The sequence below is a fragment of the Lagopus muta genome, chromosome 1, assembly GCF_023343835.1.
Source record: "Lagopus muta isolate bLagMut1 chromosome 1, bLagMut1 primary, whole genome shotgun sequence".
Taxonomy (NCBI): domain Eukaryota; kingdom Metazoa; phylum Chordata; class Aves; order Galliformes; family Phasianidae; genus Lagopus; species Lagopus muta.
This window is the reverse complement of record NC_064433.1, coordinates 117,661,307-117,785,970: the sequence shown is the minus strand read 5'-3', so window position 1 is coordinate 117,785,970 and position 124,664 is coordinate 117,661,307. Positions and strand designations below refer to the sequence as shown.

At 39.0% G+C, this 124,664-nt stretch overlaps 1 protein-coding gene across 1 annotated transcript; it reads left to right on the top strand.

The window, feature by feature from the left end:
* The first annotated feature begins 13,894 nt into the window (after positions 1-13,894).
* PHEX (phosphate regulating endopeptidase homolog X-linked) lies at positions 13,895-110,232 on the top strand. The gene is made up of 22 exons (XM_048955236.1): positions 13,895-14,557; positions 18,524-18,592; positions 20,306-20,467; positions 37,294-37,380; positions 37,642-37,868; positions 41,043-41,111; positions 42,852-42,968; positions 44,684-44,767; positions 45,064-45,209; positions 49,860-49,953; positions 53,814-53,942; positions 57,283-57,384; positions 74,852-74,929; positions 76,615-76,718; positions 84,380-84,438; positions 93,076-93,130; positions 96,433-96,500; positions 97,532-97,662; positions 101,004-101,069; positions 101,170-101,274; positions 102,755-102,831; positions 106,382-110,232. The coding sequence occupies exons 1-22, from the start codon at positions 14,446-14,448 to the stop codon at positions 106,482-106,484; spliced, it is 2,244 nt and encodes a 747-aa protein (XP_048811193.1). The 5' UTR covers positions 13,895-14,445; the 3' UTR covers positions 106,485-110,232.
* The last annotated feature ends 14,432 nt before the right edge of the window (positions 110,233-124,664 follow it).

The following is a 124,664-nucleotide window of genomic DNA, read 5'->3' as shown; positions in this document are numbered from 1 at the left end:
GCTTCTCTGGGCAGCTGTGCCAGTGCCTCACCACCTCTGGGGAAAGAATTTATTCCTAGCATCTTAAAACTGTCTGTCCCTCAGAGGTGATTCAGTTCAATTATTTTCCACGTAATACATGCTTGGGTAAAGTGCGGTGTGGTGTGGAACAGCGCAGTGATGTTTGCAGTGCGGGGGATCACTTCAAGGTTCAGTGATTTTTCTGTAGGAAAAAAAATGAATTTGCTGGGGAGCTCTGTAGATGTTAATTTTTTGGAGATCTGTAATCTGTTTCTTAGCTTTTCTGCTGAAGTGGCAAGTTGGCTTTGGGTGGTATTGTGACTCATTGCATAGCAGAGAAAGTACAGAAATGAGACATTAGGAAAGATGCAAGATTTGGAGCAAGTTTAGGAAGGGAAAGAAGAGCTTGAACAGGATGGGCAAATTGAAGTTGTTAGTTTGGGCTGTGATTCAGAAAGATTATTAATGTCATACAATGAAAGAAGAATGTGATTTCAGAGGAAGAGATTTACATAAATTCCAGCTAACTGGGAGAGGCATGTGCATTTGTCTCAAGTACGAAAGAAGCAAATGACTTGATAGTTAGGGAAAAGAAAGAGGAAGGTTGTAACTTAAGAAAAAGTGTTGTGTACAGACATTGAGGGAAGGAAATGCAGTCATTTTAGGTGCCCACATGCACAACAGGGAAGATGGTTAGATGTCTCTTGCATTTTTATTTTTACCATTTGGGGTTTGAGGTGTTGACAACTTGCTGGAAGGAGTAAGGCTCTGGGACAAGTGAGGGGGGGGGAGGAGAGTGCTCTGTTTCTTAGTCTAAATTAGAAATAGATCTCTGATAATGTTGCCTGAGGGCAATAGGAGGAAGTAGATAAAGCCCACAGAGAGAAAAGGAGTGTTTGAAATGCTGAAGGAGCAAGGGAGAGAAGTAGCAGTAAAGGAGCAGAGTGCAGGGGTGATTAATAGCACAGAACAGCATAGGGCTGCCTTTTGGGAATGTGAGCAGTTAATCCTTGCTTTAGGAACCAAGTGAAGAAATTCATATGGTGTTGATACATTTGAGTCGATGTGAGCTGCAATGGTAGAAATTGGAAGTAGGAAGGAAGGAAAAGAGTGAAATGTGCTTTGTGATTGGAAGCATGATGAGAAGTACATCTGTGCTGTGTTGCAAAAAGGGTTATGGCAAGTGAAGAAAGGACGCAGGAGCAACAATAATTAAGATGGGAAATGTCTGGGGGGTAATGAGCCAAGAGAATGAACTAGCAGCAGGACAGCACAACAAATATCATGGAAAGGGAGAGCACGTGTGTGCTGGTTGCACTGCCTCGTCTATGCTCTGTAGGTACTGGAGGAAGGGAGAGAGATGTGAGATGCAGAGTGTGGGGCTTGTACTCTATTCTTTTTTAAGGAAAAATGACAAAATGACTTCTAAGTACTCTGCGAGAAAGAGAACGATAGTACTGGAAATGAAATAGTGATTAAAAAGAAACTGCTCAGAATAAGGTAGTATTCAATGCAGACAAATTACCCAAGCAAATAAATAGAAAATTAATAGGATGTGTAGCATGTGTGAGCATGGAATGATCGAAGGCAGGAGCTCTGCAGTGGCATCTCTGCTGTCTTCAGCTCAAGGAATTGGGAAAATGAATCTGAAATAGTAGGGGTATGAAAACAAAACAATAACCAAAACCAGAAGTGCTGCTAAGATTTCTACAGGGTTTTTCTTTTGACTTCAAAGTAGAGTGACAAATTCATTGCATGTAATTTGAAAGATTTTGAAGTTTCATGACGTCAGTGAGCACTGCACAACACGTAGTGCCATATTGCCTGTGGAGCACTGCTAGTATGATTCACTTTAGCCAAAAGATACAAACAGTATATTGATGTATAATGGAAGCATTTTAATATCTGAATAACATTTGTATATACAAAGATGAGCATCAGTGGCATCATAAAGCAAGAGTCTTAGAGCTGAGACTAGCAAAGCAAAGCCATGTGAAGCCTTTGCTGGTTTTGGTAGCTGCTAATGTTATCTAACACTTCCCTATTTGACTTTATTCTTTAGTTAATTATCAAAACTGATGCTTCCATTTGTTTAAATGAAAGTATTTTATTCCATGCCTTGTCCAAATTCTGCTTACGCTTCATACTGGGATATCCTGGGAAGTTACTTCTTAATGATCCTGGAATGGACTGCCCAGGGAGGTGGTGGAATCACCGACCCTGGGGGTGTTCAAGGAAAGACTGGATGTTGTGTTGAGGGACATGGTTTAGTGGGAGCTATTGGGGGTAGGTGGACAGTTGGACTGGGTGATCTTTTAGGTCTTTTCCAACCTTGGTGATTCTATGATTCTATGATTCTATGATTCTATGATTAGTTTCTCTTGAAGCACTTTTATGTATTTTTTATGACTTTTTGTAACCACTGGTTAGTTATTTGGAATGAAAGGATGACTGCAAATGAATTTTTCAGGCAACAAGTTCTTGGCGGTTCATCATTTAAAAACACCAGTGAAGACTAACAGAATAATAAGTGGAATGAACATTAACTGCTATTTTTTAATAAGATAACATCCTTTTTGAAGATTTTACCTGTCATGTTAAAAAAAAAAAAAAGGTAGTTTCTTCTGACTTTATGACATTCTTACTGTATGTATAACAGTTAAATACTGGGAAGTACAGGGAAGGTATCTGTAGTTGGATTTGAGGCAGTCATGTGTCTTAAGTTAAATTTAAAATGTACCTCAAGTCTACTTTGCATTCTTTTGCTAGTTAGTGAAGTCGTATGTGCCTTTACCTATGGGTGGCTGGTAACACCTCTGCCTGTGTGAAAGGAAGAACTGAGTATGCTTCAGACTGCAGCAGATATTAGGCAGTGCTAAGGAAAGCAGAGACAATCTCTCCAGCTCCCACATGCTGACCTGTAAGCAGATTGAGTTATATGAAAAACAATGGGTAGCCTGTGGTCATACAGGTGGTGTGCACCTGCAGCTGGCTGATGTTGCATCCAGCACCAACAGTTGCTTGTAGCCCTGGGTTTTGGGCATGCTTATTATACTTGCCACTTGTCTCATCTGGTTCTTTGTAGGTACAAAGTGAGCTTGGGGAAGGCTTCCACATTACTGGGAGAGCTAATGGTCTTGATGGGCAGCAAGGCCCTGCACGTCCATTGTGTGTGTTTTTGTGTTGTTTGAGACGCTTTATGGAGTGTAAGCTAGGAACTGGTGAAGATACCCCAAGAGCTGAAGGCTGACCCAAGCTAGTCCAGACCTCCAGTGCACAGGAGGTGGGGATGGTGCATGGAGGAATGCAACGTGCTTACAAGGTACCAAGCAACTTGCTCCTCCTCTCACATACTCTGAGTGTCAAAACTCCAGGCTGTCACTTGCATGTCCAGTAATGCACAATGTCAGGTGGCAGGATCACAATCCAGCACTCTCTTTGATGATCTTTACCGTGTCTTAACAAAAATGAGTCCTAGCATAGAGGTGTCTTGCTGCTGGCTTAGGGCCCCGATGATCTGTTAGATGTGGAAATTGAGTATGATCCCAAACCACCAGTGTGTAGAAGGGGAAGTTGCTGTGCTTGTGTGCTTCTTTTGCACACGAGCACTGACTGCACACTCTGCCTCTCGCTCCATCATGGGGCAATGCTGTTGTGCCCTTTGCATGAGCCACTTGTTTCTCTGCTGGTGGTGTGGTGCAGTGGGCACCGTTTACTTGGGTTGGTTTGGAGCCACTTTGGTGCAAGTTGTGGGTGGTGTACCTTGAGTGTAAGGATAGGGTGATACTTCAAGCGACTGGGAAGACAGCAAGGGTGAGAGACGGTGCTCATCAAGGTAAGTAGTGGAAGAGACAGTGTCACTAATTCTGAAGAGTCCCAACCATTTTCAAGCTGCTGTCCACTCAGCCTGGACATGTGAAAATACAGATTTTGGAAGTTTCATCTGTAAATCATTAAATCAGATCTTGTTAAAGACAATCATCAAAGACTTGAACTGCTGCTAATTCCTTCTATATATAGTGTATTTTTATTCTATTGGTCAGGCTGTAACACTGGTAAGAACTTGCTTGTGAAATGGAGGTCACTGGGTTTGTTGAGTCTTTGTTCTTTGAGTTTCTACTTCTAGATGTGCCACAAATGCACATGAATATGCAGAGACATTTGAAAATTTAATTAACCCGAACTTCTCAAAGATGAAGAGTATTTCAGACTTCTTGACTGATTTGGGTGTTATATAAAATTTACTCAACGCGAGGCTGCAGCTCATGTGAAGGGGTTGCTGTGTCAGCATTTCTCCTGCTCGTTGTGTCACGGAGCCATATGGTCCCAGCCGTCTTCTCTACGATCCGGCTTCTTCCTTCTCATCAGCTCCTCTGCTGTGTGACTCACAGCTCTTTAAATTAGAAAATAAGCCAGAAGAACCATGAAAGGGGATGGGGAACTGATCTCACTGCAGCTGCACTGCTGAAATGAATGGATGAGAAAGCAATCTGTGTTGAAAGTGAGCCCGTGGTTCACTGTGTTGCCAGACAAACAGTTGCACGACAGATTTCTGTGCTGTGCAGGCGTGGGAAATGGTGAGGGCAAGGGGAAAATGCTCAGATGAAGGCTGTCGCATGGCAGTGTGTCCCTGCTTTAGAAATCCAAGGGAGGATCTGCTAAGGGAGTTGCTCCTTGATTTTCTTATTCTTCTTTTCCTCTGTAATCAGATCTACTGAATCACTTCAGTCATCCAGAAATCTTTGAATAGTGCAGATTTTTGGGAGTAGCTAAAAGTGATCCTGCAGAAACCACGTGCTACTCTGAGATATAGAGAGCTTTATCTGCAGTTCGTGTGGATGCTCTGCACGTAGCTTTTGGGGTTTTGGTGTGCACTGTTTTTGATTGCTTGTTAACCTTCTCACCTTCAAAACTTTCAAATAGCGTTCCATTTATGGCAGCCATTTAGCTCTCCCAGTTCATTTCAGGTAAATGGACTGATCTTGGAGGTTAGGTTAAACATGGTAAGAGCAGCCCCCCTCTAGATCTACAAGCATTTCCTTGCTGGGTGCTGGTTTCAAGAACACATAGCCAACACCTGTTTCTTGCAATGTGAGCTCCCTTGCTATTGCTCTACTTTACTACATTCTTTAAAAGAAATGAATACAAAGGCTGTTATTTCCTCTTTCCTTTTTTCTTTTCCTGTAGTGAAAATAAAATAGCCATGTGGTTTTCAGATCCATATCCAAAAGCAGTACTGCTGTGTGCTGAATGGCTGTTGCACAGGGAGCACCTTTGTGCTGCTCAGAGGACTGCAGCTGGAAGGAAGGTGGTGCGGCATGCCAAGCTGACACTTTTTGTCCAGCAGGAGTGCAGCCCTGTACCCAGCATGTGTTATTTGTGAGAATGAAGGAATGTGGGCTATGGGTGATGCTTGCAGTCTGGATGCTCAGCCCCTGCTTGGCTGTCTAGTGACAGCAAGTGAATTACTTCTTCCAACCAGTGGCAGAAACCTGGCCTTGCTTGAGCATCCAATTGTGAACAAGTGGCACTCAAATACATCTGAGTTTCAGACACGGTAAAGTACATTTAATGTTGTGCCAGTCAAAATACATTTTAATAGCTTCGTGTCTTTTGCAGTACCTGCAGACTCACACAGCAGAGTGTTTTTTTCATTTGGTATTATATGTAACTTAAAATATGTTTATATAGTTGCTTTCATCCTCAGATAGTGTGAAGAAAAAGAGATGGCAAGCCACAAAAGACTTTAAGACGTGAAGCCGAAAACACATGTGATTCCTCTTAAGAGCATGTTTTCTGAAGGCAAAGGCTGTAACAAAAAGAAATCTCTTTATGAGACTAGTAGGCTTAAAAAAGAGCTGGAAGAAACAGATCTTTCCCTCAATTAGTTGATAGCTCTGTGACCATATCCATACACTTGAGCTGAGGTGCAGCCCATGCCTGATCTCTCTTGTCCCAAACACGTTACAGTTCCCATCGAGGTGTTGTGTCAGTGTTCTTCTGGCCCTGACTACCCTGAGTGGTGCAAGTTGAGCCTACGTACAGAATCAAGTGATGCTCATGAGGTTGGTATGAAATTCCAATCGTGTGTCCTAGTTCAGACAGTCTCAGTATGAAGACTTCCTCTCTAGGCAGAGGATATGGAATCACAGATCCATAGAATACCCTGAGTTGGAAGGGACCTACAAGGCTCATGGAGTCCAGCACTTGGCTCCATGCAGCACAACCCAAAATCAAACCCTATACCTGAAACTGCTGATCTTCAGTGCTTGGGGCTGTGCTCACAGCCCTGTGATGCAGACCCTTTCCATGACCCACAGCTGCCCCTCCCCTCATGCAGCTCCATGCCATTCTGCAGGCTCATATTTCCTCTCATTAACTGGTGCTTCAAACCCCTTTGTTTGTGAAGGCTTTTATGTTTCTAGATAATTTTTGGAATTTATTGCCTGGCTGTAGATGTTTTCCTAGTGAAAGCAGGTGCTATTAGTATTCCCTGGTCAATCTTACTGCTGTGCATATTGCAAGATGCTTATTCTATCACTTTATATTGAAAGCATTATCTTGGTAAGAGGTTGGCTCACATATTGCTGTAAAATTAGGTAATGAATGTCCCATTTCAGTTAGCCAGCTGCACCCAGAAAAGACTGATCATGTTTGCACTAATTTCAGAGAACTGAGCAGAAGTCCTCATTCTAATAGCAGTTTTGCAGTTAATTTTTTCTTCTGCTGGGGAAAGGCAGTGACAACGAATCACCATTGACATTTTCATCCTGCTACCTCCCATTATAGAGAAGGTTCTCAGCAGGTGTGTTTACACATTTCTTGGTCAGAGTTTCCCTCAGATTTTCATTATTACATTTGTACTTTTGGTCAGTGAAGGCTGAGATGGAAAAAATCCGGTGTTGTTTTAACTGTACCACTATGTTTCTACTCTGTTTTTGCCCTTTACAAGCAGAAGTGTGAGCGTTAAGTTATTCTGTTCAGGAACAATGTTTGACATTTTTGCTTATGCTGCTTCTAAATTTGTGCTCTCCTCATGCAGATGTGTTCTGATACCAAAATTTGAAAAGTAATCCAGAATACCTGCTTTCCTACTGCAGTATATGCAGAAATGTCACAAAAGCAGAAACAACACACTTTCCTTTGTTCCTGGAGAAATCCTGTATCCAGGCCTGGCAGTAAGACTGAAGCAAATACTCTTCCAGTGAAATGGAAATATCAAGGACTGGCTTTGAGAAGTGTACATGAATACAGCAAATTTTTCATCTGAGTGTCCATAAGTTTTATTGAAAGTTATGTTGGTTTTTTTTTTTAATCAGGTCCAGTTATAAATCCATAAAAATGTAAGGCAACAACAAATCTGTGTTTCATAACCTTGTGTCAGTAGTGGGAAAAAAAGAAAGAAAAAAACCAGCAGAAACAACAGCAAAAAAAAAAAAAAAGAAAAAGCACAAAGCTTTATTTTCAATAGAGATGTTGGAAACTTCAGGAAAGGCTTGTCAAGAACATAGCAATTTGGTTTGTGAAGATAATTATATTTGGCTCCAGTTTGGTTCTTGAGGATTTCTGTGACTTGAGGAAAACAGATGTTTAGTCTTGATGATTCTGTGGGGTCTGGGTTTCTGATTTCAGTGTGAGGTGATTGTGCTTCCCCTTCCAGATGACCTTCATCACATGTCCTCCTGAGGTCCTGCTGAGTGTCATTACTGAATGTGGACACACTCACCAAAGTAGCACCAAGACTGCTAAGAGGCAAGTTGCTAGAAATGTCTCTAAAAATACCATATTGCCACGGGACTTTGGATTTAAAGCATCATATTTGACATGGGATTCTTCTGGCTTTAATCTATGTGCAAACTTAATTTCATTTTGATGTGATAGAGAGGAAAAAGTAAAATGCATTAAAACTAATTTCAGGTTGTAGCTGTAGATTTTTTGCCATCTGCTTTTCCTCTGAGAGCAGAGCCTATGCAAGTGTGCTTTCTCTGCCTCTGCCTCTGATCCCACAGCTGTGCTCAGGAACTTTTGATCTTCGTAGCCCACCTCAACCAGATTTGACAAAGGGGATGTGGGCTCAAAGATACTCAGTTCTGCAAACTTTTTGCCAGGATGGAAAAGTCTATTGTTTCTGTTACCAAGGCTCCAGCATAGGAGAATCTGTCCTGCAAAGGGACATGTGGACATCTCCATTTGAGAATTTGGGGTCCAGAGGAAAGATGATCAAAGGGCTGGAGCACCTCTTCTATGAAGAAGGGTTGAGGCAGTTGAGTAGACCTCATTGCAGCCTTCCAGTACCTAAAGGGAGCCTATAAACAGGAAGGGGACTGATTTTTTTACACGGTTTAGTAGTGATAGGACAAAAGGGAATGTCTTTAAACTAATAGAGGTTTAACTTAGATATTTGGAAGAAAATTTTTATTCAGAGGATGGTGAGGCACTGGCACAGGCTGTGGGTGCCCATTCCTGCTTCTTCTGGAGTGAAATGTGTGCTGCTTGGTTCTCTACCTTAGTGTGAACCAAGTGTGAGAGTAGGCAGGAGGCAGGAGGCACTGCATTTTCAGTGGAGGTCTTCTCTGAAAGACAGAAGAGCACACTTGGGGCATTTCTTGTGTGGATGCAGGAAGCAGTCACATGCAGCTTTGGTGGCTCTCCTCTTTTGATTGCATCTGTTAGTGAATATATAACCCACTACACACCAGACGATTTGTCCATGAGGTTCAAGCCTATTGGAAACCAAGTATCCTTAATTCTACTGCTCTTATTAATCATCTTTGCATTGAAGCACAGGAAGTTATTAAAGCTCTTGTGATTCTTGTGATTCTGATGCAATATTGTAAAGAAACAACAGTTTCTTTAAACAACTGTTTTGTCTATGCTACTGTAACTATAACTGTGGCCATTGAAAGTACTGCATTTCCCAGCAATGTCTTTTTCAGTGCAGTTCATCTTATGTTTACTGTTAGTCCAGATAAACAAAGCCAAATTTTTCATAGAATCACCAAATGGTTTGGGTTGGAAGGCACCTTAAAGATCATTGAGCCCCAACCCCTGCCATGGGCAAGGCTGCCCCCCCCCAACTCAGGCTGCCAAGGGCTCCAACCAACCTCACCTTGAGTCCCCCCAGGGATGGAGCACCACATCTTCTCTGAGTAAGAAGATATGCTGAGATACTCTCAAATATTATATACGTATTTTTTAATTGCCAGCTACCATGCCTTTCTGCATTCTCTGTTAGCAGTGTTAACAGTGGGAATGGATCCCATATTTAATCTGTAACTTGGGGTGACAGATGAGGAGTGTATGCAGAAGTGATGGATATCCATAAAAACACTTATGAATAGTGTGAACATGACCTTTAAGAGAAGTATTTTTTGTTTAGCTATAATTTAATCCGCTTCTTGAAGAAAAATTGCAGGAAGGCCTAAAGCGGTTCCCCTTTCTGCTTGAGAGCATATGTATTGTTTCATTAAAGTGCCTTTTCAAAAGCAGCTCTCAGAAAGCTTGCAAACTTGAGTGGTTTAACTTTAATCATCCCAGATGTTGGTTTTCAAAGCAAGTTGCTGTTTGGGCTTGTTACAAGCACCTTTCGGTCTGAGAAAGCAATGTTTCCTGCAACAAGGACAAGTTCTTCTTAGAGTAAGAAGAACAGCTTAATCTACTTAGAATAATAATAGCAGTAATAATAAGAAGAAAATGATTTGGGGAATTAGAACTGTAGGAGAACAATTTTTTCTGCTTTGCAGGGTGTTTCCTCCACGTTTGCGGTTGTATGGAAGATTTTTTTTCTAGAAAAGTTTGCCACCAGCAGTGTTCAGAGTCTGTTGACTCTGTACTGGGTATTAATTAATGAACCCACATTCTCACAGCTGCACTGAGGCCCTCTGTGATGTGACTGCACCAGTGGAAAACAATGGAGTTATAAATTTCCAGTTGTCTCTCTGAGATGAATCAAGCAACAGTTTGTCCTGAAGTATGGCTGCTCATGGCTGCAGCATGGAAATTTTGGGATTTTTGTAGCCAGGAGTGTCATTTGTAAGGTTCAGAGATCTAAGGACAAGTGGTCAAGCTGTCTTCAGATGCAATGCACTTTTTTTTTCACAAGCACAGTGTATGTACTTACAGCCCAGTCAGCCAGTTCTGGTTGCAAGAACTGTGTAGTTAAGAAAACAATTCAAGTCTTCACGACGAAACACCTGAAATGAAATGAAATGAAATACAGCATGTCCTTTGACCCCCATGCTACAAAGCCAGCATAGACCTCACACTACTGTAACTGTACTGTACTGTAACTTCACAGGCTCTGCTGTGTGCTGTTCTGCTGATTGCACTCAATCTGCATCTGCCTGAGTGGTTCTGTCTCCAAAAGTGAGGTATGACTGTTTGCTAAAAATGCTTGATAGGCACCATCAAAGCTGTGATGTTCTGCCTGTGAGATGCCTCTGTCAATTTTAACTTATTCCTCTGAGGCAACCTTTGCCTCTGAGGGGCAAGCCCTGAATGTGTACCATGAGGACAGCATGTGAGGAAATGCCCTCTGTGACCAACATCGGCAACAACAGAATGAGGAGCAATGGGCACAAAGTGCAACACAAAGTTCCCTACTAACACAAGGAAGAACTCCTCTGTCAGAGTGACAGAGCCATGGAACAGGCTGCCAAGAGAGGCAATGGAGCCTCCTGCTCTGGAGGTACTCAAGACCTATCTGGACGCTTTCTTGTGTGACTTGCTGTAGGGAACCTGCTTTAGCAAGTGCTTGGGCTAGGTGATCTCTAGAGGTCTGTTCCAATCCCTATGGGTCTTACGTTTCCCATGTGTTTTGTTCTTTTTTTTTAAAAACTTTAAATCTGAACTGATTTTTCCATTTTCATAAAAAGTACAGAAATTGTTTCAATACATTTAAAGAAGGACAAAATATTTTCCAGTGAGCCCGAACAAGTCTTTCTGCAAGCTTGGGCTGAACATGTACCAACTTCAGGCTCTTTTGTGGTTCCAGCATCATTCAGTGACAGCCCACATAACTCCGGTTTCTATTGTTTTCAGTGAAACATAGGCAAAATGTGGTATTTTACATGTTTATTGAAGGTGTCTGATAATCAAGCCTCAAGAAATGGGAATTTAACCTTAAACATGGAAAGTAGTTCAATCTCAATCATTCAATGTCAGCTCTGATCGGCACCCTCCCTGACTAGCATGATCCATGGACGTGAGAATTGCATTTACTCATACAACAGTGAAGTGATGTGCAAATACTTGTGTTTGGGAGTGAGCAGCCATACGCATATGTGTGCACACGTTTATTATGCATGTAGACAAACTTCTGGGCATTGGAATGCTTCTGCTGTGGTTCAGCCTGGAGCATGTTCCAAATGGTATGCCAGCTCTTTCATGTAAGGTTTTGAGTGGAAATGTTTGTACATTGTTCTAGCACTGTTCTAAGTGCCAAAGTGATCCCATTGTTTGAGTGGGATCTTGGTCAGAGGCAATTCTGAGTGAAAGAATAGTGATTCAGAGTGTGCCGTATTTAAATACTGGATATTTTCCTATGTCCATTCAATGTTTTATGAATGTTTATCAGAGTCTATGCACAGCCTCATTAAATACCTCATTGCACTATAATCACCAGGAGTCCTGTTAGCTGTTCTAGCAGCTTTAAGCATGGTGCATACTGGGTACCTGCCAAATTGCTTCTGTGCTTATGATGAGCAGGGCAACCAAATCCTGGCACATATCAGGAAAGTGTCTCAAATGCAACGTTAAACTTCTGTTACTGATCAGCAGTATCAGAAGCTGATTCATATGTGCTCCACACACCTTTTTCAACTGCTGCCAGAAATGGATCTCTGCAGCTGTTCTATGCAGCTGTTTGTGCTTTATCTCTAATTTTGTAGTTCTTTACATGCTGGAGAAACCAAAATAAGATACTGACAGCATCCAGGCTCTTTTAACCAGAAGGAAGAACACTGACATGATGCCACATTGTAAATAAGCCCACAAACCCCAGCTTAGAGAAGTCATTTGGCTGCTGGCAGCTGATTTGTGACTCCTTGCCAGAAGGATCATGCACTGCCTGGGTCTGACTATCCCAGGGCATTCTGTAGTTGGAGCTGGATAGTTCTTGTCAGGATTACTCCATGCTCTCATTGCCTTCAACATTGCTTTGGCTAAGGCTCCTATTTGGAAAAGGAGACTGAATTGTCCAGCCTCTCCCCTTTATCTGCTTCCCAGTCTCCCAGGGAGAGCTGGAAAATAACTTGTTTCTGCTTTGCAACACTGAAAGCTATTCTTGATTTATGGTCTGGTGTTGTCCTAGGAAGAGATTTTACCTTGAAACAAAATGCTGTCAGTGAAACACTAATACAGCATGATATTCATTCAGCGCATGCTAGTCTGTAGGTATTTACTTCTCTAGAATACCAGATTTTAAGTCTTTAAGTAAGAGGGAATCTGAGTGAGAAGGATATGATAATTTAGTGTTGATCAGTTAGGATATAAAGATGTTGGAAGGTATTCTCTGTCTAATAACTGTTTAGTATTTTCAATATCAGTGGTTTAATTCTGACATTGAAGGAAACTCACAAGAACAAACATAAATTCTTGCCAAGTGTATCCTATTGAAGTCTACTTGGTGTTTGGATAATGGGTGAAGTTGATCACATGGTGAGATCACAACATGTCCATGCATTTTCTGTGTCATCACCATGACCTTTTAACAGTCCCTCTGAGACTTGTAGTGATTTGTACATGAAGTCTCAACAGCACCGATGTCACTTAAAATTATATTCTCAACTGTGCTGGTGACAGAGTTGTATCAGTGATTGTTTATAAACCAAAGATCTGCTCATGCATTTGGAGTCATTCACACACTAAACGGAAGACTTTACAGGTGGGAATATGATTTTCTTCGTTCCCTGACACCATCATTTCCGTCTTCTTTCTTAGCTGTTGGATATCATGTGATAAATACAGGACAAGCAGGCAGGTGAAAAGAAACAAATGCATTCTTCCTTGTCTGGGCTGAGCACAGATAAGAATGGCCTTCTGCATCCTGTTGAATGGGAACAAGGGTCATCAATGAGTGTTTTCCCTTCATGACCTCAGGCAGGATGTAGAAGACTTGGAGAACTTTCCAAATCCAAATCTTCTTGTAGATGGAGTAAGTTTTCCGTTTATGCCCATCTGGGATTCTGGTAAACCTGTGTGCAATCACTCACAATACTTAATCTGCTTTTTTGTTTGTTTGTTTGTTTCCCAGGCTGGTAACTGCCATCACATATACCTTGCCTGTCTTCTTTCCTTATATCTTTTGTTTTTGTTTTGTTTTGTTTTGTTTTTAAATCAGAGTTATTTTTGGCTGAAATAAGAATTCAGCATAGAAGTAACTCAGACACAAATTGTTGAGAGTGTGGATGTGTCACTGTCTCTCCCTGCATCTTTCTTTTACATGAGTGTCCAGCTCTGGAGAAATTGAGAGTTCATATTAGAGAATTCACTCCAAAATTTTGTTATGAATTGAATGGGGGAAACCTTGCCACCTGGAGAGAAGATTGTCAAGTTTAAGCCTGAAACTTGGAAATCCATACAAATAAGTCTTCTCCTCCCACTTCCTAAATTTAAATGCCAAATAGATGCTTTCCACTAAGTTCACAGTGATACTTGACTTGGAGGTATAGGTTCCTCTCCTATGGTTCATTGCATATCAGCAAGGACTGAAATACCTTGCCTGGAAATAAAAAAAAAAAAATCCAGCTCTTAAAGAAGCACTATTCTGTAGGTTGTGCTGATTACTGCTTTTGCTGCATGATTGTGATTTTTGGCACAGACTATCACATACCAAATTCCCAAAATAAAATGCTACACGATATTCTAAGAGCACTTAGGAAACTTTAAAAAGGGATTTGTCCGCTGGTTGAATATCGCTGGTGAAGCCACACAAAACAGCTTTAGTCAGCAAATTGCCTTTTAAATAAGCACAAAGGAAAATGAAAACCTTCAATCAGTCCTGTGTTTGTAGAAGTTGTCAGAAATCCTGCTTTGATTGTAAAGGCTCTACGGCTATATGTTAGAGTAGCTAAAACATCTGTTCGGCAACGTTGTGAAATCCTCGTGCTCTGAACTCTTGATAAAGGGGACTGCTGAGTGATTGGTTCGTAGAAACTTTACAGGCAGAGGAACTGTAAATAGAGTGGTCACTGCTTGCCTTCCCTAGTCCTGGTCAGAGGGAAGCACGGAAGGCAGCCACTATTTTACGAGTGCATGATTTTGCTTTGAGGGGGAGAGAGCAGGAAGTGCCTAGGAAATGGTTCACGACAGAAACCTGAAGTTGTAAATAGAAGAGAGAAGGAGGAGAGCTGAGGGATGCGGCTTGCGAGTAGTTGAGCTCCTGATACAACGGCAGCAGAGCAAAACCAGACTTCTTCAAGAACGAGCCCATCCCAGCCCATTCCGATGGAAGGAGAGACAGCACCAGCGAGCAGGAGAGCAGCCAGCAAACCCACGCGGATCGCCCTCGGCGTGTTCGTGGCTGGCACCATTGCACTTGGCACCACACTTTTTTTGGGTAAGTGAGAAGGTCCAGGCTTGGTGTGAGGGTAACCCTCCCGAGCACAGCTGCTCCACGCGAGTGTTTGTGCCGTGCACTGTGTTACGGTGACAATCCTGGTCATTTCTTTTTCCCCATTTTATTTTTAAGTGTGTCAGCAAAGAGATTTTTTTTTTTTTTTGTGGGAAATGTTAGAGCTAGAAGCTGCAACGTGAGCTCGTGTAACTATTGAAAGCTAAGTTTAAATTTGAATACTGGGTTGAATGAGCTCTGGCTAGAATGGGATTCTTACACAGAACGGGAAGAAAGGGGTAAGATTATGAATATTGGTAATGCCGATTGCAAACTGGCAGTTTGTGACAAACGTGGACTAAAATTCTCTGTTTCCTGAAAATCAATCTGTAGTGCATACATTTTATGGAATCTGTTGGGTAATCCTTCATTTGGTTTTCATTATGGATTGGCTAAAATTCCTGTAGAAAACTTGGGTAATGCATATGTTTGCACATTTTTTAGATATTTCTGTTTTTCTACGACGAATCGCAAAGGCATCTTTGCAAAAATCACAAGGTACATCTGGGAAGAAACTAAAATGTTTTGATCAGATTTATTAGCTGTTACTTGGCAAAATAGAGAAGGCATTATTATTTTATCTCTGGGATTTGAAATCATTTGTAGGTTGGCTTTGTTGGAACATAGGATGTTGGAAGGGTATACCTATGGGTATAAATGCACCCAGAAACAACTAGACAGTGAATAGAAAGCAATACTCTGTAAAAGCTTGAAGAGACCGATCCTCTTTTAGAATAATTCTGACAAACTTCTCATTTCTTCAGAGTCCAATTTTCCTGGACTTGGGGAAACTTAATTTCTAAGAAAAGTTTTTTGCTTCCCTCCCATCTTTTATGATGTTATTTGAAAGATACACTTACAAGATAAGTTGTCACTTATAGTGACAACAGAGAAAATGGTGTTGTGTTTTCTAGCGAATACTGGTAGCAGCAGGCTCTCATTCAGATAGTATTCTGTTGTAGAATCAATTCCACAAATACTTGCACAAAAGTAACTATTATGTATGTGAAGAATCCCAACCCATTCCATGACATTCAATAAAAGGCTTTATAATGATAAGAATTGGATCTTCACCTTGGTAATGTAAAATATTGGCTTTACATGAAAAATAACATTTTTTCCCTTAAATAATATGATATTAAACACCAGGAAGCAATGGTGAAACCTTGTTCTTTTTTTAGTACTAAGTTGCTTGATTACGTATTGCTCGTACAAAGCAACAGAAGTTTACTACAGTAGATTATCAGAGTTATCCACAGACCAGACGTGAACACTTAAGCAAATATAATAATTCTCATGGACTGTTTTGTAAGTGTGTTAAGACCTTTCTGTATCAAATTCAGTATAAAAATTTTCATTGACCTAATGGCTAAGAAATATAAATGCTGGCCTTGGGTCAACAAAAATGTTTTCAGAATTTGTTTGGAAATTTTCAGAAGATTTCAATCAAAAGGGCAATGGAAAATGATTAAACTATTCTAACGTTTTGTCAATGAAATGCTCTAGTGTTTCATTTTGACTTTTTTTTTTTTTGTAAGTTTGTGTTTAACTCCTTCTTAGCTTTGTCAAACAGAAAGGAATCCACTGTTTCTCATCATCTGAAACATTTCAGGCATCAGATGATGACTTTTTTTCTTCAGTTTTCATTTAATTCATGTAACTAGTTGTTTCTGATGAACCTGAAACAATTCCCCATCACTATTATTTTTTTTCCCAGTCTGAGAAGCAGAACATTGCCTTCTCCTACTTCTTTTGCTTGCTCTCCTTATAAATCCTACAACCCCCAGAAGGATCTGGGAGAACCGTAGAGTTTTGTTTGGCATTATTTGCTTGTACCATTGACACTAAAGGAAATGCCAAATCCCCTGACAACCCCTTCCTCTTTTCTGTACTATCAGAACCATGAGGGCTGCTTTGAATTATCTTTGCTGACACATTTTCATTCTCCTTTATTTCACACCAAGCGCAAAAAGTATCTGGGAATTTCTCTCTTTTTTCTACTTTGTTAAGAAAAAAATCTAGCAAACCTTCAAGACCTGGATGAGTTCTAAAAGATTAGCTTTCAAGAGGGAAAAAGCAAATCCCCATGCATTGGGTGGAGTGTGATGCCTTTGGAGAACTATTCAGTAATAGACACGTTATCCATTATTCGTAGTTTACATAGCTCAAAACTGCCTTCTGGAAATCTACTCTTCTCTGTTTACTCCTGTTCCTCAGTATTCTGATTCTGATTACAATCTTTCTTTGTTTCAAAACCTAGTGTTTTTCTTGGCTAATTGCTGGATTACCTAGAAGTAGTTTCTGAGATGTTGTTTTTCACTAGTCTATTGCAATCTTCAGTAGTCACTAAGAAATGAATAAGGTATGAAGTTCTAGCCTTCAGGGTTTTTTTTTTAACATTAAAATTTTCATGTGCTGGACTACCATCTCACATCTTCCTATTCTTTTTGAACTACAAGAGAACTTTATAACCATCATCATAACACCCTGAAGTAGTTGCATACTGTTTTGCTTCTGTTTCCGTCTTTGTTTGCTACGGATTGAGTTATTAAAAAAAAAAAAAAAAGGAGATAGTGAGATATTTATTTCTTCTGAGCACATCTACTGAATCTTATTTCATCTGCCCCTGGGGACTCTTCATCCCAAGAATGAATTATCTGCAAATTTGCTGCCTGACAGGAGTGTCTCAAATAAGCAATCATATTTAAATTTCAATGTCTGTGAAAATGCACATTTTTGCAAGGGGACCAAAATTAACTGAGTATTCCATAGCTCTTGTCAGTGAAGCTTTTGGATGTGAATAAATGTCCAGTGCCTTCAGAGGCCAGTTCGTGCAGACACTGCACTCCGGCTTATAAACCAGGGTTTTTTCTGCAGTCATTGCCAATTTAGCTTATTCCAAACAATAGTGAAAGGACACCAAAGATGCCAGTGGAGCCAGGCAGTGCAGCGCTGCTGCAGAGAGCTGCAGCAGGGAAAGTCCTGCAGAAGATGGCTAGGTAGCTCCATGTTCAGAGGCCATCAATGGGGATGGATTGCTTCTACTGTGGTGGTGCTCACTGCCCAGGCACTGGGCAAATGCACTATGTGCCGTGGAGTATTCTTATTCCATGTTGCCTGAGAGCAAAGATAGATGAAGTTGAGGAATCAGGCACAAGAGGGGAAAATACGAGGGCAGCTCCAAAATTAATGTCTCTCATTTCATTATTTTGGCCTACATGTCAGAGGCGGATGTTGGTGGTATGGCAGTAGAGATTGAACCTTCCCACTGATATTCCATCAAATTTTGTTGCTGTGTGATAGATGGCAGCAGAGGGGCTGTCTGGTACAATGTCATCTGACGTGGATGTGTGGATGAAGCAGAAGTGTGTCACTGAATTCCTTAATGCAGAAAAACTGGCACACATTGACATTCATCAACACTTGCTGAGTATTTCTGGAAACCAAACAGTGGATGTGGGCACAGTGAGGGGTGGGTTGTATATTTCAGCAGTGGTGGCAGCAATGTGAAAGACAAACCACATTCTGGAGGGCCATGCGGACTTTTATGAGCATGTCATGAAGGCTCTTTTTCATCACTAGCAAAAAGTGCATATCTAATGGTGGTAACTGTGATGAAAAATAGTGTTTGGTATCTGATGATTTGCTTTATCAGATAGTGCTATTGTGCTCTTTGTATCTGTTGTCATTTCCATGGAAACAAATAAGAGGAATTACTTTGGGAGCAACCTATATAATTTTTAGGAGATGCAGTAGTTACCTAATGTACGTTATAAGTGTTGTAAATCACTGTGGCTAGAGATGCAATAGGCCAGTGCTTGCACTGACATTTGAACAATCAAGCATACAGCATTTGTCTCAAATGGTCAAAATCAATGGCAAACGATCTCATTATGGTTTTCTATTTTGCAGTTAGCCAAGGTCTTATAAAATTTCATCCAAAGCAACAGTACTGTTTGACTGCAGAATGCATTGAAGCTGGTAAGCAAAAACTGTCTCCTATCCATTACATCATGATCACAGTAGGTTAATGGGATATTTATATTGTTTTTCCATATTTCTTTTTCACTTATGATGTTTAATTAATAATTAGGGTAAAAAATAAGTACATTTTAAAAAAAGATATTTGTCTAAATCACTGCTGATCTGAGTATATTTTCTGCAAGTCAACTCCTGGTTTTTAATTGCTTTAGTTCTATTCTATCCAGGTTAACCAAAGTTTCCTGTTGGGTTTGTTTCAATTTTTTATCAGAGGAACCAAACACTGATTGTCTCAAACCTTTTTTTTGTTCCATCTCAGTAATCAGAAAATATTCAAATGAATTCTGCACAGAAATGTTTTAGGGTCAGATCTTACATACGTGTGAATGACTGCAATATAGGAACTATGGCTCAAAATCTGAAACTACTTCTATATCAGTAGGCTCTTCCTCACGCAGGTACGCATGTTGTAAACCTCATGGAACTGGGGCATCTGGTAGTATGAAATGTGAGCTAAAGAGATCAGGTCTGTTAAGACCTAATTCTCATTTTGTTCTCGTCATTTTGACAGCTTTACTCCCTCTAAATCAGTGAGAGTCTTTCATTGAATGCAATGAGAGCAAAGATCAAACAATTGTTACCACATCTGGAAACCTGGCCCTAGATTCATTTCATTTGAAACAAAGTGGATATTGTGTGAACTTCTAAGAATATTTATTTCCATTCTGAACCACATTAAAACAACACTTGCATTTGAAATCCTGACAAAATTCTGTGGGGCTACATACATAGACTCTATACATAGCAGACCAAAAATTATTCAGTGCAGTCAGCCTCAGAGTTTCTAGCATGAGAAGTGAAACTACAGTTGAGACATAGAAATATCATAGAAAGTATTCTACACAAAAATACTGAATGATAGAAACAGTACTATAAAGTCTGTAAAAGTATCAGATGTTCTGATAGGAAATACATTTTTCTATTTAACTATTGCTATAAGCCTCAAAACACATGGTTATTTAGGAAGAAAACGTCAAGTATCTTCATATTCTCTCTTACTTTACTCACATAGATCTATGTCATAATCTCTATAATGTGTGATCATTTGTTTACACACAGAGAAGTTATTTTTATCAAGCATGTTAGACTCATCTCTTTCTAATGAGTCTCACCTGCAGTAGCAACTGTTGGGGAGGTAGTCACAGAAACGAGCAGAAAATACTACACTTATATCTCGCAGTGAACAGCAAATCATAACTAGATGTGTTTTGCAACTACTGAGCTAAACAGTGCCTAATTTTTTGTAAGCTAATTTGTTTGATGCATATCATTACTATTCCTCAGGTACGTAATTCCATCACAGCAACAGTGGAGAGTCTGTATTCAGGTGTCTGGCCCCAGCAGGTCACTTTCCTGTAGGTTTGGTGGTCATTGCTCTTAAAGCAGTTGAGCAAGCAATGAATAGATATTTTGTCTTTTCCCACAATGTAAGCATTGTTAGATGCTAGAGAAGCTGGGTGTTATTCTTGCTGCTGTTTTAGAAAGAGCAGAGATCAGGACATTCATCAGTCCTAGAATAGCCACAGTTAGCTGCAAGTAAGCAGCATCACATTGCAGAAACTGATTAATCATCATTTCTTGATTTTGGTCTCATAGAATTATCAGTTTAGGTAAAAAAGTACCATAACATTTAGGCGGTATCCTTTTTTACAGCCGCTGCCGTCTTAAGCAAGATAAATCAATCTGTAGATCCTTGTGACAACTTTTATCGATTTGCATGTGATGGCTGGATACATAACAACCCTATTCCTGAAGACATGTCAAACTATGGTGTATATCCTTGGCTGCGGCACAACGTGGACCTCAAACTGAAGGGTAAGTATGTCATTTCTGAAAGTGTTTAGCTGACTTTTCAGTGTTGTTTGTTAAGTGGATAGTGTTGAAATGAATGAAGATTCCACACTCCCTTCAGCTTATTGCATGATGTCATGTTCTCTTTTAAGTATATTATTATTTTCTTTATTGAAAATAACATTGGCAGAAAATTTACTATAACAGAGGTAGAAGTGGGGAAGGAAGAAAAAACGTGGGATATTGAACTCAGGGGTGTTGGTCGATGTTCAGCTGAACATGAGCCAGCAGTGCGCCTAGGTCCAGAAGGAGCAGGGAGGTGATCATCTCCCTGTACTCAGTTCTGGTGAGGTCTAGTGCTGTATTTGGTTTTGGGCCCCTTACTATGAGAAGGACATTGAGGCCCATGAGCATGTTCAGAGAATGGCAACAAAGGTGTGAGGGGTCATGAGCACAAGTCTTATGGGGAGCAGCTGAGGCAACTGGGATTGTTGTCTGGAGAAGAGAAGGCTCAGGGGAGACCTTACTGCTTTCTACAACTGCCTGAAAAGGTGGTTGTGGTAAGGTGGGGGTCAGCCTCTTTTCTCACATGACTAGTTATAGGACAAGGGAGAACGTTCTCAAGTTGCACCAGGGGAGTTTCAGGTTGGATATTAGGAAAAATTCTCCAAAAGAGTGGTTAGGCTCTGGAACAGACTGCCCAGGGAGGTGGTGGAAGCTCTGTCCCTGCAAGTGTTCAAGAAATGTTTAGATGTTGTGCTAAGGGACATGGTTTAGTGGGGAAATACTGGCAGTAGGTAGAAGTTTGGACTAGATGATCTTGGAGGTCTTTTCCAACCTTAGTGATTCTATGATTCCAATTGCTGGCAACTCTACAGTTTAAGAATGATGATACAAAAGGATATTTCTTATACCATGGGAAAAGCAGCAGGAATTGAACTCCTTCCTCCTTGCAGTAGACTAGGTAGACTAGGAGTCTACTGGTGTACAAGTACAGAATGCATACTGAAGATCCAGAAACAAGCTTTGGTCTGTGGCAGCACTCTTTATGACAGTGGATAATTGCAGGAAAAGAATATAAGAAGTCAAAAATAGTAACATTTTGCAGTACAGTTAGCTAGATTTCAGCAGGAAGCAATTTGAAACCTTTCAGATGTAGAGATTGTTTATTTCAAGTTGCAGTTCAGCTTGTTGTTGAAGTACCTGGACTATCATCAGTGAAAGAGAAGGCTTTTTAAGGATATGTCTGGATAAAAAAATAGCATCAATTGGAAGAGTGTAGGAAGAGAAGTATTTTAATCTGTATATGACTTGGCTTTGTGCTATACTCTGCAGCAACGTTTCTCATCAGGAAGTTCTGCAAACTGGAAAGAAAGATGATGATTGCTGTTAGTAGGATAAAACTGACAAAATTTCATAATCTCCACTAAAACCATATCACATAAGAGAAGGGAGACGTGCAAGATTCATTGTCATTGTCGTGTACCTGAGCATCACATACCTTGAGCATATTATTGATCTATTAGTTGAGCTACTGGTCTGTTTTTTGTTCACCACAGAACAGACCTCACTTTTAGAATGTTGTGTTTGAATATAGCATTTATTTTTCTGTTAGTTTTTGTACATGTATTTGTATAGGATCAAAGTCCTTTTCTACTTGTTCTCTTCAGTCACACAATATTCAATTCTCACATCATTAAGCATTTTAAAAGCTGCATTGAGTTTCAGAATATGAATTTGGAATTTCAACGTGGGATACAATCTGATGAGTGCTGTTTTAAATCTGCTGAAGATGTCACAACCAAAAGACAAAATATTGCCAGAGGCTGTTTTAAGTTATGTTTTGCATTCTAATTCTTCTGCTGCCAGGATAAGGCTGTATTAGATAACTGCACATCCTGCATGAACCTTAGCCACATATGAGACAGATCTAATTGAATATAGAGTAGCAAGCTGTGACTCTCATCCTTAATTTCCTCTTTTTACTGTGCCTAATCAAGGACATCATGCTATACCACATTTTATATGGCTTTCTTATTGCAGTCCCTTTAGAAGTTGCTAATCCCTAGCTATGATAGTACAAGACAAAGAAAGAAACATCTAAGAGAGAAGTATTTACTTAGTGGAAGTGCCTTATCAAAAAAGGGGTGTAATGAAATGCCTGATAATTACATTAACAAATGGCCTGAACTGCTCCTTAGCATAGTACAGGGGAAGAAAAGTGAAATGTTTGGTGGAGTAGAGTTGATTTAATATAACATTTTTATCTTCTCATTAACTTTTTATTGAATAAAATCTCCAAAATGTACTCTTGGTAATTAAAAATAAAGTGTGCTGGATATCATATTGTTAGCCAAAGTAACAAGGCGTAACTTCAGCCTCTATGTATCTTTGCACTTTAGCTTGAGTTAATTCACTAAATTAGCTTGACACTTATAGTTATTAATTTGTGGATGACCACATCATTGCTTTCAAAATTTTGTCAAGACTATGTTTGTTTGCACTGGATAACATATATGGCTAACCAGATCTTGGAAGCCAATGTAATCTCTCTTTCCTAAAGACATCTCACACTATTGGAAATGGCCTTGTTTGATTTAGTAGATTAAAAAAGCCCCACTCTTTAAGGAGACGATTATTAAGCTAGTTCCACGTTCTGAAATATTTATTATATTAAAGAAATCTGTTAATCTCAGAGCGTTAACATGACTTGGCCAGAGATCTACATTTTTCATATTTGATACTCTTTGATGGTGTGATATAGATTGAAGTATTTATTCAGACAATATATTAAAAATGACACTGTTTAAAATAAATTATTTAAACATCTAATCTGTTTCCTGGTTCCTGAATGTTCCCAAGCTTTCAACAGAAAGGGAGTTTGAGTATTTGTGCAATTGTGTGCAAGGTCTTGATTACCCAGGTGTATCTTCAATCTGCTGGAAGTTTCATTTTTCGTCCAGGGCCAATAAATGTAGAAGATCTTGCAGCCACTAACAGGCCACAAGAGTAAGAATTAATTTTGCCTTACCAGAAAGTGGTAGGTGTAGCTGTACAGTGTATGGCAGCTGTCGTTAAACATTGCCAGTTTTGAGAGTAAAGCTGTTTTGCTGTTATTGTTGCTCCTTATTATTATTATTAGTAGTAGTGGTAGTATTAGTATTGAGATTGCAGACACACAGGAGCATAGGACTTTGCAGAACTCAATTTCAAGAAAAGGGAGAACATTTTATGTATAGGTGAAGGTTTTTGATGCTTTAATGATGAGCAGCAAAGAGCAATGGCAGAGCGTTTCAGTGGAAAATAGCTGAGAACTTCTGGGTGATGGTCTTTTTGCACTCATGTTTGGTTAATTGAAGGAACAGGGCAAGCAGTGTGCATTTCAGGGTTCTTCTACATTCATAAATTTTAATGTGACAGTTAAAATTCTAATTTTTGTAAGATTTGGATTTATAATGGATAGGAATACAGTAGCGGGTACTTTTTGTTGGTGGTGGCGGTTGTTTTTTCTTGTTTTTTTTTTTTTTTTTTTTTTTAATGATTCCACGGCTTTCTTTAGCTGTCTTTGGATGGATTCCAAATAAATAATTTCACCTTTGGTTTCTTTCCCATCCTTTGCTTGAGGGTTGCTTGGTTTTCTTTGTCTGCTCTCAGCGGACTCCCCAAAACACATATGTAACCTTTTACAAAGTGGGTAAAATCCTAGCACGCTGAAAACACTAGCATCCTTTCCCTTGGATATCAGAAACATCAGGGTTTCAAGCATTGTAGGGGAAAACACAGGAGAGAATTGTAGGTGGCCAAAGATGTGTTTAAAGCGCAGTTGTGAGGTTTAGGTTAAAATTTCTTGATACAGAACAGTTCTCAGAGAGGATGCTGCCACTCTTGCTCTACTCCACATTGGTGCAGCCTCACCTCAAGCATTGCATGCAGTTTTGGGCATCACAAGACAAGGACATAAAACTATTAGAGTGTACAAAGGTGGGCTACAAAGATGGTGAAAGGTCCAGAAGGCAAGACACATGAGCGCCTGAGGCCCCTGGGTTTCATGAGCCCAGAGCAGGGGAGCTGAGGGGAGGACTGATGGCAGAGTGACTCTCATGGGTCACAATATCTCATGAATATTCTATGGTTCTGTGATTAGGAGCTTGGAACTTGATGATCCTTGATGTCCCTTCGAACCCAAGATATTCTATGATCCTATGATAGCATCAGTTAGCCAGTCCTTTCTGCACTAGACCATCCCTGACTTGAATGAAACCTTTCATTTTTAACTGCAGGCACATTAAAAAGTTAGATAGAACCATTTTGAGTACTGATTGTTTCTTGGAGTCTTCCAGAATGGAGAAAATGGTTTGACTGTGGCCGGTTTTATATGAAGTTATTTCAAGCTGTAACTGCTTCAGCTTTCCCTTAGGTCAAGCTTGAATGTCTCTGAATTACTAAATGTGTTTCACTTACCATAAGATTTTCTGCACAGCTACTTGAGATCCTGCAGAATTTTTCCCTCTTTATTGGTGACCTTAATTAAGAGTTTGGAAGCTCAACTCTCTTACCACTGCAACGTAGTGAATAATTCAAAACTGGAAGTCTGTGGCAAGTAAATCAGTACCCGTTACCCATGGTGAATGTTGATTGTGAACCACATAGTTTCTTTCACTTTCTCTGAAGTCTGCAGAGTGATGATATACAGCTGGATTTTTTTTTTAAAGTGACCATGCAGGAAGCAATAAATTAAAAACCAAAAAACTCTGCAAATGTTCCTAAATCTCAGCACTGCAAGGGAGGCGAGTTAAATTACATAAATTACTTGTGAACGTGGCTTTTAGGCCTTTTCAGTTTAATTTCAGTGTATGGAAACTAGTTGCAGAATAAGTCTCTGTACTGAATCTGGCCCAGTGAGACACCTACTTGAGACTAATTTACAGTTCTAAGGTTTTCCAGCACGGCTATTTTCTGAATGGCTGCCAGTTTAAACATAGCAGGGAATTCCTAATGTGGCAAACAAGGAATTGAGGATATGGGGTGTGTGTGTGTGTGTGTGTGTGTTTAAAGTATGTGAGGCAGCAAGCAAAATATCTGGTAGCATAGGAAACTTCTCCTAATGTGATCTGCAATTATTTTCTTTAGAAAATAACTACTCAAGTAAATACAGAAAGGCAAAAATGTTGAATGGAAATTTATACTATTTGACCACAGGTGTGTCCTTTTAGACAATTCCAGAAGCTGGTGTTGAGTTGTTGCTGCCCTGTGCCATAGGGCTCTTGCAGGGCTGGCCTCTCTTATTCTCCTCACAGACAGACACTTGGTTGGGAGCACTAGGGTGGGTGGCACTGATGTGGTCCATGAGATCCATAATGTTGTCACTGATACTCCTCATGTTCTGTCTCAGTGTATGTGTCTTTTGTGATTTCTTTTTTACGAGATAGCTTATTGAGCACTGTTGAGGAAGAACAGCAGTAATTTAAAATAAAAAGAGAAAGAGAGAGAGAGAAGGTATTTATGTTATCCTCTCCAAAAGCCTCTTGTTGGATAGCTGCTGTTAAACAACATGATAGCAGCAAACAGCAATAGTGCTCGTTCTTTTTCGATTGGTGATTTCACCTGTAGATGGATCTCTTTTCAGTGGTCCAGAACTTTTTTTCAGTGGTTCAGATCTTTCCTATAAGGGCTTTTTTCTTCTAAGTGTAAGAAAAAAACCACAAGTGTCCCAAGTCAGATAAATCTTTCTGGGCAATGAGTTAACAGATTTTGGTAAAATGAACTACCTGAATCAGAGATGGAGTAGCCAAGAATTTTATAGGCTTTGCGGCTGCTCAAAATGAAAGCTGTATCTGCAGTGAGTGATTTTGGGAAACCATGAGCAGAGAAAGGAGATCATTTTGGTTCCTAAGTGAGGTTTTAAGACAGCATGGCAGCAGAGCCACAGAATTCCCACAGCATCTCCGTGGTAAAGAGACAGAACAGAATCTCCCTATGAGCCCTGCGCTGGAGCAGGAGCAGGATTTACACCTTGCTGCTACTCCTTTTGGTGGTATAATATTCCTCCAGCCTTGGAGAGGGAACCTCTCTTTTCACTGTTGTCTACAGAGGGACAATATGTTCCTATCTGCAGACACTGAATTCCAAAGTTACTGTAGGACTCTGTTTGGGTCTGGTAATCTTGCAGAAAGAGGCACTTGTACCTTAGAAAACATGGAAATCTGTGGCATCATATGATTTTCATAGAATTCTTAGAGTTGGAAGGGACATTTAAGGCCATCTAGTCCAACTTCTCTGCAATAAACAGGGACAATCACAGATAGATCAGGGTGCCTAGAGCCTGATCCAGCCTTGCCTTGAAAGTCTCCAGGAACGGGGCATCCACCACATCTCTGGGCAACCTTTTCCAGTGCATCACTACCCTCAGTGTAAAAGCTTTTTCAGTCTTATTATTTAAAAAAAATTGCTTAATATATGTTGAAAGTATTAATACAGTTACATAAAGCTTAATGCTAGTGTCTGCTACAGAGCTCCCTGTGTATCGTAACAACTCGAGCTCCTACAGTCTTCCAGCTTAAAGGTAGTTTAAAGGTAATTGTGGAATTGCTGTCCTCTACGCTATAATCCTGGTGTGTAGGCGTGTGTGTTTGGAGCGGGTAGCTGCAGGAAGTACTGCTCAAAAGATTGTTTGAGATTTGCTATTGAAATTAGGCTTATGAGCGGAGGCTCCCACATCAGCATAAGATGACTTTTGTTTTTGTTAGAGTTTGTGTACATTTAGATTAGTTGACTTCTGGAAAAATGCCGTGATGTACTTACTTTTTTAGTATACAAACACGAAGTATTTGAGCAAGGTGTGGGGGGGGAGGGAGACACTGTTTTATCAAAACAAGGCAGGCTTGATTAAGTTGTCAGCTCCAGAGAGTTCTGAGGAATGGGCTCCTGGAGCTGCAAAAAGAACCAGAAGGTTTTATTAAAAATTAATAACTTAGAGGCTTAAAAACATATCAAGTATTGTGTGTAAGGTTTATCTGAGACTGTGTGAGCCAGCACAAGTTCTTCCAAAGGCAATCAATAGCTCATTGGTGTGCTGGATGCTTCTGCCTTCCAAAAACGTAGCGGTATACAATATAACAGGTGGTTGGACAACGTGGTTCTGTCTGCATTATTTTTGAGCCTTATATGAACAAGTTTATCTCGATGAAATATGTTTGGAGTGATAACTGGGAGTCCTTACCGTGAGACGATTCTGCTGACCTGATTATTTACAATGGGGAGAATGACAGAAAGAAAGTAGGAAGGCTGATTGAGGAGAGAACATTGGCAAAAATATGTGCTTTTGTGAAATGTAAAAGGTTTATTATAGACATCAGAATGGAAAAAAAAGTACTGATTTGCTATTTAATTTGTGTCAGTACAGAGAGTATTTTTCTTGGTTGGGGAAACAGTGTGAAAGAAAGGTTGATTGCTCTTCTCTCAAAAATGATACAAGCAAGTTCAAAAGAATTCACAGATTTGAGATTTATCTGAGAAATAACTTCACTGTGTTTCCCTATCATCCCCATGTGGAATAAGAAACTGAGGGGATTATCTTAGCAGTGGGTCTGGAGAAATATGGATCCAGATCTTTCAACTTTCAGGATAACATCTTAATTGGGAAACTGTAGACTGTATGGTGGCTCTTTTTTCATCTCTTTTGTTGAAACTGCTTTATTTGACATAAAATATTTTAACTTCAAAGGCATGGAGTGTTTTTTCTAAATGATTTTAATAGCCAGATAGTTAGAGGATTAAATTCCTAAATGACACGTAAGACTCCGGTTCCTGCCCAATAAGTATGCAATGTCATAAAAAGAAAAACAATTCTCAAGTAAAGCCACCCCAGAAATCTTTACACCCCACTATTTAGGAAATCTCAAGATATGGAAACAGTAACTAAATGCATTTCAATTTGTGTCTCCAGTTGATTCAGGTTGAACAATGGATTTTAATTACTTCATGATTAAATATAATTTTGCATCTGTTTTGACAATAATCTCCAGATTACATTGAGTGTATATGTAGAAAAATATTTCCAAGAAAAGTGAATTATTTTCACGTATCTGGATGGTAACATTAATGCACAGTCCTTGATCATTCACAGATGAAAATGCAGATGTTCTCATAGGGCCACGTCGATTCGTTGACAAGAAAAAGTAAATATCAGACTTTTTGTGGAGGAAAGTGTTCGGTGCCTGCTGCTGTTATTTGTGTTCATTTTTTCCCACTTAGCTAAGCGTCTCTCCTTACTTTTGTTTGGACTCAGAGAAAAAATCTTTATTAATACAAGCATAGATTTAAGCATTTTAAGATTTTGGAAAGCCTTTCGTGCTCGTTTGTTGTTTTTTGGTTTTTTCCCCTCACGTATATTTAACAACAATAGAGGAATCCAAACCATAATGCAGTAGCAATTGAAAATAGATGTCTATAAAATGTATTAAAGTAACTTTTTGTACAGCACTGGGCTCTGATAGTTTCCTTTCCAGCCCTCTGAAAGCCACCTACAAGAAAAGGAAGAAGAACCTTAGTGTCAATAGAGTGCTGGTATATATATTTTCAAGCATTTAACTAGAGTGTTGAGAAATATTTTTGTAAGTTTTTTTTAGTTGTGATGGAGTGAAAATTACATATTTCAGTCTATTTTCTTATTTTAGAATCCTGAGAGCAAACTTTTATATAAAAACCAGTCATTGACATTGCAGTTTTAAAAAGAGTGTCTTGGGGATGGGGACTCCAAACTGCATATCAGACTGTCCACTAGACACCTGAAATAGCAAGAAGCACCACAGAACAACTAGGAGAACTAGTAGTTAAAAAAAAACCATAGTTTAGGGAGCTCCAAAAAAACCAAAAATTGTTGTCGATCAGTTGTTAAAAGAGGAAATGTGCAGGGATGTATATTAAAGTTGTATGCTAGAAGAAATTCTCAGAACTCGTATTTTAAAGGAATAAGGAAACTCAACCAGGCCCTTGAAATTATGTATTCAAAGCTGAGTTATGGTCGTCGAAATGGGGCCACAAATGGGCTTCCATGCCCTTCCATGAGGTGTGCATCTGTAATGTTTTATGGGTGGACTAGAAGTGGCTCAGCTCTTTTCGCAAGGCTTCAGATGCGAAGCAGCTCTGAAATGGCAGCTAAGCAGTGTGACCTGTGCTAGTAAACCAGCTAAGAGGATCAAGGGTACTTTATCAAGGGTGAAGTTTCAGTGAAACATTAAACACTGCTTTCTGAAGCAAGGAGATATCTATCTCTTTGCAGGAGAATTGTCTGAAAGAATGGATTCACCTCTAAGAACAATATAATCTTGGTTTGACTGTACTTGCTCCTAACAAGTATATACAGCTTTGAAATATGTCATTCAATACTGTTGTTTGTACAACCTCTATGTTAAGTCTGGATGAGCTGACACAAAGGGTCTTCACCTCTGTAGGAGTCAGGCTTCCACATTGAAGAGAATAACATATATATATCAGATTTTCCCTTTTGAAGAGCTCATAACCTGGATTGTTTGTGTTGCAGTCTATTGATCTCACATTTTCATGCAGGAAGCCAGGGAAGTTACCACTGAACAAAGGATCACAACAGTGTTGTCCATAATTTTAGATGCTGTGACCACTGCTTGTATTTTGAAGGCTCATTGTAGGCCTCATCCGTTACACTTGACCTCCTTCACTAACCCTGGGCTCTGAAAAAAAAAGAAATTGCAAACTAGATATTCTGAATGAATGTCAGCTGACCCCAAACCATTCTGAGATAATCCCTCTTGGAACACACAAGCTCACATTACTGTAATTAGAACTGTACAGTGTTCTAGCTATGATTTCCGTAACAGCAGCATGGCTTTTTGTTGCTTCCTCTCACATGGTGAGTGAATTATTTCTGTGCAAGATTGCTCTGTGAACTGCAATAAACCTGATTTCTTAAATTCAGTGCACTGGGAGTTTGAAGAAAGGGCAGTGCCTTGATGACACAGGTGGAGTCCTCAGTAAATGCCGGTGATGGTGTTGGTACAGGTGACTGCTTGGGCTCTAGAGGTTATGGCTGCTTTTCAGGGACTTCTTTGACATAATTCTTTAGTGTGAAGTAAGTGTGCATTCAGAGCTAGATGATCTTAATGAGGACTAGATGAACCACAATTATGTCATGGCTTAGGGAACAACATTTTGCATGCAAGTGCTGTGTAATTTCTTGGATTGCCCAGTGTTTGACTTACCAAACATTTCCTTGCATGTATCTTTATTTTTAGTGTACTTTTTCATCTCAAATGAAATGATCACTATCCTTCCTCACTGGAGAAGATTCTGGGGACATGTTTTGCTTTCAAAATGTAACTTTTTTTCCCCCTATTTTTAAGCTGAAATTCCTCAATGATATAATTAAAACATCCTGCTGCTGGCAAAACGTCAGAGGATATCTTCCCCATTTCTAAAAGATAACATGAAATTTGCTTCTTCAAAGAAGTAGAAAAAGACTGAGAAAAGAGATGTAAGTTAGATGTTAGAAGGAAATCCTTTACTCAGAGGTGGTGAGGTGCTGGCACAGCTGCCCAGAGAAGCTGTGGTGCCCCATCTGTGGAGGTGCTCAAGGCCAGGTTGGATGGGGTCCTGGGTAGCCTGAGCTGGTGGGGGGCAGCCCTGCCCACGGCAGCAGGTTAGAACTGGATGATCATTGAAGTCCCTTCCAACCCAAACCATTCTATGATTCTATGAAACAAAACTTATGATTGATAGCTGGAGAGAGTGAACAGCCCCTTTAATTATTCAACAATTTAAAAACCTGAACATTTTGGCTGTGGAGGGATATTAAGGAGAACAACAGAGACTTCATTGTTCAAGAATCAAATGAGAAGTCCACCCTCTTTGGCATGTCGTATTTGCAAGGAAACTCCTTTTCCACAAGCAGAGTTCCTTCATTTTGGCCTAAGAAACTGAAGATCATTGGGAATAGTAAACATTCAAGATGCAGAAAATATATTTTCCAGCTGCTGCTACTGAAACCAAAGGAAGAGAATGTTGTTGCATGAGATTTTGACAGCCTTTGCTGAAGGATGAGCCTCTTCTGCCTTTGGTTGAGTGAATGGGTGGGTTGTACTCTTGGACTGCTTTCTGGAACTGTGCTGAGAACAATGCTTCATAAATTGTTTTCAGCTGCAGTACTGAGCATCATCTGGACAATGCTGAGTAACTCTGTGACTGACATTAAAGGCACGGCTGGGCTTTCAGTATCTCCAGAGCATTACGTTCTTTGAATCTTTGAATCAAATACAGCATGATTTATGCTCTTAAAGCAACAGAGTTTAATTCAGCAAATCTCTGACTTGAGTTAGATATGGAGGAATTAATCCTCTGTGGCTCACTTTCTTCATCTGCAACAGTGGATGATGGCTGCATCTTCTTGTTGTCATGTGTCTAAGAGTGCTTGGAGATCCTTATCCTTAGTAAAAAGTATAGGGTGCAGTGCCAGGAGCAACCATTAGATTATCTCCTGTGACCTTGTATCACAGGCAATTGCATTACCCACGTATGCAGCTCACTAGCTTGTGCTAGAATAAAACAGAATTCACACTGGGCTAAACCTTATCTTCGAAAAAAATAATAAATCAAGTCTTGAAGATGCTAAGGGGTTGAGAAGCCACTATCTCCTCTGGCTGCTTGACCAGTGGTTAATCACTGCCACTGCTGAATTCATCTTCATAATCTGGTGACTGGCTTTCCTTGCTCCTCTTTTTAGTAGACTGAAGATCTCTTTGGCACCAAGCATTTTCTTGTGGCAAGATATTTTTTATTCTAATCTCACTACCCTTCCACCATCTTTTGTGAAACAAAACAAATCAGTAAATCAAGTCCTTAAAGTCTCTTACTGCATGGCTTTTTTTCCCCAGTTCTCAAGGCACTCCACTCAAAGAAAAACTCATTGTTTTTAAAGCATGGGCAACAGAGCGCATGCAGCATTCCAGTCTCTCTTCAACCTGTGTACAGCAATAAATCACCTTCCCAGTTTTGTACTTCTCTGCTTTTGCAGTCCAAGACCTTGCTTTCTCCAACATTACCCTGGGATTTTATGCTGAGTTACTTGCCTCCTTCTAGCTTTTCACTCTCCCAGGGTTAAAACTTTCCAGGAAATGGGCTGTCCCACTGGGGCTTTTGTATAGAATTTTTTAATTAAGAAAAGCCTGAATGTATCCCACTGGAATATTCTTTTTCTTCAAGGTAAAAAGCATGAGAATATACTTCAAATCATTATTAGGTATCACTGTACAAACACTTCAGTTTGCATTTTCCATGTACAGCAGATGTTTGTAGGATAAAGACAAAAGTGAATGGGAAAATAGTGCTACTGTTTTCACTAGCAGCATGTAGTCTCCATACCTATGGTCGGAAAGTGCAGCAAAACCTAATGTTACCTCTTTAGATCAAGAAATAAGCTTAGCTAATAACACAGTCTAATTGCATTTCTGTGAGAGACTGTGTATGCAGAGAACAGTCTAATAAAACACAGAATACATATGCAGTCTGCAGATCAGGATCCTTATGACCCAAATCTCTGTTTCTAATCTGAATATGTGATACACGTGCTTCTTTTCCCCACAAATCTGTGCAACTCCTGTTTCTTGTACTCCAAGTCAGAAGGTAAAAAAAGGTACAGGATTTCTCAATGCTGTAAATAAAGTACGGTGGTTGAAAACTAAAGCTGCATAGGACAGTAGGCTGGAAAATCAACAACAGCTAGAAATGGAAAGTAAGATTAAAGGTAACATTTAGCCACAATGTTATTCTTAGCCACTTTAGAATAGTATGTATTTAAATACACACATGCACACACACGAAATAGCAAAGCTTACTTTGTAAAGTTCTTTGCTCTCACTTTCAGAAGCAGATGATTGCTATTTACTGTAGGGTTGTGAACCACAGGAAGCTGGCTTTTTTTAGCTCTCTTGTCCTGGAAAAGCACGGTCTGAATGACACTCAATAAAGACCTTCCTTCCTTCCTTCCCTTCCAAACCCAACACCCCATCCCCAGCTGTGGCTATTTTCCTTGACTGCCTGTCTGAGCGTTCATAGCTCAGACCACTGAGGATTGTTCCAATCATGGGATGATTTCTGTTGGTGATGCTGAGCCTCTGTGTTTTGTAAAAGGGCCGTGGAGTGTGATGATGTAAGCCTGTCTGACCCAGACTGTCACAAGTAAAAGAACTTTGGTTTGCAGTGCAAACATCCCTGCACTCAGAACCTTGGTAGGAAAAAAAAAAAAAAAAAAAAAAAAAAGAATGATGAAGCAATGTGTGACCTTAGGAACCTTGGGATAGCAGGAACAGTTTTAACCAGTTTTTGACTGTGCATGAGATAGTTTTTTAATGAGATGAGTTATGTTGGCTTAGCAGTGTGAAGCAGAATTACCAGTAAGTTTTGACATTTGCCATAACTAAGTTTTATGTGAAGGCAGATATAAATCTTGCCTCTGAGCATCCTGTGCATACAGAAACATAGACAATGAGGTGCTTAGATCAATAGCACAGTTCAGGATTCTTTTTATTCCTAAGAGAATAACTCTGGAATTAATTTGGAAGGAAGCAAAACAACATGGCTGAAGAACAAGAGCTGCTTTGCTCTTTGCCCAGCATACCATTTGCTTTCCAAGCTGCAAGAGCACACTGCTGGCTCATGTTAAGCTTTTCATCCATCATGACCCCCAGGTCATTTTCTGCAGGGCTGCTCTCAAGACTGCTCCTTCCAGTCTGTGCAGATGCATGGGATTCGTTTGGACCAAGTGCAAAACCTTGCACTTTGCTGTGTTGAACTTCATTAGATTCACCCAGGCCCACCTTTCAAGGCCGCTGAGGTCCCTCTGAATGGCATCCCTTCCTTCCACTGTGTCAACTGCACCACTCAGCTTGGCGTCCTCAGCAAATTTGCTGAGGATGCACTCAATTCCATCATTGATTCACCAATAAAGATGTTAAAGAGCGCTGGTCCCAAGATATCATCTATATGGTATATATCATCTAAATGTCATCATCTACCTCACCTCATTCTTTGCAAAAGTGAAGGAAGAGTTCCAGGCTTATTCTACCACATAACAAGGTGATTTGATGGGAAAACTCCAGGTCTCATTTTGACATGATTTTATGGAGATGTATTCCTAGAGTTGATTTTATTTTATTGAATCTCCTCCTCTGTGTTGTTCCTGAGCTTTAGCTGGGACTTACTGAATTTTATTAGTTTCTAAATTTCATGTCTGTGCAGCTCACTGACAAGGAACTGAAGTTATTACAATAGTTTTAATAGCAGTGTGTTTTTTCATCTTTGGTTTTATATAGGTTTCATTTATAGTTCCTCTTTAAATGTCATTCTTAAAACATGAACTGGTCTGATTGTTCTACTAAGGATTGTGGACACTGGAGATATGTGTCAATGATTGGTATTATATTCTATTTAACAAGCTGAGAAGTACTAAGAACTTAAAGATTTGAAACCAAAACTATTAACAAACTTGCTGGACAGGATTCAGTATTGAAAATCTTACCCATAAATAAAAGTAAAATGATATCATTAGATTTCTCAAACAAGATCTTTTTTTTCTCCTCATGGAGAGAAAAGTTTGGATGAAGAGAATAGTTGGCATTTGTTCATCACTGTAATAATCTTTGACAAATAAGTATTTCAATGTCAGCTGTATGGTCCCCTGAGTGTAGGTGCTCTGATGGGTATAGGTGAGAAGTATCTGAGAGATCAGTCATGGCAGGTTCTTGAATAGGCTCTATGTGGAAGAGGTTTGATTTTACCATAGCTGTTGTCTTTAAGCCTCAATGGTGTTCTGATGATTTTGGCAGACCACTGGAAGTCCACTGCACTTTGTTCTACCTTATATCTGTGGTATGTTTTTTAACTCCAGCACAGCATCACATAGGACCAACGTGAACTATGTCTTTGCTCATAAACCCTATTGAAACCCAGAGGGATACCCACTGAGGAGTATAGTGTAGGAAAAGTAATCTTGAAGTTTTCAAGGCTTCTTAGCTCTGGCTGAGCACTCAACAGGAGGCAATTGAGAAGTTTCCAGCAAAGCCATTCTTTCTAGTGGTTCCAGTAAGAGTAAGGTAAAGTTGGGAGTGACCTGTTTGGGTTTCACAAAACCACATTAGGTCCAGCAGAGTCTGCTAACTCATTTTCCATCCCATGCTCAAGTGCTACCTTGCTTCTCTTGTTAATGGAAGTGCTCTTGCTGTGCTGTACCTGATCTGACAGATGTTGCTGAAGATGTGTGTAGGCATAGTATGTGTGTGTGTGCAACAACATGTTGGCTGATTTATAGCTTGGATAAATGGCTTGAAGCAGCTGACAACAGACTACTGAGATTCAGATGCACTTTGCATGATATTTCACTTCCATGCATAATGAGGACAGCAAGAGAGATGACAGCTTTGAAAAACTACTTTGGCCTTCCAGCACAAAAGGACTTGACATTTAAGTTCTTTACTATGAGAGTGGTGAGGTGTCAAAACAGGCTACCCAGAGATTGTGGATGCCCCGTCCCTAGAGGTGTTCAAGGCCAGACTGGGGCCCTGGGCAGCCTGGTCTAGTATTAAATGCGGAGGTTGGCGGCCCTGCCTGTGGCAGGGAGGCTGGAGATTCATGATTCTTGAGGTCCCTTTCAACCATGGCCATTCTGTGATTCTGTGACATCTATGGTAAGGGAGCCATATAATGCAGCTTCTCATGTAACGGTTTCAAACTTGGCCTTCTTTATCATTCACAAAGCTGAAGCTGTGGATGTCTAATGGACAAAAGGGCATTTTTGGTGAAAATAAAGCCAGCAGTCTGGCTTCTGGAATCCTTTCATCTTCTCCTATGACACAGAATGTCAGCACCAGGGGCTGAGCCACCTGAAATATTTCTGGGTTCCTGCCCTTTGTGCTAGCTCCCAGTCCCTCCTCTGATCAGAGGTGGCTCTTTCTGAGAGAAAGTAGTGAACAGTGCTGGCTGTCTTTATAATAATCTTTTTAAAAGTATGTATATCCTTGTCGCAGATGGAGGCTGAAGCACTGCATACTTCACTTGTAAGAGGAAGGCAGAAAGATATTTACTGATATAAAATAGATGTAAGATGGCAATTTGAACAATGGTGACAGTGACTCAACAAGATTTGAAATGGCTAAGTATCCTTGACTATTTGCTATGCAGAGGCTAGGGAGTGCGTAATGAATCTAAGCTCAAATCTTAGAGAAGCTACCATAGTTTAAAAAACAATATCTCACTTGCTGAGGATCTGTTGTCAAGGTGTCATCACATCCCAGATGAATATTGGTTCAGGCGTTAAGTAACCTCAAGAAGTGTTTATTCTCAAGGGGAGATTCTGGTGTGCAGCCAGCTGCTTTGCTGGAGCTCTTAGGCTGCTTCCTATTTAGGGGGTAGTATGATTGACTCATAGTCAAGCAGCTTAGAATTGGATCTATTGAATAAGGTGTCTGTGATCTGTTCTCTGAGCATTCAGTTTGAGACAATGTGGTGGTCGTTGACTGTCTCTGGTGAAACCTTGGTTGTTATCAGTCTCAAGGACAAGGTCTTTTGCACCTCACTGCATTCACTAAGCCTTGGGAATAATGACCAGTCTGGGTAAGGGGGCAAGGAGTGCACTGTCATAGTAATTCTGTGTGGAGGTAGAAAAAAACTAAAAATATCTCTTGTATCTGTGTTGTAGCCTAAGAAAATGAATGTGAAGCCTCATCCCCAGTTAGCTAAGTGCTGTGACTGAAGTAAACACTGAGACAGGAAAGCAGACAGTATGCACATTTTAAAATGTATTGAAAAAGCATCAATTCTTTTTTCAGCATTGCTTGAGAAACCGATCAGCAAAAGACAGGACAGTGAAGCTGTACAGAAGGCCAAGATCCTTTATGCATCCTGTATGAATGAGAGTAAGTGATCTGATTTGGGGACACCTGTGTATTACCCATGTTTATACAGGCAGGCCCTTATGCTCTCCACTGGGTTCTGTGAGGCTTTGTCCAGGACTGCCATGCCAATGTGTTCACAGACGGAGCAGAGGCACTGGATTCAGCTGTTTGTTTTTCCCTACCTGGAAATCCATCAGTGCCAATAAATCTTTGCTTCTCCTGTGGCTGTTGCTGGATTTGAATCATGTGGAATGTAACTGTTGTCACACTTTGACATTTCAGATAAAATTGAAAAAGCTGATGTGAAACCACTATTAAGCATTCTGAGGCATTCCCCTTTTCGCTGGCCTGTCCTGGAATCTAACATTGGACCAGAGGGGCTGTGGTCAGAGAGGAGGTTTAGCTTAGTGCAGACCCTGGCAACACTTCGTGGTCAATACAGCAACTCTGTCTTCATCCGTTTATATGTGGCTGCTGATGACAAAGTCTCCAACCGGTATATCCTGAAGGTACAGCACAGCATATCTATTAGTTTACTTTGCATGGCATTTTGTGATCTCATTTTTTGAAACCAGTGTACAAGCCAAATGCTTACATTTGACTATTGTTGCTATTATCTACCAATTTGCAGACGTACGTAAGTGCCAATTCATGGGAATGCAGTAACCATTAGATTACACGTGCATTGAAAAATATTTGTGTAAAGGATATTTTCTCCTTTCAAATGACAAAAAAAAAGGTAAAGGATGTTCCCAGAGTCCATGTGTGTGAAAATTAGAGATGTGGATATCTTGTCCTGGCTATTCTGGATGCTGAGTATGGCTACTTATCTATGAAAATGAGGAATGGTGCATCAGTCACAAATATTTTGAAGTTGATATATATTTTTCTTGAACAGGAAACATGTTATATTGTACTTATACAGCACCTTACAACAACAACAAAAAAGTAACTCAAAGTCTTCCAAACTGGAAATACAGAATATGTCTTTTACTGAAATTCTTTTGTTTTGGAGCAAAGCATAAAGTTTATAGCACATGAAATTACACAATTGCTTAGATTAGTGAGAAAAAGACCAAAATCAAAATTGCCTAGCTGTAGTCTGACAGAACTCTAGAGAGAATTGCAACACTTACTATGAGATGTCATCATGGCAAGATCCAGTGCCTGGGTCAAATGCATTGTTGTTTTTTAGGAAATAGAGTTGAATAACCAGGGTAGATCAGCTCTGTGCTGCTATGAGAATGTAATTTATAAAGGCCAGAGAGAAGGGACAAAGAAGAAAGGTATGCCACTGTTAATCACAGAAAAGTAGTATCTGTGGTCCATACGTTGGTAGTATCCTGGCGAGCTGCAGAGGCATATCCAAGAATACATTTTATTTGGGACTCAAACAAGAGTTCAGGGTGGTGGTATGGATGTTGTTTCTGAATCAGTACTTTGAAAGGACCTTTGACTGCAGTGTTGGACTGGTATGAAATTCAAGGGTAAATTTTCTTCGTTTCTAAGGAGTTTTCCTGAATGGTCAAGGCAACTACAGATCAACAGTTTGCTGCATTAAGGATGTCATTCTACTAAGATGCCATTCAGTTCCTGTCAGGATTGCTTTGGCTGAAGATTTAAGGAAACTGAAATGGTAGAATCAAAAGAGGAAATATTTAGCTATCTCCTGTCATACTTCTGCTTTTAGTCCATGAGATCTGCCAGGAGAGGGTTTGGATAGGTCTGTATGGCTTGTTCTTTGAAAATGAATTATATCTTGCAATATGTTCATTTGGTATGCTTAGCGGCCCCTGTGAATCGGGTATCTAAATAACTGGAATTCTACATCCTCTGAATAACATACTATTCCTTGGGGAATTCTGTTTTTGTTGTTAATCTGATTAAGATCTTGATCAGCGGAATGCATCAGCCAGTATTCTACTTTGTCAGTGTTTTAACAAATTCCCAGGAGTGCAGCTGTACCAGGGAGTATTTCAATCTGCTTGTGAAAATGGATCGATTGCAAAATTCTGTCTTTGTTCAGCATTGCAAAAGCATGAATGGATCAGAAAAACAGGAGGTTCTCCAAATAATGTTTTGTTCAACATTCAATATAATATTCTTTTTTCTTGAAGAAGTTGATTAGCTTTTTTGTTAGTATCTCATGTTTGTGCTGTATTTCAATGGATTATCAAACCTGACTCTTAAGCCAGAAAAATTTGGATGAGCACTTAAAGCAACAGTGACGTAGCTGAAATAGACCAAATAATCTGAAGTTAGCAACTGCCAGGACATGCATCTGCAAAGCATGAGAGTATAGAGGGTTTTTTTTTCTTTTCTTTTTGCTTCAGTATATGGAAGAAAGGTATTACTGTTTTTCAAAGGATCAGAATTGCGCTGAACATCACTGCTTCAGTGAACATCTGCTTTCAGTAGATGATTTGTTTTATGTTGTTTGTCGTGTATCTTAAAGCAAAGAAGATATTTATTTACTCATTTGAGATTCTATTTGCATTTAATTGGGTAATTTTTTTATAAATGTAGAAAGTGTGAAATATAAATGCTGTAGGATATAGATTACATAGGCTTTTGTGAAATAGTATGAATAAATACCGTATTTCTTCACTACTTTTAATAAACAAATAAAAGGTCAGAATAGTAGTCTTAGAATATCAATTTTTTTTTTCCTTTCACATCAATACCTTTTTTGGAATTTGGAAGTTGGCTGAATTATGCTATCAGATTTGGCTTCTGTACTCTAACTTAATTGATCATGTTGAAGTGTCTTGTGAAATTTCTGTTTCTAGTATGAATTTTAAGAAATCTGCTTCACTGTGATTTTTGGCTGGTTAAGAACTCGAAACATTATGCACGTGTTCCCATGTTGTCATCATTTCATTCAAAAGACTAAGCAAACCCATTAAACTTTCAAGTGTGATTTTAGAAATTAAGTTGAAGACCTTATCCAACAGTAGGGTAACTGTAGGCCAGCAAGTCTGATCATAGTTTGAATCAGAAATATTTAAAGCCTGTGTCTGCCATACATCTTTATCTAATGTATTGGAAACATAACAATTTCCCATGCATGCAATGATTTCTGAGGCTGGAACCCAGCTGTACTTCTGTTCAAAAAGCCAAATACTCATTACGACACTCAATGCTGGCCTAGTGTGAAGCTCAAATGCATGAACTTAATTTCTGTCAAAGTAGGCTAACGATGCTTTCCAGGCACACAACAGCTGACAAGCTCCAGCAGCTAATGGACATTTGGTCCATACACTAAGTTTTCTGTCCAAAATTGATTCTTGTGCCCCTGAAATACAGGTAACATGAATAGTTGTCTGCACTCATTGTTTGATCCCATAGACTCACTCCTTTTACATTACCCTACTTGCTAATGGAGCCATGAACACATAAATCAGGCTGGTGATATTTTGCTGTAGTATGTGGCTCAAGGTACTGAGGGTGGCATCTGAGGCTTCCCAGATGGCATTAATATGATTAAGGTAACATCTATCAGCACAGCATAGCTTTTTTTTTTTTTTTTTTTAATTAAGTGAAAATCAGGCAATTTTTCAGGAATGTATTATGTATTAGATATTTACATTTATTGCTATTGAGAGAAATATGCAAACTCTTTCAAGGTTGCTAATATAGCTACCTTTAATTATTAAATGTTTTTTTCTTGTTATTTTTAACAGCTAGATCAAGCAAGCCTATCTCTCTCATCTCGAGAGGATTACCTAGAAAACACCACAGAAGCTAAATCCGTAAGTAATACTAACAAAAACTCAAAATATCTATTTTTGCTATTGTAGATTTGACTTTGTTGAGCTCCAGTCTGGGAAACAGTTATGGTTTGGTTGGATTTAGATTTTTCAAGATATTTCCTATTAGGAAAAAAAACCTCAACCACAAGCACTACTGCTACAAACACTTGCAAAGTTTCTCAACTGAAAATTTTAATAAGAAATGGCGTCCCTTGATTCTTTACTTCCCCTGGAAGTAAACACACCTCTGGAAATCATCAGCCACCTGCCTGGTTTTGTATTTTCAGCATATAAACAAGAAGCCAGAAGACCATGTGCTTCAGGTGCTCTCTGTAGTCTGAGACTTGCAGAGCTGTGTCCTTATGAAGGACCATCTAGGATTCCAACAGTGACAGTTGCCTGGGGCACCCTGCATTCAAGGGCAGCTGTCAGAGTTCATTAGCAGCTGCTGCTATAGCTACCCTCACCTTAGCCTTCACCTGACCTGATGTCAGTGAGAGCCTCCACAATTACTGAGAGGTCCCAGAGTTTCCTAGACCACAGACAAAGAACCCAGAAGCTCAAGTCTGTCTCATGAAAATGGAGCCCAGATGCTGCTCTGTCAGTTAGCTGCTCTCCTGGCCAGATATCTATCATCAAATTAGCCTGAATTTATTTAATGAAGGGAACTTGAATTCCTCAACAGATCTCAGTGCTTCATTTCCTCTTCTTCCTTTCTCTTTATTATTTCTCAGTACTCTGCCATAGCTTATTAAGAAGTTTTCTTGCTGCTTTTCTGTGGAAAACAAAGCAACTGTTGATGTACATGTATTGATATTTGATAATGCCAACACCTTTTTCATCTTCCTTTGATGAAGGCCTGTGGGCAGTGTCCAGCACATACAGCCCAAAGTTCATGGAAAACAAGCACTTGGATTGTCATGGGGGCAAGTTACTGCTGTTGTTAAGGTCTTACAGTATTGCTTCCATTTTAATTTCTCTGAGAAGCTAGTGAGATTTTAGCCACATCCACTTGAGCAGATGCCAGTATCCAAAGAACAGTATCTATTTAAAAATTACAGATGGTAGTATGCCAGGAAATGCTTTTGCTTTTGGGACACTACAGACCAGCAGGAGCTGATAGGATCCCTTTCAAACTTCTGAAAGGTGGTGCTGGAGAAGAGATAGCACAGAAATCACTGCAATATAATGATTGATACATACAGTGTTTTCATTGACATTTGTGTAGACACACTAGGCTAAACAGGTTTTTTTAGGATAGCTGGATGGCACAGAGCACTTTTGTAGGTACTTGTGTGCTGTAGCAGAAGCAGAAGGAAGATTCCCTATCTTCTCATCCACCAAGCTTACATCTGTCTGTAAGTACTTCAGTCCTGTGCTCATTACTGTGTGAGGTTGCAAAAACATACACATTGTCTAATTCCATTGTAAGAGCTCTGTGTTCTCAGCCAAGTCCAGAAATATCATTTGCACTTCCCAAGATGTATATACTCTGTGAATCACAGCAGATCGCTCTGTCTGTCATCCACAGTATGTTTATGGCATTATTTCCCCTTGTCTCTTCAATGGAAATGGACGCTTGAGGTAAGGAAACTATAACTCTGGTTGCAAGAGTATGAAAGTACAGTGTATTCATCTCCTTGCTGTCAGCTGGATATTTATGTCCTAGTGCTACAGCTGTGTTGAAGTGCAAATCCTGTGATAATTTCCTTTTTTTTTCTTTTTCTTCTTTTTCCCCAGTACCGAGATACATTTTTGCAGTTCATGGTTGACACAGCAGTGCTTCTGGGTGCAAATGCTTCACGAGCTGAATCTGATATGAAGTCAGTCCTAAAGCTGGAAGTTAAAATAGCTGAGGTTGGTAATTTTATGTGGAACTGAAAATTGCTTTAAAAACCAAGGGCTATCCTGTTTCAGAATGGAAAGTTGTTACATTAACAACCTTAGCAATAATGTTTCTTGGAGGAGGAAAGGAGCAAATCTGATGGAAGAAAACAAAGTGTCTTCTTGCTTTAGTTAATTGCTAAATTGAATATATATTCTCAAGGGCATTGGGTGAAGAATTAAAAAAATAAAACAAATTAACAAAGCCCTTAGCCAAAAATAATCATAGAATCATTAAGGTTGGAGAACTGGAGGCCATCCACAACAGCAGTAATGCGAAGTTTCCATCTCTCCGCTGAATGTAGAGACAAAATTTTGTCAAAGCTCCGCATGAAAGCAGGTATGTTCAGTAACAAGAATTGTTGTATAATCCCTAGTAAGCACAATTAATTATATAATCATCATACTGTGTTTTGAAAACAGATAGTCTTGTTTGTTACTTGGGCTTTTACTGTATCCTTTGTTCCTGTGTACTCTTTCTAAGTGAACGTGTATCACGGAGAACTTCTGTGCTTGGGAAGAGAGACAGAGGAAATAAAAGAATGATTTTTGATTTAGGGATGAGTGGCATGCTTCAAGAGATCTTACTATGTCCAAGGAAGATTTCAAGTAGATTTGAGTTACTGGAGGAAAAGGAAAAATTTAGAGAGGAAGAAAGCAAGCAAGTTCAAGAAGAGTTTATAGATCTGCCATATAAAAGGAGAAGAAAATATTTTTTGTCTGTATTGCTTGAGCAACATTTAAACTGCAGACATTTACTGCAGAATTTTGTTTGGAGATCTTCCAGCTGTTTGGTTAGTCTTGTGTCAATTTCTGCCCTGTCTAAATTCGGCACCATAAAGCCTGTTGCACAGTATTTGCCTTAGAGCTGGGCTGGCACTGGCATCAAGAATTCTTGTTTTACTTGAACAGTGAGAACATTTGTATTTTTATCTTGTAGTTGTTTAGTTTCTTCATTATGACCCAGACAGACACCTTGGAATTTGAATATCCCTTGTCAATTATAAAAGGGCTTCCTTTGTATTTAACAATTCTTTTGCTACATCCTTGGATTTTAACTCTGTAGAGGATCCTGAGGCCTGACTGTTCTGGTCACCCAGATGAGAGATTCAGTTGGTGAATGCTTTTGTTCATTTCTGGCCTATGTACTCAGATTTCCTGCCATGGAAATCAAGATAGTTGGTTTAAAGGAAGAAGAAACTGATGTATATCTGACTCTTCCTCCAGGTGTAGCCAGGACAGAGAAGGGCACATGTTCAAATCCGGGAGACAAGATATGTTTCCAGCATATCTGTTCTCAGATTTGACATTTAAAACTGAATAGTTTGTAGCTGATAGGATGAATGATATTAATGATCTAGGTGTGCTTTTAGCTTTTATGGACCCACATTTGTTTCCTTGGTATAATCAGAGCTAAAATTGGTCTAAAGTGTTCAGAGAAGACATGCAGCACATCAGATTCCCCAGTAATGAGTTAAACTGGCAATGAATCTTATTTAATTTTTCTGAGTTAAATGCCATCTTCAGAAAGGGAAGCTAACGTCATGAATGCTTGGAAAATGGGTAGTTATGTACTTATTCACTGGGTTTGTGGTGGATAGTAACGATGTAAGATAAGATTCTTGGAAGATGAGCCTTGATTTCATCATGTTTTTTTTTTTCTTATTATTACTTCTTTTTTTCTCCAGATCATGATTCCATATGAAAATCGAACAAGTGAAGTGATGTACAATAAGATGAACATATCAGAGCTTAGTGCAATGATTCCACAGGTTGGTTGGGGAAATTATTCTTTTTATTTCTGACCTACATAATTAAATATGCCTTTACTGTAGGGAGATAGCATGTTAAAGGAGTGTTATTAGGAATGTATGCACTCTGTTACAATATATGTTCTTTTAAATTCAATTATGACTTCATGAGGTTTGAAACTGTGGAAAGATGAGCTGCAATAATTTCTAAATTTTTAATAAGTAAAGCTTTAAAGCCACTATCTCAAACGCGATTTAATCAATAAATTATCTCTCTTCATAGAGTGCTTTAACCAGTCTTTTCTTTGTCATTTCAGTTTGACTGGCTGGGATACATCAAGAAGGTGATTGACACCAAAGTCTACCCTGAGCTCAAAGATATAGGTCCTTCAGAAAGTGTGATTGTCCGTGTTCCCCAGTACTTCAAAGATTTATTCAGGATACTTGAAAATGAAAGGAAAAAGTAAGGCTCCAAATTCATGACTGGACATTAAATGCTGGGCTTGTTCTGGGATCTTTAGGTACTTCCCAGATGCTAGGAATCAAATCTCTGGGAAAAGGTCTCCTCATTTTTGTCTGAAAGAAGATAGGTGCATTCCCTTCTGGGCAGCAGGAGAATTTAGTCTCAGGCACCTTTATTGGCTCAAAACAGTTTTACTGCCTTTTGCAGATCCATTCAGCCTCTCTTGCTTGAATGGGGTTTTATGTCTTGCGAAATCATTTACATCTCTAGAAAAATGCAGGCAGCTCACATTAAATGCAATAGATGTGCTCTGCACAGGGAAGCAAGACAGCCTCTGGCAGTGTGATGAAAAAAGGGTGTATAAAGATGATATTCTATTTAAAAGCATCTTTGTTGATGACGTATGAGCCGTTTCTGTAATAATTTACTCTCTGCTCAGGTGTGTTGCTGAACTCTTAAAAAACATTTTCAAGCTGTTTTCTCTAAAAATCATTCCTTGTTGATGGTACAGTATGGCCACAACTAAGGTTATATTTCAGAACAGAATAATTCAGAATGTTCTTATGTTGTTGATCTTTGCCTTCAATGACAAAGCTTATGTTGATTCATAGTATTTGTAAAAAAAAGAAGCAGATCAAACAGTAAGAAACATAAACATGATCATTTGTTCTGCCTAGAGATTGTCAAACATCCTTGCTTTCCAAAATTCGGACAAATATTGTTAGCATATCACAAATTGTAGTTTGCTGAAGAAAGTCTTCTACATTGTTTTGATTTTCCAGGCTTTCTATCTCATAAATTTTGTTATGTCAGTGGGGATAAGTGGTGATTTAGAGGATGCATGTGCACCAATAAACAGAAAGATAGTTACTCTTTGTGTGCAAATACTATTTCATACAAATCTATTCTGCAACTATGCAGTAAATATCTGAGAGTATTCACAATGATGTCATAACATTTCCATATGGGATAAAGCCTAAGAACATAACAAAGGTATTTTCTTATGGGTAATCTCATTTTTCATTCTCCATATGGTATTTGAAAGGTTAAAATAATGCAAATAATACGAATTTGGTTTGTTTTATTAAATATTGTCACGGATCAAATTTCTAGTAACAAGGGTTATTTTCCCCCTGCTCCTCTTTCCCCCCAGCCTTCCAGTTACCAGTTTGTTGATGGTGCTGGCACTATAGTTGAAAGTAATAAATAAGATACAGTGAGATGCATTCTCATAATGGAAATGTTTACAGCTGCTGTAGAAAGTAGCTTTACTGTTCTCATGGACGTCAGAATCAATAACTGCTTTACCTTGCCCCATCTTACTGCATATTTGCAGTATGGAACAATTAATACAGTACTCCTCAATTCCTGTGTTATAAAGAGGAATTTTCTTTGGAGAGAGATGGGGGCACTAGATCTCCTTTCTGGTCTTGTGTTTCTTTTGAAAAGTTAGTTGGAGAGTTAAGTTATGGTAATTTAACTGGAACTTTTGCCTCTAGCAAGAGACTGAAAATTTTTCAGTATTTTAATCTGATTCTTCACTCAATTATGAATACAGTTTCCAAACAAATTTCAAAAATTGTGAAAAAGGTCTTTTTTTATTAAAATGCCAATTAATGTGTCTATCTATTTCATATTAAATCTATCCTCTTTAACTGCCACCATGTCTATTCATTAAAATATATTACAAACTCTCAGAATTTTACTTGAGCAACCTACTTTATTTCCAGACAGGGTTGAGCCTTCCTCAGCAGATATCCATGAACGCTGGTATAATTTTAACTGTCCCAGTAGACAAGCTCTCTACCACTTCCTTTGGGAGTGTGTATCACAGCGATGGTCATATTGGCTCAGCAGTGGTCAGCCTACACTTCTTTCTGTAACAGTTATTTTGAAGTTAAAATAGGGAACTGTGTACTGTAATCTTCCCAAAGGCTACAACAACAAATGCTCTGGTCTCATCAGAAGCACAAAGATCTGTATTTTATTTTTGTGCTGGTTTTCACTCCATGTGAAGAAGCTAGCATCTCTGAGCCTCATATTATTTGGATGAAAATAACCCTCGAATAGGCACCGAAGGCGTTTCTTAATCAGAAAGTGTCATTTTTCAACCTGAATGAAGATAATTGATTTTAAGTTCACATAGCTGACTGAAAAGATAAAAATTGTTATTGAAATAAGTAAACAGACCTTAATAAAACTGAAATTCTTACCTCTCTTACCAGAAACAAAAACATCAAAACCCACAAACAACAAAACCTTTGCCTACAATCTTATCCCTCCAATCCTGAAGGTGTAAACCCTCTTGGGCTTTGAAGTGAAACCTTCCTGTTTTATGCATTGTATGCATCAGTGGATGCAAGTGTGATTACAATTAGGGATTTTTATCATCTCATCAGAGAGCTAGGTTTCAGGATGTGTCAGCTTTTCTTTCCCTCTCAAATTAAAACAAAGCTCAATTAATTGTGGGCTATTTCCTGGGACAGACATTCCCCTTCATCATTTATGCCTTATACTAAATACAAAAGTTTTTTTAATTCCCATGGATATTAGTGTTGTTGAATAAGTCACCTTTTCAGGACTCTTTCTTTACAAATTTCAGTCTTTCATTCACTCTCAATTTGACAGAGGTTCCTTGATTTGAATGTAAGGGCAGACACCTCTAGATGAGAAAAAGAAGTACACAGAAGAAGGAATTGACTTTTTGGAGCAATTAAGTATTGAATAGCAACAAATAATTGGTTTATGGTAGCTGTCTACTTAGCTGAACTTTTTTACTGAAGAATTTGATGGAAATTGTATCTTTAAACCTTTCAATATACTCAAATATATGTATACACAATATATACACTCAATTTTAATATATATACTTACATAAATACTGATTTAAATCTACAGAATTACATTCTAGTAGAGTGAGGGATTGAGTAGGTGCTGTGGGAGCAAGGGTGCCTCAAATGCATGAGGCAGGTACAAAGAGGCTGGTGGAATTCAGACAACTTATAAAAGAAATGAGAGCTGTATTCTTTGGGGGTGTGTTTCTTGCTATTAACTGAGGAAACTCTACATCATAAAAAATGTGATAATGGGAAAATCTGTGCTTTCTGGTATAGTTGAGTAGGTTGAAATACATTTTTAATGACCCTAAGCATTTTGTCAAAACGATTCAATCATCCATTTAGAGCTAATTGTTTTGTCTGTTGTAATGTATACTATGCTATAAAGGTGTATTACTTGTGCTGGAAGTTTGAAAAGCTTTTTTCGGATATATTTTATGAATATTGTGAGGATTTACATGTACTGTTTGATGCATTTCAATAATGAAAAAGAAATTATTGTTTCTATCAGGAAGAAGGGTTAAGTGGCACAAGCACACAACTGCTCCTGGTGTGGTGTCCCACTTAGTGTCTGCACATGGTCAGACATGTGCTCAGTCACTAATAGACAATATGTTGCTTCAAGTTGCCATCTTCACCTCACTGTCATCTCCCCAGCTGAGGGACCAAGAGCTTAAGCTTGCAGCAACAATCTTTCTTGAGCTGGAGGTGCTAGGCAGGAGATCAGAGGCAAAACTCAAGCTCTTGCTCTGGTGATTCTGGTGTGAAGAGAACACCCTCAAAAATTTTTCTTACAGACTGTTTTGACTTGGGTGAGAGAACAGTGTATGAAGCATCTATCAGTGAAACTAATGGAGTGGCACTGCAGGAACACCTGGCAGCTCCATCTCTATGGCAGCTAGAGGCTGAAGAAACTAGAGTTTTAGTGAAGAGCGAGCTGTTCAGATAGGCTATCAAAACATCTTATAGTGGAAAGGGAACACTTAGCTCAGTGCTAGACTTGTTTTGAGACTGCTTGAAGTTGAATTTCCTATTTACAGTGCAATTTTATCTCATATAACCACTGCTGATCATGGAGGTGGCTCAGTCTAGGCTGGACAAATATTTGGTTAAGCACTCTGATCAAGTGCTTGAAGTTTTAGAAAAAGGAGCAAAGATGTCAGGTCTGCTGGGGTGTTTGAACAAGTTCTTCCAGGATTTCTCAGCCTCAGTTCTTTAGAGATTTGTCTTTTTGGTACATCAGTTATTAGTAATCAGTAATTCAATAAATGTAGATAGTAAAATTTTTCTGAAGTTTTGTTAATTTCTAAGGAAAGAATATGAAATAGTGACAATCTCTAGTACATATGGGATTGATCATTATCTGTTGTTTTATGGTTACGATTTATGTTCCCTACTAATGAGGTGAGATAACATTTGCTTTGATATCCAAAAAAGAAAAAAAAAAAAGATTAAAAAAAGAAAAAAAAAACCCAGTTATTTTCTCATTATGGTGCTATTCTTGCTACTTCCATGGAAAACAAAAACTGCCCTTTGAAAAAAACATTACCTACAGGTGGCATTCTAAATGTCGAACTTGATACGAGTATCCTCTAGAAGATGGTTACCACTGTGCAATTACATACCAACCAGCTTCAATCTAGCAGGCTACTCTGTGAAGTAGAGATTTATCAATTTGATCATCACTCATTAATTTTCAAAATTAATTTTCAACCATTCAGTTTGAATATTCGTGGAGATCCCTCTGTGAGTGCTTTTCTTTGTTACATCATATGCATTTAGAGGGCTGACAAAAACATGTCTGATTTAACAGGACTCTTGCCAACTATCTGGTGTGGAGGATGGTTTATTCAAGGTTATTTAACCTCAGTAGACGTTTTCAGTATCGGTGGCTGGAATTTTCTCGGGTAAGTTGAAGTTTTTAATAGCATTTACAGTGTAATTAGTGTTGTCCCTATCTGTTTCCCTTATAGCTGCTGTTTTCTATTATTTATATCTTTGCAAAAGATATTTTTTCCATGCTGGGCAAATTTATTAAGCTTTTTGTAGTAGTCTTCATTTAAAATAGTAAAACCATATATATTGTGTGCGACACAAAGGAGAATTGTCCTTTGGATTATGTAAGGGAAGTTTTGAGGCCTTAAAAAGGCTTAGGCTTTTTATGCTGTAACCCAAAAGCTGGAAAGCTATTGAGTTTTGTGCTGGGGCTGTGACCTGCAAAAGGTCAAATATGTTTGGCCAAAGTCTGAGCTTTCGAAAAAAAAAGAACTCTTTACACATGCATGAAAACAGCTCTGCTAAAACAAAACTATAAGATTTCATCTTTTCTCAGGTTACTCCAAACCATTATTATGCTGTAATGCCAGGTTTATATGAGCTCTAGCGTATATATACATCAGCTTTTCTCACAGAAGATCTGATCAGGTATCTTCCAGCTCAGGGCTGTAGAAACCCCAAAAGACATGCATTAGTTGCTGCCATAATCTACGAGAGTAGAGTTAATTATCTATTAATTAATACGAGTATTTATGTAAAGCACATATTTGATTAAGTGGCTCCTGAATGGAAAACCAACCTGATGATATTATGGGCAATGCAAGGGCTCTTTAAGCAAACAAAAGATGAAACTGCAACAGAAGTTTGTTCTACTTTCTTGTTGTTTCCATGCCATGTTTGGATGATAATATATTTTTGTTCGTTATAAGGAAAATAAGCTGCTTGGTTATATCATGACAACAAGATATATTGTGGCATGGTGGGACATGGTTATGGGTATGGTGGTGATGGGTTGATGGTTGGACTAGATGGTCTTAGTGGTGATTTCCAAAATTAATGACTATGATTCGGTGAACAGGAGGCTGTCACAGCAATGCCAGTGGTGTGGTGCAGGAGGTGTGGGTGCTCTGTCCTCCTTGGTGAGGCACACAGACAGTAATTGAAACCATCAATAATGTCCTTCCTGACTGGTATTGGAAGAGTTATGAGCTGATAACATATCTAAAAATGAACTTTAATACTTTGATGGAAACTATGTGGAAGAGGCTATCTCCTCTGATCCTGAATCTGCATTGCCAAAGATGCCATTTTCTTTATGCAAAAATGTGCAAAACTGGCTGTCAGAACCACAGTGATGTGTTTCTAAGGGTGTCCCCTTGTGGAATATTTCTTGCTAGCCAGGTAAAATAGATTGCTGGCCATCAACAAGTCTGCAGAATATGATTGAATTACATTATGGCTAGGGAAATTCCTGGAAGGAAGCATTGTCTTTCAGTTACTGTGCTTTTAGATACACTAACTAGGTGCTGTCTTTTCCCTGGGTACATCTTCCAGCAGCTTAGGGAGAAATCTACCTCAAGTTGTTTCAAAGCTCATTAAAATATTGTTGTCAAGGATTCACGTAAGTGGTTGTGAAAACTGAAGGGCAGCTTAGTAAGGGCAGTGAGTCAGCAGCTTGTTCCCATATCTGCCTTTGGGACCTGGAGAAAGATAGTTAAGTGCAGTAAATAGCGAGGGGTAATAGTTAATAGCTGTGGTTAAGTGTTGTGAACAGCTCAGGGAAACAGATTTCACAGGTCAGCAGAAATGACATGAGAAATGGAGTTCAAGGCAAAGCTGTTGCTGAGCAGATTGTTCCAGTCAGAGGCTGGAAGACTTGAGATACACAGTTCCTTTGAGATCGTAAAAATGGACTCACTAACCTTCTGGTAAGTGAAGAAAACATTGAGTAATCAGACAACAATATGACTGTGAGAAGAATCACTGATCTCTAAAATAGAGGATACATTTTATTTGTTCACTCATTTCTCAAAAGCCTCACCCATCCTAAGTAGCATTTTTAAACTGGGTTCCAATTTTCTGTTGGTGGCTTTTACATCTTATGTGCAGAAATCTTGGCACTGAGACACATATCTGGGTGGCATTTTGCAAAGAAGTGATGAAACTTTGAAAAACTTCAGGTTGAAAAATAGGACAAACCTGCTGACTCTGGAGAAAGTGTTTGATTACCAGATCAGCACCATCAGCAGCTTCTCTCCACTGACTATTTGAGTTCTAGCAAATGTGCAATGGCTCCTGAGGAAGAGCTCTTTTAATTCTCTTGTGGAGTTCTGAATTGCCTGGAAAGGCTTGAAACCTGCTATTTATAGTCGCTGTTACTACCTGGAGTACTGCACTGTAGAGTGAGACATTAATATTTGGAGGACAATTTTGGAGAGCTCAAGTTGGCTCTGGTTGTAACATAAATATCAATATACCAGCTGTGAGATATTATCTATTCCTCTCAGCTCTGGTTTTATTTGTCTCGGAGCCTGTACTGCCTTTCTGTCCTCCTCACAGTCAAACCTCCCTCAAAATAATGATTATTATGTTGTAATAACGTGTCACATGCTGAAAGCCAGCTCTGTCTCTTGACTTTCTGTGGTTGTTGTGTAGACAGAGCTATTGGAAGAAAAGCTCTGATAATTAATGCTGTGACTCCCCTTGTTACTCTGCATCAGGAGAAAGATTCATTGTGGTTTTGCATGGACACTGGAGAGAATTTTTCCTTTCCTTTTTTTTTCTTTTTTAATAAAGTGATGTGTTATACATGAAGATTGAAGGATTTGGAAAAGAAGTTTATTTTCTAATTTGGCTCTGTTTAGGAAACAATTACCTTATTATGCATCAGTTTACCCAATGTGGTTTTTGTATAGAAGAAGTGTTCGTTCTGTCATTGAAAATCTATTAGCACATGCAGTATTAATAAAAAGCATTTGAAAATGCAGTTCACTGGTGTATTTAAGTATGAGTCATTGATTAGGCTTAATTACAGCCAATATGATGGAGAAAATCAATCTTTCAACTACCAAAATAGCTGACCTTCAATAGCTGAGAGTTAAGATAGTCTGTAATTTTCCAAGCAAATCCGAGCTCTTCAGTTTTGCTAGAAATCTTATATTGGAGGAGACTAAGAGGAGACCAAGGAAAAAGAAAGGCCCACTAAACACTAGAGCATTGCTTGGAAGCCTATGCAATCTGTGAGAGGCCAAAATGCTATCCTGCCTGACCTGGTCTGGTGTTGACCCCACCATTATGCAACAAGCAGGTGACAGCTACTGAGCTGGGATTTTGGTTGTTCTCTGTGGAACAAGACAAGTGGAAAGGGAACTCTCTGAACTTGAAAAAAAGACAAATCAAAAAAGCTTCTGAATCAGCACTGCGTTTGCTTTTTGCTTCCATGTAAACATTTTGCATTTTGTGTTGAATGGGTACTTTGTTTTTAATGAACTCCTTTGTCCAGAAAATGTATGGATATTTATGAAATGCCAACAGTAACAACGTTCAGAAACGGAGAACAAAGTAGCAACATGCTTAAGCATAATTTTGCCTTGCTCATTTGTGCATTGGCAGTTCTTGACTATTTCTCTTTTGAAGCTCATTTGCACTGAGTGCAAAACTACCAGAATTAGCCTAACGTTAACCATTGGGAATGTCTTCCCATAAAAAAATCCTCTCTGCTTAGTCTCTCTAAGTTGTTACCATTATACTCAGTTTAAAACTTTACAGTCATTCAGTGGGGTTGAAAAGATTTTTCTATAAAGTTTCTATGTTCTCATAAAAATGGAAATATCTATAAAATATCATTGCTGTGGGTTGGCTGTTTTTTTTGTGTTGTTTGTTTGTTTGTTTGCTTGTTACTGTTTGACATGCATAATTTAACTTGGCAAGCATAAAAAATATACATGCAGGCTTATATAATGTTATGACTTACTGCATTCACTTCCAACAGGTGATCCATGGAACAACATCTTTACTGCCTCAGTGGGACAAATGTGTGGACTTAGTTGAAAGTGCACTCCCTTATGTTGTGGGTAAGATGTTTGTGAAAGCCCATTTTCAAGAAGACAAGAAAGAGATGGTGAGTCCTCTTAGAAACTTGTAATTAGAGGCTTCCTTATTCTCTCAAAGTTAAAGAAAAGATGTACTACTGGTGACAAAATTCTTAAAGATGCTTCAGTTACTTAAGAAAAAAAGCAAGGAGAGCACAGAACAAAGAAATGTCATGTTTCTTGTCCATCTAAGACAGCCCAATCTTTCTACATGAGGCCCTTCAGATAAATACGTAGACAGATAAAAACCAGCCTAAACTCCATTAGTGTGTTTGCATGATGACAGACTGTGCAGAGGCAGAGGGGGGAGCATTGACGAGGAATGGATCAGTTTAAAGTAATTTAGTAAAATTCTTACGGACCAGTTAATAACTGTCACATTTGCTCTGCTTTAGGGCTAACATTTTAAGGCTGGTTGTGCTACAAGTATACTCTAACTGAGAAAACTAATGTCTTTACTCAAGGAAAGTATTCTTTCACGTTGTCGAGTACAGAGAATAGAGAGAATAGCTTTCAACTGGACATTCATCTTCACTGTAAAATTTCAAATGCAGCTACATTATCACCTCCCTTAATAACATATTGAAATGATTAACTACCCTTTATGATCATTTATGACTTATTTTCAGATTATAATTTTCTCATTGAGTTTCCCAGTGTCTGCTTTTCCAGCTATTGATTTTCCAACAGTAATCAGTTTGAAATCAACTGATTTAGCTAATGAACTTAGCTTCTACAGGAGAGCTGCATTTAAGAAACATATGACCATCATGCATTGGGTGCAGCAGCTCTGTGATTGTCCTTCAGAACCCTGGCTCAGTAGCTTGAGTTTGTCTGCTTGACTTTGTTTAGTTTGACTATTTTCTTATGGAAGGACTCCATTTTAGACAGACCAACGTTTGGCTTGTTCAATATTTGAAATGTTTCCATCTCTACATTTCTTTTGCTGCTTGCCTCCAGCTGGAGTTTCCTTCCTGAGATCCAGTTCCCTGATTCTTTATCAAGTTTTTGATGTGCTACTTGGCAGTTTAGTGGCAAAAATATTTCTGGGGTATTAGACAGTGTGACCTCTGTGGAAATGGACTGTAAGAAATATATGCTTTATTGAGGATGAACTGTTATTTTGTGTTTGTATATGTGAAGGAAAACCTGGCAGAAATAGAGAATGGTTATCTGATGAAATATGACCTAATTAAAATATTTTTTAGTATGCAAATTCCTTTCAGGCCAAGAATGTGAAAAATTATCAAGTTTAAATTCACAGTAACATCCATAGAAAGGTATGCGTATAACAGTTATAGTATAAACCACAGAATTCAGACCAATAGCAAGCTGTTGATGGTTAAAAAATTAGATGCAGGTGAAATTTGCTGCAGTCCTTTTAGAAATGTGCTTTTCAAGTTGATCATTTTTGTTTTTATTATTTTCATTTCACTGGTTTTCATTTCTATTTCTCTTTCTTAAGCACCAAGAAAACCCTTGAGAGAAGTGCTCTTATTTGTACAGGTTTTATTATTATTTTTATTCTGCCCTGGATCAAAAGCAAATCCTGACTTATGGACAATATGGATTTTCCCCCCACGTTTTGTAACTGATATTTCATACTTTAGAAATTTCCCTCTTCCTTTATCAGGAAAGACATTATTTGTGTCTAAATATAGCACTGTTTCTAACCCAGAGTGCCTGCAGTGTTTCTTACAGCTATGCCTGAGCAGTTTCAGTAATAGCTTTGATAGCAGGAATAGGTTTCTCCTCCTGCCCCCCACAGCTACAGCTGGTACATAAAGCCTAACTGTACACCAGGGCCCAGCTGTAGTGCTCTAGTTTGAACTCATAACCTCCAAATACAGGGAGTTCAACTCATTAGTGCTCTAGGTTAATTGAGTCAATGCTCTGCCATCAATACCTTTAAGTCACCCTATTCCCTGAGACACTGTTTTCTGTGAATGTTGACTGTTTACTCATATTTAATGCTAGAACTGTTCCAGTTGTCCTGTACTGTTGCTAAAAAAAAAAAAAAAAAAAAAAGTTTTTTGAAAAGAGTAGAAAAAATGAATAATCAAAGGAGCATTGCTAAGCTTTATCTGGCTTCACCGCAAATACAGATCAGTTCCGAATTAAAATATACATCTGATACATCAGTGACAATTCTGCTGAAGATAACATTACTTTCTGGGATTTAGCCCCCACCTAAATGACTTCTCAAGGCTAGCAGATCTGTGGAATAAACTTATATGAAACTTTGGTATAGGAGGTCTTCATTCTTTTTAAATGTAACATAACTGATAACACAGCAATCCAGTAAATCTTCATACAGTGGTTGTCTGTCATGGCTTGTACTATCCGGGCTGAACTGTGGTGAAGCCCTCTGGCAACAGCTGGATCCTCCAAAATACCTCACTCTTACACTGTTTTCAGATTTATCTGTGTTAAGGTTCCTCTGCTGATACAAATAGAAGCAGGTTATAGCCTATACTTTTCTGGTCTGTGTTGCCAAACAGATGCACAGGCCTGAGTACACTTCTGCTCTTTAGACCAAAGCAACACATCCCTTAGCTGTCAGACTCTTTGTTCTTTTTATTTCAGAGTTTTCTTGGCCTTTATGCTCACTGAACACTCCTACTATTTCACTTGCTTGTGACTTGCTTGTGTTTTCATGTAGTTGTTGAACTACCATTTGTACAGAAGCCACGAAGAAGGAGTAGAGCTAAAATGATCGTGAGTTCTCCCAGGTTTGCACAGATGCAGGATGTCCCTAGATGTTCAAGATTAGAGAAGCCATGGCCTCTTTCCCTGCAGTAAGCACAGCTTACTGGTTAAATATTTGAATGCTGCTTTGTATCTGGATCATGATATTCTCAGCCCAAATTCAGATCTTTGGCAGTATTAGTGAGGAATATCTCAGTGTGACATAAACTAAGCAAGGCTACAGATGCTCTCTCTACAGAAAAGGCTTTATCTGTGCAAACACTTTGCAGCTGGCTCCTTCCTGCAGGGACTAGTGATCTAGGACCAAAGAGACAGAAATCTCCACAAATCAGTGCAATTCTCCCAGTGTTGTTTTTTTTTTAGTTGTTTTTTTTTTTTTTTTTTTTTAGGATTTTGAGTCAGGCTTTCTCATAGTTGTGACATGAAAGGATCAGCAGGCTGTGTAGTACAGCTGAAGGGAATAAAAAGAAGAAGAAACTTACTTTGAGAAGAATTGTCTGAGGGCTGGAAAAAGATCCACCTTCAAGATCTATTGATCTATTAGTGGTCACTGTCTGATTTGGAACCGTTCGTGGTCTTACTAAGTACTTCATGCACTGAAACTTATAATGATCCCGCCATGGCAGTTTAATGAAGAGAGGCTTACTAACTATTTTCCAGATGGAAGAGCTGACTGAAGGAATTCGCTGGGCTTTTATTGACATGTTGGAGAAAGAAAACGACTGGATGGACTCTGAAACAAAAAGAAAGGCTCATGAGAAGGTAATAAATATAAATGGAGGGTGGGTAAAGTCCCGTCAGAGTAAAGACTGGTCTTGAGGGAGAACAGAATGTTGTGGACCTTACTTGCCATTACCTTGTTCTTCCTGCCTTGCCTCCATCTGTCTCAGTTTGATTCTGACTGATGTAGACTATGAGCTTGTTTCAGACTTCCTGTGCCTTACTGGGTTGTTTTGTGTGGAAATGGAGGCTTCAGCCAGGAAAGGAACATGGGAATTGTTCACATCTTGTACCTTCTCATACACCATGGTGGAAGGCCTACCTTTAAAGCCACCTTCCAGGATTGTGGCAACCATCCCAGCTGAACACCCATCTGGCAGAGCTAGTTACAAAGTGTTATGGTCAAGGCTGGCATAACCTTTCAGGTGGAATGTCAGTAAAACTCAGGAGGTAAAGGTGAAAGCAGGACACACTGATAGCTCTCTTCCTGGTCTCCTTCCTTGCTATTGGTATGTGATAGAGGGAGACAGAACATGTCTAAATGTAGAGCTCTGCCACAGGACAGCAGTCAGGAGAGGCATAAAGAAAGCAGAATTGGAGGGAAATGTGTAGGACTGCCTCCTTATGTAGGAGGCAGCAGGATGTCAGAGAATTAATAAATATCCTCTCTGAATACAGTGACACGCAAATGCAGCTTTCCTACTCACTGTGCTGAAATTAAAATTGTGCTGTTTTGGTTTGAAAACAAATACAGACTTCAAGGAATTTTTGTTGATTTTGTTGAAAAGGCTGTTCAGACACTTCATCAGTGGAAAGGTTTAAATTCCATACACAGCCCATTAACTTTTTTACAGTGGTGCCCTGCACAGATGCACAAATGAAATACAGCTGCATAATTGGACCAATAAACTCTACAGAAAGCAAAGAATCATAAGATGCAGTCTATTTCTTCATTTACCTGATGGCATGTGGGCTGCAGTTATTATTTCTTACTGGCTGCAATGCTTATTTGTTTACTAGAAAAAAATATAGAAACATAATGAACTTTAATTTAGATATTTGGCAAATGTGATGCAGACTACAAGCAGGAAGATTTTCTATTACAAGTCAAATGTTGATTTTTTAGCAAGCAGTCTGCTTAACCATTGTGTTAAAAATTTGCTGACTTCCTTCCAGTAGAGAAATCATACAAGCATTGCCACAAACTAATAAACTCTCTAAAAAGCTCTCTCTTTTCTAGGTTAGGAAAGGATGTGTTCAGAAGTTAGGTTTGATCTTTTGTAGGTGGCGATGACATGTGTAGGAAGCTTACGGTACTTGCTTCCAATTTAGGCATCTCAGTTAAGTTTCTGAAGTTAATGGGGTGAGTCTGGACTGAGCAGTGCGTGCCAAAGTAAATTCAGGATGTACAGTGAAAAAAACTACGTGCGAAAGGACTTTGAATATCAAATGGTTTAAATCCATTACCACTGACTTGAACAACAATTTTATAGTTTACTGTGCTAGGAACGAGGTCAAGGTTGTATGACACAAATGTAATGTAATGATTTTGCAAATTGCAGTAATATAGAGAGGCGTTTTGGTAGATTTCCAGGCATGGTCTTTGTACATGTTTTTTAACTACTATTTATTGCTAATCATTCGTATTGGATGTGTGCTGGAACATTTGGATGGACATGTTTGTAATTCAAGAAGTGTATACATTACTTGTATAGCCAGATAATTCACTGCAGAAATCTGTGATATATCATAAAACAGAACCTTCAAAATCTGTTACTCCTTAAGATCCTATGAGCCATTTTTTAAAATACTTATGCATTAACAGAACAGTTAGACAATAGGATTGCTGGAGTACTGGTTGTTTGATTGTTTTAAAAGAACAAATGCGGTAGTATTGCTTTATTATATAGATCCATACAAGAAATATTTCTTTGTCAATCTGAGAGGATTTTGAAAATTTGGAAGGATCTTTTTCTCGAATTGAGGAAGAGCAAGCTACATGATCCTGGGGATTTTCATTATTTTACTCTTTGTTTTGGAGCTTTACCAAGGTAGTGGTTATGGCAGTGTGATGACAGAGCACAGTGGGGTGCTGGAGGCACCGTCTTTCAGACAGAAGGCCATGAAGGGTCCTTGTCTTTGATCTTCTGTATAGGCAACCTGTAGCATTTTGGCCAATTATTGCTGGGCAGAGCTCAGTAACATGTAAACAACTCCAGTTTTCTGTTGATAGAGCCTCCATGGAAGTTTTTAATGAGTGTGTGATATTCTGTTCGAACCAAATTTCAAGTCTTGTGCAAGCATCTTCTGCTTGTTTCTCTTTCCAGAACAAAAGATGGCATCCAATCATTACTATCATTGTCTGTTTAGTAAAGAAAGAGAGCTATTAGTTAGATGAAGAATGTCTTGACCTTTTATCATGTTTTCATTAGTGGCTATCAAAGGAGATTGCACCTCATTCCCAGTTTATGTATGAGAAGCTGAAGTGCAGGAGTAGTGTCAGATCTAGGGACAAGAAATACCTCCCTGTTTTAATGCTCAGACTGTTGCAGCCCCCTGTGCTGTAGCACATCATCTGTTGTAGTAACACAGAGTTGCTACCTGAAGTTCTAAAGCAGAGCTGTAGGCTGTATGGAAAGGGCAGACATTCATATACTAAGCATGTCCCCTGAATTTTTGGTCTTCTTACATTCTCGAGTGCAGTGGAAAGAGAACTGTACAGAACTACTATTTTTTGTTTACTGGGCCTCCTTCATAGGAACTGTTTATTTTGCCATTAGCCCTTCCTTTAACTTCAGGAGTGTTTGGGCCGTTAACAAACTTTCTGCCCATTTCCTGAAAGAGGAATAAAATCAGTGCACAATATGGATGCCTGCACAGTGAGTCTTCCTGGAAGAACAGCTCCTCTCAGGTGTCTTTTTTGTTCCTTTTGCCGATTGTATCATCAAATGACAACACTGTCATGCAAATGACTTGGCAGCTCTCAAGAAAATTAACTGCAAATCCTCTCCACAACAGGGATAGTCATAGTCACACGTTTTGACTGCTGCCTGTTTGGCTGACTGATCCCCACCTTGCACATGGCCAATGCCAGACCTGTACACCTGCTGGCAGCCTGACGCTTTGCACTCATAGGGACCATTGACCTCTGAAGGACATATAAAAGGCTTTCAGGTAGAATCAATGCTGGATCTGAGCTCCAGGCATCCTGTAAGCTCCATTTTACCATTGAAGTGTTTTGTGCCTATGACTCGGTGTGTCTGTTAAGTTGCTGAAATGGACATCCAGTACTATCTGTTCACTCTAATTTGGTAAGCCTAAAATGCATTAAAAGGATCAAACAAACAAGCTCATGTGACATAAGAAACATGTGTGATGTCTGAGAACCATTCTTTTAGCCCCTGTATACTTTGGAGGTAAGGTTTAGCTTTCCTTCAGTAATAGAATACTATGGTAAGAAAACTACTAATTTCCCTCCCATCCTCCCTTTCTTCCTCTTTCTCTGTGATGGAAAGGTGGATTTAAACCAGCCTATCTGAAAGTCAGCCCTACAAAGAGAGAATTCGACAAGCTGAGGTGTCTGATTCCCGTGCAGTTCTCACCTAATTCTCTGGATGGAGCTCACGCTGCTTCCAAAGCAGTTCCTTGCCGCAGAGGAGCACTTTGCCTCGATGCTCCGCTTCCTGCCCTGTCCTGCCTCTGTTCTTTGTGAGCCTTGTTTTACTGCTGTGTAGTTGACTATCATCAGAATTTCTTAAACTATTCCTGTTAACCTTCCAAATTCTCAATGGAAATATCTCCGATTGTAAAAAAAAAAAAAAAAAAAAAAAAAAAAAAAAAAAAAAAAAAGGAGAGAGAGAGAGGAAAAAAAAAAAAAGAAAGAAAAGGATTTATTCTTGCTCTTTTAGCCTCTGTTGTAAGGACCCTGTGTTTTTGTCCACATTTGAGGAGAAGACAAAATTATTCACATCGTGAGGGCCTAAATGTGTCTAGTCAGAGTCTTCAGGTAGGCAGTCTGCAAGCTGCAGCATCCAAGCAGAGATGCCTCCTTCACTGCCATGGCAGTGGAAGGCTCACAGCCACCCTGCAGCCTCCAAGATGGGCGGTGACTAAAGATGGGAGGGCAGGCTTTTGTCTCCTTGACCATGCGAGTACAGATTGTAACCACTGTCTCAGTGAAAGTACATTGGAAGCCATATTTTGAAATGGTGGGCCACAGGGAAAACAGAGAGCCCACAACTTATATGCCATTCGTGTGGCTCGTATGATCAGAGCTTTCATCTTTAAAACACTAATTTCTTGCTGCTGCTCTTCAGAGCATAATTCAGTGGAAGATCATCACTAAGATGTAAAATTATTCCCTTTCTTGGGCAGAAGCCATTATTTTATTAATCCTTTTTTTTTTTTTTTTTTTTTTTTTTTTTTTTTTTTTTTTTTTTTTTTTTTTTTTCCCCTCCTTGAAATGACCCTTCTTCGTGGGTTTAACTGGGAGCTCAAAAAAGAGACACAAAAGCTTGTTTTCTGAAAGGTTGCACATAGCCTGCATTGTAAGAAGTTGGGTGGTCTTTTTCTTTTCTTTTTTTTCTTTTCTTTTTTTTTCTTTTCTTTTTTTTTCTTTTCTTTTTTTTTCTTTTCTTTTCTTTTCTTTTCTTTTCTTTTCTTTTCTTTTCTTTTCTTTTCTTTTCTTTTCTTTTCTTTTCTTTTCTTTTCTTTTCTTTTCTTTTCTTTTCTTTTCTTTTCTTTTCTTTTCTTTTCGCTTTGCAATACTGTTTTTAAAGCATGGATGACAAGCCCCCAAAAAAGTCTTGTTTTTCTGTAATAAGATTTCTTTCTGTAACTTTGTTAACCTCTTTAGGTCATGGAGCACAAATCCCAGTGTCACTGTGCAATCATTTTTTGCCCATTGAACTTGCCTCTGCTTGGCTTTATTTCTCTCTAAGGAAGTCATATATGCAACATTTGTTCCGTTTGCGTCTTTCTCTGAACACCAAAAAGAAGCAAAAATATAAGCACAGTGCCTAGCTATAGGTATCTCTCAGGCAGTGCTACCTTAGTTTAGCCTACAGTTCTGCTGCGCCAGAGAGCTGCAGCAAACATCCCAATGCAATTTAGGCCATTAGCCCTCTGTAATTTATGAGCTATCTTTGCAAGTCTTGTCTGAACAAAGTATAGGTGCTTTAGAGGAGATAACAAGTGTTACCCCATAGAAGCCGTTCACTTCTCATCTGGAACTTTCTGTCTGAATCCAGCCCTCTGGTCAACTAAGTGAGCCCCTACCATCTTTCCCAGTTCTCAGTAGTCACTCTCTCCTCATTTTGGGGTGATTTCACTGTGAACATGATGGCCATACTGCTCTGACCAGTGGTCCAGTGTTTGGCTTGGACAGTGGCCAAACAGTAGCAGATGTCTAGAGATGAACATAAGGACAGGGCAAGCACGAAGGGGTACTTTCTCGCTATCTTCTCCCTGCCTCTGAAAATCTGCTGCTCTATTGCCAGAAGTGGTGTATTTGTATTTATTTAGTTTTTTTTTTTTGTTTTTGTTTTTTTTTTTTTTCTCTTGCGGGTTTGTCTGGTGACTTTCTGAACCCACAACAAATGTTATCATCCACAGCTTCCCATGGCAGAGTTCCACTGCCTCACTGTGCTTTCTGTGATGGAGCACCTCCTCTTGTTTGTCTGGAAAATGTCCTCTGTTCCTCTTACATTCTTATAGTGAGGAAATCAGAGAATCATCTCATTCTCTGTTCTTTTCTCATGCTCATGCTTCTTTATGTATAGCCCTGGCACAGCAATACATGCAGGGAGAATAGAGCCTCCTGCATTTATTCAAATAGACTTTTCAGGGCACTCACTGAATATAGTTCTGAAAAATAACTTTTCATTAACATCTGCTGCATACTTGGACAAAAAGGCCAGACCACATCTTTGGGAGCTGAAATTAATCTTGCCTAATGCCATGTTAATTTTGCACAAAGGTAACAAAACATCCAATCTTGAGAACAGTCAGTGGGTGCTCTGCAAAAAGAAAAATGTGTCTTTGTATCTTGTGAGTTCTGTGGACCCATCCTTTGAAAAATAATGCAAAATATCACAGAGGAACCATCCACATCCCAGTGCCTCTCGCATCTGAAGTAGGCTTTTTCAGCAAGGAAGGCCAGCACAGGGCTGACAAAACAACACTTCGTAAGGGAGAGGGATGGAGTTTCTAAACAGAGGATCCCAAGACACCTTTCACTGGTTCTTTTAAGATGATTTTATATTATTGTTTCAAGAATCTCAAAGATTTTGCAAAGAGTTGTAAGACTGCTTCAGAGCACAAATGAGCTGCCAGACATACTTCAAAAGAAGGAGGAAAAGAGAAAAATTTAAAAGGGCTTTAATTGCATTTGGACACTATTTCCATTCAAAAGTCAGCAGAAGCTCTTGCTTCCTAATTTACTGATTTTTACCACTAAGTTTTATTCAGATCTTCTTACAACAGCACTGTCACTTCTAAATGGGAAAGCACACTTAATGCTAGTTCAGACCTGGCTGTACTTGTACTTTGTGGAACTTAGCTCTCTGAAAAAGAGAGTAGTCTCTGTCTGGATAAGTGCTTTGATGTGAAAATTTCAGGTCCTATTTCTGCTGTAGCAGTTTTATTTCAAGGAGCAATGAGAAACTCTCCTGATACAGTTGAAACATGAAGTTCAGAAAAGCCAGTCGCATTGTAACTTCTCCTACATGTTTGCAGCTCTTTGGGGCTCCACAGGTGTTCCTGGGAGCTTACCTTCATGGGTGTTGGACTAGGCGATCTCCAGAGGTCCCTTCCAACCTTTACAGTTCTATGATTCTGTGTAATTCTTCTTTATCCTACTGTGAGCAGGGACATACGAAGAGAAGGGGGCAAAGTTCAGATGGAGTAGGATGTCAAATAAATGCCATGTAGCTCAGAAATGACACAAGAGGTTTGAAAATCTAACTCTACTTACCTGGTTTGGAATATGGATGGCGGAAGATCTCACTATCCCTCAGATAGCCGTTTGGAAAATGCCAACATTCAGGGTAACATTTTTCACCTGGAAAATAAAGAGAATGGGAGACACTTTTCTTTCTAAGTGTCCTCATTCTATTCCCTGAACAAAAATAAATCTTCACTTTCCATCAGATTAACAAGTAATTTTTTTTTTAAGTCAAATATTTGTTTGCTATCACAAACTTTAATTTTTTGAACTCAAAGAATAATCTATCTCACCTTCCAAATTTAATTTAACCTTCTCCGGAGGACTGGTCTTTTCTGCTCAGTAACTGCAGGAGATGTTCTCCCTTGGCCAGAGTTGAAACTAATAGCCATGGCATGTTTGCTTATCTCTTATCTCTGGGGTTAGATCGCTGCTGTCAGCTTCTCCCTTGTTATCTGGCTGCTGCTACTGCTCACTCAGTTGTGCAGGGATGTCAGTTCCATTAATAACCTGAGCACCGTGCAAACAGATAGTGGAAAACAGGTGAAGAGAGAGGAAATTGTATTTAACCCTGATCTTGCAGCTGTCATTTTTCAGACTCTGTCACAACTGTGTAGTGCCCGAATGGGTGCGTGACATCAAAACACCTGTGACAAATGGCGTGGCTGAAATGCAGAGAGGAGATGGAGAAGCAGATGGACACCTGAAGCCGCTCAGGGACAGGGGTGAATCTGGAGCTTTTGTGCCAGGAATGCAACACGAAAGCATTGATATGCCAAAAGGCAGCTTCATTCTTCCAAAGGGCAAGAAGTCTTTCATCACCCTTGGAAGTCTCAGACAGTTCAACTTTTACAGTTTTTGTTATTCTACCAAGGAAAATCACATTCCATAGAGGAATAGTTACACAGATATTATAGTCCCCCAGCTGGTCAGTAATGAATTCTGAGGCATAATTGTAATTGATTTAAATATGAAGTGTGCAAAGGCTTAGAATAGACAAAGATTTGGTTTTGAGTAAAAAACGGCATTTTCTGCCTATGCTTTTTTTCCTATATATTTCATTTTTGTCCATAGCCTTCGTTTTTGTCTATAGCCTTCGTTTTTGTCCATATGTACATCTGCTTTTTTCACATGGCATATACAACTGGTAGTGGCACACTTGCTGCTGTGCCAGGCACAAGGAGAGCAAAGTCTTCAAGATCTGAGCCAAGCAAAATGTGTTAAAAACTGAAATGAGGAGTAGAGTACCAGACTAGTGGGATGAAGGGACAATTTTACAGTGTCTCATCTCAGCTATATGTGAGTCTGATGCTTACTTGTGGCTAGAAATTTTTCACACTCTATTGTTTAAAAAAAAAAAAAAAAAGTGGCTCAGCAACTTTTGCTAAGCAAAGGTAACCTTGAAAATATTAAACAATATTACATGATGATGCTAAATGATGCATGGAGAGGCTGAGGTCAGAAGTTATCCCTCTCTGGAGCAGGTTATTCAGCATTTTGCTGAGTAAATTGCCAGAAGAAACACTGCAGTAAACTCATATCCCATACAACCGTGATCTGAAGAGAACTTCCCTGCCCTTCCCCTGTGCCTGGGCTGCTCCTCACAGAGGATGCTGCAGCACTCAGTTCCTGAGATCTCTTCAGCACAACAGGGACTTTTATTTTGTCAGGCAGTACAGCGCTTTTTGTTAAAACTGCTCTTTCCCCAGAGCTAAAACAAAAACAGCAGAAAAGCTTTAGCAGCAAGGTGGGTGTGTTTCCAGCAAGAGATGGCATAGCAGTGGGAGTGCAGGCTGGCTGATGGGGAGCACGAGGGGTAAGCAGAAAAGTGAGCCCAGGTAGCAGTTTCTGTAAGAAATGCAACAAAATTGCAGCTTGCTAATGTGCCAAAGCAGTTCAGAGGTGGCCTTTGCTTTGTTTTTTATTTTTTGTTTTTTTTTCACTGTAGATCCTCAGGACTCTAGTTCAAAAGCATTGGGTGAAAATATCTAATGCAGTTTCAAAGGACAGATACAGGTTTTTTTTTGTTGTTGCTGCTGTTCTTGATTGTGATGGTGGTTTTCTTGCTTGTCTGTTTTTGTTTAATGAAAAAAAATTAAACAGTTGTCTAGGAAAACAAAGAAAGGTACCTGAAAATAAAGGCTTGAGAAAGAACAGTGTTCTAAAGTACTACGGATGTGTCTGAGTTCAACTCAGGTACGTAAGCTACAGAGCTATGCTGAAGGCAATTTAGCAGCATACTCCAGGGGTATAAATCTACCACCATAATGCTAATGATGGCCTGTGCTTCCAGAGCAGAACAATTTTGCTTCTGGCTTGCTTGACAACTAAGTGGAGGAGGCCCTGGCTATCTGCATGCACATCTGTGAATTCACACCCTAATTGGTTCTATGGTGTTTTAGAGGGCATAAAGCACAGAAATGCATGCACTGGGGTGGACTTGTCACCACAGGCATGGTGACATGATGCTGCAATGGGGCCTCACACAGGCTGTCAGGTTCTGTACTGTTCTTTTTTCTGATCCACAAGTGTAAATCCAGCTCCACTGAAATTCCAGTGATGCTTAAAACTCATTTAGGAGCTTTGGATAGTCACGGTTTGGTGTTAACTAATTCTTTTGCCACTTACCACAGTTGTGCTGAGCTGCAGATGAATGGAAATAAAATATTTTCCCTGAATTTCTCTCCTGGCCTAACTGTGGGTGATTGGGCTCCTGATACTGAAATCACGTGTCCTTCAGGCCCATTTGTTTTTTCTAAGACATAATTACTATTCCATGTGGGTTTTACCAAGCTCAGCAGGTCAGAAATAATATAAAGGCAGAGCTGTATGTTTCTGAGGTAGTATCTTTCTTTAGCTGAAATACGTTGCACTTTCCAGAATGTGTTATGAGGTGATAAGCAAGGAAGGATATGCTGTGGAGGCAATTAAACCTGGGTGCACTGTCAGAAGTGGTTCCCAGGTTGTGCTGTCCCCCAAATCATGCCTGAGAGATACCATTGAGAGCATCTTTTGGTGCAGTCTGAACCCATTCCCTCTGTTCCTTGACCCTGCTGGAAGCTCTTCCCAGGCATATGGCACTGGAGGGAGACACCTTGCCTCAGAGAGGCCAGGTAAAGACAGTGAGCCCTCTTGGAATGTATCACAGAGCTGTGTGTGGTTATCAAGGGTGCTTGGGAATATGCATCCATTGGCACCTGCTCTAGGCATTGCTGTCTGGTTCATGGAGTTAGTCTCTACTCACTTAAAAATAAATAAATTATATATATATATATATATACACACACACGCATATATATATGTGTGTGTGTATTATTATATATTTTTATATAGAAAGGAAAAAAGCATTGCAGAACACCAAAACTGAAATGTGAGTAGGTAAGAGAAATCGTTTTACTTGTTCAGCTTGGAGTATTCTTTATGCTGCTAAGATTTTGTCCAGATTGAAAGAAGACTAGAATTTGTTTACTCTGCCCGATGCACAAAGCAAGTATCATTATTCCAATTTTTCTTTATTGTGAAGCTGAGCTGAAGGGATGGGAAGATGAAGGTCTCCAGCCATCCAAACTTTGGAACCCCCAGCTGCAAACAGAACTAGTACTGTTGACAGCTGCTCCTAATTCTGGGAAAATATTTCAGATTTAAAGACAAATGTAATTATTACTCCCACCCAATCACCTCCTCAGCCCTCCACATCTTTCTGCGTGTAAACAAAAGCCTTCAATTACAATCAATAGAAAAACATTGTCAAGAAATCTACCCTGGGTAGCCTTTGCTTTTTAAAATTCTCATTTGCCAAGGGCTGTCTGAGATTCTAATGTTTTTCCAAACAGTTGCTCAAGCTTTTCCACATTCATCATTTCAGATCTTTTTGTTGCTGTTGTGTTTGTTAGATTGGGATATAACAAACTGTTTTAAGGTTTTGAGCGTATAATTGGCTCTCTTGTTGATCCACTGAAGTCAAAGTAAAACTCTCATTCAAAATTGTGAAAAGGATACATCTAATCATTTATGTATTGTGCAATCATAGGGAAGATATTTGCTTTGTAAAATGTATTTTATTTACAGAGCTGTGGTTCTGTTCATGGAAGACAACATTCATGTCTGTCATATATAATGTTCTGTTCATAAAAGAATAGATTCATTATAATTGTCATGCAGAGATTACAAAATGGAAATGGAATTAAAATAAAATGGACAAAGGAATTCTTTTTCTTAGTAGAATTAAAGCATAGCTGTCAGCAGAATGAGTTTGGAACCAAGCTGGTTGGAAAAAATACAAGAAGGTGTAATAATTATACTGCTGCATTGAACTAAGAAGTTATGTTTGTCAAAATACCACAGTGAATTTGTATGTTTATAACAGTCATATTATTTCAGATTTTCTGTTATTTAGTTTGGTTCTTTTGATAAAAATTCAATGCAGGACAAGTTAAAACTGAAAATTTAATTGCAGTGACGTTAGCATCACAGTGCTAGAACCAGTGATTGAGACTTTGTCTTCCACAGAGCCAAAGGGGGACTTGGGACAGAAAATAGTCTCATTGTGATGCAAATTATTTTTCCCTCTGATTTGTTTCTATGCATTGCTGTCGTACTCAACTTTTAGGTGCTTGTAGCTTTATGGATAGTAATAATATTATTGTGATAGTGGATATTAGGAGTAAACAAATATTGCCAAATAACTGTTTGCTTAGAAAATGTTGTCTCTTTTCCTTCCTTTTTCCTAGGAAAATAAAGTCCAATGTGGTCCCCTTTTAAGATTTGAAAGGTGCCACTTCACTACTGATTACAGTTTATGATTTCATGTTGCCCCTGCAGTGGAAATAAAATACTTCATTAAGATGTGCCCAGTCCTGCTGCCACTTAAGTCAGTGGATCACATTCTATTGATATCTGTAGTATAGTTTAGCTCTGTGATGGAAATTCTCTCTTTTACCAAGATCCATCACTGTTTTCCCATTTTTTTCTATACATAAAACCTGTGATATTTATGCAGCAGTTTTACCAGATGGTTCTTGAATCATCTTTTTTCAGTGACAAATGAAAAGACCAGAATTGTACATAAAGGCTGAATTAATCTTTGTAATTAAATGGAACATTACTTTGCTGTGAGTGATTTTAGCTTTCAGAAAGTATTTCATGCTAATTTTTCACCAAACTGTAATTGTATTTTTTTTTAATTTATTTTTAGAAACTTGAAAATGATCTTCACAAAGTTATTGTGAGTCAAGTTGATATACAGAAGATCTGAATCAGACTCATAATTTTGTTGGGAGTGAGATGCACAGAGATTTTTGTTTTGAAGTCTCACACACAACTTGGTGTCAAGTGAAAATTTGACTAGACTGGAGTGATGCATCGAAACTGGTGTTTCCACCTTAGCAAGTTGTTAGGTGTGAAAGGCCTTTGCTTTGTCTCTGTAGGAAACTGATCTGCAGTGCTCACACCAAGACAGAAAGATATGCTCATGATAAAATCCCCACTGCGTGGAAGTCAGTGGTGGATCTTCCTTGTGTAATCAGTGACAGAGAGAGCACACCAGGTCTTCTGCCTTGGAGCCTGCTCTCTAGCTGCTTGTATAGAGAACTGTTACCATGTTTTATTGCAAAATTTGCGGCTGCTGTGCATCACCCCCTGGAAGAGCCTCTCACTTTCAGTAATGAGAGAGGAAGTCTGAGGAGATGAGTTTCCTTAAGTTACCCAACAGCCTAAGCTGTGCTGAGTACTGAACAATAGCCGGAAGAAATACCCCATCACCCCTTTTCTTCCTGTGCATGTGGTTACTTAATATGTAAACTAGTGAGAGAAATCAAATAAGCCTTTAAACTACAAAAAGTTGTGTGTGATGGATTCATGTGCAATTACCACATTGTTGGTTCCTGTACATTTGTCACATTTCATTTGCTTTGCCCATGTGTGTGCACTCTTCCAGTATTGACTTGATTGTCAAAGAATGAGCCAGTCTTAGGAGAGCTTTTTACTTTCTAGTGTTTTATGAATAAGGAGTCTTCAAATTGCCATTAAGTATTATTCAAGTGAATAGATAAGCTATCCAAGGAAGCAAGAAATTTCCAACATGCAAATTTCAAAACCCACTCTTAGGAAGATGCTTTCAAACTTATCTGCTGTGTAGATAATTTGGGCTCCACTCTGGGCTTAGCTGAAAGGGTTTGGACCTAAAAACAACGTTGGGAGGAATCTCAGTGGAGCAACTCCCAGGGATTTTGAAGGGCTTCCTACATCCTCACAGGAGTTTTGCTTTGGCTATAGGTAGCAGCCCCCTCCACCAGGAGCACCACATCCTTCAACAGTACCCCTGTTGGCAGCAGGGTACTTACTGATGTACCACAGCGTCTTGGCCTGGTGCCCGTGCCACCTTTCCAGTGTGCCTGCATGGCTCTGTAAGCCTAGACCTCATGCTGGTTGGAGCCAGTTGGTTGGAAACAGTCCTCTAGAGGGACATACTTTGTCCTTCTGATCAAGTAAGCTTACTGCTCTCTTTCTCCCATACCAGCATGTGCTACATGGTTGAGATTTTGTCTGACCAAGGGAGAATACCTCAGCAGGAGGTTTGGTTGGCACATGAATAGCATTAGGACCAATTTGAGACACGTTTCTTTTGTGGGAGAAGGTATATAGCAAGATATAAATTGCATGAAACAGTCTTGTACTGATTTGCCTGCCATCACCTCTTGCTTTAGATATTCTCAAAAATGCTCCTAAAGGTTGTTACTATTCATTTGTGTCTTTCCAAAAATTCCAGCACCATAAGCTTTGTTTCATAATGGTATTTTAGCATGTACCTACATTTCATGATAGCAAATTAACTCGATGTGTTAATAACAGGGTGCTTTTCTGAATCTTTGTTATCCTATGTGAGTGGTGGAACATTCATGAAGGCACAAGAATTGCACAGCTAGTAAGTTCTACCTTAGCGCTTAGTCAGACTTCTGCAATGCATCGTGGTAAGACTTTGTAAGTAACACATATAATAAAGTAATACTTTTCCCTAAATACATATTTTAAAAAATACAGACAGATTTAGCCATTGTTAAAACATCAGAGTACTAAAAACAGCATTACTTTCTGAGTTACATTCAAAATACTCTGAGACAAGCTTTGTTATTTAATAAGTATTTGTTATTTAATTTATGTTGACTCTATAGCATAGTATCTCAGTATCATATGGCAGTTTTTCCTCATGCGTGGAAATCTTAAGCTTATACTATCAATTGTCAAATATGCAAAGCAAGAATTTGTGTAATTAAAAGTAAAAGTGAACCTTTTACTCCTGAAGTAGTAGAGTTAAGTTAGGAAGAACTAGGTAGAGAGAACTTAAGAACTTAAGTAGGAGAGTGAAGTTAGGAGAACTTTTCCCATCTTCCTTTTCTAATGCATCAGGGCCATGGCAAAACTAAATAATTTAAATGCAACTGAAATATAAAATTAATATTAAATAATACTATGGACATGATATTTAAGTCAACTTACCTCACACCTGCTACTAAAGAGCCCGGAGGAGGAATCATCCTCATCCTTGAAGATATTTGGTTAAGGAGTGGGCTTTAAAACTGCTGAAAACTGGCTCCATGCTGCTGCTATCACTGGGCTGTCTGGAAAAAGAAACAGATGAACCTGGCAGATATTCCACATTCCACAAGGACTCCAAAATGTCCACATAGGAAAGGGAAGATGAATGTGTTGTGGTCATGACCAGACAGCTACCACTGTGGGTCTGAGGGCAGTGTCCATCTCTACTTCTCTGAGAAAAAGAGTGCTGCCGGATCCAGCCTGGCTTTGTAGTCAGGCTTTGTGTTTACAACCAATGACATATGAACCTTTTTCTTTCATTTCGAGGGCAGTCTAGAAAGTGAGAGGATACACTGTATTTCAGAAAAACAATAATGTTCTTTTATATGCCCAAATTCAATCAGCAATTTTTGATGGACAAAGTGCTGGGTAAATCATGATTGAAATGGCACTGTACTGACAAAGTTAATAGTTTTTGCAAGTTGCACTCTAAATTGTTCTTAAAATATTACTCTTCATCATATAAGTTAATTAAATAGATACAATGTAAATACAGAAGTGTTAACTGTCAAATAAGTAGATTCAACTTAGAGACTACTTCAAGTAATTCAGATGATGACAGGAAAACATGCAGAACATTGGAGATTCACTGAATTTGTTTAAGCAGCTGACTTAATAGAAACTAAAACCGATGAGTTTTCACTTTGCTTTATCTAGGCTAGTGTAACAACTGGGACTGAAATACTGAAAATGGAAAATGAAATTTTCCAGTCTCTTGCAAAAGTTCTGTCAGCTACACCTGACAGCACCATCAGCAACAAAAATAGACGCTCTTGATTACACACAAACTTGCAGATGAGTTGCGCTCTCTTCTCTTCCCCTTTTTTCCCCTCAGGCATTTAAACTATCTTGAAGGGCTGCTGTACCTTCTGGAAAAGTGAGAAAACATTCAGCTGAGGATTAATTTGGCTCATTTCATATTTCCTGTTCAGCATTTGTCTTCCATTGTGGTTTTTTTTCACGGGGGATATTTGCATGACAATGGAATCTTTCTTGCTTAAGAGTTCATCTGCTCCTGCTGCTAATTTCCCACCTGAAGTTGTAATCTTCTATTTGAGACATCTTAATTATCTCAACTGCAATTAATTGTGATGTCACAAGTGGAGGATTATGACTTTAGGTTGGAAATGAGATTGAGAAATTGAAGGAGTTTCAAGAAGCTAATTGGTTTTTCTTGAAAATAAAATAGAAGAGAGTTTTTGTTAAACTGAGGCAGACCCTATCAGCTTTCTTACTGTTGTGGAACAAACGATTCTAATTCTTGCTGCCTGTGGTCTTCGTGAGAGGCTTTATTGTATGAGATGCTGTGGAGGCGAAAAAAAAGGGCAAAGATTTTATTGTGGAGAAAAGGGGACCTTCCCTTGAAATGCCATCCCATGCTGCAAGTGGGAAGCAGGAGATGGTGGGCCAACAGAGAGATCCAGGATCTGCTTGCAGATAGAATACAGTGTTGGTATGACTCTCGTTTGTTTAAAACCCAGTCAATTTGTTGCATTTTGTATCTTGCAATATTCACTAGTATTTAGGCATTTGACTTTCCAGATAATATTTCCAGAAGAGTTTTTTTGTGAAGGGTGGAGGAAATCCTAAGATATTTGAGGATGCATTAAGTTCAGCTTCCCAAAAACATATGAAAACATATCCATCAGAGCTTTAATTTATTCAATGTGTTCGTCATGTTTCACTTCTTCGTATGTCATCTTATCCTTTCATATTCTTCTGCTTTTCCTTTGGAAATATATTATTTTCACAGCAATGCGCTGTGTCTGGGTGACCTGCTGTTTTTGTGAGGCCATTGCTAAAGCTGTTTATATCTTTATGCTGTGATTTATGAAAGAGCAGTGCTCATCTACAGCTGCTATGAATTCACACCAGCATGTTTACACAGATTACACATAAACAATGGGATCAGTTCATCACTGAAAAGGAAAAAAACAAAGACAAAGAAACGCTAAGTGTCTCACTTTAACACCATTAATGATGTCAGTAAAGGCTAAAGGCTGTAAATCAGAGAGCTGAAAATAGAGAATGAACTAAAGGTCAGCCATGTGGTTTTAGGAAAGTAAAATGTCCATCAGAAAAATATTCACCCATCCTCAGATGTAAAGGGAAGTGACCGTCAGTGAAATCATTGGTTTGTTCTTGCTGGGATCCAGGCTTAGCCATATCTGTGAAATAAATATATTTTAGTGCTTGGATGCATACCAGCTGCTGGGCCATTGCAAAATGGCACATCTTCTGGAGCCTTTTGGAAAACATTGTAAAAAGAAGCATTTTGACCACTTGATGATCTCAGTTACTGGTAGAGAAGACCAGCTGTTCAGAATAAGATTTTGGTTTTCAAACAGATTGCTGTAATTCTGCAAAAACTGCAGGTGTCAACAGACCCACTGTGATAATCCGACCACGTTGTGAAGTGAAACTCATTCGTGGCCCTGAATTTACCTTGTAGGCAAGTTGGTTTGAAATTAAATTGGGATTGTTCAGTCTGGAGAAGAGGAGGCTCAGGGGAGACTTCATTGCACTCTACAACTTCCTGAAGGGAGGTTGTGGTGCAAAAGGGTCTGGCCTCTTCTCCCAGACAAATAGTAGGATCCGAGGAAATGGCCAGAAGATATACCAGAGGAGGTTTAGGTTGGATATTAGGAGAAACTTTTTCTCTCAGAGGGTGGTCAGGCACTGGAATGGCCTGCCCAGGGAGGTGGTGGAGTCGCCGTCCCTGGCAGTGTTCAAGAGGCGCCTGGATGAGGAGCTACGAGAGATGGTTTAGTAGCTTGTGGTACTGATAGGAATGGGAGGGTGGTTGGACTAGATGATCTTGCAGGTCGTTTCCAACCTTGTGATTCTATGATTCTGTTATAAATCAAGATGCCTTCAGAGCGACATTATACTATGCAATGGAAAATATGAAGAAAAAAAAAAGAGAGAGAAATGTTTATATTTGCCAATTCTTTTTTTCTTTCTTTTTCAAAGGCAAAAGCAGTTATGGCAAAAGTGGGTTACCCTCAATTTATAATGAATGACACATATATTAATGAAGACATCAAAACAGTAAGTGTCAGATTTGCAGCTTTCTTCTTTTACATCTTGGGACCATTCTTTGCTCTCTTCTACTGCTGTTCAAAATCAAAGCTTTTTTTTTATTGTTTTGCCCACATCTGGATTTCGGCTTGCTTGGTTATTTTTAAGCTCTAGTGCATAAAAAGTCAATGATATTGTGTTGAAGTAAGATGGCCATCATGCTGGCTGACAATAAAATTTACCTGGGTGTAATGAACCTTCCTGCTATTAACCATTTTTCAAGTTAAAAGTAACCCAGCTTAAATTTTGTATTTAGTTATAAAAAATACAACCAAAAATGTATCTTTTCAAGGTAACAGCCTTCAAAAAGCCTAGTGTGGTGTTTTTTTGACTGAATTATTACAATTGATGATTCCAACATAGTATAGGCTCTCTGCTTTTTCTCCAGGCTATGAATTTTCTAAGCTTACAATTATCATGTCTTCAGGCCCTAACTGCTGTACAGCCCTACAGCTAGACAAGCTGGACAAGAATACTGTTGGGGCCTCAATCCTGAGCCAGTATTTATTCAGCTTAGGTATAGCTGAAAGGAAGACGATGAAGAATAATATATTTTGCCATTTTCCAAAAAAGTAACTGTGGCATGTGTGTGATGAATTGAATTACTGCAAGGTATAGGCAAAGTGGAACCACAAATTCAATCTTGAACCACTAAAATCCAAGTAGGGGTGGAGTTAATTTGCCAGAGAACATGAAGGAACACTGAAAGGAGGCATGATTTATTGGTGATCCTTGGAAGAGCTGACTCTACAAGCTTAGTCTTTGTCCATGGAAGAGTAGGGTGAAGTGGTGCTGTGAAGCCAGTGCAAAGAGACAGAGGATGGGACCAGTTTTGCCACTCAGAGTATGGAAATACTTACCACAGATAAATGGTTACATCTAGCAATAATAATAACAATAATAATAATAATTGTTAATCACAGTTGAAAAAAAAAAGATAAATCCCTCACAAATTCTGGTATTGCTTGAAATTGACAACAGGGATCTCAGTTGGATTTTAAAAGAATAGAATAACTTTTTTTTGCATGGTTAGTTGTGTGTGTGGGTTCTTAATAGATTTGGAGACTTGTGGGAACATGGAACCCTATGGCTGTGTGAGTTTAATGTGAGGAATGGTAAAAACCTATAAAAACAGCAGCAGAATCCTCCAACGGCATACAGTACAAACCATTTGCGATGAAATGCAAAGCAAGCAGAGAAAAAGAGGCTTTGTTACTGTCTTGAAAGTGGTTTTAAAATGAAGTTTTAAAAATGAGGATAGACCTCTTCTCTCAAAGAGAAAAGGCTGCCTTTTAATAGCTGTAGAAATGTGCAGTCTGCAATTTGTCATTGGGTACTACTGATTTCCTCAGCTGCATCTGCACAGGTGAAAGCTTTTTGTGATATTCCAGTCCCTTGTGTAAATCCATTCACCATCCATTTTTAAACCAGTGTCACAAAATATTTATTCTTTCTACCAACTGTGTGAATTTCATTTGTTTTGATCATGCCTAAAAAAAAAAGTTGTTTTTTTTTTTTTTGACATGATCAAAACAAATGAAATTTATTTTGATGAAAATGAAAAAAGATTTTAAAAGATTAAAAGTTCTGATTGTTTTGTCAGCTCTTGTTTCCTTGGACGTGTTCTGAAAAATATCTGTGCTTTGCCTATACAGCTGAAGTTTACAGAAAGTGACTATTTTGGCAATGTATTACAAACTCGCAAATATGCAGCCCAATCTGATTTCTACTGGCTTAGAAAGGAAGTTCCAAAAACAGAGTGAGTAGTCAAAAGCTAAATTTTCATATTCTTTTAACAGTGTTTTAATTTATAGTATTTAATTTATATGATTTCATTGTAATAGAATTATAGGCACAACAACATATTGCAATAAAAATACTTACGGGCAAAAAAAGCGAAACAACGGTTATTCATCAATTCCTGTGGGTATTTTTTATCACAAAATTGCTTTTTTCATTAAGTTCTAGATATTCCTATTCTGATGCACAGTGGTCATATGCTTTCAGCTTAAACTTTTAATTTAATGAAAAAAAAGGAGTAATTGAATCTCAGTTAAAAGTAGATTATGTCGCAGTTAGAATTTGGAATGGTACAGCAGGGATTTATGAAGTAAATTTCCTATGAATGGAACCATTATCAAGAAATAATATTATTATTAGTAGTAATTAGTACTGTTAGTTACCTGCTGTTGATAGCAATGATACAGACCAAGGCATGATTTAATTTACTTATGTTATATTTATTTATTTGTAAGCCAGAGAATACAAATTGTGTCACATATACAGTCATCAAATACTTGAAAGAATCAGTCTCTCTTCTTACTGGTGGGTAATCAAATCCTTAAAATGCAAATTAAAACCTAAACAGAAATTAATTACTCTAATCACTCTACTTAAAAATGACTCCTCCTGCATGGAGACCTTGAAATCAGTGCAGCTGCTTAACTCCTGTGATGTGATTTCCCTATGGCTCCAGATATTCTTGCTCATACTGAACTGTATCTTGTTTTGGGGATGCTAGAGGGTGCCAACAGGAGAGGAACGGCCTGTGCCTGCTTAGAGTTTCATAATTTGGTACTGCGTGCGTACTTGAGGGAATGTTTATAGCTCAATTTTAATGTTGGGTTTTACCTTCTTGTCCCACTTTTCTCTGACACTGCAATTGTTAACCCTAGTGAAACGTAACACTCGCTTCTCAAAACCAATAGAGTTGTGAGGTGCTGGAACAGGCTGCCCAGAGAAGCTGTGGATGCCCTGTACCCTGGAGGTGTTCAAAGCCAGGTTGGATGGGGCCCTGGGCAGCCTGATCTAGTAATAGTAATGGAGGTTGGTGGCCCTGCCTGCAGCAGAAGGTTTGGAGCTTGACGATCCTTGAGATCCCTTCCAGCCCAAGCCATTCTGTGATTTTATGATTCTCTGTAGAAATGGTAAGCAGCAGCCCTCATCCTCTGAGCAGAGTTGAGGCAGCACAACACAAACCAAATAGATTAACGGCATGATGCAAAATGTCCCCTGTAATGGACGTTAATGGTCAGATAATCCCTAATTGTGCACTGCAGGGGCTGTAATCTAAGAACATCATGTGAGTAATCTTAAAAAATGAAGGTTTTACTCTACCAAACATTACAAGATTGATTACTTCCTCATCCAATAATTAAGGGTTATTTAACAGAAGACCTTTCATCACCTTTGTCTTGCCCTTAAGTAGATCTGTTCATGTCTGTTTTTGCATTTTCCTTTGCTAAAAAAAACCAGGGAGATATACAGGACTAGAGTCACAAAGTAGCTCATCCACTGAAAGTGGAATAAAAGAGAATCAGTGATCCCTTCTGCACTGTCTACAGCGTAGAGGGGAGATGAGAACTCCTGGTGGGATTGGTATCCACAAGTGTGCATGCATACAGGCCAGGGGACAGACCCTCACATCTCCATCCCAGGCAGCTCACTGGCTGGGCATGGCTGGGGAGAGACCACAGGGCCCCCTGGTCCTAGTCATCCCAATTTCATGTTCTGCATTTCTCCTTCACCAGTACAGCTACATGCTATACTCTTTGTGGGGCCAGGGCTAAATCCACCTCATTCTTAGCCACAGTGATTTCTCATGGGATGTTATTCTGCCTCTACATATACTTGGGGACAGAAATGAAATCTGAAGGTGGTGTGCCTTAGGTTGACATCTGTTGCTGTGTCTGCTGAGGTATATCAAGGCACAGGGAGCCATTGTCCCTGCTAGTAAGAATGCCAGCCTATGTTTTAATTTATTATAACAAAGATAACTTCCATCAGTCTGAGGTACAACAAAGGTGGACTTATAAGTATCAGATCTTGCCATGTTTTGATTATCAGACCACTTTGTTTTGATGCTTTTGCTTCTCTTTTTCCTTTATTTTCTTTCTCTGTGTTTTTGTTTTTTTTTTTTTTTTTTTTAAAAAAAAAGCCTGTATCACTCATTGAACTCCACAGATCATTGGTCTACACTGAAGCCTGGTGCTTTGTTAATAGAGAATTACCCTTGGGGATTGTTTCTGTTTGCTTTGTTTCCTTATTTTCCTAATTAAGTAGCTTTTATCAAAATATTTGCATTTAGAAATAGATATTATGAAATGATCCATGCAGTGGACTGACAAATAAGCAAAAGAGTATGAAAAGAAAAAAAGTTAATGCCTACTCATTTCTACCCCATTATTACCTCCAAAAGTGAAACACTATACTCATTTAGCAGACAGTGCAGATTTCTCGGCAATCAAAATGGACTCTTTCATCAGCATAATCAGCTATATGGAAAATCAAAGTGTTGGCTCACTTAGAACACCAGGGAAATACCATCAGGGGACAGATAGAGGAGCTGGGAAGGCAAAGGAGTTCAGTAAAGAGGAATACGTGCATTTCAAAGTGGGAATGGTTATTCTGGAAATACAACAGTTTTGTAATCTAAGAAACAGGAAAAAAATGCCCCAAAATAGGAGTATTTATCAAAATTCTTTGTCTTATATTTTGCTCCCTCCTGACCTAGTGATCACTTGGCTTAAAGCAAAAAGGAATGGGGAGGACTCAGGTGCAGTGTTGCTCTGGCCATGGATGAAGGGATGCATGGGGACACATTTCATGCCAGCTCTTGCTAAGGAGATGTGATATCCTGTTGGTGTGCCCAGTGGCTGGATACCCTGAAGGCAATCACAACACCTGCCTTGGATACTGGCCATGATCCCAGCAGCTGGCTGGGGAGCTGGCTCTTTTTTCAGAGCCACCTCTTTCAAACCAGGGAATAAGTGCTAGTATCAGGACAGAGATGCACAGGAGAGATTTGTGGCAGTGGCTGAAGAGTATGATGCCTGAAGCAGTGCCAGTTAGATGGACAGGGCTGAATACAGGTGACAAGGCTGGAAAGGTAGAGCACAGGAGGGTGGAGAACAACTGTGAAGGCAATTACCTTAATCCAGGTAAGACATCACTATAGCAGAAGAAGGTGAAAGGGAGCATGTGGAAGGGAGAGATAGAGGAGAATTGGGGTTTCAGTGGCATTTATCCATCCTTGGAGCCATATATGTTAATATGTGTTAATACTCATGTATATGTAAACAAACATCTTTTTAACAGTGATTGAATCTATGCTTCTTAACACCTATAGCATACTGCACGTAGCAAGAAGTCAGAGAACATTTTGGGCATCTCACTGTATTATTATTGTCTTTTTCCTTTGAAGTAAAAATAATATGAAAGATTATTTCACTCAACCCTCTGCATTGGAAATGTAGGCATCTGGAAACCAGGTCACATGACACACAAGAAGTGATCCTGGATTTTCTGCAGGATTTATTTCAATTTTTCAATCACACACAGTTGTTTGTCCATCCTGGCTCTTGGTTTCTGCAGAGAAGGGCAGATTTCAGATGTGCTGTGCTGGATATGGTTAGGGGCACCACGAAAACTGCTCAAAAAAAGAAAAGCAGGCACAGAAGATGCTGGGCAGGCTGTTGACTGCCACGGAGCTCTGAGATTAGAAATCCTGTAGGTGGGCCTGCTCTGGAGAGGAGAGACTGGAAGGAGCCTAATGGAGCCTTTTCCTGACCTCTAAAACTCACTTTAAGCAGAGATATGGCACTGGAGGTTGGGCCCAACCTCACCATCCTTGTTGCTTCCCCAGGCGTGAGGGAAACAGATGGCAGCCTAACATGGGAGGCTAATCCTTTATTTTTATACAGGCAAATGTATAAAGTTGGCTAACAGTGTGAACAGGAAATACACTTTTCAAAGTTGACTTGAAGATGGCTTCCCCTGTAGTGGATTTTTCCTTGTTGCCTTTTATTATCTTTTGAAGAGATTTTCCAGATTCCAGCTTCATTAGCAACTCTCTGTACCAGAGCAATTTACTTACTCAAAAAGTTGAGGGAACAAACTGAAACTTCAGTTCATGCTTTGCAGAGAATTACAGAAATAAGCTTTTCCCTTCATTGTAAGGGTTCCCAGTCAACACTTTACATGATTGCCAATGTAGTGCACTTTGTTCTCAACTCAGGAAGGAAGATATGGTGAAGAGATCTGTAATGCAAGCCTAACAGATTATCTGCTTCAGTTATTATTTCAGTGAAAGATTTTTTCTACAAGCGATCTCAGATTTACAAGTATCAAGTCTGCCAGGTTATGTTTCGACTACTTGAAGTTGATAGGTAACATTACAGGACTTCACTCATAGCTGCTCCTCTTTCACGTGCTAATAAGAAATGGAAACAGTGAAAAGAATTAGTCTGTAATTAATGGGAGCTTAGATTTTGTTATGCCTTTTCTATACTTCTGATAATAGAGCAAATGCACTGACATTGTAACTAGATCTAGAGCAAATTCCCAGGCAACCTGACTTCAAACAGGAATGTGAGAGCTATTTCTAAATTTGCTTCACCTTAAAATTTAACATTGACAGCTATTTATTACAGCTCCTCATATATTTATTTGATGTATTATTAGTTAAGGCCAGTGAAGCTGGTGAGGAGTCTGGAGCACATTCCTAATGAGGAGAGGTTGAGGGAAAGGATTATTTAGTCTGCAGGAGTCCCAGAGGTGACCTTGTTGCTCTATAACACCTGAGGGAGGTGGGGGTCAGCCTCTTCTCTCATGTGACTAGCAATAGGGCAAGAGGGAATGGCCTCAAGCCATGCCAAAGGAGGATCAGGCTGGGCATTAGGAAGTACTTTTTCTCTGAGAGAGTGGTCAGGCTCTGGAAAAGGCTTGCCATTCCTGGAGGTGCTGAAACGTTTAGATGTTGTACTGAGGGACATGGTTTAGTGGGAAATGTTGTTAGATGGACAATTGGACTGGACCATCTTAGAAGACTTTTCCAACCTTGATGATTCTGTGATTCTATGATTAAGGTCTGTCACTGAAGGCTCAGTCTTTTCAAGGAACTCACTGAAAAATGCTGGCAGATTTGAGGTGAAGTTTTTCATCTTGTCTGTATGGAAGCAGACTCTGTTATTTCTATTCTTTTGTAGAAAATGCTTTCTAAATCTTCTTGAGAATGGCTTGGAGGGGTACAACAGAATGCTGGAGTGCAAATATGCTCTTTGCCAGAGTGTCTAAATGTCAAACATGTAATTCAGCAAGTATACTCTGCTTGTCACTTGAAAACTCTTTCCTTCGTGACTCCTTGGTACAGCTTCCTACCTGCTCAAAAATGTAATAGATTTCATACTGAGTTGTTCCTGAGGCCTTCTCATGTAACTGTGACTTGGAAAGAACATAGGGCAATTTTACACTGAGAAAAATTAGACTGCTATTGGTCTGTGGCTTATATCAAGCTCAGGAGACAAGATGGGCTGTGCTGTAGCAGTGGTGGATCATCAAGGAAGGAGTAGCTTTGGGATAGAGATGTTGTGATGAGACTCAGTAGCTTGTCTACAAGCTACGAGGTAGGTTCATAGGTATCAAAGTGTGACCAGTAGTGGTGTGATGTCTTTGGTTTCTTTCAGGCTAAGTGAGGTGTTTCTATAGTAAAAAACACATGCATTACTATGGTTAGCTCCTTACCCAGTAAAAATAGGTGTAGACTTGTACTGTTAGAGAGGCATTGCTTGTCAGTAAAGAGCTCTTCAACCACTGCTTGTGGTATTTCCTATCCTGACTGAGTTGTGGTGAGCCCAGTGTGGGCCCCGTGACTGCAACAGTAAAGAAGATGGAGAGGAGATCAAAGCACATCAGTCTGTTTTGAAGTGTAAGTTATCTGCCTCGAGCCCTTGATCCTGTGACTGAAAATGAGGGAACACTGTAAGACACGCACTATAAGACGGATTTATAAAAAGGGAGCATTTGTGGTTTGGAAGCCCTTTTCATGCTTAAAAGATGCTGTTCAAGGGAATAGAAAGGATGTTTTAAGTGGAATATACTGACAGAGTAAGGTGGAAGTTGCAGTGCTATTTGTCTTTGGTCAAACTTCAGTGAAATCCAAATTAAAGTACTGAGTGCTTCAGATGGGTCCCTCTGAGGTCTCCTTGTCAAAAAGTGACAAGTCTTTCAGTGCTACTGCTAAACCAGGAGAGCAGGTATCACTGCACATGTGGCTGGCTGGAATCCTTAACAATTCAGCTCATCAATTCTGTGAACGGATGTGAAATTAAAATGTAGCAAATTGTAGCCCCTGACTTTTTTTTCTTCTTCCCTTCATCATTAGGCATTATTTCTTAAATACTCCATTATCTCATTACATTACCTCTAATATTTCATTCCTTTATTAAGGAGGAAACAGAAAACACAACAAAATAAACAACCTCCCCTTGCTCCTCCCCTTCAGCATCTCCTAATAAACAAAACTGGGAGAATTATCTGTGACAATTAGAGACTCTAATGTGATGGATGGTTAAGATATTTACATGCCATCACACTTGGCTTTCCTTGGTTACTTTTTCTAGTTGCTGCACTGTGAAATAAGCTTTGAACGTGAGATAAGCAGATAAATTTGTGGATAAAAGACAGAATGCTGCCATTCTGAAACTCTCCCCTTTGTTGTGTGGTTTACATGAGGATATGAGTTGCCAGGAAAACAGTCAGGATCTGCAGATCACTCATTCATTTGATGGTGCTATTTTAAAGCACGAATTGTGGACTTGAATGTCACCAACATCACACATTTTCCATGTTCTGTTAGATCTTCCTTTGTCTTGCTCATTGTTGTGCAGCTGCCATCTCTTCTCTTTGAAAGAAAATTTCCAAAGTATTTTCATTATATTCATTGCTTTTGTGCCTTTCAAAACTTCTGAGTAATGTACTGCAAAAGACATCAGGATTTTCCTTTTTGGACGTTTATTACAGCTGTTTCTAATTTATTATGAATTAATGACTAATTCTCATTATCTTTATTACTTTAATTTTATCTTAGTTCTTCATTATAAAAGTGTAAGGTGAAATCTTGGACTCACTGGAGTCAGAATTTCCTCAGAGGGGATTTGGATTTTGCTAAAGTCTGTTGAGACTTTATGGTGAAATCCATGTGGGTGAAATCACTGCTAATGCAGCTGAGCTTAGTCTAAGGAGCTCCATAAATCCACACGTGGTTTAAAGACAGATATAACAGAATCGAAGAGAGTTTTTACTGCTGCTATCAGTGTGGTACCTCTGTTGGGTGAAGTCAAGACTTCAGTTTGTCAGCACAGCAGGCACAACTATCACTTAGAAGTACAACATATTCTGCAACAGGAAGCTTAGCAGTCTCTGACCATGTGCACTTAAATTAAAGCCATTAAACAATAGATTTCAATCTTCCAGGAACTGTAAGTAGTGCATGTTGAACTGAAGAAATAATTAAACTTTAATGAATCCTAGATCTTTTACATTTTTGGATCTTTCCACTTAGTTAACTTTTTATCTTTGCTCATTGTATTCAGAGAGATGTTGAGGTGTACTGACAGCTGATTTCTTCTGCTCTCACAACAGGTGGTTTACGAGCCCAACTACTGTCAATGCTTTTTATAGTGCATCCACCAATCAGATCAGTGAGTATCTGAATTCTGAGCCTACTTTTAAAGTGTCTGTTTGGAAAATGTATGTATCCAGCTTCAGGCAATATCTGTACAGTTTGTGTGAATGTGAGTGACTATCAGGTGTGATGAAAATCAGAAATGCAGACATCGTAATTCAGCTCTGAGACATCTTTAGTTAGAGGATAGTTTTGGAAAAGCAATGGCTCCACAAATTGGAATTACTGCTCTTAATGAGATACCCCATGTCAGCTGAATTGCAGAAACTGCTTACATACACTCTGTCCATTGCAAGTGTGAAAGAAAACATTAGCTTAAATCACTTCTATTAGAGTTTATACCATTTTCCATTTTCTATTTGCTGCAGCAAAAAGATGTGCGCGTACAATGTCATAAATAGTAATTTTTGAAGTGACAGGAATTCAGTTCACTAATATTAGTATATATGCAGAAATAAACATGGTTGGAGAAAACTGTGACACAGACAGAGGGTCTAAGAAGTGATGCCCAGTGGAGTTGTTCAATATTTTCTAATGAAAAGGACGGATATCTGTAGGTAACTGCTAATATCTGCTCTTCCCTACTTCTGTAAACAATTTTTTGCCTCCAAATATACATTCTTTTGTGTCTAAGCGAGCTCATTCATAAAGGAAACATGATAATTACTCAGGTCTTTTGATTAAAATTAGTTCTAGGCCTAGACTGCTCCTCTTTAATTAGAGGACTGCCATTGTTAAGCAGCCATGTTTTTTTGTCTGTCATTGAACTCTTGAGGTGGATTTCACTGGGTTGATCAAAGCTCATCTCAAAGTACATCTCGAAAACGAGAGCTGGTTTTCCTGCTAAACTGAGCACCAGCCACCACTGCTCTTTCAGATGTATTGTGTGGATGCAGAGGATACTGTCAGTGCAAAATGAGAGCTGTTGCTGTTACATCTTCGTTAACACGAGATCCTTTCAAGTTTCAGCAGCATTCGTCTCTCCCAGCCTCCCCACCATGGCACATTAAAGAAAGCTGCAGTGAGAGGCTGGAACTACTGAAGCTAAATTTCACACTTGCTGTGTCATGAAACAGAGGGCTGTCAAACATAACTTATCTGTCACAGGTGCGGAGATGACTATGTTTTGTATCAGAACTGCAGACTTTCTCATACTGCTGGTATTCGACCTTGAAGTTTGGATAGTGATGCTCACTGTTTTTTTAGGACTGTTCCTAGGAAGAAAAGGTTTTAGGTGGCTCTTTCTGAACAAATACTGCATTTACCATAAAAATGGCATGCAATTGGAGGGGAGGCTTGAAGAAAGGCACAGTGCAAGTGGTCTTCCACCAATGACCACTGCGCTTTACAGGAGACATGGCCACTGCGAGATATACATAAAACATGCTTGGGTCTGAACCTGCTGATAAATATTTGTCACATCACTACCAAGTTCCCATTGATGCTGGTGGGAGAGAATTGTGGTGTGTGAGACTGAACTTAGCAATTGCAAGCATACTATTGTGATAAGCTGCATTTTTGGGCAGATCTCACATCCAGGAGCTGTTGTCTTAACACTGTGCAATACGCCACCGTAATCCACATCAAGTTCTGCAGGAGCTAGTGATGTGCTGTGAAAGGCCTAGCTAAACAGCATCAAAAATGGTCTTAAAAGAAGAAAATCATTTCAGAACAAAAATAGGCATGAGCTCTAGCAAGTTAAATGTAAAGTGGGGCTATAACAAGGCCTCAAAGATTGGAGGAAAGACTTTCTAAGAGTGTAAGAACGAATAATAAAACTTTTTTTTTGCATACACTGAAAGAAGAGAGTCCTTAAGTCATATAAATAATGTAATTCTCTGTACTGGAAATATAAGCATGAGATAATATTCTCTCAGGTATTCCAAAAGAACTTAGATAAAAGATGCCAACAAGTTTTGGTGTTAGCTTAAAAGTTACGTTGGCCATTGCACAGGCAGAATAGGTGTGGCAAACGTGAAATACTTTTTTTGCAAAACAGCATCTAGAGAGATAAAAAAAAATTATTCTAGCACCTATGCAAGAGAAAATGACCATAACAAAGAAGAGTATGAGCAAGCATACAAAATAATAGGGAAGAGTCAGTGTGACTTAATTTTTGCTTTTACTTTAGAAAAGAATCATGCTTCCTTAGTCTATTACAGCTTTTTGGAATTGTAAACGAGATTGAGAAATTATGTTTATTTCTATGGAACAATTTTCATGAGGTTCTTTCCCAGTGTTATTAGAAGTTGTCATGGGACAAGAAAGAAGGTCCTTCCATAAATAATGACTAATCAGAGGTGAGAAAAGGAGTAGGAACAAATCAACTGTTCTCAAAATATTTGGAGAAACATACTACCAGAAGATCTGTGTCGGTCATTTTATTAGGAAGCAATCTGAATAAAAGGGTGTTCTCTCCTGAACAAAGGAACAGACAGATAGAAACTGTGATTCAGGAGGACAGATCCCTCTGTTACTGATTGCTGAAAGTAGAACTTTACTAGCAGAACTGCCTCACAGATTCCCAATGCCCTTTTCCTATACCTTTCCCTCCACTGGAACAGCTGGTTGCTGCTGGAGAGCAGAGAACAAGCAAGGTAGGCTCTTTGTCTTCTTGAGTGCAGTTGCTTTTCAGTGGGCAAACTAGATTTGAGTGTATTCGAGGCCCATCTATATCTGCTCTTGGTAAGTGAATTTACTAAGAAGCGGTATTTGAGAAAACCAAATTTAAAAATGCACAATGCAAATTGTTTCTGGAAAGAAGCTTCTACATTAACTGGAAAAGTCTCGGTTGCAAAGTTGATTCTAAGAATTAAGATCCCTCAGTTTGGAAACAGAAATGTACTATGTGATATTATCAGCATAACCACAGCAACTCCAAACTCAATTAGTCACTGAGGGCTTCATGAAACAATTTAGAAAAAAGGCACTGTCTGTGCCTTGAACGGAGGATTCTGAAAAGAAGCAGCTGTCAGGGACCTGCAGAAGTGGAGGAGAACATACCAGTTCTGATCATTTCTAGGAAGATGCTTTTGTTCTGCACAGGGAGGTCCCTGGTGTGCTCCTGGCAAAAGGACAATAAATTCTCTTGTCACTATAATCTGTGTTACAGACATACGCGCTACATAAGAAATTGCTGCAATCTTCATACAGTCTTCATATAAGGGCAAGTTGTTAAAGTTTTTAATGGCATCTTGACTACCCAATTGCTTGAAAGAAAAGGTCTTTCTTCACTGAAAGTGAAAATTAATAGACAGTAGAAACTAGATGACTTAGAAGATGGCTAGATTTGGGAGAATACAGCAAAACATTGATGTTCAGGGATTGTAATGAATTCTGCAATGCTTCAGTGCAAACACCCTTTATGTTTGCTATTACTTCATTTAATTTCCATTAGTAAACTATTGATAACATGAATGGCCAACAATTGTGTTAATATTTGCAAAGGAGAAATAAGTATCAAGGTAAGATACGCTGCAAAGAACAAATTTATAAAATGTGGTGCATATAATTTATCTTCTTATTAAAGTTTACTTCCGATTTTCTCTATACAAGAGTTCTACTTATTTTCCAGTTCTTTCCCCAAAGTGTCTTAGATGAACAATGATGCACGTTTGTAATAGTTGTTACTTACCTAAATTCTAAATGTAATTTTCTTAGTATTTGCTAGTCGATTTCCCTTCAATTATAGGTACTTAACATGGGCAACAGGCACCTATCATTGCCTTTAGATGCCACAGAGGTATCTAAGTACACTTCATATAATCTAAGCAGTGTGAATACTATCTTTTTTAATTATGATCACTGGAACACAAAAACACTTTCCCAATGAGAGTGTTTATTTTAATGAGCTCCAGAGCAGTCAATAAATACATGCTGAAAATAGATACAAGTGATGATCAAAGTATGCTAGCATACTTCTGTTGAAGAAAAGGTTTTATTTCATTACAGCACTGAAATATTGGCTCTCGAATATGTGAAGGGTGGAAGAAACTGCTCATTAGACATTTGGTGTATTTAATTTTCTTTCCAAGTGTAGATATACATGTCTCTAGAATATGTCAAAAAAGTAACATTTGTGGGATGTGAACAGTAATGAAAAGTGGATTTACAGTGAACAGAGAAAAATATAAGCAATGCTCACTATGAGGTATGTGCCTGAATAGATGTATCAGATAATTAAATACTGTTGATAGTATTTCTGTAAGTTTATACCTATGCTTCCGCTCAGTCATCTGCACTTGTACTGTGGTTTTCTAGTGAAAGTCAAGAGGACTCTTTCGAGAGCAGCTTCATTACACTTTAGAGGAAGAAGACGTAATCTAAAATAGAATTTTGAAATTATGTTCAAATAAGCATCCATAGAGAAAACCACAGATGAGAGCTCATATTAGGCAGTAAGTATCATCTTCATCGAAAGTGGCATGTGGATTTTGATGCTGGCAGCTGGCTGATGCTGTGAGTTGCAGGGGCAAACTCTTATCTTGCCTACAGACAGACAAGCATTGGCAAACAGTACATGGTGCTGTGGCCAGCGGGGGATCAGGGGACTCCACGTAGGACCACTTATTCTTCCCTTAAGAGCTGGGCTAATTGGAAGGTTATTGATGAAGTAGTTTAAAGTGCTCCATTAATTTCCAGAAGGCTAATGAACACAACAGACATGGACTGAATACTTTCTGAGTGCACACTGTTCACAGAATCACAGTCCTGTTATTAAGTAAGCTTTAAGTGTTCTTAAGTGAGCTCTTGTCTTCATTTTTCCAATTTTCTAATGGCCAGTATTCTCTGTTGTTTAATTACAGTCATAGGTGAGATGGTGTATGATCCTTACAGTCATTTCTTATTTCTTCTTCCTAAAATTCTTTAAAATAGCAGTTTTTCTGAGTATTCTATTTTTTTAATCTGAGGAATCTGGAGAGTTGTTGCCTTCAAAAAACATGTTTCTTAGAATTTAGGTCACTGTTATGACAGTGTTTGATCCTAATCACCTTCATATAGGTAGGCCAAAGCTATCTGAGATGCTTTGCAGGACACTGAGATAGGCTGCAGGAGACCTTGTCTCTTCAGGATTGGCAGAATGCACATCCCAGGAACAATATACAAAGATGTATCAAAAAGCATTGGGAAAAGATTCAGTGTTGAAACACTCCAAGCCTATGGATCCATTTTAAATAAATATATTCTGCCTTTAATGCTATTTTTAGGTAACTGAATAACACCCTCATGGTTTTCATGTTTAATTCCTTCTATGTACTCACAATCCTTTGCTCGCTGACCAGCACTTATTCTTCTGCTTATATCTAATTTATTTAAAGCTCTCAATCTGAATTCATTCAATGACACTTGAAAAAAAAAAGGTTACAGGTTTTTTAGGCTTGTCTAAGAGCCGCTAGTACAATGATCAGCAGAGAACTCTGTATGCCACACAGCTGTCTCCCACATCTGCTATTTACGTGCTAGAATCACCAGCTTGTCAGAAGTTGCTTTAAACAAACCAACTAATTACTGGGAACTGTAAATGCAATGACTTTGAATGAGGCTTCACTAGTTCTTTTCTTAGTTAAAAATATCATGCAATATAAGTGAATAATGCAATTAAATTATGTAATTTAAATTCATATTTGGATTTGAACTCTAAGTTTCTTCATGATTTGGTGAGCCATCTCAATTGGTTTTAGTTCACTTCATCCATTATGAGTTTGCATAGCTATGGTGAACTATTAGATGAAATGTCATTGTGTCTCTCTGGAGAAGTAACTCTATTCCCCAGAGTCTCAAGTTGTTCATCTGCACAATATGTATACCATATGGTATATAGCTAACAAATTGATTCATTAATAGAAGAAAACCAATATAAATCTGAAAAAAAACCAAAACCCAAAAACAAACAAAAAACCAAAAACACCACAACAACCACAAAACAAAGCAAAACCAACCAAACAAAAAAACTAAGTTTCAACTTTGAAGTATATTCCTACAAACTTCACAGCACCTTGCTGGGAAGAGGATCTAAATGCATTCACTTAAGTTAAAAGTAGTTCTGTGCAGGTGAATGGCTATGTCAGAGATTCAAGGTAAGCATAAATTCATAGTGAAGTAGTTAAAGTAAGCCAGATCTGCTCCACTGCTTGAAATGCTCTGATGGTTCAGAGGAATAAGAACAGGAGTAAAGTACAGCAAAAAGTCACTTTCCAATGTCCAGACAGAGGTTAGAAAAGACACAGCCTACCTGGAGATGAATCTGGTGAAGAATTCAAAACAAAGACCTAAAGAAAGTCTAGGGAAAATGTGGGCCCAGTGCCAAGTGGTTCAGGGGACCTGGTGACAAATGAAGAAAGTTTAAGTGCTCAGTCTTCATCACCTCGGTCTTCACTGGCAAGACTGACTTTTGGAAATGTCTGAGATCAGAGGGAAGGTCTGAAGCAAGGAGACTCACCCTCTGTGTAGAAGGAGAAGGCTGGGGAATGGTGTCCCTGTTCATGGCAGGGGAGTTGGACTAAATGACCTTTAAGGGTCCCTTGCCACTCAAACCATTCTATGATTCTATTCGTATCTCTACCTGAAACACAGACAAGTTCAAATTCACTGTTTGAGCCCATATGTGGGCAAAATAATTTCAAATCCTTACAAGACATTGATACCCTCTTGATGTGGTGGAAGGCACACGGCCATGTGCCAGGATTGTGTAATCCCTAGATATTATTTATTGGGGATTGCGTTACCTTAGATCATACCTTCCTTACTATGGTCTCATTTCTTCATTTTGCCCACAGTTTTCTCATCTGCCTTTGGGAGTGAGGGGGTTAGTGGGAGTGAGGGGGTTAGTGGACTCTAACACTTCTTTCATTAAATGATATCTTTTATGAATCCAAAGGACTTTACTGAGATTTGAAGTTTGCAAAGAAGCACTCAATCTAGTGCAGACTACATTGCTAACTCTTACTACCAAATGGTACTTAGGACAGTGATAACCTATAGCAGTCACAAAATGCCTGTGAAAATTACACTTATAGTTCAGGTCATGTGAAGCAATTCAGGAAAGAAATTAGCTCAATGAATGAAGATTCAATCCTGTTAGAATATTGCATGTTACAACATGGAACGGGGGAGTGCCACTTACTTACACCAGTGTGCAACAGCCCTGCTCTTGAATAATTCTGTTGGCCTTTGTGTATTTTGTTCTTCTCTAAATTAATGAAAAGGTTTCATAAATGAATTAATGAATAAATGAATAAAAAAAATTTAAAACTATGATATGTTTTAGAACATGTGTAGTAAATACTCAAAACCCTTCTTTGTGTGCTGGGAGGCAAGAAGAATTAGATCAGGAAAACTTTGTCCTTGACACTGGCAAAATCGTGTTTTATAGCACTGGAAAAGCAGTCGATAACATACCTGAAAAAAAAAAGAACACCCAGCATCCATATAAGCAAGATAAAAAAAGCACTCAGAAAATAAGTTTGAAAATGACACTTTTTTTTAAAACAGATTGCAAATTGGTAGTCAAGGCAGACAGGGAAGGGCAGTGGAAAAAAACAGCTGACCAGGAGGGCTTACTGTAACATTTTGTGTGAATTACAATCAGTATAATTTATTTAAAGACTTTGGAAGGAAAGGAAATCTTTTGCCTGAATTCTTATTAAAAAATCCATGTCCTATTTGTCAACAAAACAACTGAATAGGGTCAAATAAATTGAATCTGATTTTGTTTTGGTCTGAGAGGCCAGGTGATTTCTTGCAGAGAACTTTGTGAAGGTGAAGTAGAGATTCCCGAGAAGACTAGTGAATCATCAGAGAATTACTGATAAGGAGATGTCCATGTGGGGTAACCTCATAAGCAGATGTAAGTCCATGCTCTGCAGATGGGAATTTCTCATGCAAAGCACTGGATTCCACATTTGGTCCCACATAAACTACAGCTTTCACCAGTATTTGAAAACTTTGAGTATAGACATCTGCTTTATTTATGAACTTGTTTAATTGTTACTGTGTTCAACTCATTTGTCTTCAGAATAATGTCTCTGAAGTGTCACCTAGGAATTAGAAATAGAACTGTGACTTTGATCAAAGAACTGTATTTACATTTTATTTCATTTACCCATAACTGAAAAAGCAGCCAGGTAATCCTGTAGCCAGACTGGTTCTACAGCCCTGATTGCCTACAGCTCTGCTTTACAGAAGTGCTCAAGTTCCTTTACCTTTGACTTTCCCAGATTATAATTAAGCTGACATTTTATCACTTCCTTATATCTCTTGCAGCACAGAAACCTCTCTAAGCTAAGTCTCCTAATTCTTATTGTATTTTGCCATATATTCTTTGTTGATACGTCAACATATCTGAAGACAATCAACTTTCTCGTGTTTGTTTTCACATAGTTGTTTATTGACAGAACACATACACAAATGCACACATGTGCCATGGCCAAAAATAAAGTTCTTGCAATGTAGCATGCAGCTGTCATTGAGGTCTTAAAGGAGAGAGATCTCTTCTTCTCAAACATCTTCTCCATCATGTTCTGAAAATACCACCTGAGGGAAAGCTTGTCTAGTAAAACCTTCTGAAATTGAAAAAATAGAGGTCATAAACCCAAACTTAGATACTGTTATTCAGCTGTATAAACCTCACAATTATAATTTTTTGCTATTACAGGATTCCCAGCAGGAGAACTGCAAAAGCCCTTCTTCTGGGGAACAGAGTATCCTAGGTAAGTACTATACCAGGGAACCTCTTATACCTGGAAATGGGGAAAAATAGGTAAAGGTATTAGAAATTCATATAAACAAAGGGGAGATCATAGAGAAAAAAGCTATCCTGCTGAAGACAGCCAATAGGTTGAACATGGTTATACTGTAAGTGTGCAAAGAGCTCACTCCTTGGCTTGTGTGTTCTTCCCTTATGTACCCCGATTTTACTATTGAAAAACCAGACTTAGAAAACTACTGCTCTGTGCAATAACTTTTCTTACCCTTGGGAGCAGAATGTGTTGCTGTTGTCTTAAACTGATGACTGATTTCTCACAGGAATTGCTAATTAAGTGCACCTGAGTGGAAGTGTTTCACTGCTATAGGATGCAGATGCAGCAGTGTGCACATGGCAGGTATTAAAAGGAATGGTAAATCAAGTAACTAACACTTCTTGAACAGAACTGAATACCCTGAGAAGCCTTTTATTACCAGTTTATTGCTCCGTTTCTGCTAATATCTAAGATTAACAGTAAGTCTTCTGTGTTTGCTAAAGTGCAGGAGAAAATCTCCATGTGTATAAGTGATTGCCTGAGAAGAACCCGTGTGCTTCTATAGCTGAGGAAGACTAATTATAAGTCATATATATTTAATTTTGAAAAATGACTGCTTCAATGCAGTCCAATATCTTCCTATTTTAGGGAAGGATCAGACCAAGAAGAAGTCTCTGACAGCAGTTTCTGAAAGTTACTTTGCAGTTATACAAAGTCAATTACTACTCAAACATATCCTTCACATATCTTTGCTAAATAAAATAAAATAAAACTTCTAAAACATTTTGAATTTGACATCTTCTAGCCTGGTTGTGTCCATGCAAACAGGAAGTTTTGCAGTATATGTAGGGAGAAACATTCAATCTAGGATCAAATGAATTTGTATCCATGGAGAATTCTTACAAACCAGATGTCTTTGTAAGTGTTAACTGGGGATAGAGAGAAGCACTTTCTAGTTAAGGAGAACTTATCTTCTGCTGTGGTTATTGCAGACCTTTTTCCAGCTTTACTTTTTGAAGAGGTTTTTCTGTACCCTGACCTTCTGTTACACCAGTAGAATTGAGATTCTTTCAAAGAATTGTATTTTGCTCATTTTTCTTCTTAAAGGTTACCTTAGCTTAAATTGGTTTTGCTTGAGTACAATATCAAAATGAAATTTAGTAAACAAATGTAGCTGTTTAATATCAGACAACAGATTGCTTTTGTCCTTGAAATATTCCAGATCTGTCTTCTGTCTGCTTAAAAGAAATAGTACATAGCACTAGAACAACAACAACAACAAAACCATCAAAAGGTCATCAGCACTTGCTGGAAAAATTATTTAGCAAATATTTAACATTTAGTGCAGTTTTAGTGTCCAGTTTCAGCATAAGCACTATAAAAGAGCTGCATCTATTTGCATAAAAGGAAGTGAAATTGTCACTTTAGATCTGGGTACCCAAAATAAAATGCTATTCAAATGTCATTATTCATAGTTATGAGCCTTTTGTGCCAGATATATTGAAATATATTGAAAGGGAAACTGCTTTAGCAGGTGGGGACGGACTGGATATCTCCCGAGGTTCTCTTCCAATCTCTATGATTCTGTGATTATGTGAAATAGAGACATCAGGCTGAGGCAGTAACTTCCTTATAGCTCTCAGAGCCTCTCCAGTCCCAGAACATTCCCCTCCAATATGGTACCTGTTGAGCTTCATCTAATCCTCTCCATCTCTGTCTGGCTATTTCCCAAAAGTGAAGAGCATGAGTGGACCTGGGAATGCCTTTTACAAAACTGTTGTTGAGCTGGACAAAATTCTGAAGGGGGCTCATAGAAAGAAAGGACAAAATTCATTCCAAACCTCAACACATCTTTTGGGGCTGAGGAAAGGTGTTTCTGGGCACCGGTCTGCTGCTTTTGCCTGCCGTCTATCACTGAATAAGATGCAATTAGTAACAGGGCTCATTGGTTCTTCTTGACCTCTTTTCGGGTTTCATGACATCCTTCAGCTTCCAAAGATCCCATGTAACTACTCTACTTCAGATGTGGAAAATGAGTCTCTAATTAGCACATTTACTACAGATCATTATCACTGTGTGCTACACAAGATTGCAAATTTGTCACATAAAAGGGCAATATTTTCATTGCTGAAATGTGTAATTTTAACCAGCATTTTTTAATGAAAGTTCACAATAGTATTGGGGGAAAAAACAGTAGGGAAGATTTTATCACATGAAAATTACCTTTCAGGAAAGAAAAAAAAAAAAGTGAAGAATTGCCATGGGAGTAGGGAGAATTAAATCACATAATACTTTCTGGGTATGACTGAGATGAGCAATTAGTGTGCTATGGATCATTAGGTCCAGTAATAACATGTTACTTCAAACTCCTCAACCTTTCTTCTGTTTCAATACAATCTGTTAGAAATACTCTAAGCTACTTTGAAGTATGGCATCTCTATATCCAAAATAATTCAAATCACAAGGAACAACTTAACAAATGAAAGACGCATTTAGTAGAAAACTCTCCCCTCCCCCATTATCCACTGCATTTGATATCAGACAACTGGACCTTTCATCCCTATTTCTTCAAGTTGCATGTTTAATCTAGTATAACAAGGGATCTTTATTTTTATTTTTATTTTTTTGTCAATCAGGAATACAAAATATTTTGGCTTATTCTTGTTTTCCTGTGCATTAGATGTAACTGCAGACCATGTCTTTTCCTATGCAGGTGCACAGAAATTGTATAACTTTTTCTTTGAAAACTGAAAGGAGATACATTTAATGCTTTGCAAAGTTGATAATTTGCAAGTCTGTTTGTTGCATGCCAATGAAGAGTGATTTGAGCTGGCATTACAGAAGCCCTCTGTAGTGCTTGATCTATGTTTGTTTTTTTTCGTGACTACCCGAAGAGAATAATTCCACATATAACATTGTTCTGGTCTCAGAATATAATTCATGCAATCAGCTGAAGGAGACATTCTGAACATTACTGAAAGAGACATTCTGGAGCTCAGATAGAAGAGATTTGGTTAGTAGAGTGAACCACCACAATGCTTTTTAAAATTTGATGTTGAAGATTGCTTTTAAAGAAGGAAGAGTTTGACCTTCAGACTTTCAACAATATTAAGTCAAAATTGTGCAGCATGATTTTTAGTCCTATTTCCACTCACCCCTCACAATTTTAGTATTGATCTTTCCCGACATAGAGAACTGTTTGATCTCTTATCTTCTGTACTTTGATGTTCATGAGTATAGATACTATCTGAGGAAACTTCTTTGCGTTACAGGTCGTTAAGTTACGGTGCCATAGGAGTAATTGTTGGCCATGAATTTACTCATGGATTTGATAGTAATGGTGAGTGTTGTCCATATGTCAGTAACTTTCATTTTTCTTACTGAGTTGACAGATTTGTGAAAATGCCAGAAAGATCATTTGTATATGCTTTAGCTCTTTCATTATTTCTTCTTAACAGTGCTGAATTTTCTGAAAAGAATTAAGATTCTGCTGCATTGTTCAAGCTGATAAATTCCCTATATATATATATAATTTCTGTAATGGGAAGCTAAGAACCTGGCCAAGGGGCAGTAGTTTGCCCAGAGAAGAAAAATCTTAGGTTCTTGCTCTGACTGGCTGGAGAGGAGATGAGATGCTCTTCTAAAAATGAGATGGAACAAGGACCCAAGGCTGAATTTTCCATGAGTCACTGCTGTAACCACCGGTCTATGGAATGAGACATATGTATTCTCCTTGCTTTCTTACTCCCATATATGCAGTTCAGATGTTCTGGTTCTGCTCTAAACCCAAAATGCAAATTTCAGAAGTTCCCATGACACAGGTTTTTTTTTTTTTTTTTTTTTTCTTTTTTTGCTGGTCAAGTGTTTAACTTTTGCTTAGTAGTAACTAGTAACTAGCAGTAACTAGTAACACTAGCGAAGAATGACTTGAGCTGGCATTACAGAAGCCCACTGCAGCCTTTAATCTATGTTTTTTTTTCATGACTGCGCTAAGACAATATTAGAGAATAGACTAGTCATTATCAGGTTTGCAGAATCAAAGGTCAAGGAAGAAAAACAATTATATTTACAAGAAAGCTCTTATATAATTTTAAAACATGCTATAGAACTCATTATTACTATTTTTTTCTAAAACTGAAGAATAGAATAACAAATAGAATCCATGCTGTTTACTACTAAGTTGACTGAAAACAAGATTTTGCCTGCTGATTTTAACTATTTTGTATACCACTCATTCTTGTGCAAGTGCTGGATTCCAAAACTGGGAAAGAATGTTTTGCTTGTTAGTTTGTTTTTATTGTTTTTGTTTGCTTGCTTTTGTTTTGCTTTGCTTTTTTGCTAAAAAGCTTGTTTTCTTTCTTTAATTTGAAGGTCGGAAATATGACAAAAATGGAAACTTAGACCCTTGGTGGACAACTGGCTCTGAAGAAAAATTTAAAGAGAAAACAAAATGCATGATTAATCAATACAACAATTACTACTGGAAGAAAGCTAGCTTACATGTATGTAAAACACCAGTGATTGAAAACACTGGTTTTTTTTTTTTTTCCTTAAGCTATCTGCTCATAAATGCAAACATATTGAGATATTGGCTACTGCCTTCCTTTCTCACAACAAATCCTTTTCTAAAGTGAATTACTGTGATCAAAATTGTCTGTCAGATTTGATTAGTCCAGTCAAATACCAGTACCCTTACACTGGTGACAGGGCTAAAGAGTTTCTCCCTATCACATCACATTGGAAACAGGGGCAAGATGAAGCCACTCAGCAGAGCTGGTCTAATTTCTGTGAGCATGTTGATTGTCTTCCAAAGATTAGATCAGTAATGAAAACTGAGCAGCCACTCTTTTTAGAAAGAAGAATATAATAGCAAGTATTATATACTCCTTTAGAAATTCTTGTTATTTGTTACAGCTTTAGAAGAAGTTACATAAACCCTACTTTATTTCACATTCATCTCTTACAGTTTCTTTCATGTGTGCACACAGACCCAAATGTAGGGAGTACTATAGCAGAAACTCACAGAAAATGCTTAAGAAAGGAAGTGCAAGGAAATTGTTTCTGTTTCACTGTCTGTCAGAGATACAGTCTTCTCTGAAAACGAGCAACTTATGTAAGTGTCCCAGATGATGGATAAACAGGATAAATTCTAGGCCTTCTGAAATCAATCGCTAGAATTCCAGTAACATTGCCTGGGGCATGATTTTAATCTTTATTTTCAGGACAAAACACATTTTCGCCCCTCTACTCAATATCATCACCTCTACTTACATTCCAGAAGCATAAATGCAATAAATTCTTTGCCTTTCAAGAACTGAGATGTTGTACTGAATGCTTAGCAATATTTTTAATACTTTCCCCAGGCTGTTTGTATTAGTCTCAGAGGCAATGAGACCATACTGTAGTCCAATTTGAAGTCCATCAACTGAGAGCTGAAATAGCTCATGTAAGGTAACTTGCAAATAAAAATTCTCAGGCTTGCTCCTGAATATCAATAGGAAAAGAACTATCAATACAAAAATATCACTTAGAGGTCATCCAAATCTTCCCAGAGAAAATGACTTTCACTATAATGCTCCTGTCTTTGGCTCAGCCGTCAGCCTTATTTTCTACAGGTTCCTCTTGGTGTATAGCTGAATTTTTTGCACCACCACCTTGGAAGCTGGTGGATGGGCTTACAGAGAGATTCTGTTACCCACAGCCTCATTGTCTGTAAGGTTTTCTCCTATTTCTGTGAAATAACCTATAGCATGTTTTAGAGGACAGAAAAAAAAATCTTGATATTTTCTGCTGTGTTTTATAGATTCTGAATGAAGAGGTATGCATGCAAAGGGCTTTTTTCCTGCCAGTTATTTACATCAATATTCATATATTCTGCAGGTTTTTTACTCCTGTATTGTACATTTTAAATATTTTACATGAATCAAGAAACCTATTTACTCTTCCTCCTTCTCATTCAGTTTACAATAAAAATGTCTCCAGAAAAGAAGAGTAATGAAAGAAAAAGTGGATATAGAAATAGCTTCAGAGTGCAGTAATGACATAAAGTCATCTGATTAAATAAAAAACTTATCTTGGTCCCTGAGCCCTGTCATGAACTGTCTATACACTGTAGTCTCAGAGCTGCCTGAGATCAACAGAAAGACTTCTTCCACTTATTAAAATGACCTTTGGCTCACATGCCGCTGCAGGATTGCTCTCATCTTATGCTCTAAATCAGTCTACTTCACAAGATCACTGAAAGAAAAGTGTACAAGGATGTAGGCCAGAAAAAAAAAAAAAAGAAAAAAGAAAAAAAGAAAGAAAAAAAAGAATTTATATATTTGCATATTCCCTGGTGTCTTTTCTCCTTATTATCTCTCTCCCATCTCCACTCCAGCCTTCTGGATGGATGGACAACAAGTAGGAAAGGAGCTGCACTTTCCACTTCTGCTTCCATTTCCCCTTGTTATATCCTTACCAGGTGCCAAGCATGATGCCTTGGTTCTGGCCAGGGTGCTTGCCTGCATAAAGTGGTGATGCTGTATTATGTACCCTGACATGCCATGGACTCACTGACTTTTTCTACCCCATTTTCTTCTCTTCTGCAAACATGAAACAAAGCTGGTTACTGAACCCATCCCCTCTACACTCATCCCCTGAGGCATGGGAGAGTCTGTCACTAGAGGATTTACAGGCAAGCATTGACCTTCAGTGCTTAGCTCAAAACTGTCCTCAATTATATTGTTCATTTTAGGCACAGTAGAGAGTAAAACTGCTTAATTACAAATACAGCCTAGTAGCACCAAGACCCTAGCTAGGTGATCAGAAGTAATGCTGTCCTTGCAGAAATGAGGAGCTCTTCATGATGTTATTGCATTTTCTCATACCAGGAGACTGACTTTTTCGGAAAGTTCAAATACTCAGAATATATTCTTGTTTCCATTACTTTTGCTCTTGGAATGAATAATACGGAAAGCAGGATGAATCTTCTTTACAGATGTTTTTGGAGCACCGAAAATACTATCAATTTCAATTCAGTCTCTGACAGCTATTTTAATTATGCTATTTTATGTTATGACTTATGAAGTTATTTTAGCATTCCAGTTGTATAACCAAAATGCTATAATCATAATATAATTGTGTATAATCAATAGATATCAAGATGTTATAATCGCAATATAATCAAGAGAGTAAGGCAAAGCAGAGAACGATAACAAAAAGAGAATAAGTGGAAGAGCTTACCCTTCAGTTTTGCTCACCAGAAGACACCAAAAGAGGGGATCTCCAGAAGAGATCCTTCCTCCCTGGTAGCCAGCTCTTAAATAGGTCTAGGAGGAGTGGAGCCTAGCTCCACCCCTTCCGGCAGCACAGGTGAATTGCCTTCACCTGTGCTCCTCTGGCTGACTCATGGCTCACCTCAGGTGATCAATCAGAGGTTCAGGCCGTGACTCAGCAGTTCCCATACACCATTAGTATATAAAATTTATGTAAAGAAACAAACATAACCTCTTAGATAAAAGTTTAAGAAAGGGGCTACTGGATCTCACATGTAACCAGAGAAAAACAGTCATTGGAGTAAATTAACTGATGCTCAGACCAAAGACCAGGAATGGGATTTTTATGTGCATCTCCTACATTTTGTGCTGTAGAGATCAAGGCCCTGAGTCAGGATAACTCTTCACAAATAATTATCTACCAACAGTATTCACATTTAAAACCAGTTTTTTTAACTCGAGATATGGTGCTTGAAATTGTCTGCAGTTGTTCTTGCCTTCCTTTATTTTTTAGTCTGTCTCTTGAAGTTGATCAAGAAGGAAGTTCAGAAACAGGTCAAATGATGGATGTCTTTTCATTCTGCTAGGTAAATGGCAAGAGGACCTTGGCAGAAAACATTGCAGATAATGGAGGTTTGCGAGAAGCTTTCAGAGTAAGTACATGAAAAATATGTGGAACACATTATTTGAAAAGAACAGAGAAAGTTATACCCATGTCACTGAAGGGCACTTAGTACATCTCTTTCTAATCAGGCATACAGGAGATGGATTAGAGAAAAGAGAGGAGGAGAAGAGGAGCCTTTACTGCCAGGCCTTGACTTCACACACAACCAGCTTTTCTTTCTCAGTTATGCTCATGTGAGTAGTACAAATGTTTTTAAGAACCCATCTATGGATGGCACAGACTCGTTTGCTTCAACAATCTATACCAATCAGACTCTGAATTTTAAGGGTATGCTTAAGTTTTTCTTCTGCTTTGTACAGTGTTTTCTCATTGCAGCTCTCTTCCTTCTTGCTGCTCCCATGCAGTGCAAAGGTTATTTTGCACATATTGTCTCTTCAACCTCTTTTGATATTAGCATCCTGCTTTTCTAGTGCTTATAATATGCAGCATTTTATCACTGCTTTCCACCAGCAGTTTATCCAACACAAATTCCTGGTGCAAGTGTACTACCACCATTTATTACTGAGCATATTGTTCAGTGAAACTAAGCAGAAATGTGGAAAGTCTTTGTGGTATTTTTTTTTCCCCACATCTTTGTTTACTGTACGCTAAATGCACAGTGGTATTACTTTGATAGAGGATGTGTTTTTAAGAGAATAAGTAGAACAAAGGAGAGAATCAGAAGTGATTTATCTGTTTAAAAGAATTGGATCAACTCCTTGAATGAGGAGTAAAAGCTGAGCTAAAAAATTGCTCTAACCAGCAGAATGAATGAATCATCTGAAATTAAGAAACAGGACTCAATGCAACCAGTGTCAGTCTTGAACCAACCCAGCTGAAAATCATTTCTCCTATGTCAAGAGTCAGAGTAGCAGTGTACATACAGGTCTATGACCACTTAGGTTTGATGGTATTAACTGATAAAAGGACTGTGTTTGGGTATTTTATATTGAAGTTCATATATCCCATGGTTGGTCTGGCTTAAAGGATTTTGTTGATGGTAAACACTGATCAGTGGGGACTTAGGTAAAGTAAAGGCTGGTAAATTGAGTTTTTCAATGCATAAGAGCATAAGAGTGATCATTCAGCTGTGCTAATAGTTTCTTTACCTTGCTTAGTGGCTGGTTACCTTTGCGCCAAATGTTCTATTAGGAATTGGGAACTGGAGACCACTGATAGAAAGTTGAAGGAAAAGTCATTTCAAAAGAAACCACCATTTCAATATGGGACAAATGTCAGGTAATACAGATGCAATTCTAGAGATGAGAAGCATCATTACATGCACCTTTGTGCATTACGTGGGTTTGAAACAAAAAAATATACTTAGTAATTATTAAAATGTGAGGTGCTCCCGTATCTGAAAAGCTGAAAAGCAAACTGCAATTAGGAGTATCTCAAAAACAGAGAAACGGCAGAGTGCTTATGGCTAGATGGTGGGAATGAGTGGGTGGAAAATAACAGCAGGTGGAGACTGGATCCATTAAGGGATTTCAAAAACAGGGGAATATATCAGGAGAGCAAAGAAAAGGTAAAACAAAAATAAGAGTTAGTGATGTCTTTCCATTTTGCACATTCTGTAAGTAACAAGCATACTGAAAACCGACATTACATTCTGCTTTACTTACAAATTTACCCCATATAATATGCCTATTTCTTCTTTTTATCTTTTATTAGGTAAGATGCAACTCGTTCAGATCAGAGTCTGCAAGAGAACAAATATATATTGGAGCTCACAGCCCTCCTATGTTCAGGTAGTGCAAATAATGTATTCACTCAGTATATATACAGAATCAATCACTGCAGCACACAAATGCAGAAATTTAGCATGTTAAGAGGAGTTTAAGTGCAAACAAAATCAGACTGTGCTTCTGGTCTAGACTGAAAGTCAAGTGTTTTTATTAGCTTATATTCTGCTATTACAAATATTCTGTAAAAATGAGAAGCTTGCATCTACCTTCTTTGAACCAGAATAATCATTTGAACCAGAATAATCATAGCATTTGAACCAGAATAATCTCTGATCCTTGTGTCATTCTATAATCAAGCCCTGAATATAGGAAATGTCTTTTCTATCACTTTTCTTTTCCTATGGAATTCTAGATCAGATAACAATGAATATTAGGAAGATTCTTGATTTAGTCTGCCTGAGTTGAGTAAAAGTTTTCAAGAGAGTGCCTTGAATTATATTGATAATATACAGGTAGAAATGCAAAGCAAAACATGCTCTGTAGGTTCAGTTCAAGATTAAGTTCAGCTCTTCAGCTGTCCTTCAAGAGACACAAATTTTGAAAGAGCTGCAGTTATCCAGCTTAACAGCTTGTCAGCATCTTTGCCCATGGTGCCTTCAACAGGTTCTCATGATCACTGAACATCAAGAAGAGGCTTAAAGACTACATAAGAATTATGAAGCCATTTTATTTCTCTGCATCTCCACAGTTTGCATAACCAACAGCAAGTTGTTTCTGCTGAGATTAATGCCTAACTACAAACTGTGTCTTTGCCCTCAGTCATGTGGCTATGTTACTTCTTTATTTGGGGGAAAGATGTTAATTCCACACACTGATATATAGTGAAAGCATCTCCAGTACAGTGGATTAGTTGCTTTCTGGAAATTCCTACCATTTTCTACTGACAAAAAAGGGAACTGGGATATGAGCATCCTTTGCCCCAGTTCTCTCTTGGTAAAAGAAAAATAGCAACACTGCCTTCACATGGGAACTGTGAGGTTGCTTCACAGACTGAAAGGGACAGTTAGTCTAATATATTCCCTAGACACAGTCGCATCTAAGTTAGAGATATAAACACTGTATATGTAGCACATCTTGGGGTACTTGTCAACAAGAATGAGTTAAGAAATAATGAAACTATGAACTTGTTAACAAGAATTTAATATAAGGTAGCACTGCAGATGACAGTGCTTGCTCTTGGCAGACTTCTTTACTTCATATTTGCACTATTGCACCTTTGTAATCCTTGCCGCTTTAGTTAAGGTAAAACAAATGTGATATACAGATCTGCATGCCTTTTAACAATTGAAAAATGCTTCACATCAGTGAGAACTGAAATATCGAGCTGATCTTCAGCCTACAGAGTGGTATTTTCTATAATTCCCACACTATCAACTTTTGGTAAAATAACTATTTCTTGGCTTTTAGAGACCTCAGATTTATTTACCTTTCAGTATATACTGAATCATCAGGTAGCTACATTCCCATGAGATAGTACAAATCATAAAATACAAAGGGGAGCCTGAGGATAAGGCATTCATGAGGAAAAATTCATATTTAGCTGAAGGAATCAAGTTATGGAAGAAAATTACAGAGATGATCAGATGAATTTTGAGTCAGAAAGTATAGACAAATCTTTCTCTTAGTTTTTATGTGAGATACTCAGAATACTTCCATTTCAGACTCAGAGAAACCTTGGTGCTTGTCTCTTCTTCCAAATTATATCAACTGTGCTAGTATTATCCACTTGCCCCAAGTTCCTTCATTTAAGTCACAAGACCACTGTGACCACAACAGCAGTATGGCATCTTTCCAAATTGACAATTCTTGCTATCCAAAAAAGCTCAAACAACCCTTTGCAAATAATTATAAAATGTAATCACGTAAGAAGATAGAAATAAATATGTATCTTCAGCATAGATGTGTGCATCTGAGCTAGTCACCCCCACTTCTCTTCATGCTCCAAAAAGAATGGGCATTTGGAAGGTATATCTTACCATTTTGAAAATAAAAAAAGCTATATTAAATGGCTTTGCAAGTGAGCCTTTCTGTTGGCAGTCAAGGAAGCCCAGAGTGATCCTTTCAGGGGAAGGTGTCTGCTGCAGTTCAATGGAATGAAATCCAGACAGCCCACTTCTGATCCCATGACTAATGTGTGGCAATGTCAAACCATGTGCAGGAAAGTCACATTTACGGGCACATACAGATTCTGGTTTTATATATTTTTATTTGGCAGATTTTCAGTATTAGCCTTTATTTAACTTGTTTTGAACTGAAGTTTCAAAGTGAAGTCTACAGTGTTCTTGGAATAATACCCACCAGGTTCAGTAGCAGTTATGGATAAGAAGCTCTTGCTTTTACAGTCCCTGAATATGTATTTGTGATGTTTTTATGGTAAAGCTGTTCCCCCAAACACATTTTGTAATTCTCCCTACAAAACTGACCTTTAGATATTTTGCACCAGCTGACTGCAAATTTTCATACCCACAGAAAGTCTAATCAATGTAATAAGAATGTAATCAATATAATAAGAATGTTTTCTACCTTGCTGAGCTATCCTGGGAAGCTGATTGTCCGAAATGGAGAAAAATGCCTTCCCACTGCATAGCAAAGAGTAAGAAATGCATACAATTAGTATCTCAGTAGATACTTTTCTGCTTTTAGCTCAGGATGCTGTTTATTTTCATACCATTTCAAATTTAAGGTTAGTAAATTCCAAGATGCTTAAAAGCATGAAAAAAAAAAAAATCAACAAACAACACAATCCCAATCTAGTAATGGTAAAATAAACATTTCTGACAGCATGAAATAAAACAGATGTGGAAGAAAGAGCCAAGGATGACTGCATACAAAGAAAAAGCACTTCACTTGTACCTGAAAGTGTCAATCTGCAATGCAGGCACATTGTTTGGCTTGTGTGAGGTGAAGAGGCACTGTTCTTTCAGCAACATGCCATTGTAGGATGGAAGCAAGAGAGCTTGGGAGCCAGTCAGGATGGAAGCCTCAGAAAATGAATTTCCGGAATATTAGAGGAGCTGAGATACCCAAGGATGAGATGCTACCCCAGCTTCATGCTGTAAAATCCCAAGGAGATGGTTTGTGTGCATGTTGTGGTCAAGGGACTTTTATGTGAACCTGGCTGGTGTGCACCAAACTGAAATAGTTCCAGCACCCCCATTGTGTGTGTTCACATGCTCTGTATTCTGGGTGCAGCAGTTTGGCAGGTGCTGGAAGAAGAGTTCCATCACACAAGGCTATCACCGGTCTCCCACCTTTCTCGCCAACAGTCCCATTGGAAAATTCTCTAAATGACATACTAGCCACAATTTGCAACCACAATTTGCAATTGTTTTTGGTTGACATTCCAGCAAAATAAGATACTTCTCAAAGCACAGAATAAAACAAGATTGTCCTTATGTTAACTTTTTCTGGCAGTTCTCCCAAACGTCTATTTTTTATTTCTGGAGAAATGACATGGGAAGCCTGAAAATTCCACCTGAAGTGAGCATGTTGAAATACTTACAAGTGTTTAAGGTCAGATAGCCTGCCTGTCAACCATTTTTTCTCTTTGCAGAGTTATTGGAGCCATGAGCAACTTTGAAGAATTCCGTAAGGCTTTCAACTGTCCGGTAAATACAAGTATGAACCGAGGGCCAGAATCTTGCCGGCTGTGGTAGGCGTCCCTTCTGGATCTTCTGTCTGCAAGGGTCTGTAATGTGAACTGCTGTGCCTGAGCTCAAGCTCACTGTAGGAGTTTCAGAAGAACACTCTGCAGTCTGGAGAGGTGTTACTTCAAATGCGTCTTCCTCATCCATGTGGATGAACTACACGGACACTCCTTTTATCCATGAAACTCCTCCTGTTCATCTGCAGTTACATTGCTGTTGATGGATAAATTACCAAGTCCAATTCCTGATTCATATTTGAGCAAGAGGTAAATGCTAAAATGCAGTTTCAATCTATTGCTCTGCAGGGTGGCTATGCAGAATGCTCCCGTATAGAATTTGCTCTTTCTGGATGAAGAAATTAATGAGATTTGCTATAAAGGCAGCTCTGATATGCTGCATGAGACAGCAGTTTCATAACTTAAACTGTCACTGCCTAGCACTCCATAAATGGTCTTGCATGATGTAAGAGCCCAGCAGAGGGATTTCCCAGCACCATGATGCCCAGAAATATTACAGTACTTATCCCTATTTACAGTGTAAGCATTTATTTTTCCCCCAAGAGGTAAATTTGCCTCGTGTTGATGATGGCTTTGCCTACATCTATTTTTAAGCCTGAAAGAGCTTAAATTTTAGGGTGTCTTAGTGTCTGCATCTTACAGAGGAATACAAGGACTGTATTCTGGACAGGGTAGGGTGACCTGTAGTTTTGAGGAAAGAAGAATGTGTGACTGAAAAACAGTGCCAACAGCATTTGACCTATCTGGGTCAAAAAGCCATTCTAGAAGCTGATGACTTTTAAATACAGCATATACACAGGACATTTGAATTTTTCACCTGATTACTAAAACATTTACAAAAAGAAATGAGTAAGCAAACATATTTTGTAGCAGATAAATTTGAACACAACTATTACTTAAAAGAGAAGAATACCAAAATAGTCCTTTCTTCCTCAACAGAAATACACATATCTAATTGGTATTTATTTATACCTTGTGCATTAATTCATTTTTGGATTGTGGAATCATTTCAAATGGAAAGAGGGTTTCTTTAGGATGATTGAATTACTGCAGGTCTATGTGCCTCTTTGTGTATATACTTTACATATATATATATACATATATATATACACATAAAAATTATATAAATTCTTCTATTAATTTGTTTAACTTTTATAATATTGGTATAAAAATATTAATGAGATAAACTTTTTTACAAGGATTGGTCAAATATTTCCTAATAGTCTAGATGGATGAAGGTTCAACTGTAGCTAAGTTTTTGCAAATTAAGTTAGTTCCTTCCATCTCTTTATAAAGAAAGGAGATATCACGAAAAGCTTATTTAGGAAAGGATCCTCAAACTACCTTCTAGAGTGGAGGAAGTTGACGTTACTAAACTCAAGGCATCGTTGTGACTTTTTAGAATAAAATCACTGTTTGTTGGAGATGGGATTTTCTTCTTTCAAATTTCCCCTGAAAAAAAGTCAGATTTTTTCTTAAGAGCAAATGCACAACTTCCTTCAAGTCAGTTCTGAGTTCCACGGATTATAGTTTGTCATTTGAGTTGACGCTATCAATTTTTTCCTGGTGGTATTTTTCACAAAAACTATTTAGATGCTCATATTTTCATATGAACTTTCCTCAAACAAGCAGGCATGGCTCTTGTTTTTACCTACTAATGGGAAATTTCCTTAGCAAATTGAGTGCTGTCCTGAATTCATTCCTATGAGCAATGACACTACTTGATGCTGACTGCTTTGGATCAACAACACAAAGTTCAGGAGTAAAATCTGGGCCCCATTAAAGTTAGTACCAATATGGTCGTTGTCCTCAAAAAACTCAGGACAGACACTCAAACACTTATTTCAACTTTCTAAATTACTGGCCTAGGCAAAAATGGTTTCACAACAGTCAGCTTGGAGTTTTCTAATTTTATCTCTCGGGTCAGAGATCCATTTGAAAGAGCTTCTCTCTCATGGCTATTTTCCAGTGGGAAAGATCTTGTAATTTTGTGGTTTATGGGGTTATTACTCTATACTGGATAGTGATTACTTCTAAAATGCCTTATGTTTGCAGTCTTAAATATCACCCTCACTGCTCATTACTAGGCTCAAGCCTTTCATGTTTAATACCAACTGTGATATCGATACTCACAACAGCACAAGAAACATTCAGAAATCACAAAATCGTTACACGGGCAGGCACACAGCTCTTACAGTGGGCAGAGAGATGGGCTCTATGCTGTGGACATAGCAGGGACCTGAAAGGCTCAGGGACAAGGCACTAGAAGGAAGGGTGAGCATGGCCAGATTTTGAGCCCTGCTTTTGGAAGTTCAGCAGAGGCCTACGTGCTGCCTGGAAAATGAAGAGACTTTGATCCCAACATGCACATTCATCAGTAGCACACAAGTCTGGGGGATCCTTGCTATGGACTCATGTGTTCGTGTTTTTAGTGCTTTGGGCTTAGGTCTTGCCCATGGCAGCATGTGGGAAGCCAGTTCCACATCCCGTGCCTGTTACCTCCAGCCAAAAAGCTGATTAGTTTACAAAGGAATCAGCTATCTAGGTGACAGCTACCTTCTGCAAAGCAGAAGGTAAATAAGCATATTTATAAAACTCGGTGACCAAAGACAGGTAGCTAGAACATGGTGATGATTTCTGAGGGCTCCTCTTATTGCCTCTATTTTAACGGATCCCTGGCCCTGCTTTGTTTTCACACTGTGCCTCCTGGATCTCTGCTAGCAATGCCTTGCTGTACTGCATCTATGCAAACAGGTTCTTCCTATATGTTCTTCTCCTAGAGCCTTTAAATTGATATTTTTTTTAATTGCCAGTAATTATTTCAACCCTTATTTCCTCTTGAGCAAAATGTTCTTTCTATTGGGTCAATAGTCTTCATATCTACTAGTGGTCAGGAGGAGAAAGATGCTATTAAAAAAGTATTTTTACCTGTGTGAATTTGAAGACTTTTTCTCTACTGTGTAGACACAATGAAACAACACCTACTCCTCTCTCATCCTCTCTCATCCATCTCATCTCTTTGATCCTGAAAATATGCAAAACTTTATTTTGGCCCAACCCTGAAAAAGTTATACCATCACCTTTCCCACTGTGAGTTATTTCCACTGATTCTGTTGTAAAAGAATAGCTTTACACATGGGTAGCTCTTCAGAAAGGCAGCTGTGCTACTCACCTGTGTGAACTGCTTAGGTATGATGTCCATCCTGGGACTTGATGCTGAAGGACCAAAAAACTCAGCTGCATTATAAAGCTCTGTCTTGTGCCTTGTGCAGAGGAACTTCAGCATTCTTTAAATGGGAATGCTATCATAACACTAAACGTTTGAATTATTTATAAAATAATCAGTTGACTTTATGTGTAGCTTTTTCCTTTTATTCAATAAATTCCATGCATAGAAGTCCGTCTTGCAGCAATGTGATATATTTATCTGTCTCCAAATAAATATTAAGAACATGACAACTTGAGGTAGAAAGTGAGTTAAAAGGTCTTTTGTGTTTATGCCTTTTTAATCTGGATTCTTATTTTGCTGATGACTCTACTCCTAGCTTTTCTTCTTGCATAACATGTTGACTGACTCTTTAAAAGACAGTTGTGTTAGCCAATAAAAAACAAAGTGAAGTAGAATTTTCCCGTGCATTCAGTATGACAAAAACTGCTTGGACTGTCACTGCTCAACTTTACAATGTTACTTCTGTAATATATAGTCTTTATAAAATGTAATAAAGAGCATAATGACATGGCCCCAGGTTCTCAAGGCTGCCATTATTGCTTGACAGCATAAGAATTGCCTTTTCCCTCAAAGAGACTTCCAATATCTTCAGCCAGTTTATTAAGTTCCACTTGCCCCAACTAATTTGCTAGAGGCAATTAAAATAAATGTAGGATGAGTGGCCATGGGTGGGAGCTGGATGGTGCAGAAACTACAGATGTGTATGAGTCTGAAGTGCAGATCAATGACATCTCTTTCCAGGTGGACCAAAGGAATGGCTTTGCAGCCTTATGAACTTGTGTATGTTAAAAGTAAATGCTTGCATGGAGGAAGATGAATGACCAGAGCCATTCATACAATGCCTGGGTGTAAGCATGAAACCAGTCTCAGCGTGACAGAAATATTTTGATCAACTTTCATGTAGTTTGCTGAGTGTCTTGGAAAGATTCTTTAACAATGGGTGCAGATTGCCCTGAGGAATTCAGGGTTTATCTGTTACAGCAAGATCCTGCCTCACTAATCAGACAATTTAATCCCATTTAAAATGTAGTATATATTTAAAAAAATAGAAAAGAAATTAAAAAATCCCTAGGGATTCTCCAACACAGTGCCATGTTTTATTAAATAAAACATCAAAGCTGGAAGTTACTGTGAATCAAGATAATGTGTTACATTAATTTGTGATCAAAGAAACAGATATAATGATATAATTTTAATCATCTATAAGTACAACAGCTGAAAGAGCTTTATGTACAAGGTCAGAAAAATACACAGATGCATATGTTAACTGTGGGTGTGAACTCAGGTGGAGATTTTCAAGAACATATCTGAAAAATTTATCACACCTATTTCTTCTCATTGAACTGATGAACTATGTTTAACAAAGCTCAGGGAAAGACTTCAAAGGGGATTTTAAGCCTTTTTTCACCACAAAATTTACTCAAGATATTGGTATATCTTTGAGCAATGGCAGCGTTGATTGTTTTGCAATATATGCTCCTGTTCTGAAATATGAGTAGCAGACATGTTGGTACAGAGGTCTGAATTAAGAAAATGTCATGTCCTACTTCCTAACTGGGAAAATATTTAAATAAAACCAGCAAAAAAAAACCCAACAAATCTATTCCCTCCTCCCCCCTAAAAAGCCTTCCTTCTAATATATTTATATATGATGATTATGGAAAATAAATTAAATATATGTCACAGAGTGCAATTAAAACATTGCTCTTGTAGAGCAAGAAATTGACCCAGCAGGCCTGGGAAATGGTTTACAGACTTGTCAGATCATTCTTGCTGAGAGAAAAAATGGAGCATCAGAGCCCCACTGGTGTTTGCAACTGGATGCTGGGGCAAAAAGCTTGGTCTACTGTACAAGAAAGAGAAGAACAACATATGGTGTGACCTCTGAACAGGAGGAAAGAGAAACTAGAAAATCTTTTCTGCGTATATCATTAAAAGATTTTACAACATTAGTACAAGGGCACTGCTATAAAGATAATATATATAGGCACGGCAGCGGAAGTCTGTAAGTCTATGTTATGTAAGTATATATAAAAATGTCAGAAATATGAATTATTTTTAAATAAATAGAGTCTCAGGGTAACACTTTGACCCCACCGACTTCATTGGGTGGTTTGTCATTAGCGGTGGGGCCAGAGTTTTACTTCCTCTGTACAAAAATACATAGACTTAACTGATTTAAAACTATTTGGAACATGTATTTTCTTCTTGCTAGAAAAAACATCTAGTCTTTGGGATTTTTTCTAAAACAAGGCTGCCTTTTTCACTATAGAACTGACTGTTTACCCTTATCTTGCAGGTGCTACATTTTCATTTATTTCTTTCATAAATCAGGCTCTACGAACCACTAAAACACAATATGTCCTATTGACCTAAGTGTAAGTTTATATATGGCATTGAGGTTTTGTGGACTCCATGTTGAAACAAAAAGTCTGACTGAGGTTAAAATATCTGGTGTCTTACGCAGGAACCTTCCTCCATAGTCCACTGAATGTTTTCCAAAGGCATTAGCTAATGTTAACCTCATTTACTACATGGGGGAATATACCTGCAGAGAGCTAAAGCAAATACTCCAAAGTCATTAGGCCAGGGCAAGAAGAAAACATACCCCAGAATATGAAGCAAACACCCCCCCTTACAGAATGCATCTTCAAAACTGACCCAAGAAATACAATGCCTTGGTGGGAATGATAGATGTCCCAGCTTTACCACCCTGCTAGGTGGTATCTTTCAAACACCTTGGATGTGGCACTGACTTCAGGGACCACGCTTTCCCTGCCTCCACACCTAACCCACCTCCTCCCTGGCCAGGTTGTATAGGAGGCCCCATCATGGGGAACAAAGCCCACCCCAAGGGGAAAAAAGCACAACCCAAGGGGAAAAAAGCACCCACTGAGGGAAGAGCAGTGCAGAAGGGCTGAGCAAGAGGTACCAGAGACAGACTTAATCACATTTAGCTTCACAGAATCATTAGGGTTGGAAGAGACCACTCATACAACCACCAACCCATCCACATCATGCCCACTAACCAAGCCCCTCAGTGCCACATACACATTTCTTGATCACCTCCAGAGATGGTGACTCCATCACTTCCCTGGGCAGCCTGTGCCACTACCTCACCACTCTTTCTGAGAAGAAATTTTTCCAACCTGAACTTCTCTGTTGCACCTTGACTCTATCCCCTCTCATCCTATCACTGTTATGTGGGAGAAGAAGCTGACAATCACCTCTGTACAACCTCCTTACAGGCAGTTGTAAAGAGCAATAAAGTCATCCCTGAGCCTCCTCTTCTCCAGGCTAAATAATCCCAGCTTTTTGGCACACCTTGGTTCACAGGAGCTCTGGAGCAAGCACTGGTGCAAGCAGTGGTGTGCCGCATAACCAGCAGCTAGAGTTCAAGTGTGCTCCTTCTCTCCCCCCCATCTCCTAACAGGTGCCAGTAAGGGAACGTTTTGCATCCCAGCCTGGGCTGAAGTGAAATCTCATGGTCTGACTACAGCCTAATAATTACTGTTTTAGGGCTGCAGCATGTGATGGAAGGGCAAAATATGGAGCCTTTGTTTAGTGAACTCTTTCATTAGTTCAGCTGGGTTTTTTCTTTGTTCTGCCTTCAGTTCAGCAACAGCCGGCAGTTTAGATCTGCTAGCAAAGTGCTCTTTGCAAGAACAACATGTGTTGAGGCAATCACTGTGTCTGTATTCAGTATGCTTATTCGGCTTTGTTTTAATAAATCCAGTAATAGGCTTTCAGAGGCAATGAAGGGAAAAGAATAATTCGAAAACAAAGCTGTTGAAAAGAAGACAATGCAGACACAGTACAGAGTGTGATTTTGGAGGTCTGTGCAGCTGTTTTATTTCTTTAGAGGATTTTAATCAACCTGTAGGGATTTTTAAAACAGTGTGGTCACGATCAGCCAGAAGAGAAAACAATGTGATGCTTTCTCTCTCTCATATTATTCAATTTTATTTTCTCCGTTTCATGTGATTTCTCCATATAGAACTGCCATATTAATTCATTTTAATTAAAAATATATCCACACTGGATTTTTGCTAGAGAAGTAATGTCAGGCTTTTTGCCCACTATATCATCTAATTAAAGATATCCTAAACAATTTCAAGATTGCCATGGCTGCACCCATCTGATTGCCATCAGTGTAATGGCTTTCCCAGTGGATTGGAAAATACTGTAATTGGACAGAAGCTCATCCTTTCCAGTGGGATTAGCTGCTCTGCTGCAGTCTTCCCCTAAATTTCAGTGTCTGATGTTCTTGTCTTACTCTCTGTTTGCTTACTGTCCCTGCTGCAAAGCTACCCTCCGGTGCCACCATGTTGAGCTGGGCCATGCACACACAGCAAGGGAATGAGCATGGGAGCCTATGATTATTGACTTCAAGCTCTATGCTCCAGTATTGTTTTTACTCTGTCTGTGTTAGATGATTCAAGGTTTAGCTGAGTCTTCTCTGCCAATAATAATAATGGTTCTTTAATTCATTTCCTGCTCCCCAGTGTTGCATGTGTTCAGCTGGAACTGAGTAGGTTTGTTCTCTGTAGAAGAGATCTCTCCCCTCCTGCTTCCTGAGTCTGAGAACTTGTGCTTTTCAACTATAAGGTATGGTTTTAAAGCTAATGAGTGCCCAAGATTTCCTTGTTTCTGTTTCTGTGGAGTATAGATGCCACCACCAAATACAACAATTTGGAAGCAATATTTGGTTCTGAAAACAGCTGGTTTCAAAATATCTGATATTTTTAATTCATGAAGGAATTTACTAGGAATAGACGCTACGGGAACTGGAAGAGCTCTCCACATCAAGATGAGACATAAGCAGTATGATTTTAAGTATGATAAAACAGAGAGGTTAAACTTTGACAGAGCTTGTGCATGTTTAAAAGTAAGGGTTTAAAAGATGTTCTTGCAAGAACAAGGGAGAAAGTGTTAAGAAAGCTGATCTCAGATGGGATCTGAGACAAATATTCATGAAGAATCCAGGAAGTTCTAAAATCAGCCCCTGATGTTAATTTCTTCATTTGCCAGACAGAGCTCCCAAACCTTGAGTAACATGGTTAGACAACCTTCAAGCAGGAGGACATTGGCCAAAACATGATATTCAATGAAAAACAGAAAGCTGATTCTCAGCAAAAAGCTAATAAAATATTTTCCACTTAGGATATGAAGATAACAGCAATACAATCTCAGAATAGGATTTCACATGGGTGGTGAACAATATTGCAATACATAATATATAGATGGAAAACTTAAAGCAATGTACTATTTTGACATTTTAAGTTAGAATAAAGCTGGAGGAAACCCGTTGCCCCAGCTCTCTACCAGGGAAAGGGCAATTTGCTTGAAGGCAGGGGTCAAAGGAGAAGCCAGGTTTGTTTTGGACATTTATATAGCAAGTAGCAAATATAAATACGTGACTAAGTGTGTGCTTTCTTTTAGGGTAAGATGAAGTGAAATTGGAACTCCTCCCTTATGCATCACTGCAAAAAGTTAAAAAGGGCTAAAACATTTGCATCGAAGGGAACAGGAGATAATTTTGGCAACACAGCTGCTACCAATTCTTCTCTTTGCTTTGTAGTGTCAGCCTCAGGCAAGAAAATCACTTGAAAAAACAGGCAGGTGTCCATGCAGCACCTTCTTTGATATTCACTCCTTTCCCTTCATGCCAGTTTCATACCTGATGTATTTTATGAGGAAATGTAACAAGTTTCTCATAGCAAAGACACAACTTGTTGAAACCTCTGTGAGCTATAAATGTTCACATGTAATATGAAGGCTCATGCCTGGCAGCAAGACAGAATCTACAAAGAAAAAATTAGGAATACATTTTATCTTCTCCTGTTGTTTGTTGCTGTTGTTGTTGTGTGTTTGTTTGTTTACATTTGCATGTTAGAAACATCAGTGGTTTTCACTTTAAAGACAAACTGGGAATATAACCTTTACTGTTTGTACAAAGATTCTCCTAAGGAGGCCCTAAGGAGCAAGAACTTGAAGGACACAGAGCACTGTTCCCTGAGTGCATCCTCAATCATGGGTTATTTTTTTCTCAGAGCTGTCTTTCATCTTTCCAAACAATGATGTCTCACACTTGACAGAAGTGGTAGCACTCCCAATCATCTGGATACGATTCTGGGCAGCTTAATTAATAAAGAGCTTATCTGAATGCCCCATGGGGAAAATAAACACAAAAGTTTTCCAAGTGCAAATAGATACAATGTGCTGCCAGAATGTTAAAATTCAATTGATAGTTAATGTGCATTGTGAGACAAAAAACACAGACTAATATTCAGAGTTTGGAAAAGGATTTCAGATGCATAGTAACAAAACAGAACAATTAATTTTCTCTCTCTCTCTCTGATGTCTCTTATAGGATGAATTCTCTATGAGTAGTTTTCTTTGAAGGTTTGAAAGCTTCCATGTAGGGTTGACATCTGGAAATTATCCCTTTCCATCTGGGTGCTGCTTCTAAGTCTTGAAATATTTTGATAAATTTGGCTAGTTCCCTCATGTAAATGACTCCAGAGAGTTCTTCCTTAGAGCTTTTCTTCTTACCAAAGAGATGAATATAACTAATTTACTGTAAAATAAGAAAACATAGAGATACCAACAGAGCAGCTGGAGTTTAAACTAGTGAGGGATCTGAAGGACAAAAATAAGGGCTTCTGTAACAGAATTGCAAGAAGGAAAACTAAAGAAACTGTGCCTGCTGCTGTGTAGGAGTAGAGACTGAGGGACAAGGGCATGGAAGAGGCCAAAACAATCAATGTTTTTGTGCCTTTTTTGCTGCTAAAGATTTCTTTCAGGCCCCTCATGCCATTGAATCTGGTTTCAGGAAGCGGAAGAACACAGGAATACTCAGAGCACAGGAAGACTTAAGGAGCACTCAAGAAAACTCAACAAGTACAAGCCTATGGAACCAAGTCAGACATCTCCAGAAACACCAAAGTTGCTAGCCAGTGTCACCATGCTGCTGCTCTGTATCAGTTTTGGTACGTCTTGACAACGTTGAGGGATCAAATACTCTTGGAAGTCCTGTCCTTGTTCAGGAATGTAAGAAACGTCATTGGAATCTGCCAACATGGAGTTACCAACAACATACTGTGCCTGATAAAGCTGATTGCCTCCTATAGTTATATAAGTAGCTCTCAGTCAGGAGAGAGCTGTGGAGAATGCCTGAAATAGTATAGGCCAGGGACTGAGTGGTTAGTAGGTGGTTTTGCAAAGAAAAGATCTGGGAATCTCGGTGATACAAGCTGCATATGAATGAGCATTTTGTCCCGGTGGGAAAGAAGGCCAGACACATCATGCACTGTAGTAGCCAGCAAGTCTGGGGAAGTAACCATACTCCTCTATGTGGCACTTATAAGGGTGAATCAAGAGTTCTGAATACAGTTTTACACTCTGCACTGCAAAAAAGTCATGGCCTTTCTGTAGCATACAATGTAAAAGAAAAACCATGGGAACTGTTGTTGTTTTTCCCAACTTGAAGAAGAAAAGGTGAAGGAGAGATTTAGCTGCTGTCAACAGCTATTTAATGGCAGCGTGTAGACTCTTCTCAGAGGAGTGCAGTGAGAAGAGGTAATGACAGAAGAAGCAATAAGGGAAATTTTAAATACATAATAGAGAAAAATTCTTCACTGTGAGGGAGCTCATGCATTGGCACAAATGCCCAGAGTGGTTTTGGAGTCTCCATTGTGCAAGATATTCACACCTCAACTGGAGGCCCTACACAATCTGCTGTAGCTGGATTTGCTTTATGTAGGAGGTGAGCTGAAAAGGTCCCCTTCAACTTGAATTACTCTGTTATTCTCTGCCAGTGTTAATTCTATAGCAGTTGCACTGTCTGAAACTGTGTGAATTAGAGACCCCATATGTCTTGCTCCAATTTATAGGAGGGAGAGAAGGTTCTTTTATTATGTGTATACCCAGTGTGAGATTAAGAAATAACAGTTCAAATGTTGGTCTGACCAGTTTATTATAAATCCTAATCAGGGAGATGGGGAAGGGAAGGACGGCAAGTATTATGAATTAGAGTGCCGGGGAAGGGAAGGAGGGCGATAGAAAAGATGTGAAAGAAGCAAGAATCGCGTGAAGTGGGGATAGTCACCACCAGCAGCGTCCCGTTGCATGCCGTATGAAGGTCCGAGGCAAAAGCAGCAGGGGGGAGAGCAGCAGCAGCATGGCTGGCCTTGGGCATCAAGCAGGTAGCAGGAAGAAGTCACAGAGCCAGTCTGGGAGGAAGCAGCAGGACTCAGGTAGCAGGCCCAGGAGAGTCCGTCAGCATGCAGGAATTCCGCAGTGAGGAATCTGATGGCAGACACCTTCGTTCTTCAGCATGCAGGTAGAGCGCAGAGCAAGTCCAGGAGGGAGAGAGGCAGGTTGTGAGGCTTCTTATGTCAGAAACCTCTTCTTCTTCATGAGGAATCTGTTGCCAGAAAACCCAAGCTCATGGTTGTAGTTCCCCTTTTTATCCTTCTTCTGCCAGCATGGCATTCCTGGGCGCTTGGGTAAGAGTCATGCGCAGCACTTCCTGAGATGGCCATCTTCCTCGAGATAAGCCCACACAAAAGACTGCTTCCTGGCTATTAATCTGTGGCTTATCTCTCTCTCTCATTGCACCTGGCCTTGTCCATCTGTGTCTCTCAAAGGATTTCACAACCCTTGCTCAGGACTTGCTTGGACTTGTTCATCTGTGTTCCCAACGAGATTTGAGACAATGATGTAAAAGACTAATCTCTTATACCATAAAACACACAGATTTTTTCAGAATGGGAATACAAACAATTTGTATTTTTAGTTGCAGGGATAGATGCAAGAGCACTATGAGATGTATTCAGTGAGGTGAGGCAGCCTTGGGAGGGATAGGGAAAAAGCTGGTAAAGAAGCCAAGCACAGTAAGTGTAATGTTGTTAAGGGCTTTGCAGAGAATCCTAAATAGCTACATTCTTGTGAATGCTGAGCAGACGTAACTACCAGTGAGCAGTCTGAGCACCCTTCACTACTGATAAAATTTCATGGCTAACTACTGTTTGCTACTTGACTAAATCACAGAATCACAGAACCATGTAAGACCAACTCCTGGTTCCACATAAGACTACTCAAAAATTAAACCTACATCTGAGAACAATGTCCAAATGATCCTTGCACTCCAGCAGGCTTGGGGCCATGACCACTGCCCTAGGTAGCCCATTTCATGGCCCAACCACTCACCAGTGAAGAACCTTTTTCTAATCCCAACATAATCTACTGACACAGTTCCATGCCTACCCTTCAGTCCTGAGATAGATCAGCAGAAAAATGCCATATCAAGAGCTCCAGAGCTTTGAATGAAGTTCCACCAGTGCCTTCAAGAAAGAGCAGCTGGAACTTCCAACTATTATCTCTTCAAATAGGCCTTCCTGAAAAAATAGCAAGGTGAACAATCATGAAGGGCAGTTTATCTAGTGAAGTTAATATTTAGAGTTGTTAGTTGAAGGAAAATGATTTTTACTACCAAAGTACAATGATTTTTAACCTGATTTTGAATAAATAGCATACATGGCTATTTATTGTAAGCTTACTGTAGACAGTGGGTTACTCACTGTGACTCTAGTTTGAAAGTTAGACTATCTGGTACAAGATAGTCTATGCCTAGTGACCTGAAAGTATGGTACTGATCCTCTTCTCCAGCACAAAGCTCTATTTGCAGTTTATTTCTAAGGAAAAGAAAAGGAGAAAGGGAAGGAGAAAGGGAAGGAGAAAGGGAAGGGAAGGGAAGGGAAGGGAAGGGAAGGGAAGGGAAGGGAAGGGAAGGGAAGGGAAGGGAAGGGAAGGGAAGGGAAGGGAAGGGAAGGGAAGGGAAGGGAAGGGAAGGGAAGGGAAGGGAAGGGAAGGGAAGGGAAGGGAAGGGAAGGGAAGGGAAGGGAAGGGAAGGGAAGGGAAGGGAAGGGAAGGGAAGGGAAGGGAAGGGAAGGGAAGGGAAGGGAAGGGAAGGGAAGGGAAGGGAAGGGAAGGGAAGGGAAGGGAAGGGAAGGGAAGGGAAGGGAAGGGAAGGGAAGGGAAGGGAAGGAAAGGAAAGGAAAGGAAAGGAAAGGAAAGGAAAGGAAAGGAAAGGAAAGGAAAGGAAAGGAAAGGAAAGGAAAGGAAAGGAAAGGAAAGGAAAGGAAAGGAAAGGAAAGGAAAGGAAAGGAAAGGAAAGGAAAGGAAAGGAAAGGAAAGGAAAGGAAAGGAAAGGGCCTATTTTCTTTAATTGCAGAATGAAATTAATTAGTTCTGAGAGCATCTTTTCATGTTGAAAAAATAATATCTCAATATACTCTTAGATAGAAAATGGCTTTCAGCATCAGGTTACAAGGTCTATTTTTTAAAGTTAAGTATATTTGTTGCAACTTCCAAAATTCTTTTCTGAGGAAGGGAGCTAATGCATTTGGACATTATTACACAGCTAATTATTTCACAGGACATAGCCACACAGTTTGAGGAGTTTCACAAATAAAAATGCTTTTCTCAAAATTCTCAATGGATTGTGTCAAATGGCATCCTTGAGTGCTTCTCCACAAAACTACGTATATCAGGAAGCTCACAACACTGTTCCTGTCTCTCTTGACATATATTGATCCTCAGGTCTCATGACAGAGATAATGGTTTTGCTAATGGCACAGTGAGTATCTCAATTTACATCAGCTATAAATCATCAAGCATTTCAGGAGTGTACAATCTATCATGAATGGGCTGAGTCATAAATTGCAACCTAGTTAGATTTGTGCCAGTCCAGCAAACCTAGATCACTTATCTCTCTCATCCCCACACTTCAAAGTGCTAAAAAAAAACACAACACAACGCAACAAAAAAAGACACAAAAAAAAACAGAACAACAACGAAACCAATGGAAATCTAGTAATAATCATTTAGAAGGAAAAGAATGAAGCCCAGACAGAGACATACACACAAAAACAACAATCAGTGAACAAGGGGAAGGTGACTGATGACATTTACCTGGACTTGAGCAAGGTCTTTGACATGGTCCCACCACATCCTTATCTCCAAATTGAAGGGATGTGGATTTGATGGGTGGACCACTCAGTGAACAAGAAACTGGTTGAAAGGCCGCAGACGGAGAGTGGTCATCAATGGCTCTATGTCCAGGTGGAGGCTGCTAACAAGCGGCGTCCCCCAGGAGTCTGTCTTGGGACCGGTGCTCTTTAATATCTTTACCAATGACATCAATGACAGAATCAAGTGCACTCTCATCAAGTTTGCTGACAACACCAAGCTGAGTGGTGCAGTTGATACAGTGGAAGGAAGGGATGCCATTCAGAGGGACCTCAACAGTCTGGAAAGGTGAACCTGATTAGGTTCAACCCAGCAAAGTGCAGAGTTTTGCGCTTGGGACGGAGAAATTCCAGGCATCCATAGACTGGAAGGAGCAGTCCTTGAAAGCAGCCCAGAGGAGAAGGACCTGGGGGTCTTGATGGATGAAAAACTTATCATGAGTCAGCAGTGTGCCCATGCGGCTTGGAAGGCAAATGGTATCCTGGGCTCCATCAGAAGAGGGATGGCCAGCAGGGACAGGGAAGTGATTGTCCTCCTCTACTCTGCTCTTGTGAGGCCCCATCTGGAGTACTGTGTCCAGGTCTGGAGCCCCCAGTACAAGAAGGACAGGGAGCTGTTGGAGAGCGTCCAACACAAACCACAAAGATGATCAGAGGATAGGAGCACCTCCCCTATGAGGACAGGCTGAGGGATCTGGGCTTGTCCAGCCTGGAGAAAAGAAGGCTGCGGGTGACCTCATTGCAGCCTTTCAGTACCTAAAGGGAGCCTACAAACAGGAGAGGAATCAACTCTTTGAAAGGGTGGATAACTGCAGGACAAGGGGAAATGGTTTTAAGTTGAGGGAGGGGAGATTTAGGTTGGATGTCAGGGGGAAGTTCTTTATAGAGAGAGTGGTGAGGTACTGGAGCAGCCTGCTCAGAGAGGTTGTGGATGCCCCGATCCTGGAGGTGTTCAAGGCCAGGTTGAATGGGACACTGGGCAGCCTGGTTTAGTATGAAATGTGGAGGTTGGTGGCCCTGAATGTGGCAGGGGGTTGGAGATTCATGATCCTTGAGGTTCCTTCCAACCCTGTCCATTCTGTGATTCTGTGATTCTGTGAAACAATGCACTGAAAAAGATTTTTTGTCCTGCATTGTGAACAGGCAATTGTTTCTGGATTACTGTGAAGCAGATGTTCATGGTCAGTCAAGCAGCTAATTTAAATTAGGTTACCTCTGCTACTTTCCAGAAAGATGGTCCTTCCTGGCTGGGGCAGAGGTCAGAGTCACACTCACTGCTGTAGGGGATGTGAATGTAGTCTCAGTTTTACATAACTGGTATTGAAAACTGAAGCTGTCTGCTCCAAGTTGCAAAGACTTGCCTGAATTAAGGAAGCGATCCTTGGCCGGCTTTCCACTAATCTCCATTTTGATTATCTTGCATTTCATTTGTGTCTAGCATTGACAAACACAGTGGCTGTAAAAAGAGCTCCAGTAAAAGGAAAAGATTGAGGTAAGGAAGCAAATTAACAGAGTATAGGCAGAAGCTGCTCTCTGCTAGATGTTTTTTGTCACTCTTTGTGCTGAGTCAATGCTATGACGGAATTCAGGACAGACTCTTGAGCAGGGGCTGTTCAATCTGGAGAAGAGAAGGCTCCAGGTTGACCTTAGAGCAGCCTTTCAGTATCTACAGAAGAGCCATAAGAAGGAAGTGGACAGACTCTCTATCAGGTTCTGCTATGACACGACGAGGGGAGTTGGTATCAAAGTAAAAGAGGAAATTTAGATTGGATATAAGGAACAAGTTTTTTACAGTAAGACTGGTGAAGCACTGGCACAGGTTGCCCACACAGATGGTGAATGCCCTGTCTCTGAAGACAATCAAGGTCAGTCTGGATGGGGCTCTGAGCCCCTGATCTAGCTGTAGGTGTTCCTGTTCACTGTGGGAGGCGACATTTAATGGTCTCTTCCAACTCAAATAATTCTATGATTTTATGATGTGCTATGATGTGCTATGCTATGTGGACATTTTAGCTAGTGACTGCGTAAACCCTAACCCTATGGTTCTTTAAATTAATTGCAGCAAAAAGAGAGTGAGCACAGGTCGTGAAATGGCCATAGCTTTCACTGAACATTTTTTTCTTATGAATTTCAGTAATCTTGAATCAGAATATGAAAATATTTTCTTGGCTAAAGGCATTGAGTTACTTCAGTGTCCTTTCCATGCATTGGACTATCACTAAGCCTTCAGCAGTGGTCTTTTGACTGTGTGAATTTTGAGCGCTCCAACACACCTGGCAAGTTTACAAATTTTGTGTCAAAGCAGATAAAAAATGTAATAGTTTCTTAGAGGTATATCAAAATTTTGTTCTAGCTGCCCGCACTATTTGTTTTTTAACTACTGCTTTTAAGATAGTAGGTGTCTGATGAGACTACTTCATTTGTCTCTCCCAGGAGCAGCAGTAGCAGTGATTTTACAAAGCGGTGCCCAAGATGTTTTGTACTTTAACCTCCTTTACATCCAGTATGTCACAGTGGACTCTTGAACTTTTAGCTTGAGAATAAAGGTCCGTTTGTTGGACATCTTGTCAAGGTTGTGAAAAGAAATCACTTTTTTTTTTTTTGTATGTTTATATAGGATCTCAGTGGGATTAGCAATGCAAGTCCAGTTCAAATATTTTGCTGATCAGAAGCTGCAGTAGAATGGAGCCGGACAGTTTGTTTGAGACTCAAAAGTATTTGACACAAGTAAGAAGGAGGGAGTCTACAGAAAATTCACACACTCTACTATCTTTTTCTGTAGTTTAGTTGTGAACTGGTTCCATAGGGAATATTTTTGGATGTTGCAATATCATTCTTAGGCAAGGAAAACAGAACAGGTCACCCTGCCTATGCAGCCAAAAGATTTTCAGCTGAGTCTAAAGGATAGTCATTGCAACTTGCAGGCTCTGTTTTGCATCCTGCCCACACTAACCACAGCATGAACTGAACTAAAACATTTTGTAGAAGAGGTGTTTATAAAAAAAAATTGTTTATAGTCCTCAACTACCGCAAATTTCTGGTAATTTTCAGAAATGTTTCTACTGGAAGTTGAGGTTCTTTGGATGGACTGTGAATGTGAAAACTCAGCATGCACATAATAACACAGGTGTAAATTAAACTATTGAATGCATTTGAGGAAAAACAAAACAAAACAAAACTAGTTTTCTGTAATATCTTTTGCTGAGGCCCAGGAAAGGAATAAGGACCTCTGTGCTACTCTAAATTGCTGTAATTTCCAAAGTCATCCTGAGATCCTTTGCTGTTCTAACCAGAGGAGTGACAGACACAGTATAGGATTTTCTAATTTCAGACATAGCAGAAAGTTGGGTAAAAATGCTATACTAAAGATAATTGTAAGCAGAACCACAATTAACATGCCTTCACATCTGGACTTGATGATTGTTAAGATCTCTTCCAAGCCTAATGAATGTATGGATCTATGACTTGTAGAGTCAGGTGTCAAAGCTATTTCCTATGTAAAACCTGCTGTTGAGCATCAGTTTCTTAGAAACAGAACAATTAGTAGCTAGAATTCTTCAAACTTCACAACTCCTTTTTCTGTGGCAAGAGTGAGTAATAAGAAGGATGTCATGACAAAATTGTCTACCCTGCTGTGTATGTTTCATTTCAGAGTAATAACTCATTTTCTTCATAAGTGAATAATAGATGATCTTTAATATTTGAATAGTTCCTCAAACTGTAAAATAAAGTACATTTTGAAACATTTTACTCTTAAATAATACTATAATTAGTATATGTTTCATTACAGAGTATCACAAGAGCTTTCCTATTCCTTTTCCTAAGCAACGCTCAATCAAATCCAGCTATTCTGGGGCTGGAGCACAAGGACTGGTATGTGATAAGATTATGAAGCAATACATTTGTATAA

What these genes read in the sequence shown, in the direction of transcription:
- PHEX (XM_048955236.1), top strand. Translation starts at nt 14,446, where the DNA reads ATGGAAGGAGAGACAGCACCAGCGAGCAGGAGAGCAGCCAGCAAACCC. An exon ending in CGTGGACCTCAAACTGAAGG is followed by an intron (nt 20,468 to 37,293) that starts GTAAGTATGTCA and finishes TTCTTTTTTCAG; the next exon opens with CATTGCTTGAGAAACCGATC. An exon ending in CACAGCCCTCCTATGTTCAG is followed by an intron (nt 102,832 to 106,381) that starts GTAGTGCAAATA and finishes TTCTCTTTGCAG; the next exon opens with AGTTATTGGAGCCATGAGCA.